The sequence below is a fragment of the Callospermophilus lateralis genome, chromosome 7 (assembly GCF_048772815.1).
Source record: "Callospermophilus lateralis isolate mCalLat2 chromosome 7, mCalLat2.hap1, whole genome shotgun sequence".
NCBI classification, from domain to species: Eukaryota; Metazoa; Chordata; class Mammalia; order Rodentia; family Sciuridae; genus Callospermophilus; species Callospermophilus lateralis.
Genome location: NC_135311.1, coordinates 91,532,433 through 91,676,611, shown reverse-complemented (window position 1 = coordinate 91,676,611; position 144,179 = coordinate 91,532,433). Strand labels below are relative to the sequence as shown.

Below are 144,179 nucleotides of genomic sequence, written 5' to 3'. Positions count from 1 at the left end.
TCTTATTAAACTCCTGCAGAGAACAAAGTGCTTTGTGCTATGTGAAAATTGGTTTACAGTATGTGCATTACTGATCAGGAGAATCAGAAATATCGGTCACTTACCTTTAAGTCCATAGGGACTCAAATCTAAAATGCATTTCTATGAGAACTTCATTTAGCTGTATAATTCTGAAATGATTTTATTCCAACCATTTTTTTTTCTCAGCAGCTTTTCCAGGCAATGTTCTAGAAGCACTTTCCCAATATTTATTCTCTCAATTTATTTTTCATTATATTCTTTCAGGCACAAGGAAATAATAATTGACATGGCTTATGTATAAAATTTGGAGAATTTTTTAGTTTTTCTTGCATCCTTGCCAATAAACAGGCAAATAGGTAACAAATAAAAGAATGCAACATAAAGTACTAAAAAAATTCCTTAAGGAAAAGTAATATTTTAGTTCCAGTACTAATTCATTTTTGTTCTGGTACAGAATTGTAAATAATGTGCCTTTCAACTCTAAACAGCTTTTCATCCCAGCATAAAGAGCTGGTGTGAGTCTCACCGGTATTCCACAGCTTTTTGGCAGTCAAGGTGATATGATTCTTCTGTATTCATGCCACCAGCATTCTAGCAGGCAGGAAAGGTATTCCAAAAGATTAGGAGCCTGAATGGTTTCTGGATTGGGGCAGTTGGCCAGAAAATAACACCCCTCAGTCACTGGGCTGCCTCAGTCCTTCAGGAGCATCTGAATGGCTCCCAGTTCCCAGGACTAGACTAAGAACACATAATCTTACATAGATATTTTCAAATAACACTTCTCCCCTTTGACTCTAAAAGTAATATATAACCATTGTAGAAAATTTGTAAAGGTAAAAATAAAGAATAAAGTATGTTCCTTCATTATTTCTTAATCTGAAGATAGCTACAGATAATATGTTGGTGTATTTCTCATCATTGTTTTCTGTGTGTATAAACATATATATTTCATATATGTACTTAACATCCATTGAGATTATGTAACATATATATTTCCTATAATATATGTCCTATGGAAATTTAGAATAAAAATTCCTCTTTGTCAGGTGAATTTTATTTTTTAGTTGTTCTTTTTAGATATACATGACAGTAGAGTACATTTTGACATACATGGAGTATAATTTATTCTAGTTAGGATCCCATTCTTGTGGTCATACATGATGTGGAATTACACTGGTCATGTATTCATATATGAACACAGGAAATTTATGTCCAATTCATTCTACTGTCTTTTCTATTTCCATCCCTCCTCCCTTCCCTTCATCACCCTTTGTCTAATCTAATGAACTTCTATTCCCTCCACCCCTCTTATTGTGTATCAGCATCCTCATATCAGAAAGAATATTTGGTCTTTGAATTTTTGGGATTGGGTTATTTCATTTACCATGATACTATCCAGATCCATTCATTTACTGGCAAATGGCATGTGAATTTTAAACAGTACTATAGATATATAATCATTGGGATGCAATTATGCATAAAAAACACTTTGGGTTTGTTCTTTTTAATTGTACAGACATAAAACTATAAGATATGCCTTTTATATGTCAGTCCAATGACTACTAGTTGAGCAATTTCTACAAACAAGATAGTGTACTAAATACTTTAGGTGATAAAGAAAAAATAAACATCAGGGCATTTACCTGGATATACACATAAGTAACTACCAAATGAAATCAGATAATAGTGATTCATGACAAAAGGACAACAAAATAAATTTGCAAATGATATAGACCACAGATAACATAGTTCCAATTTGGGAGATTGTAAAGAAGTCTCATTTAGTTGGATCTTGGCATATTGGCTAGGATTTCAGTCAGCAGATGATGGAGGCTGAAGAATGAGGAACCCCTCATGGAATGGAGGAAAAACATTTAGGATGGAATAGCATGAACAAAATCAGGAAGTGGGGAAAAAAAGGAAATATGTGTTTAGATAACTGCTAATTGTCTCTGGTGTGAAATAAAGCACCTATGAACTAAGCTGACTGTGCAGAGGATGAATTGAATGTGAGACTGAGTTTGAAGTAAAAACATAGAATGATCAGGGCTGTGCCCTAAGAATATCATCAGGTGGATTTTGGGGGTGTAGCTTAGTGATAGAGTACTTTCCTACCATATAAGCCCTAGGTTTGATTTCCAACATTGAAGAAAAAATGTATATATATGACTTAAAATTCCTAGAAGGAAGGATGTGGCCAGTTGTGTGAAGGGAGGTGTTCATATAACTGTTTTCTAATCATCTAATTTTTTAAAGATATAAATTATTAATACGCATTTATTTTTTATCCCCCCAAAATACATTATTAGAAGTTGTTACAAAAGCATAAGAATTTCTTGATGTGTTTTAATGTCTCAACTTCCTTGTCATTAGTATTTGTTTTTATATAATTTATGGCTTGACAATAAAGTATTCATTTATTCTGACAAAAGAACAAATATTTTTCTTTCATAAAATTTTTCATTCACTCAAAAAGCATTTATGGAGTAATTGTATGACATGAAGAGTATATAATGAGCATTATAAGACTATGTCTCCTGGGTAATTTGGTGTAAATTCTGGGACTGGAGATGCTTGAGCAAGAGAGATTTTGAATATCATTAATTGATTAATTAATTAATATTTTGAAAAAAAGAAGGTTTATTGCTTTGCTATCAAAGGAGAAACACAGGGGACTCCTGTCCCAAAGACTGTGATTCTGCTCATCATCAGGAACAGGGGCTTTTGAAGGTGATTCAAAGGCTATATTCCATGTGTTCTCTGGAGTTGTAATTCACTTGTTAATTTGGGAAATAGTCATTTCTGAGATCTTCTGGTACAATTCTCAAGTCTGGATTACTTCATTCCTATGGTGGGTGTGTACTCAAGGATATATAACTCTGCCTAGGATGGGAAAGAAAGGTAATCCTGTTCCCCCTGAGATTAGGGAGAGGGAGAGATTAGGAAGGAGCAGGGAGAGAAGAAGAGAAAGAAACATGTCCATTTAAAAACTAAGTTGCAGTTGCAGAGCAGCAAGGGCTATACTCAAAGCATAAAGTGGACCACTGTTACATTTTCTCACTGTCAGTTCATATATTCCATTCCTATGGAAAAGTGGGCGATGACATCTTCAAGCTGCTTCCTGCTGAAAGGGGGCAAAACTGGAGGAAGTAACCCAAAGTTCTTATTCTCTATCATGTGGGGCATGGACAGTTAAGGGTATTCAGCATCAGAAAAGTTCAGAGGTCCACAGTGGCCGATGGTAGGTGATTAGATAAGGCATACATAGGGCAGGGATCACGTTAAGACATCAATAAATAAGACAGGAAAGCATTACTAGTTGCACAAAAGCAACTAGTATTTAAGGCCAGTCTCTGAAAACCATGAAGACAATAACTCATAATCATATCAGTGAAAAACAGATCGAGTTTATCAATGTAGGAAGTTAGGAAGATTTGTAAGTTTATGAGATCAGGCTCAAATTAACTCAGGACAAACTGGTGACTCTGGAGTCCTTTGTGATCATTATTCTTAGATACTCTCACACAAGAACCCTTTCTCTATAGTCTTCAGCTTTATTTACTTTTGGTAGGGCTGACACAAGTGTACATCTTTTTAAGTTTCATTAAAAAAAATTCCTTTTAAATGTCCATGTAGAACTGTGCTTAGGCTATAGTTTCCTGCCGGGTGTTTAAGAGCAAGTTGGTCAAAACTGACTTTGTTCATATCTACTCTTAAGAGTCAGCTGAAATTCCTCAGAGATCACTCTTGGGGATGGATGTGAAGTCTCTCAGCTTCTTAAGTTTTCTTCTACCAGTAGTGCCACTGGGCCAGGATGGGTCAGGGTCTTGCTTCTCTTGGAAGCATCAGGAACATTTCCTGCTCCAATGACACTCCTGGTTGATTCCCTGTTCTCTAGCGTTTTCTTGATCTTCCTGATCAGCAGATTGGGTGACTCACCAGAGTTTCAAGGCCCAAAGAAGGGTCCTGTTGTTCTCTGAATCCTGGTTGACCTTAGAGGGCAAGAGCCAAAATGTTGGCTGCTTTTTCTTTGACCCTTTTACTTCTTTGACTTTGGTCTTCAATTTTTTAATTTTAAAGACCCAGGAAGCCAGTTTCACTAGTCTTAAACAGAGAGTAACAGATTATAACTTTAATAACTATAATTTTACTGTTACACTTTCATTTAATTTGTGTTATTATTAGCCAGCATTATATACTATCTGTCCTATAGGTGATGGCTTGTTATCTCAAATTAACGGAGTTTTTTTTTTTTTTTTTTTAAGAAGCAGTGCTCTGGAAAACACTTATCGGCAACAGTTATGAAGTTTTCAAGGAAAACACAAAATGAAATTAACAAGCAAAAACATATTCAGTTTGTGAAGAGCTATGAACCAAGAAAAATGACTTTTATACTCTTAAACCTTTACTTAGTTGTACATTGCATCCCCGGTTTGAGATCATAGTAATCTTTACCACAAAAATCAACTTTTTGAACATATCTTTAAATGAGCTGAAGTCTAACCTATTTTGGAGACATTCTAACATGGAATAAGGTGGGAATAAGGGCTTTATCTCAGGTAAGGGGGGACTCCTCACAAATAATCAATATAACCTTATATCTGAAACATGATTCAAAGAAAGGTTAAGAGAGCTTTTAACTTTCTTTTTGTGGAAGAAGTAGCAGAATGCTTCTACGTTTTTCAATATCACCTTTAAACAGATCAGGCTCTCCTTATTATCTTCCAAAAATGCATTCCAATTCCAATTCCAGTGTGTAACACAAAATTATATATATATATATATATATATATATATATATCTTATTGACAACAGTTTAATTTATCCATAAATAAAACATCCAATAACATGAATAAATACCAACAAAATTTGTTATTTTTATACAAATCTGAGACTTTTGCTATACATAATTTTAGTTTTGTAGAATGCCAACTTGGCAAAGTGCTCACCTAAGCTTTACACTTAACTAAGTCTAACATTTAAAGTCCAATTTAGAAACCAGAGTGTATGGTAACAATAATCACAGGTCTGCAGGGGTTAACAAAAATCAAAGGATGGCCTTAAATCTCTTATACATTTAGGAAACAGTGTTAATGATCAGAAATTTACTTAGTGAAAGCAAACAGATATAAAACAGGTCTTCAGATGACCCTGTGGCCTTTCTATGTCAGATACAATTATTGGTTATCTTGCCAGTAATCTTACATAAACTTTCATTTTATAAACTTTTACATAACACTTAGACAAGGCTTAGACAGAGTTCTGAGATGCATACATATACCTAGTCGCCTATAGGTAGGGTGTCAACTATCTTGTTACAACTTAACAGTTGTTTAACAGTTATAAAGTAAACATTTAAAACTTTAAAACAGGTACAAACCCTAATTACTTTAAGATTTAGTTTCCCCAAGTAATAAAACCTTAACTAATACAGGAAAATTATCTTGATAGATAAGAGCAGATCAATGTTTCAGACTTTGCTTCACATCAGTACATTAAAGTTCAAATAACTTTAACTGATTATGCTAATTATAGCCAATTTAACCACCAGAAATATATACTTTTTGAGATTTACCTTCCACAAACCTTCTGCAAGTTACTTAGACATTCACTACTTTACATGCTTAATTTTCTTTCATCTTGAACTTTAGCCCAAGATTATTACTTTACCAGACAAAATACCTTCTCATCCAGAAACATTTCTTTTACCTTCTAATTTTCTATACTAAAATATATTTCCAAATCTATATCTTTCTTTCACCTTTTTCTAGTTTTGGACCCTTTCTTAAATTCATATTCTGAAATAGTCCTTATGAATATTATTTATGCCTTTAATTTATACAACAAATTTCATCCCAGGAGAGGGTTGAATATACAAAAACTGTGCCTTAATCTTTTTTTTCTCCCAGGTTGCATGCAAGGAGTTGGAGCACAGGATATTTTTGAGCCTGAAATGTCTCTGTTATCATTATCACAATGTTATCAATTTTAAGTGAGTGTTCCTCTGTCAATTGTACCCAGAGGCTCCTTTTGGGCTTTTTTCTTATACTAGGCATACTGATATGCAATGGAGGAGGCTCTTTCCATCCTTTTCTTTAGGCTTCTTTGAAAATTCTTTTGTGGATGCTGCCTACAAACACAGGTTGGCTTTAGTTTCTGTCTTCTTCTTTTCTGGATGCAGTTATTCAGTCTGCCAGTCCCCCCTTGTATTTAGTTTAATGGGATACTATTATAGAAAGAATTTCTTTGCCCCAATGCTGAATATCTCCTGGCCAAATGGGGTATCTTGTTAGAGCTTAAAAGGGGAGACTATTCCTTCCCCTATGTCATAAACAGTGCTGGAAACTACGGCTACATCCTTGTGGCCAGCAGCTTCCACCCCCCAGTGGCAAAAGGAGAGCAGGGCAGAGGCCAGGCTCTCTTTGGCCATTTTTCTACAGCCCAGGTAGATTTTCTGGGATTCCCCACCCAGGTTAGGGCTGGTGTCCTTGACCCACAGTGATATGTTCTATGGCTGCCTGGGGCCAGGCTGAGAAACAGTGCTAGGATTGCCAGCTCTGGGTTTAAAAGATTTAAATTTTTTTGGAACCCTTTCTTCTGGTGTCCTGCTATCCTTGCACACCAGAGGCAGTGTCATCTGGCACCTTCAAATTAGTTTCTGACTGTTCAGAGCCCTTATCATGCAACTGCATAAATGTCTGTACATACAGAATCTTTTTCATATTCTTTACCCCTGACAGACCAATTTCAATGTCAAGATTGTACAATAATCCAGAAAGCTATTCAAAAGCCAGATCAAAACAGTAAAACATTATCTTAGACAGGCTTATACCTATAGGTGACCCTTCAAATTACTTTTCCTCTGACAGACAAACTTCAATTGCAAGATTATACAAAAAAGAAACAGAGAGAGAGAATCAGAGAGGAGCCTCCAAACCATGGCCAACAGAAACCTTTAAATTGACCAGCCAAGATCTTTTCCAGGAGACTTCCTACATGACTGATGCAGTATTGGCCATGTCTTAAAAGGGGCAATAACAGATAGAAACAAAACAAAAATGCAGATAGACAACTAGAGAGACTTCTCAAACCCAAAGCCAACAAACAGATGACGACCTAAAACAGATTAGAAGGGAGTAAATATCCCTACATTAGTGGTGCCACAGATGTCCCAGAAAGACGGACCAGCTGTTCCCACAGAGGAACCAGATGTTAAGGATCTCTGGATACACATAGCGGGACTTACCAGATGGCCAAGTGTGTTGTGACTTTACTGAGTTCAGTTTCCTTTTTCTCAAAGTGGATCATGATGGGGCAACCCGTACTATTCAGGGAGAAAAGGCAGGAGTTCCCTTGAAGCAAAAGGAGCTTCAGCAGCTGCTGGGACTGTCCCTCAGTTTCTCCATTTACTCACAGTAATAGCTCCTCCAGTTCAACCTGATGCAAACTCACCTGTCTCCTAGCCCCTGCAATTAGTTGCTCTCAACAAGTTCGCCAGCACCTTGCATCCTCTGCATGGAAGCGGGGTCCTGGAAAGCTGGAGTGGGGGCTGCTCCTGGGTCCCATCTAGGTCGCCAAATTTATTGCCAAAAGCTCAGTCCTTGTCCTGGATGCTAATCCAGTAATCAGGACATGGTTTTGAGAAAAAGGAAAATGGTTTATTGCTTTGTTAGCAAGGAGAAGCAGGGTACTCTTGTCCCAAAGCCTGTGATTCTAGAATATCATTAATTTAAAGAAGAATTGTTAGTACTTAAGATAGCCAAGCTTGTTTAGTTGATGTTAATTATCCTATTTATTAAATATGTTGAAACTAAAAATTTCCTCATATTTTCTTCAATTTCCTTTCAAAAATTTTAAAGTATATCCCTTGCATTGCTTATTAACCATTTTGTTTAACTTTGAGTTGCTAAAACCTTTTGAAAAATGGGATGTGTTTTAGGGGTACTGTTTGTGTTGAAGATGGAAAATTGATTTTAGGCTTTCATTAAGTCAGCTTTTTTATTATCTGTGCTGCACTTTCCCTGGTTAAATATACTTCTAGTGTAGGCAAAGGTACTAGCTACTATTTATTCATGAGAGTGAGCCTGCTAATTATCTGCAAATAGCATGTCAAGTGACTTCAAAGTTAAAACAACTTTATGTAAAAGGTTTTCTCTTCCAATGTTTACTTTGGTCTTAGAACCCATTATTTAATTAAGCAGTTATATTGTTTATCCAGCTAATGGGATTCACTATCATTAAATACAAGAAAACATTTCCTTAAATCCAAGAATACACTAGGACAATTATTGTTATGGATTGTATTGATGGATTCTTTTCATCATAACACCTTTCAAATTTTAAAACACATCTTTTTAATTGTTAGATCAAAGTGCCCCTGTATCCATTTCTTTAAACCTCATCACATACTCTAAGATCTCAATTTTGCTGCTGCATAGCCCCTTTCCCTTCTAAAGGCAAGAATAAATCAAAACAGGGATAGCAATACAAAAAGTACAATGCAAAAACAAGGCTTAGTAGTACTGCTTAGAACCTTAATAACCAAATATCCTCAAGCACACTCACATGAATTTTAATGTTTCTATAATATCCCATAGTTTTTTGATCCTAATAGTACTTTCTACCTCTACCAGTTTGTTCCAGACTTCTTCGATATTACTAGTGGTATATGGAATATAAAGCTGTTCAAAGCCAGGGAAACTTTGTAACTATAGACACTTGTAGTTTCTGTGGGATATTGGTGTTCTAGACCCAAAGGATTCAGACATAATCAATCTGAAGGTTACACAAGAGCAGACACATCATAAGCTGCCAAGATATCTAATGGTTATTTGAATTCTTAACTGCACTGGTTAAAGTCAAGACCTGTGTATTTATGATTTAAATAATAATCTGTATTAGTTATTTTTCCTGTTTTAGATTTGCTAATTCACCCAACCATCTTGAAAATGAGGGATCAATACTTCTACATTGTCTATCTATATAGCTAACTATCAATCAACCATCTTGAAAACAAGTTATGACTATCTCCATATTATCTCTTCTCCTCTCCCTCCTCTTCTTCTTCACAATGGAGAACAGATATGGGCAATCACTACCTTTGGAAGAAAAAAATGTTCATGTTCTGTAGATGGTGGATCAACTCTACCATGGATGGTAGGTAACATTTTTACTTCACAACTCATCATTATCACCCCAGACCTTCATATAAGTGCTCAGAAGTTGCAGTTTCAAATCATAGAGTATTTAATATGGGGAAATGCTTAATCACCATTTTCCCCATCTCACCTGTTTCTCATCCAATGCTGTCCTACAACATTCTTGAGGGAGAGTCATTTAGTCTCTGTTTAAAAGTATGTATGATAAAAAGTTCATTATCTCATCAGGTAGCTTATTCCATCTTTAATGGTTGTGAGAGTTAATAAGTTATCCTTTAGGAACCAGGCATTGCGGCACATGCCTGTAAGCCGCTAGGAGGCTGAGGCAGAAGGATCACAAATTTGAGGCCAGTCTTGGCAATTTAGACAGACCCTGTCTCAAAATAAAAAAGGGGGTTGCTTGGGATGTAGCTCAGAGATAGAGCACTTGTCCTGCATGTATGAATGTGTGAAGCCTTAGGTTCAAACCCCAGCACTAAAAAGAAAAAAAAAAAAGAAAAAGAAAAAGAAAAAAATTAAATTTGGTTTAAATTTGCTCCCTATACTTTTTTCACTCACTGATATTATTTTGGCTTATAGAAACTACTTAGAATAGTCCACCACATCTTCCTCAGGACAATCCTTCTGATGCTGGAAGTAAATTTTAATTCTTGCTTTCTTCCCAAAGCTAATTTTCTCCAAATTAATTTAGCATGAATTTTAAAATGTGGAGTCCTGTTTCTCTACCCCTGAGGTTTTCATACATTAGGTGTTTGGTGATCTTTAGGATTTTTGTCTTTTTTGTAGTGTGTTCTGTATTTGAAGCTAAGTAGTTTTATCAACTTGTTTCCTGTCTATAGAATTAGGAGGGTCTGACAGTTTTCTTTAATTTTGTGTTCTTTTCTTTTTAATTTTAAGATGCAAGTGTTTCTATTGATGAAAAAGTTCTCAATAACTTTGTATGTTTTCTGGGCATATTAGAGGGATCACTCCAGAAGGAAGAGGTTTGTCTACAAATTTTCCTTAGATAATCTCATTTCTCTTTGGGGAGTTCTATTAGATGGCTGAAACGATCTATGAATCACTTACTGAATTTCTTTGCAGAGTTGTTTGTATGACTGAATACTCTCAATTTGTAGTAATCTTTCTGAGGTATTAGGAGAAGTTTCATTAGACACACTCAGCTTTTTCTTTACGATATACTTTCTCAATAGTGAATCTCTTAACTGAGAACTTTAAATCATTGAGTTGTGGATCCTTTTTGTTTAACAACCATTTCCCTAATTTCTCTTGTTCTTTTCACATTTTACTATAAGCAGCAAGAAGCTGGGAGGCATCTTCAACACTTTGCTTGGAAATCTCCTCACCTACACACTCAATTGATTTATTTACAAGTTCTGCTTCCCAAATAATTGGAGGGTGTGATTTTGCTAAGCTTCCTACCACTATATAACAAGCATCACCCTTCCTCAAGTTTCCAGTAACATGATCCTCTTTGCCTTCCGAGTCCTTATCACTAATCACTTTGATGTCCACATTTCTACCAATAAGTTGTTTATGATGATTTAGATATTTGCTAAGGTAATATGTTTTCTCTGCCAAAATCTGTACCAGAAAAGCTGAAATGATAGGAGCTATATAGTGACAAATTTATAATAAGGAATTGATTTATGTGATTGTAGGAAATGGCAAACCAAGCCCATAATCATAAAGTGGACTACTAGGAAAGGCAAGCTGGAACCCTCAGCCATAGGCTAAAGCTTTTATTCACAGGTAGACATCTTCCCTTTCTGCTTTTCCCTCTCCAATTACCCCTTCCCTCCTTATAACACTCCTCCTCCTCCTTGTAACCCTCAGCTCTGTTTTCTAGGCTTTTCATCTGACTGGAAGGCCTGACTGAGTTAGGCCCACTCCAATTATCTAGGATGATCTCTCTTAGTCATATGATTATGGGCTTTAATCACACATAAAAATGCCTTCATAGTAACACACATATTGATGTCTGCTTGCATAACTGTGAGCTGTAGCCTAGTTGACACATTAAAAAGTCCACCACAGTGTCCTGTATCATATTTCTTCACTAACCAAAATTGTCTCTTCACATACAACCCATTCATTTTCATGGGAAATTCAGGCTTTACAGGGCTTTATTCTCAGAAATTTGTTAAGACTCAAGAAAGAAATATTTGTATATAATGGACTCATTAAACAAAATAGTTCTTCAGTTAGCAGTTACAGCTTTATAAGTTGAAAATGATTTCCTGACAAGGACTTAAGAAAGTGTCATGTACATTAAACATAGATTTCTTTTTGCTGAAAATGGCATTAGCGTTGTTTAAATAGTCTGTTGCTTTGCCAAAGACTAGCAACATTGGCCTCACCCTGGAGCTTTTTAGAAATGCAGACTCCAGTGCCCACTGAAGCTTTCCTAAATCAAAATTTGTGCCACAAAGCTTCCTAGGTAGATTCATTTGCATTTTGAACTTTGAGAAGCACTAGTCCTAACAGATATTTATTTATTTATTTATTTCTCTCTCTTTCCTTCCTTTTTGGGGAGAGTGATATGGGGTAGTGAACTCAGGGGTGCTCAACCACTGAGCCACATCCCCAGCCCTATTTTGTATTTTATTTAGAGACAAGGTCTCACTGAGAGGAGGAAAGATTTTCTCCTTGAGCTGTGGGAAGGAGTGCAGACTTGCTGACATGATGATTTTGGACTTCTGGCCTCCCAGAATGTTGAGTGTTTAGTGCCTTACTTTTGCTGTGGCTGGCTTTGAACACTCAATTTTCCTGTCTCAGCCTCCTGAGCTGCTGGGATTACAGGTGTGTGCCATCTCGCCCAGGCCTAACAGATATTTCTGCCAAATAAAGTCCTCCATTTTTCTTTCTCTGTCATATTCCACATGCTTTGAATATTCTTTCTTCTAAAAATCTGAAAACATCATTCCAGAGCCCAGGTGTTTTCAATATGGAAGGTGAAAGATACATAAGGTAAATAGATACTGATTATTTTATTAGCATCTATGAAGGGAAAAATTAATGGTCAAAGAATATCTACATAAAATGCTTTCTAGGATGTTATGAAGACTAAATGAGAAAATAATAGGCAAACAATAGATTACTAGGTAACTATTATTTTTTAGGCACAGTTATTATTGCATTACTTACATGACAGTTCAGAGAGGTGATTATTGTGATTATTATTTTTTTCCAAAAAAAAAAAGAAGGAAATAACCAGTAAGGAACTTATTCAAGGGCTCACAGTAACTGTGTATAAAAACTCAGGCAATCAGACTCCAGAGCCCATGTGCTTGCCTATATTGCCTCCAGTGCAAATTGTTAAGATTTGTGTGGTGGTGTGGTGACTACACACATAATCAAGTGTTGTTATTTTATTTTGAAAATAATTCCAGAAAATTTTTAGGGCACCAATGCACTGTTTAATTAAAACTACAGTCAGTTCAATAATACCTCTCTGAATTTCTATTGTAGTGGATATATATGCCTTCTGGGGCCTACGTCCCCCTCGGGAATAACACACTGATTTTATTTTGGGATACCACTCACCCTCATTTATTTGATTAGGGTGAAATGATATCTTTTCCATCTCCTGTTTTCCAGGAGTTCACAGGTGACTCACACATGTTCTGTCATCATATTCCAACTCACTGACCATACGACTGGTTCACAGATGGGCCTGTGACCAAGTAAGTCCGTGAATTCGATTCAGCCTGGTAGTTAATAACATGCTGGTTGATTATTCCAAATCAAAAGAGTGAAAGAGTAAGAAGGGAAGTCATAGAGCAAAGAGGGGAACCTAGAAAGAGTAAAATCATTGAAAGCACTCTAAAGGGTTTCAGGAAGTGATGCATCAATATTATCAACTTGATAATTGGGCAATGTTTATATTTTGAAGTTAACAACCAAAATACTTGGATAAAATATTCACTTTAAGCAACTGTAAGTTCAGTCGTGATTGATTGTCCCCAGCAGGATTTGAATCTGTGTAAATAGGCATTTCATTGATTTTTTTTCAAAAGAGCAGATAGGTGAGCTCATTAATTTCTTTCTTAAATCAAAGATTTCCTTTTAGGGATTTTTTTCTTTCACTCAAGAAAATACTGAATGAGTCAGGGTGCTAATCTGTTTTGCTCTCGTAATTCTATTTTTGTATTATAGAGATGTTTTTCAATGTGCTAATAATTGCCTAGTGGGTTGGTAGTGACTTATTTTTACTCATTTACAACTTTTTATCAGACCCGAGATAAGCATCAAGCATTGTGCCAGAGGGAATGAAATTCAAAAGTGTCCCATCGCCTAGAATGTAAATGATCTATAGAGCTCCTGACTTAGAACGTACGGTGGACACTTGGTATTGAATTACCTATAGAAATATTTGTATAGGATGTTAAGATCTTGAAATGAAATCATCCTGGGTTATCAGGATGGTCCCTAAATCCGAAGATAAGTGTGTCCTTATAATACATCATGTTTGGATGGAGGCAGAGAATTAAGTCACCTGAGACTTAATTCTCTGAGGGGAAGAGGGGAGGAGAGATTTTCTCCTTGAGCTGTGGGAAGGAGTGCAGACATCATGATTTTGCTGACATCCTGATTTTGGACTTCTGGCCTCCTAGAATGTTGAGAGATAAAATCTGTTGTTTTAAGCATTAAGTTTGTGGTAATTTATTGCAGCAGCCAAGGAAACTAATATGCTAGTTCACACAGATTACTTAATTAAGGATTCTTTTGGTGTTGTTTTGCTTCATAATAATTTGGAGAAACCAATATCTCTACCTCAACTCTTGCTTCCATCCAATGGAGACTTTTGTCTGTGTTTTGATGTTTGGTGAAAAGCCAAAGGCTAGCATTTCTTGATTTTTTTTTTTTTTTTTTTTTTACCTACCATAGATGCCCAAGGAAGTACAACTGCTTCACAAATATGACATTTCTAAATAAAGTGGTTTCAATAGTGGTCTGGAGAGCCACACACTTTCTAAAAAAGTGGTACTGGTCCTGAAAGGATATTTCTACCTGGGCAAAGTCCCATTTACAGAGTTCCACATGTGGGCAGTTTTCTAGACCAGGGAGCCAGGAGACCTTGCTTCCAGCCCTACCATCTCTGTGGCACTTCAAGCAACTCACTTTCTCTTATTGCCTGATGTGCCTTTCTGAGAGTGTTGGTTAAATTAATTTTTAGATGCCTTTAAAGTAATCATTCACCCAAAGGAGAGTATGTCCATTCCCCTTTATTCTTTCAACTTCACCCTGTTGGTTTTCCTCGTACCACTCAGCACTACTGGGAATTTTATGAATACTTGCTTATCTGCCTTCCTCTCTCACTTTTAGTTGAAAGAATATAATAAAAGTGCAATTAGCAGACTGTCTGGCACATAACATGCTCTCAATAAAAATGCAGTAAATAAGTAAACAAATAAATAAGTGAATATTTTGAGCAGAAACCAAGAAAAAGCTCTATTTTCTTTGGTGTTGGAATCAGACTGAACCAGAAAATATTTTCCCCCTACGTCAAATATTATTAAATTTCGGGATCGAAGAATAAGTGGGCATTAGTTCACCTCTCCTCCCAGATGCATGAGTGCCCTCTTCTGCCTTCCTGACCAGATGACCAAGATGTTGGCTGAAGCATCTTTGATGACAGGAGACTCACTCCCTCACAACTTCTGGTCTTTTCTATTTTACTTTCTTTCCCCACTCCTCCCAATTATTGAAAGCTTTATGGTTAGCATTTCCTACACCTGCTGCAGCAGAGGTCTTGGAAGCCTAGGGGTGGGGGAGAAAAGGGGAACCCCAGTGCCATGCTCAAGTCTGAGAGCCACTGGTTCAAGGTGGGAGGCTGTGGCTGACTCCCCAGGAACTAGCGACGCCTTGATCCCGCTGCGTTGCCTCTGTTCTCCGCCTTCCTGCAGGCAGGGGGTCTTCCTTCCCGAGGTCAACTCCCTGCCGCCACCCTGGTCACCTACGCGGCCCCCAGCTCCGCTCCGGCTCCGCTCCTCCCTCCCTGGAGCCACCACCCAGCTCCGCCCTCCCCGCTCCCCAGCCCAGCCCGCTCCTCCTCAGCCACTCCTCCCCACACGCCCTCCTCTCCGGAGAGTTTTCCCGCACCTCCCGCGAGGAGTTCGGACACCGCAGCCCAGCGGAGCCCACGGTCAGCAGAGCGCTAGCGACGCAGGTGCCCGAGCCCCGGAGTCGCCGCCATCTCTGCCTCTAGGCATTGGCTTTCTGGATCAAGGTAGGACCGGCTTCCATGCTTCCCTATCCTCCACCCTTGCTGTCACCCTTCCTGCTACGGGAAGCTCTGGAGCGGCGCGCTGGGGCGCGTGTGGCGGGCGCAGAGCCCGCGGAGGACTTGGGGACTGGGAGTTCGAGGCCAGCCTTTCAGGGTCTCCTGAGGGGCTGCAAGCGGCGGGAGCGCGGGTGCGTGGGTCGCTGGGCGACTTGCTCCCCGGGGCGAGCAGGATGGGGCGCCCGCTGGTTGCTGCCGGTGGAGCCTGAGCGCGCACCTGCGGGGCAGCGGAGAGGACCTGCCATCCGGGGAACTTCTTTTCCAGGCCTCCTGTCTACTTTGGAAACGGAAGGGACTGCGACTTGAACCTGTAAGCCCTGGGGCCCCAAGGGAGGATTTGTTGGTTTAAATGACAAAAGAAAAAAAAAATGTGTTTGTTGGGACTTTGTAGATCTCGGCTTCAGTTTCCTACCCTCTCCACCTTCCCGGGAGCAAATTAAAAACCAACCAAATAAACCCAAACCCCAAGCCCCAGTCCAACCAAAGCACTAATTTAAAGAGATTTGTGCAGAAAAGAGATCCACCTGAGGAATCATTTTGGAAACCCCAGGTATGATGTTGCCGGGTAAGAAATTGGTTATTGCCGGTGCTATTTCTAGAAATTGTGTTTGCTAACAGAAGATGAGAGTGACTCTTGTAAACCTCAGGGAGTTCTTTAAAGGAGCTGCCTGGAGTGTCCACAATTATTTAAGTATATTGAAACAAATGCTCTTTCAGAGCTCTGGACTTGGGAGTCAGAAAATCTGAATTTTGGTATTATCTGTGATGCTGTGGTTAGCTTAACCTCTGTGGGCCTCAGTTTCCTCGTCTTTCAAATGAGAGAGCTGGATTAGGATCATTTCTGAGGGCTTTTTAGTAATATCTAAGGTGTATCCCAGATTTTAAAAAATGTGTAATTCTTTAACTCTTTTAATCTGTTATAAATATTGCTAGTTTCATGAAACATATGTGTGTGTTGTGTGTGTGTGTGTGTATATATATGTATGTATACATATATATATATATATATATATATATACATATATATATATATATATATATATATATATATATATGATGTGTGTGTGTATCTTGGCATTTGTTTTATATGCATTTATTATTTATATTTTCAGGTTTTCCAGCCCAAAGTTGTAGAGAATACAAAACATTTGTAAATAACTCAGAAATATACAGCTTTTATATGAATATTTAGAACATCCCCAAACTAACTTTAAGAATCAGGTTTACCTTTAGGTCTATAGTTGCAACACTATTGAAAAAATATGTGGCTTTAGCATAGCACTTATTCTCTTCCAGTATTATACATTTGGAGGAAATAAAAATTGTTTTGGAGATAAACAAAAATTGTATCTTTGCTATCAATTACTGCTTTTGTAGAATGTTTGTTACTTTTTAGCATAAAGTTGTGTGCAGAATGTTAAAAAAATGGTTTCAGACCACTTCAGAGCCTCTTTGAAATTAAGCTCAAAAGCAGAGATGCCAATTTTAGTAATATATTTAGTTGACTTGGAATGAATCCCAGAAAGTAGCAGAGGTTAACTAAACAGATAAACCAGAAATTAAGTATTGACACACACACACACACAATTTGTACTATAAAGTATCAGTGTCCCTAATGCTTCCTTTTTGATTTAAAAAAACTAAAAACAATCCCTGACTTGTTTAAGCAGACAGAGAATGATTAAATAGCTTTTGTTACTCCTTGTAACAAATATTTACCATGGTGTTTTCAGAATGATTTGAGATTTGGTCATGGCTAGTTAGGATAGGCTTAGAAGTGTTTCTAGCTCTTTTTGTTGGCTTTGGCCTAAAATAATAAAATCACCTTTAGCCACCCACATGTGCATGTGTGCAGTTTGGGAGAGTAGAATGGATTTGAAGTACTCATTTATAAACGTGTTTTAACTTAACTTTTCATTGTCTTGCCTTTGAGATGGAAATATCAATCATTCAGGCATTTATCTTTCCTCATATTCTCTGGTCAAGTAGATGGGCATCTCCTGAAACAAGACACTCATAGAGTTAAGTAAATTGCTTGTTGATAGAACAGGGAGTAATAGTAGCTAACTCACATACCCTGGCTGCTATTGCTTAAAAAACAACTGAATCATTGGATGGATTTGATTGCTCATGGTCCACAGCCAACTCATTCATGGACTGGGAGTGTCTTTGTGATTGGCATAGGCTGTAGTCCTCTTTTGCAGTGTTGGCTTTACTCTTTCACAAATTTATCAAGGAAAAAAAGTGACCATCTTTTCACACTTAGATCACTATTGTAGGACTAAACTTTTTATGTTTGTGAAGTATCTTTAGAAAATCTTAGAATTAAGACCTAAATGTATCGAGGAAAAAAAAATGAATTCCCTTGGCTGATACTGTATTGCATTTTTTATTCTGGGAGCCAAACACATGTACTAAAAATATGTCCTGTGGAGTTAAAAATGAAGAAAAAGGCTTAGGATCTGTTCTAATTCTTAAGATTTTATGTGATTTACAAATTCCGATTTTAATTAAATTAGAAAGGCTCAAACATTCACCTACTGGCCAGATTTAGTACATATAGCCTTTTGGATTTTCTCTTCAAATTTCATCTGCTTATAATTTGAAATATTATTTCTCAAATACTTTTTATGATTCAATAAAAAGATATCTTTTGTCTTTTCATACACATGATCTTAGTAATCTTAAAAAATTTAATACTTTGAACCATAACATAAATAACAAGTATATAAGACATATTTATTGGTTGATATACACATAACAGATGATTTTAACAGAATTATAAGGCCTCACTACTTAGTACTCAAGAAAGAACATTGCCAATATCCGGAAACTTCTTGTTTGATCTCTCTTTATTGCAAGCCAAGTCTGAAATTTTCTTAAAAGAAAATTAACATGACTTTAGTAGCATTCTTCTGTAGATTATTTTGCTTAACATTTTGTTTGTGAGATGAAGCCGATTCTTCTTTATTTTTAATTTTTTTCTGCACTTTTTCTTAACCCCATTCTTATCCAACTTCAGTTTTCAGTAGTCTGCCAGAAGTACTTCAAGGTCTGCTGCTGTTAAGGTCAACAATGATACCACCTTTGCTAATGCATCAGTCAATTGTTAGTGTTCATCTTATTTTCCCTGTTTCTTGATTTCCAGGACACCTTGTACACTATTTGATTTTCCTCCTTCCCTGACTGCTCTTTTCTCTCTGCTTTGCTGGACTCTCCTCTCAGAGGTTTTTTTGTTTTGTTTTGTTTTGGTACCAGGGATTGAATTCAGGGGCACTGGAACACTGAGCCACATCCTCAGTTCTATTTTGCATTTTATTTAGAGACAGGGTCTCACTGAGTTGCTTAGCACCTCACTGTTGCTGAGGCTGGCTTTGAACTCAAGATTCTCCTGCTGCTGGGATTACAGGCATGCGCCACACATCTGGCTCTCTCAAAGGTTTTAACCTTGCAGCGCCTTAAGGTATAGTGAATTTTTCTCTATACTCTTTGACAATTTTATGCAATCTCTATATTTTATACTGAGAACTCAAAAAGCAATAGCTTAAGGCTTGATATCACCCTCTGAACTTCAGACTTTATGATCCAGCTGCCTAACAACATTTTCATTTGGATGTCTAATAGACATTTCCAGTTTAATCATGCTCCAAATGGAACCTTCATCTTGCCCAAACCTACACATTCTATAGTCTTTTCTATCTTCAACTTTCAAGTTGGTTAAGTCCCAAACCTTGGACTCATCTTTGATCTCTCTCAGTCTCTCATATGTTATATATTACATGTTAGGAAATGTTTGCCTTGTCTTCAAAATAAATATAATCACCTTTTTTCACCTCCATGACTGCCACCCTGATATAAACTGCCCTCATCTTGAATTACTGCAAGGACCTTCTAACCAGTATCCCTGTTTTTATCTTTTGCTCTCCTCAGTTGGTTTTTAGAATGACAGTCAGAGTCAGATTTTGACACTTTCTGCTCCAGTCTCCAATGGTTTTGTAGTTCATACAGAGTAAATTTCAAAGTCTTTAAGATAACCTTTCTGATCTTTCTGCCCTTCCCTTTACCTATCTAATCTCTCTCTCTCTCTCTCTTTTTTTTTTTACAGTTCTTCCTCTGATTTAGTTGCAGCCATACTGGACTCCTTGCTATTCCTTGAATAAATTGGGAGCCATTTTTGTTTCCTCTGTTGGGAATGCTCTTCTCCCAGAGATCTTCTCCATGAGATCACAGTCATTTCCTTTTTGTTCAAAGGTTTCCCTTTCAATTAGGCCACTCTGATTGTCATATTTAAAATTGTTGATTGTCTTTTACCTTGTAATATATCTTTTTGGTTTTCCTTTGCTTTTCACCATAGCATTTCCCTGCCTTTTAAAATACTTCATTATTATTATTTTTCCCTGTTTGGTTCCTAGTGTGTAAAACAGGGTCTAGTATTTAAGAGGATAGCCATATTTTTTCCCCTGTTGATTGAATACTGTTACTTATTCATTTTCATTGCTGGATTTATTTCATTGGATGAATATGGCACATTTTAAATCTTGATTCTGAGTATGGCTATTTAAGTTCTTTCCCTTTTCTTCCCTTGTTCTCTTCTTCCTTTTTGTTTTGTTACTGTATTAATTCAGAATACCACAGCCTGGGTAATTTTTAAGTAATAGAAGTTTATTTGGTTCATGATTCTGGAGGCTGAGAAGTCTAAGAGCAAGGAGCTGCATATGATAAGGGTCTTCTTGCCGTCTCATAGCATCACAGAGGGGCAAGCAAGCACAAATGAGAGAGGGCAAGAGGGGGCTGAACTTAGAACAAACCCATTCCAACAATAGTGTCAATTACTTCAGTCATGAGGGCAGAGCCCTAATAACCTTGTATCAACTCTTATTAGGCCCCCCTCCCTACCTGTTGTATTGAACGCATGAACTTGGGGGAAGGTACTCAGACCATGCCAGTTACTATAAATAGAGCAGCTGTGACCCATCCTTTGCAACTATCCTAGTACATAGGTACAGGAGATTTTTTAAGAGTATACAAGTAGTAGGCAAATTACTGGGTTACAGGACTTGCAGATTTCTGCTTTATTAGATAATGCCACACTTCTTAAGTGTGGACTTACCCATTTATATTCCTACTCTTGTTGTTGTATATCTTTGACAAAACTTGGTATAGACTGAATTAAGTTTTGCTCATCTGATAGGTGTGCATTATATCCTTAATATTCATTTCTTTAATTAGTAGTGAAATTGAAGATACTGATATAATTTCTCTACCTTTCTTTTGTTAGTATGTGCTTGGTAAATCTTTTTGTCATCCTTTTGTTTTCAATTTCTTCATATTATTTTTGGATGTATCTCCATATGGTATATATCTTATTTCCATCCTTCTCCATTCAAGCTGAATTTTTAGATGTGTTTCTTATAAACAACACATATTCCTTAAGATGTTTTACATTCAATGTCTTTTCACTAAAGAATTAGTAAATTTCCATTCAACTTGATTACTGATGTATTTAGGTTTGTTTTTACTCATCTGTAATTTTTATTTGTGCTGTATTTTGGTTTATTGTTCCCTTTTTTATTTTTATATTTTAGGTTGATTCCTTTTTTTCATTCTAAGTTTTCTATAACTACTTTAAAAATTTCTATAATTCAGTGATTATTGTAGAAGAATCATGAGTCCTTTAGTCATCAAATTTGAAAATGAATGAAGTTTGAACAGTAATGAATCAAGGAACATACAAGGGCATTAGCTTACTTTAACCCCATTTAAACTCTCTTGACATGTATTACCAATATCTTGAAATTCGTTTATTCAACAAACATTTATTGAGCACTTAGTCTGGGTTAAGCATTATTTTAGATGTTGAATAAAACATGACCATCCCTGTGCTTGTTAAACACAACAGGGGGCAGATAGAAAATGAACAATTTAAATGAGCAAACTGTGCCATATATTGGAAGGTGATAAGTGCTACTGAAAAGAGAAAAAAAAAAAAATAGAGAAGGTGAAAGGGATGAGGAACGCTGAGCAAGGGAACGAGAGTGAGTGCCCAAGTGCAATGGAAGTGGCTGAGCACATCCCACCCTTGACTCAGTCAGTTCATCATGTAAATGTTTTATCTGTTATAATAGATGATAGCTAAAGGTTTAAGCCAAATAGAGATTATCAGGAGTCTCCATAATGATATTACAATAGGATTTAAAAATGTGAAGTCATGTTTAAGCATGGCTGTCACCAAATATCTGTTTTGTGAAGGTCTAGGACAACTTAGTTTTTCTCAGAATTATATTTTCTCATTTTACTTTAGCAGCTGTTCTTGGATGTCTAAATGTATGAACATTGAGAGACTATCAACAGGAGATAATTGAACAATTAGATTTCTGTGGGTAACCAAAGAATTTCTGAACCAAACTGGTCAATGTTTAGGAGAGGAAAGAAAATAAAGATACACACAAACGTACATACATAGACAGAACCTACTGGGACACACATAAATACTCATTAATTGCAGTTGCTTGTATGTTAGCAAGATGCTATTGCTTAAAATCTGACATACTTAATATATTAGACCTATCCAGGAGACAGCTGAGTATTTCTCTGATGTCCTGGGTGTCTTACAATAATGTTGCTTATGGGGAAAAAGCTTTCTCATAGAACCAACAGGATGTAAAAATATGGTGTATAAAAAGCAGTCATCTGGTCATGTGGCTTTTGGGTCTTTTGACTCCATGATTTTAAACTTGCAGATCAGTTCTTGCACAGGAGGTCCTGCTGTCTTTTACCTCTATGCTGTGGCTGATTTTTGTTCCTACTGACCACAGGTTCTGTGAGAGTTAGGTTACATTACTAACACTGTGCTTCATATTTGTCCCCATTCTTGCAGGGGCTGTTAAGTATGCACTCCATGGAGTCTTTTATGATTTCTCAAACTAGAAGTAATGCCACTGATCTATTCTTTCTAAGGCCTGTCATTCTTAAAAATCTAAGACACTGTGGAATTTTAAGATTTACCACTTTTTTTTATCATTAAGAAAGATACCTATTTAAATATTTTGTAATACATTCCCGTCACTTAGAATTTTAGTTCTATACTTATTGAAATAATTCATTTAGAATTAGATAAAAGTTTCTATTTAAATCATATTCTTATATAGAATATATGAGTCAAATACTTTAGGTAAGGATTTCTTATTCATATTCCTAGTCTGTTTTTTGTTTTGTTTTGAGTTGCTTTTGAATGTGGAGTTGTTGATATCAATATCTCTCCAAACATATCATACTGTGGGCTGTCCAGAATATTGATACAGCAATTAAAAAGAGAATGTTTCATTCATGTTTCCAAGAATGTTACAGGAATCAAGGTTAACTGGATTCTTCCTTCTTTTAAATGGATTCTTTAAGTCCTGTATTTGCTTAGAATAATGTCATATTTTATTTTGGGTTCATATTTATATCATGACTTTCTGAAAAGCTTTTCTCAATTAACTTTATTTTTTATTATTGGGAAAAAGTAAATGGACTGTCTTCATTTCATCTTTAATAATAATTTTCAGATTCTACTTATTCTCTTTATTGTTCAGAATCCATTGCAGTATTTTTTAAGTCCACTGACTCATTTTCTAAATTGGTTTAGTAGCTTGAATTTCAAATTATGATTTCCTTTTGCCCATTGCATTATTCTGAGTTTTTTGCCTTATTTTCAAGATTTTCCAGTTTCATAATCACATTATGTATCAAGTTGTCTTCCATCTCCACATTCCTGGTTGTCATCCCTTCTCAGCCATCTGTGCTGTAGCTCCTATCCTGACTGCTCCCTCCCTGGTCTGCAGAGACATCTAACAGGCTTGTGGTCATGTTCCTGCATGTTTCCCTCTTCCTTTGGTTTACTCTTTACTTTGTGGAACACTTTGTAGTTATTTTTGAGAGAAAGGGTCATACTGTATCAATTTTCTAAGTCATTGCATTCCTGCAAAATCTATATGTTTCCTTCTAGTAGTTCTTCATTAGATACAGAACTCTAAAATGAAAGCCATTTTCTATTAGGCAACAACTAGGTTGTCTTCTCTAACATTCAGTGTTTGAAGTGAAACACATTCCTGTTCTGTTTCTTATTTTTATTCCAGAGGGAAAATCTTTGCTGTTCTGAAGTTTCTTAAATATGTTGTTTAGAAATGGATCTTTTCCCATTTTTCTTTTCAGTTTGAACACTTGGGCTTTTTTTTTTTTTTTTTTTTTTTTTTTTTTTTAAATCAGCACTGGGGAATTTTCTTGTATTATTTCTTTGATAATTTCCTCTTTCTGAAAATACTGTCAGTTTGATTTCAGTCTCTTAACTTTATCCAAGGTAACATACCTATTTTCATTTTAAAGGAAAAAAATCTCCTTTCTATCTTCTTCATGCCTTGGGGATATTAATTATGCAAATTTGTTTTTAAGTCTTTCCATTGGGAAAACTTTACACTATGCATCTGTGCATTAAATTTTCAGAAGTTCATTATTTCCCTTTAATCATTCTTTTTTTTTTTCCTTTGCAATTCTCTGAATGCAAAATCTTCGGAAATGTCCCCAAGGATAACTCATTATACATTTGCTAAATTTAGTTTTTCTTCTTTGATTTGTTTCTGTGTCTCCAGGTGGTCTGTTGTCTTTTTTCTTTCTTTTAATAAAACTTTTGACATTATGCTAAAGGCTTTCTTCAACTCTTCATTCATGATTTCATTGAGCATAGCTATTAAGTGAAAACACAAGAATGTTAATTCTCTGCATAGGGGTAGTGTCTATCGATTGATTGCTTCATTTTATGCATTTAGTTAAGGAGCTGACATTGATGATGAAGGTCTAGCACCCTAAATGTCAACATGTGTAAAGGCCTTGTCATATTTTTGCCAGCTTTATATATACACTCTTATTTTTCCCCATTTTTTATTATTAGTTGTTCAAAACATTACAAAGTTCTTGACATCATATTTCATACATTTGATTCAAGCGAATTATGAACTCCCATTTTTACCCTATATACATATTGCAGATTCACATCGGTTACACATCCACTTTTTTACCTACTGCCATACTAGTGTCTGTTGTATTCTGCTGCCTTTCCTATCCTTTACTATCCCCCCTCCCCTCCCCTTCCCTCCCCTCCCCTCCCCTCCCATCTTCTTTCCCTACCCCATCTACTGTAATTTATTTCTCTCTCTTGTTTTTTTCCCCTTTCCCCTCACTTCCTCTTATATGTAATTTTGTATAACAATGAGGGTCTCCTTCCTTTACCATGCAATTTCCCTTCTCTCTCTCTTTCCCTCCCCGCTCTCGTCCCTGTTTAGTGGTGATCTTCTTCTCATGCTCTTCCTCTCTATTCTGTTCTTAGTTGCTCTCCTTATATCAAAGAAGACATTTGGTATTTGTTTTTTAGGGATTGGCTAGCTTCACTTAGCATAATCTGCTCTAGTGCCATCCATTTCCCTGCAAATTCCATGATTTTGTCATTTTTTAGTGCAGAGTAATACTCCATTGTGTATAAATGCCACATTTTTTTTATCCATTCATCTATTGAAGGGCATCTAGGTTGGTTCCACAGTCTAGCTATTGTGAATTGTGCTGCTATGAACATTGTTGTGGCAGTGTCCCTATAGTACGCTCTTTTAAGGTCTTTAGGGAATAGTCCAAGAAAGGGAATAGCTGGGTCAAATGGTGGTTCCATTCCCAGCTTTCCAAGGAATCTCCATACTGCTTTCCAAATTGGCCGCACCAATTTGGAGTCCCACCAGCAATGTACAAGTGTACCCTTTTCCCCACATCCTCGCCAGCACTTGTTGTTGTTTGACTTCATAATGGCTGCCAATCTTACTGGAGTAAGATGGTATCTTAGGGTGGTTTTGATTTGCATTTCTCTGACTGCTAGAGATGGTGAGCATTTTTTCATGTACTTGTTGATTGATTGTATGTCCTCTTCTGAGAAGTGTCTGTTCAGGTCCTTGGCCCATTTGTTGATTGGGTTATTTGTTATCTTATTGTTTAATTTTTTGAGTTCTTTGTATACTCTGGATATTAGGACTGTATCTGAAGTGTGAGCAGTAAAAATTTGTTCCCAGGATGTAGGCTCCCTATTTACCTCTCTTATTGTTTCTCTTGCTGAGAAAAAACTTTTTAGTTTAAGTAAGTCCCATTTGTTGATTCTTATTATTAACTCTTGTGCTATGGGTGTCCTATTAAGGAATTTGGAGCCCGACCCCGCAATATGTAGATCAGAGCCAACTTTTTCTTCTATCAGATGCAGAGTCTCTGATTTGATATTAAGCTCCTTGATCCATTTTGAGTTAACTTTTGTGCATGGCGAGAGAAGGGGACTCAGTTTCATTTTGTTGCATATGGATTTCCAGTTTTCCCAGCACCATTTGTTGAAGATGCTATCCTTCCTCCATTGCATGCTTTTAGCCCCTTTATCAAATATAAGATAGTTGTAACTTTGTGGATTAGTCTCTGGGTCCTCTATTCTGTACCTGGTCCACCCGCCTGTTTTGGTACCAGTACCATGCTGTTTTTGTTACTATTGCTCTGTAGTATAGTTTGAAATCTGGTATCGCTATACCGCCTGATTCACACTTCCTGCTTAGAGTTGCTTTTGCTATTCTGGGTCTTTTATTTTTCCATATGAATTTCATGATTGCTTTATCTATTTCTACAAGAAATGTCGTTTGGATTTTGATTGGCATTGCATTGAACCTATAGAGAACTTTTGGTAATATCTCCATTTTGATGATGTTAGTTCTGCCTATCCATGAACAGGGTATATTTTTCCATCTTCTAAGATCTTCTTCTATTTCTCTCTTTAGGGTTCTGTAGTTTTCATTGTATAAATCTTTCACCTCTTTTGTTAGGTTGATTCCCAAGTAATTTATTTTTTTGAGGATATTGTAAATGGGGTGTTTTTCCTCATTTCCATTTCAGAAGTTTTGTCGCTGATATACAGGAATGCCTTTGATTTATGTGTGTTGATTTTATATCCTGCCACTTTGCTGAATTCATTTATAGTTATAGTAGTTTCTTTGTAGACCCTTTTGGGTCTCCTATGTATAGAATCATGTCACCCGCAAATAGTGATAATTTAAGTTCTTCTTTTCCTATTTTTATGCCTTTAATTTCTTTCATCTGTCTAATTGCACTGGCCAGATATACACTCTTATTTATAGATTCCGTATTCATGGAATTGCACTTGTGGAAGATTGCCTAAGGAATGTGTATTTCATTTACTTATATATATGAGCAACTCAATCTGGGAGCCTTGGATGAATTTCAGAGGGTTTGTTGACCACCTAAAACATTTGGGTACATGTGCTTCCTCCTGGCAGTTTTTACACTGTTCACACCAAATTCTCAATGAGGTCCTTATTCCAAAAATGCTTAAGCATTCAGAATCACTGTTCTGAAGCACTTCTTGCTATTAAACTACATTCTCAAAAACCTCTATATGAATGATATTAGGATGCCTCTTTTAAAGATGGCTTTCATTCAGTTTTGTCTTGGTGTGATGCCACCAGTCTGTATTGGAGGATATTTTAAGAAAGATGTGTATTTTGCTATTCTTCTTTCTTTTATTCATTTGTCCAGCTACTTACTACATATGTAGCACCTGCTACATGAAGGGCAGGCTTATGTTTGTGAAAGATAAAATGAGAAAATAAATCAGAAAAAAATCCCTTGGTTTGTAGGGTTTTTATTCTAGTAGGGAGACAGACGACAGTAAAACAAGAAAAAAGTAAGATATTCAAGTTAGTGTTCAGTGATAAGGTGAAAATTTTAAGCAGAAGAGTAGATATGAGATTTCGGGGTAGGGAAACTGTGTGACTTTAGATGGGATGGCCAGGCAGGGCTCCTCTGAGAAGGGGCCTAAAGCAAAGGTTTGTGACATCAAGAGGCAATTAGGATCCAGGTCCTCAGAGTCTTGTGCAGGACTTAGACTTTTATTCTGAGTGAAAAGGGAATATTCTAGTGTTTTGAGAAAGAGAGACATGACTATTGCTATGTTGAGAACAGACTTAATTGGGAAGAAATGGCAGAATTGGAAATTTTGGAAATTTTTAAAATTCTTTATTGGAAATAAATATGTCATTACCTCTGCTATAACCATTTAACTTTGTATGATCACAGTAAAGATAAAGGTTTTAGAAAATAAGGGAAGTTTGAACACTGAACAGGGAGACCTGTAAAGCTCCTCTTCTTATAGTCTAAGGAAGAGATAATGGTGACTCTGAACAGGATATTGGCGGTTGCAGGGGAGATAAGTTATTGAAATTTGAAATTCCCATCAAATTCTGGTACTGTACCCAGTATGTTATGCAGTTAATCAGGAAAATATCTTATTATTATTAGTGTTAGGATCAATTTACTTTTTCCCCTAAGCTGTCAGTTTCATTTTACATACTAGGTGAATTTATTAGACTGTTATAAAATTATGGTCATGCTTAGGAAGCACATTCAGATTGATAGTTGTTTGGCATATTTGATGCAGTTGACTTATTTTGATTACCCTATACTTGATTTTTTTCTCATAGTTTAAATTTTTTGTTATATTTTTCTGTATTGTTTGTTTTGTAAACCTCCTTGTATTCCTTTTGTTATAGTTTAGGGTACATATAAATATTTTTCTCTTTGAGTCTATATGAGATGCCACCTTTCACTGTCTCTTCAAGGCTGTTTCTAGCCCTTTTTTACATTGTGATTGTTTCTCTTACATTAGAATGAAATCCAATGGAAAGAATTCAAACCATCAGAATAATTAGTGTTTTGCGTGGAACTTTAAATAAAGGAATAGTTGTCTCATGTAAGGATGACAGCTGACCTATTTGGTCACTTAGCAGATCATTTCAGTTAAATGTGAGTCAAATCAATTTTTGGACTAATTTATTAGTTACTAGTTTAATCAAAGCAGCCCAGAGGTATATTGTATCTATGACACATCCTGATTATTATCCTTGATCTTGAGCTTATTTTATGGGGATGTTTTATATCAGAAACAGATAACAAAAATTATATTAAGCATTATATTAAATATTAGAATCATATTAATGTTTGCATATATTAATATGATTAGATCATGTGGATACTAAGTACTTCACCCATTCCTAGAGATCCTAAAGAAATGTTGTGATGTCACAGAATCCCAACGAATATTGTCAAACCAAAATTTAATGAAAAACTGATACTCTGAAAAACAAATAGATCAGAACACAAATTGTTTATATGCATCCATTTTCTTCCTAAGAGTTTGTAAGTTGTAAAATAAACAAACCCCCTTTTCTGTTTACTCATCATATGGGGTCATTCCTCAGGTGAGTTATAAGGCATGTTTCTTGTTTAATAATTTCTAATATTCTTTGTAGTAAAGCTGTGATTTCTGTTTTAAAGTAAAAGTTTCTCAGAATCATAGGAAGCTCTGAAAGAAATTGTAGAGGTCATCCAGCGGTCTTATTTGTAGATGAGGAACCAGAGGTCGATACAGTTGAAATCCCAAGTCCTGCAAGCTGATCAGTAGAAAAGTAGTAGAGGCCTGCATCCAAGACTCCTGATGCAATTCAGGGCTTTTTTTTTTTTTTTTGGTTGTTGTTGTTAATATCTCAGATTACATATGTGTGGTGGACTGAGTCCCAAATTTGAGATCATAAAAAAAGATTCAAACATCCAAGTCTTATAGGGTTTCATCATAAGTCCAAACTTAATGAGTTAAAATTTTACTGCCATTCTAATTCATGATGTAGTAGTATAAATAATCTTATTGATGATGTAATTCAAATTGAGTGGAATTCATGGGAAAGGCTTATGAATGAAGTCATTCCTAGCATTTGGATAAATTAAGTCATGAGGCCCTCCCTGAATTATTCTGGTAACTCTTTAGTGTGAATATTGTCTGCAAATGAATAATAGGCTTTCAAAGACATTTTGGAAAGTTTTTTATTCTTTATTGGAAATAAATGTGTCATAACCTGTGCTATAACCATTTGACTTTGTATGATCACAGTAAAGATAAAGGTTTTAGAAAATAAGGGAAGTTTGAACCCTGAACATAAAAAAACCAAAAATGGTTAAGATGGTGATATTAATGGTGTTAGATTACCTGTCATATATTTAATTGATACTGAGATCATTTTTGTTTAGTTGAAAATTCACTTTTGCCCTGTGACACTTGTGCTGGTTTCTATGGCATAGAGGAACAGTGACTGTTTCTGTGTTAAAATATAAGCTGCATAACTATGTAGGATAATATGTGCATAGCAATAAATCTATAACTTTCAGTTCAGAGTGGAAGACTTCTCTGATAGTGATCCAGATTATTACAGAGGGTTAATTTTAAATACTTATTTATAATTTTTTTCCTTTTATATTTTCTACAGACACCTGGTATATGTGTTGTTTTTGTTTCAGATTTGCTGATTTTCAGGTACATGTCTCTGAAGTAAGATGACTCGTCAAAAACTCTTTGTGATTTTGTTACATTGGGGTAAGTTATTTGCTGTTTTAATGTACTTACATAAAGTGAAGATTGTGCTTTCTGAGATGTTATTTGTTTCATTGACTAACAGAATTTCCTTTTTCCAATCAGGAATTCTTATTTATGCTCATAATTAACTATAAACCCAAAACCCTTTTTAATCTCCTGAAAACAACTTGATACTTTACTTGTCCAGAATTCTAGTGCATGCGCGCGCATGTGCGCGCGCACACACACACACACACACACACACCCCTACCTTATAGTCGCAAAACTAGAATTGGTCTTTATATTTTGATCTGCATGTTTCTTTTTCCACTTAACAAGTTTTAAATTTATCAGGACAATTTTTCTCATCGGGTTTTACCACTGTACTTATTAATTTAATGGTTACATGACAGTGCATTGCATGAATGTATTTTAAATTATTTATTTAAGCAATTCTGGATTGATAGACTTTTTTTAAACAAATAATGCTGTATTGCAAATCTTTATACATACATCTTTGAATGTTTGGAAGAATATTTCTGTGACTTAATTCTTAGACAGAATCATCTGTGTTGAACACTGTGTACGTTTTTAAATTTGATACTATGAAATCTCCACATAGGTTCATATCTTTTGCTGCTATCCCATTGAATTTCTGCCACAGATGCACATTATGTATCATTTTTCTACTTTTTGCCCTGACAGACAAGCAAAATATGTCATCTCATTTCAGTTTTATTTGCGTATTTATGAGGTTGAGTTTATTGACCATTTGTATATCTGATGTGTTCCTCTAGTTCATATCCTTTGACCATTTTGTTATTAGGTTGTATTGTTCCTAATTGAATTTAGAAATGTCTAAAATGTAGTAGACAGTTAGCTCTCTATTAGGACTCTCTAAGAGAAACAAAACCAGTGAATTGGATTTGTGTGCATGCATACCCATGTGTGTGTGTGAATATTTATATAAAGACATTTAGTATAAAGAATTGGGTCATGTATTATAAGACCAAAATGTGCCAAGATCTATAGTTGCCAGGTTGGAGACCCAGGCAAGGCAAGGGTGTTGTTCCAGTCCAAGTCCAAAGGCCCGGAAACCAGAAGAGCCAACAGTGTGAGTTCCAGTCCAAATGCCAGCAGACTTGAGACCCAGGAGGAGCCAACGTTTCAGTTCTGGTCCACAGGCAGGAAAAGATTGCGTCTCAGCTCAGAGCAGCCAGGCAAAAGGAGCTGTCTCTTAGTTAGCCTTTTTGTTTTATCCAGGTCTTTGGATGAGGACCATTCACTCAGCCTGCCAATTTAAATGTTAATCTTACCCAGAAACATTCTCACAGACATACCCAGAATGATGTTTGACAAAATATCTGATCATCCCTGGGCCTAGTCAAGCTAAAACACAACATGAACCATCATAAGCTTTAACAGTTTGTCATGTTTGCAAATATTTCCTTACTGCCCAGTATTTGCTTTGTAATTCTTTTCTTTTACAGTACAGAAAATTTATGTTATGCTAACACATACTTTAAATAAGCTAAAGTGACACTTAACTTTTAATTTTACTTAGCAAATATAGCAATTTTAAATTATAAAATATACTAGATAATAGTCAAAAATTAAATTTTCTATGTTAAGGAATAGTTTAATTGGTAATAATAGTCACATGTTATGTGACTGTGACACAAAATGATGGGTTTGTTTTCAAACAGAAGAGTGATCGTGTTGTAAATGCTATTCTGTATTATAACTGGAAAGAAATGACAAGTGTGAACGTAAAGGGTTACCAAGGAATGGTAACAAATACCACCAGAAGAATGCTTTAAGAAATTAAATGCTTTTCTTCCTATGTATTGCAGGATTGTCCTCCAGAGAAAGCTTCACATGATCTTTTATTGCCTTAGCTTTCGACCTTTTGTTTGAAATAAGTCACATGTTGCTGATAACTTCTAATTTTAGACAGGAAAACTAAGCTAATTTTTTTTCTCATTTAATTTTTTCTTTTTTCAAATTTATTTATATTTCTAAATTGGCATATGAAATTATATGCATTTATCATGTACAAGATGACTTTTGAAGTCTTTATGCTTTTTGCAGTGGTTTAATCTAGCTAATTATAGCAAAGCCATTACTTCACATATTTATTGTTTTTGTGGTAAGAACATTTAACATCTACTGTCCCAATATTTTTCAAGAAATATGTTATCATTTTTTTCTTTTTTCTAAAATGTGTTATTTTTAGTTACACATGACAATAGAATGTATTTTGACTTACCATACATACATGAAATATAACTTCCCATTTTTGTGGTTGTACATCATATGGAGTTACATTGATCACATATTCATATATGAACATAGGAAAGTTATATCTGATTCAATCTACTGTCTTTTCCATTCCCACCCACCTTCCCCTTACTCCACTCTCTTCAATCTGATTACCACCCCCCATACACACTCTGCTCCACCACCACCTATTGTGAATCAGCATCTACATATCAGAATATTTGGCCTTTGGTTTTTTTGGATTGGCTTATTTCACTTAGCATGATAGTCTCCAGTTCCATCCATTTACCAGCAAATGCCATAATTTCATTCTTATTTATGGCAGCCTTTAAATTTTTATCCTTATTCTGTATGTTAGACATTTTCATAATAATATGCCTTGGTGAGAGGAAAGTGACCTGCTCCATTCCGCCATCTTGAAACCTTCCCCAATATATCATCATTAACTGTAGCCATTGTGCTACATGTTAGCTCTTTGAACTTATTCTTCCCAACTATAAATATGTATTATTCTTTGACATTTCATTTTGTCATTCCTGCCTCTTATAACTACCATTCTTCTCTCTACTTCTATGAGATCAGCTATTTTAAATTCCATATGTAAGTGAGGTCATGTAGTTAGTATTTTTCTTTCTGTGATTGGCTTATTTCACTTAACATAATGTCCTCTAGATTTATCTATGTTGTTGCAAATTTCAGTGTTTCCTTATTTTTTTTTTTATGGCTGAATAGTGTTCTGTTGCTCTGGGGTGGATGTGGTTTGAGTGTCTATCAGAGGTCTATTGTAATTGGATCCTTAGTTCCCAGGGAGGTGATATGAAGAAGTGCTGTAGAACCTTTAAGAGGAGGGCCTACTGAAAAATCCTTACATCACTGAGGCATGTGAGACCTCAAGTTCTTTTGAAAAGGTTATTGTAAAAGAAGCAAGAGTGACCATGTCCAGCTTCCCCTTGCTTCTGATTGGAGATATAATCACTTGATTGCCCTCCCTATTGGACTTCTCCCATTTATGTCCATACCCTGAAGTGATATGACTGAAGGCAGCCATTGCTAAGCCTACACTATGTCATTTGGATAGATAGCCTCCAAAATGAGCTAAATGAACTTGTTTGCTTATAAAGTTAGCCTGTGTCAGGTTAATATTTTCAGAATGTATATATACCATACTTTCTTTGTAATAAATATGGGAATACAGATATCTCTTTAATGCTGATTTCGTTTCATTTTTTCCCATATTTTTTAATTGGTGCATTATATTTGTACACATTTATGGGAATTGTTGTTATATATACTCATTTTATTTCTTTTAGATACATGCCCAGTACTGAACCAAATGGTAGTTCTATTTTCCATTTTTGTTTTTGAGGAATCTCTGTACTGTTTTCCATAATGGCCATACTAATTAACATTCCATCCACCACTGTACAAGGGTTCTCTTTTCTTCACAATTTTGCCAGCATTTGTTACCCTTTGTCTTTTGGATAATAATCATCCTAGCAGGAATAGGTGATGTGTCATCATGATTTTGATTTGCATTTCCTTGATTTGTGATATTGAGCATTTTTTTCATATACCTGTTGACCATTTGTACATCTTCTTTTGAAAAATGTTATTTATGTCATTTTCCCATCTTTAAATCAGGTTATTTGTGGAGCTTTTTTTCCTCAGAGGTTTTTGAGTTCTCTGTATATTTTGGATGTAAACCCCCTTATTTGATATATAGTATACAGATATTTCATCCCTTTTTGCAGGTAGTATCATCACTTTGTTGATTGTTTCCTTTGCAGTACAGATGCTTCTTAGTTTGAAATAATCCTGGTTTTCTATTTTTTGCTTTTTTTTGTCTGTAATTTGGGATTTTATCTAAAACATTGGTGTCTGTACAAATGTCTTGAAGTGTTGGCCCTAGTTGTTTTTTTCCTAGTAGTTTCATATCTGATGTTTGGTCTTTGATCCATTTGGGTTGATTTTTTTTGTTATGGTTAGAAACAGAGGTCCATCTTTCTATTATTTTTCCATAAGAATGTCTAGTTTTCCCAGCACCATTTATTGAAGAGACTGTCATTTCTCCAATGACTGTTTTTGACTTATAAATTCTCCCTTTGTTGAGGATCACTTGGCTGTAGAAACATGGATTTATTTTTGGGTTTTCTGTTCTGTTCTTTTGGTCTGTGTATCTGTTTTTATTCTAGCACTATGATGTTTTTTAAAAAAATTTTTAGTTGTGGATGGACCTTTATTTTATTCATTTATTTATATGTGGTGCTGAGAATTGAATCTAATGCCTCACACATGTAAAGAAAGTGCTCTATCACTGAGCCACAACCCCAGCCCCTGTTTTGGTTACTATAACTTGGTAGTATGTTTTGAGGTGAGGTATTGTGATACCTCCAATTTTGTTCCTTTTGATCTAGATTTCTTTGGCTATTTGGGGTTTTTGGGGGTTACATATGAATTGTATTTTCTATTTCTGTTAAGAAAGTCATTTGTATTTTGATACGCATTGAATTGAATTTGTAGACTACTTTGGGTAGGATGGAAATTTTAACATCATTAATTCCTTTAATCCATGAACATGGGATATTTTTCCATTTATTTGTGTCTTCAATTTCTTTAATCAATATTTTATGGTTTTCAGTATAGGAATCTTTCATATATTGTAGTTATTATAAATGAGATTGTTTTTTAAAGATTTCTTTTTCATATAGTTTGCTACTATTGTATAGAACTTCTACTGGGTTTTGCTTTTTTTTCTGCAATTTAATGAATTTGTTTATTCTAACAGAAATTCTGGTTATCTGGAAGGTCATCTGGTCTGGTCCCTAAGCCTATGATTGCTGCAGCTGTGGAAGCACTATAGGATGTCTTAAGCCCATGACTTGTGCAGCACACAGTGCCAACTGAGAATTTCTTGACTACCCAGGTTGGCACATCACTGGGATACACCCAAATCCCTCTGGTTGCCATGGCTATCACAGTACTTTATACACCCGAAGTCCTGTCCATTGAGGCTTCCTTGCTTCTGAGGTTTGTCTCAAACCTAAGTCTTTTGTAATATAGGTCAGCAAACTTCTGATTCAGAGATCAGATTGATCAACCTTCTGACTCCAAAATCAGAGATCATTGCAAGGGCTGTGGGGTCCAATCTTGCATTTGGTGGGGCGGTCAGGAGACTCACTTTTTAGGTACTAGTAGTGTTTAGGAGCCATGGGTGTCTGGGTATTTTCATGCATGGATAGTTGTTTTAATTGATGTTTCTTTAGGGGATGATCAGTGGAGAGTTCTCATCTGTCTTCTTGCTCCACCTTCTCCAATAACTGGTAACTTTTCAACAAATGGTATTTACTTGCTTCTCATCATATTCTGATTTTTAAAAATCTGAATAATCTAATTTTGTTTAGGTTGCAAAGTTTTGAAATTAAAGTCAGGCTATCTTTAACTGAACTTATTTTATCTGGCAACTGTTACCTTTGTGTCAACTAGTTCTGAGCATAACTTTTGCTGCTCCAATGTAAAGGTGCTCTTGTAAGCTTCCTTACAAGTCCACCTTGTACATCCTATTGTTTCTCATTGCAGTCATCAGTATCCTTCAAGAAAATACTCAGAACAGCTCCACTATTACAGATTTCCAAAAACCTATGTTACTGGGACTGTCAAAGAGAAATAATTATCATTTATATTCTTCATCTAATTTTATTATATATTTAAAAGAACTATTAATTATTCTTTATATTTTTTTCTAATTTTTATTAGACTCATATTTTATGCTGGCTTTTGAAAGATTTGTTTTAGCTTCACAAATCAGAAGATATCCTAAGTTATTATTACTGGACAGCATTTTTGGAGAAAAATGCTGGATATCTTGCTTTTCAGAATTCATTCTGAGGGAAAGAAATATTTGCAAAGAAAGATTGTAAACAAAATAGTCTCATCTTTTAATTAAAGCAATTCAATTGCTGCTATGTTTATGAATTTAATTTGTTTGTTATTTCAATATTTGAGGCTTTGAGATTAATTTCAGTTCAGTTCACTGAATTTTCCATGTGCAATTATAAAACAAAATGCTTTAATTAGTAGTATAACATATTCATGTGTTTTTAAAAAACATAACAAAGAAACCCCACAAAACAAATATTATTTTTTTTTAAAATAAAAATATTCTGATTTCATAGAGATCTTCTGTTTTCAGAAACAGAAGGTTGTTAGAAAAGTTGAAGTTCAGAGAAATCCAGTTATACTGAACATTTTCTTTTGGTGATGTTAATGATACCTAATTGTCATCAGTGTGGGGATGGTAACATTACTCAAATTAATCATTTTTGACTTAATTTTTGCATCAATACATATTTATATTACTTTATATTTAGAGAAAGTTTTAGAAATCAAACTAGCAAGTCAATACCTATATATTATATTTGAGTATTTTACACATTTTGCTTTTGTTTTTTAAAAAATTTGTGAACTAAATTTAAAGATTTCTTTGGTCTTGCATTTTTAATAGATTTTATTCTTAAAATCAGTTTTAGGCTCATAGCAAAATTGTGAGGAAGACACAGAGATTTTCTGTCTACTTGCTGCCTCCACACATTTGTAACCATCCCCATTATCAACATCCCTCCCCTGAATGGTAACATTTGCTAACTGATAAACTTTGGTGCTTCATCACCACCCAAAGTCTGCAGTTTGCATTAGGGTTCATTCTTGTACGTTCTGTGACTTTTGCCAAGTCTAATGACATTTGCCCACTGTTACAGTGTCATGCAGAGTAGTTTGACCCCTGTTCGTCCTCTGTGTTGTTTATTCATCCCTCTTTCTCTCAACTCCTGGAAACCACTGATCTTTTTAATATCTTCATAGTTCTGCCTTTTCCAGAATGGCACATAGTTAAGAATCAAATGACATGTCTCCTTTTTCAGATGAGCTTCTTTTGCATTTAATTTTCCTCCATGTCTTTTCATTGCTTGATAGCTCATTTCTTTTTAGAACTGATTAATATTTATTTGTCTGAATGTACTGCAATTTATTTATCCATTCACCTACTGCAGAACACCTTTGTTGCTTCTATTTTCTTATATTTTTGCATTTATCATAATTCTTCAAATTCCACTGAAAGCCATACAAAATTCTCAGAATTTTTCATTCTGCATTAGTGTATATACATGGCAACAAACTTTTTGGAATATTTGGACAATTTGTAAAACAAATGAACAAAACCCTCCCCCAGAATTGTAGATTTAATAATTATTTTATTTTCAAACAATTACTTATTTAAAGATTAATTTTTGAATATTTCTTGGTACAAGGTTATATAAATGTTCTTAATCTTTATATTTAGAAAGTGATAATTAAATTAGCAGTTGAAATTTTCTGGAAGAAATATGTTGCTGTGTATCACTTCTTGGAGAGTACTAATTAGGGCATGCATGACTTATGTGATATCTTATATCTGAGGATCCTGGTCATAGTTTGTCCAACTATCCTCATGTCAGGGCAAACTGTTTTCAAAAGCGCTCAGTAAAAGCAGCGTTAATGTTTTGATTTTACTCTTCAATAAATGCTAGAAGAATGCTTTCATTTTTGTTTATATAATTTCACATCCAGATACTTCTTATTTCTGCCAGATGTTAGAATGATTTTATTATAGAAAAGAAAAAATAATATATTGAGTGTTAATGTCCATTTATTGAATTATAAATATGTTAGATTAACAAGGAAAAATGATGTGTGAACTTTCCAAAAAAAGCTGACAGAGTGTGGGAGTTGCTTGAATAAATAAGTGAACAATCTTGAGTTTAACACATCATAATATGGAAGCTCAGAGCTGGTCATTAGATATGACTGAGCACTTTGAAAGTTGAATAGTTATTACTGGGTGCTACATGGTTTCAGATACTTTCAGCTTATATTTTAGTCAGAATGATGACTTACATTCTATGTATCTTGTTAATGTCCTACAGAATTTCTTTGTGTGGTAACTGCATTTAACTCGGCATATCCAATTACTCCCTGGAAATTTAAATTGTCTTGTATGCCAGCAAATGCAACTGGTGATGACTTCCTTTTGCCTGCCGGAACCTCAAAGAATGCTTCACGTTTGGATGGACACTATGAGGCAGTTGTTGAAGCTAAATTTAATTCAAGTGTTGCCTACATTTCTAACTTATCCCAAACAAAGTTCCACTGTTGTTTTTGGAGTGAACAAGAAAAGAACTGCTCTGTATCTGAGGACGGCACCGATGGGAGGACATTTGCTTCAGCAGTAAATTCCTTAGTTTTTCAACATCTAGGTAAGTATTTTAATTTTCCAGACATTAACTGTTAGGTTTTAACTGTATCAAACAGAGTATTTTAATTCTCTAAAACCTGTATGAAATAGATGTCTTAGGATATTGTTCTTAACATATATTATTGATTTTGTTATTAATAAAATTAGGATTCACCATATGACCGAGCTAATATATATGCCCCAAATTATTTTATATCCCATGAAAATGCAATAAGCGAACTCTTTTTACCTTTAAGAACATTCCTTGTAGTCTTCTAAATTTGCTTTGAAACAGAAAAATCATTGTATTTTTGTTAATTAGATAAAATATCAATTTATTAACGACAATGTTGAATGAGTTAAGTTTTAAATAGTTTAAAAATTCCAATGATTTGTTCAGGCAAGGCATCTTTCTAAAACCATATACATTTTAAATTAAGGGGTTTGTTGTTTTAAGTATAATGCATAATAAATATAGGTAGTCTAGTTAATAATTCTGCCTCTGAAAATATAAACAATAAAACTATTTACAGGTCTTCTGGAAAAGCTATATAGACTAGAGTTAATTGATTTAACCTTATGAAGAGACTTTATAAAAATATAAGTGTAAAGCATAACACTTCCATGTGGGCCTCTCAGGATATTCCAATTGATACTCTTGCCATTTTGGTGCATGCATGGGCATGGATGTCTTTTATAAGGTCTTACACTTTGGAGGATCTCGGGTACATTTTGTCCAGCTGTTCTAAAGTCAGGGTAAACACCTTGCCAAAAAAAAAAAAAAAAAAGTCTTCAGTAAAAAGTCATCTTTACATTTTGGTTTTATTCTTTGTTTTGGGGGGCTAACCTGTACATTGTGGGATGCTAAGCAACAGCTCTGGACTTTACCCATTAGATGCCAGTAGCATTCCCTCCCCAACTGGAATGAAAAAAAGTCTCTAGGAATTGCCAGATATACCCTGAAGTACAAAATTAACCCTTGTTCATCATCACTGATAGACATGATGATGTGGAGAAACACTCCAGTATGTTGAAATCAGTTTAGGAATAATGATGGAACATAAATATGAAATAAATCAGATTTTAAAAATAAGGTAATAGCAATAACTCACTGTGTCCCCAATTCCATTCATAGCTATTAACTTCATTTTAAATGAGGTACTTTTAAAAATGTGTAAGGAAACTTAGCCAATTTAGTAATTATTAAATATGCCAAGAATTAAGTGAAGAAGTCAGGTCCCAGTGATGAGTCTTGAAATGATAAAAATATTTATGATTATTATTTTAATTTTATATTACATATGAAGGCTGATAACTAGCTACTTTTAAGTGAGTTTAAATTTTTATAACTAAAATTGCTAAGTGAAGTAGTGATTCTTGAGGATTTCAGTTTATTCTTCTAAGTAGGCTGCTGCTTTCATAGGGGCAACAGTGTTTCAAGGTCCCTAGTAGCTAGAAATCCTGGTTTGGGAAAATGTGTTAGTGTTGTCTTAAGTTAGTTATGATTTCCAACATTTGCTATTCCTGCCTTATAAATTATGCATAGTTTATCTTCATCACATCAGGTGTGTGTGTGTTTTAATGTAGTGGAAATGTACTTTTATTAGTTGTATTTGGGGCCTATGATATTGTAATAAACAAAAATTTAAGGCATGGGTCATAGCTCAGATATGAGTCACTGTGCCTTTATTTGCTAAAACAGCCATGTAAATATCCCTCTAGATTTGCTTATTCACTGATATCTGTTGTTCTTTTTTCTCCTGAAAAGTGAGAAAGAACTGAATTTTGAGGTCTTTTGTCTGACTTAAGTGATTTGTTATTAAAAACAAGTTTGAGAAGAAATCATTGAATTTAATTCTCTTACATAACAAAGAAGGAAACTGAGGGTCACAGGTACTACATCACTTGGGCAAGCCTACCAGTAGTTAGAGCTTAGTCTTTTTCTCTCAGAACAGGCAATGGAAGTTGCTTCAGAACATAAGTAAATTCAATTTAGCTCTTCTCTTTCACTGAGTTGTTCAGAATGTTTTTCAGACTTAATGCAGTTTATTTTTAATTCAGGTGCAAACTGGAACATACAGTGCTGGATGAAAGGGGACTTGAATCTATTCATCTGTTACATGGAGCCATTATTAAAGAATTCTTTCAAGAATTATGACCTTAAGGTCCATCTTTTTTATTTTCTGTAAGTAACAAATAATTAATTTGGCCATTTCTGCAGAGTTTTTTTTTTCCTGAAATGCAAGAGTTTCTGTCTACAAAAGTATATTATGAAACCTCTCCCATCCCTACATTTCCTTTAATAGCAAACCATTTATAGAGGGTTCTTTGCATATATGTTTCTTTTTATGTACAACACTCTTCTCCATTAGATTTCCTTTTTGCTCCTCCTGTTGATTAAGGTAGCAAGACATTACAGATATGAATAGGCATATAGTCTGAAAGAAAAGTGAACTCAGTTCAGGGATCCTAGATATTTAAGTGGAAAAGGGAAAAACTTATTTTGTATTTCTTCCTCAGGTAAATTTTTTCTATATGTGATATTTTTGGTTAATTTAAAAATACAAATACTTGATATTTATTTGTGTTAGGCAGAGAACCAAAAAAGTGGTTTGAAATAGCCATATATTTATAATTCTATCAGGTAATATATTCAAGTTTTCTTATATGCTCCAATAATAATATGAACTCTTAATTTTAACTCTAATTTTTTTTTCTCATTCATTCTTTTATTTGGTACTTAAAGAGAAACTTGACTCCTTTAGTACTATAGTTACTGAGACATAACATGGGGTGATATGCTAAAACCTATCCATATGAAGACAAATGGAAACACAAAGTAGAGTTCTGGTTATCAGGTGCCTGGAGGAGGGGATGTAGGGAGTCATTGCTTGATGGATTCTGAGTTTTAGTTTGAGAAGATGAAAAGAGTTCTGGAGTCATATGGTGGTGAAAGTTGCAAAACAGCATGAATGTATTTGATGTTGCTGAATTTGACACTAAAAGTAGTTACAGTGGCAAATTTTGTGTTATATATATTTTACCACAATAAAATGTTTTTGAAAAGAAAATTAAAAATATAAAGATGAATAGTTATTACTCTGTCCTTGAGGTGGTTGTAGGCTAGTGCTTGGGACAGACGTGTATAAAGTTTTAGTTTCAGTGGTTACTTAGACATACTTGGTGGGTACATGCCGCTTTGGAAGTCCTTGACTCTTGAGAGGCATTCAGTCCAAATGGTAAGAAAAGAGAGGAGGGAGGGAAGGTTGCTTAAGGAAGGATATGGCTGAGTTGAATTTTTAACTGTAAATAAGAACTAACAGGAACATGTGTGGGCAGTGTAGCATTTTGCAGAGATCAGCATCATGTGAATACTTTATGAAAATGTAAGTTAGATAGCTCCACCCCAGAACTAGTAAATCCACATTCTGGAGATGGGCCTCACTAATCCTTATTTTACCAAGCTCTTTAGATGATTCTTTAGAACTCAACTTTGAGAATCCCTGGTATAGAAGTTGATATGACATATTACTTGGTCATACCACTTAGTAAAGTACACACATAGCACTTACTATGCTGAGCAGTAGTTCTACCTGTAGAAATTAACTCAATGGAAATATTTACATAAATGCTTAAAATTATTTGTTGAATGAATAAAAAAACTTCTATTTTTCTTTCTAATTTATCCTACAGAAATGTTTTAATTAGCCAAAAATTATTAATAAAGTAATAATTTCAAGAGAAGTTGAGTGACCAATGCTCAAATATAGCAGAAAGATATAATAAAGTCAGACTTATATCAATGGACTTGACAATGTAGAAGTAATGGGTACTGTAATAGAGGTTTTGTTTTGTTGTGTTTAGGTACCAGGGATTGAACTCAGGGGCACTTGGTTACTGAGCCACATCCCCAGCCCTATTTTGTATTTTATTTAGAGACAGGGTCTCACTCACTGAGTTGCTTAGTGCCTTGCTTTTTGACTGAGGCTGGCTTTGAACTCACTATCCTCCTGCCTCAGCTTTCCGAGCTGCTGGGATTACAGGTATGCACCACTGTGCCCAGTTTGGTTTAGAGGTTTAATGACTGGGCTATGAGAGCCTTAATCTAATCAATTCCTCAGGCTCTTGATGAGAGGAGGGGCTTTGAGAGCTGAAACTTATATACTCAAGGAGGTGATGTGGGATGTCTGTGGAGGAGGTGTCTCTGAGGGGGCATACAATGGCATGTTCTGAGAATGTGGAAAAACTCCTGGTTACAGGAACCACTTGCTGCTGCCTAGGTGGGAAACCTTTGCTGGGCGATACTTTTCAATAATGGGAAGCAAAACAGGAAGGACCAGGTTCTTTGTTCCTCCACTAGCCTTCTCTTCCACTAGCACCCCTATAGGTAGTTTTTTTTTTTTTTAAATTTAATAAAAACCTAGGTGGTAGAATATTGCGGTTTGCAGAGTTCTAGCCCCAGCCTGGCAAAACAAGGTGGCTTTGAAGCTGAGAGGCAGCATCCCATTGCCAGCACAGTCCACCCCTTTGGCTCCTTAGCCTGCACTCTCCAGTCTGTATATTTTTGAGTTTTTCTACAACTTTCCTATACTTCATGCTTTCACTTAGTAAGATGCATCTACACTTTAAACAAAAGGAGGCATTCTTATCCTCTCTCTCAAGTGAGATAATGGTGTGCCCCAGTCGTCATTGTATACATTTTCCTTTTCCTTCCTTCCTTCTTTTTTTTTGGTGGTACTGGGAATTGAACCCAGGGGTAGTCTGCCCTTGAGCTATATCTCCTCCTGCCTCAGCCTCCCGAGTTATTAGAATTATAGGCATGCCATTTCTGGGCAATATTAATTGCTTCTCATACTCAGTCACAATCCTACCTGAATGAATACTCTAGAAGCTAAATTTTAAAGTTAACACTATCAAGAATTCTTATATAAAATTACAAGGAGGAGATTGTGAAAAAAATTAGTGAATATAATATATACACATGCATAGCGAAGCATACTATAGATAGATATCCAAGGTGAATAGCTGTCTTAATCCATTTCCTACTGCTGCAGCAGAATACCACAGACTGTGTAATTAGTAAAGGAAACTTCTTTCTCTCAGTTGGGAAGGTGGGAAATCCAAAATCAAGGGGCTGCAAGTAGTAGAAGCAGATCACATAATGAGAGAGTAAGAGGCAAGAGAGTGTGCAGGCTCAATTCTATAACAAAGCCATTCCTGTGATAATGGCCTTAATTCATTCATGACCTAATTACCTCTTAAAAGACCCAGGTCTCAATAGCATCACAGTGGCAATAAATTTCAATATGAGTTTTGGAGGGACTTTGAAATCATAGCAATAGTTAAAGGATAGGAAAGCATGAGCTTGTTTCTAGCCTGTAGAAAATGACCCAGTGAGGAAAGAAAATTGAAAGATATGGTAGAAGGAGACCAACTGAAGACATTTATAGAGAGTGAATAATTGAAAGGCAACAACCAGAGAAAGACCACAAATGTGATTGGTCTTAAAATGAAGGAGGCTGTTTTGGTTAGCTGTCCATCTCAGAGAAAGAATACCTGAGATAATAAATTGGTAAGAAGGAAACATTTATTTTGGTTGACAGTTTCTGAATTTTACTTCCTAGTTACTTGGCTTTGTTGCCTTTGGCCTGTGGTGAGGCAGAGCATCATGATGGGGGTTCATGGGGGAGCAAAGCTGTTCATCTCATGGCAGCTGGGAAAAGAAAGATGGAGAAGGAGGGAGGGGAAGGGGTCAGCGTCTCAATATCCCCTTTGAAGGCATGCCCCCAGTGGTCTAACTTCCTTCCATAAGGCCCCTTTTTCTAAAGGGGCCACCACCTCCCAACAGTGCCACAGGCTGGTAACCAAGCCTTAGACACATGGCCTTTGAGAAACATTTAAGATCTAAACTGTAACAGGTTCATTTCAGCTAGTTAAGTATTGAGAGAAGAAAGCAAGCACTGTGGTAGATGAAGACACATTTTAGATTTGGGGCAGAAATTTTCCTGCTTTATTGAGCAAATAAGTTTGAGTTCAGAGAAAAGCATTCCTTTGCAAAATGGTACATTCCTACAGTGAGTCTAATGCTTTGGATGGTGACCAAATACTGGTGCCTAAGCTAGAGAATTTCAAATCTTACCAGCAGGCTTAGAGCAGTGTGCTCAGTTTTAAAGTTACATGAACATGTGTGAGGATTTATATATAAATATATATATATATATATATATATATATATATATATATATATATATATATATATTGCAGAGCATTAAAAGTTTGAGTAGTAACTTAGCTATACCTGAGAATTTTAACTTTAATCAGGTCAACTAAACATTTGTTTATGTAAATGACAGAACCAAGAAAAATGAGAAAATTGTGATAACTTAATGAGTTCTTAAAACTCACTTATTTGACAAATCCAAGATTTTCTTTTTGCCTGGTTTTATTTGAGAATCAATTTTCTAAAATTATTATAATCATTTATATTTCTGGTAATTGGAGAAACAGTCTCTCATTTTTTTTGTGCCAAATTATAGCTCTCTGTGATTTGGTTAGTATGTATGTCCATTGTGTCAATGATCACCTGCTACTTCTGCCTTGACTTCTGTTTCTATGTGCTTCTTTAGGCACTATAGCTCCAAATAATTTAAGTAAACCTCCTCAGATGAAAATGAAGAATTGGTCAATATAACAAATGAGATCTCTATAGAAGGGAAAATCCATCATGGTGGTTTCTGCTGAAGTTTTTAATCTCTCCTTTTGTGGACATCAGGGAATTCATGAGAGAAATCTTTTTAAGGCTTCTATGCGTAAAAAAAATATATTGTTTTAAGAAACTACAAACCTAATGTTTATAAGGGATTTTAAATCCCATATATTCGTGTGCTAAGGGAAAGCATTGTTTGAGCTCAGATATTAATGTTTGTCAGAGAATCTGGAGAGGCGCCCTAGAAATGGGATATTTTTGAAAACTGCTTCAGACGTTTTATCTGAGACCTAGGAAGGAAATCGTCTTTTTCCTTCATAAGGTCTTTGCTGTGTCTACCAGACACTGAGCTGAGTGTGGGGAACACTGTTCAACACTATAGGATCCACCCTGGCTCTCATGGAGTTAATAGGGTTCTAAAAACAAGACATAAGAGCCAAGTTTAAAAATACTGTGATGTATTAATTTTAGGGACTTGTAGAAACATACCCAGGAACATCCAGCCCACTTCAGGGTGGGAAGAGGAGAATGAGCCAGAGAGAGGAGAGCATTCTCAAAGTCCCAGAGTCACATATGGCATGTTTGAGGACTGGAAATGTTGAATGTGCTTGGGCTGGTAATGAAGAGAGGTCAAGGCAAAGGAATACGTCAGGGCAGATCATGAGGATCCCTGCGGGTCATGTCCATGAGTCTGGACTTTTGTAATTACTAATATCTAGTTTGCTTTGTCTCATCACAGTTACTGTCAGCATTCTTAGTGATTTCAGCAGCCAGGTGGATGATCTCCCAGTTCCTTGAATGCTTTTGGTATTATATTTTTGCCTCACCTAGTTCACTCATTCTCTGGACTTTGTCATTACTGGTGATCTTGCTTTTTCTGTAGTCTCAGTTTTGAGAGCCCACTCTTAGACTGCTTTCCCCTCAACCCTCACGTTAGTCATTCCCTCTGTTACTTAACTCCAGGGATAATTCCCCATGGTTCTTGGCTTGACCCTCTGGGTACTTATTTCTGGCCTGAGCCACCCATTTGGAAGGTAGCACATATCTGTCCCTGACAGTTTTCTCAGCCTACCCGTTGTCAGTGCAATTTTAGGGGAACCCTGTGGCTTTTTTCCATTTTGTATAGTCTCTGTCTATAAGTCTTTATGTTAAGGGCATTTCTACTAATTTAATTCTCTCATAGAATCACATAGACCTCCTGTGAAATATACTCCACTTGGTTTGGGGGATTATCCCCTGAAGATAAGCCCTTTTCTTTTTAATCTTTGCTCAGAAGCAATTTCTTACTGTTAGGCCATGTGCCATTGGGAAAGACTGTGCACTTAAAATTATCATGTCCTTTTGTTAACAGCCTTTTCTTCAGTGCTTATATCTCCTCTTTCAGCAAGAAGAGACTCTGAGGTCTGCTTGCTTGGAAACTCCTGTAAAGCCCCATCAGGAGTTGTATTCTGTGCTTTCCACATAAACATGATGGAGGTGGTATCACTAAGTTCTGCCACTATTTAAGAAAGATCTCCTTTCTTCCAGTTTCTATAACATGTTTCTCATATCCTTTTTGCCCTCACTGGCAGTATCCTTAAAGTCTAGATCCATTTTAAAAAAAATTTTGCCATTTCTTTTCTTCCACCTTTTAATTAGTGCATTATAGTTGTACATAATGGTGGGACACATTGCTATATATCTGAATATGCCCAAAATATAACAATATAATTTGGCCAATATCATTCCCCAGAAGTTCCACTTGAAGTCTAGATTCCTACTAACAGCCTGTTCAAGGCACCTTACACTTTTCTTGCTATGTTTCCTCAAATCCTTCTTGTCTCTGTGTGTTGTCTGGTTCCAAAGCCACTCCTATATTTTAAGTATTTAGTATCCCATCCCCTTGTTCCAATATATGCACAAATTATCTGTTAGAACTGCCTTTTCCAGTTCTATGAAGAATGCCATTGGTATTTTGATGGGGATTGCATTGAATCTGTATAACATGGTAGTATGTCCATTTTGATAGTATTAATTCTACCTATTCATGAACATGGGAGGTATCTTTCTGTTTTTTTTTTTCAGTATTCTATAGTTTTCATTGAAGAGCTCCTTCACATCCTTTGTTACATTAATTCCCAAGTATTTTATTTTTTATTTTGTTTTCTTTTAAAAGTTGGAATCCTTCATGAATTTTGCGTGTCATCCTTGTGCAGGGGCCATGCTAATCTTCTCTGTATCATTCCAATTTTAGTACTGTGCTGCCAAAGTGTGCACTTATTTTTTTTGTTTTGTTTTGTTTTTTTGAGGTTATTGTGAATGGAATAGTTTTCCTAATTTCTTTTCAGCAGATTCATTATTGGAGTATAGGAAAGTGATTGATTTATGAATGTTGATCTTATATCCTGCTACGTTACCAAATTTGTTTGTCAGCTGTAGAAGTCTTCTGTTGGAGTTTTTGGGTCCTCTAAATATAGAATCATGTCATCAGTAAACAGATAAATTGCCCTCTTCTTTCCCTTTTCATATCCCTTTAATTTTCTTTTCTTGTCTGACTGTTCTGGCTAGAGTTTCGAGGACTCTATTGAATAGAAGAGGTAAGAATGGGCATCCTTGTCTTGTTCTTGTTTTTAGAGGAAATGCTTTCCATTTTTCTCTCTTCAGTACAATATTGGCCTTATACACAATGGAGTATTACTCAGTAATAAATGAGAGTGAAATTATGGCATTTGCCGGTAAATGATGGAACTGGAGATGATCATGCTAAATGAATTTAGTCACCAGACTCATTAAGTCAAAGGTTGAATGTTTTCTCTGATATGTGGAGGCTAGTTCAAAATAAGGGGTAAGGGGAAGGGAAGGAAGGATGGGTTCCCTCAAAATAGAAGAAAGGTCAGTAGACTAGATGAAGGGGATTGAGGGAAAAGGAAAAGGGATGGGATAAGGGAAGTACAGTGCAATGAGTCTGACCTAACTCTTCTCTGTACATATATGAATATACCACAGTGAATCACACCATCATGTGTATCCATAAGACACTAACTAAAAACAAATAGACAAAAACCTAAAATAAACAAACAAAACCTAAAAATAAATAGTATGGATTTTTATTTTATGGACGATAATCTTTTACTGTCATTATTTAGTTACTCAGATTGACTCATATTTGGCCTGTGGAAGCCTATTTAAGCTGATTTTTGTGTTCTTTCATTTTGTGTCCCTTTATTTAATTTTTTTTTGAACTTTCCTATTTTCTATCATTACAGGACATTCCAGGTTGATCTTATATTTTTCCTGATATAGCATAAGAATCAGCCATTTCTCCAGGGAACCTATAGTCTTATTGGAAAAGGTATCTTCAAACTAGTATCTGGAGGCTGGTGCTCATTGTTAGTGAGTTGACATTGTTTCTAGTCCTTTCATAAAGGACATAAAGCTACTCATATGTATGTGCGTGTACAATATACAACACAAGTTAGAACCACAGGGCCCATTTCTTTTTCTCTCTCTCTCTCTCTATCTCTTAACTCCTTCTCTGGCAGTGAGAAACCTGGCTTCCCTTTTCCACAGTACACAGTTGTGTATTACTTATTTGCTTAGCCCTAGAGTACACATAAGGTACTTTCGGAATGTCTAACCCATACCACTGTGAAAAAAAAAACATACCAAACAGAGTAGGATATTGTTTACACTCATTTTGACTTTGCTAAGGCTAAAGGTTACATGATCAAAATATTTTGTTCCAAAGTTAATCAGGATGGGTCTTCCCCCTCCCTTCTGTGTGGTTATGTGATTAACTTGACAGATTGATGGGTTCATTTGTTTCTGTTTGCATTCCTCTTTTTTTTTTTTAATTCTCCTCCTCTCATCCTTGTTGATATTCTGTTTGCTCAGTTGTATCTTAGTTGGAGGAGTATCTTGTGTTTTACAAAATGCTTCATAAATGCTTATGTCCTTGAAAAAGGACATATCTAGTTAGTCCTCACCTTTGCCCAATTCAGTAGGTCTGGGGTGAAGCTTGATTGTTTGCATTTATGAAAAACAGAATCCTTAGTCCCAAACTTACTGAATTCCTCAAGAAAGGTCTAGGAATTTAGTTTAACAAGAGCTTCAAGTGATTTTAATGATGAGATTAGTTTGAGACACTAACTTGGTCTGTAAATTCCTTGGGATAAGCATGGTAAATTGGTTAACATTTTGATAGATTTTCCAGTGTGAGAATAAAAATAAGTGACTTGATTAAATGATTTATGAAGCTAATACTAAGTATTCTAATCTCTCTTCACTGTTTTTTGTCTATTATGTTTTGCTATCAGTTTATGTAACAATCAATAACGTGGGTGGCACACCTTTGCTGTTATTTCTGTCATAACCTAGTGTAGATTACTATTTGGGGAAGTTTTAACATATTCATAGAGAAATTTGGGGGAAAGAAAAAAATTGGATCAAGGGTCAGAGGACAGAGGGTACTTTCTATAACTGTGTATGAATACCTAAACTCTTATGTCTGTAACTTTTGAGTAGAAAAATTTCTCAAAAGGAAAATTTGCAGAGAAGCCATTTTTTAAAAATATTTATTTTTTAGGTGTAGATGGACACAACACAATGCCTTTATTTTTATGTGGTGCTGAGGATGGAACCCGGGTCCTGACCGCACTAGGCGAGTGCTCTATTGCTGAGCCACAATCCCAGCCCTGAGAAGCCAAATTTAACATTCATTTGACAAATGTTTTATACCATTTTCACTTTCAATTAAAGTTTATTCATATATGTCAAGGGGTGAAACAAACAGTGGCACTTACGTGTGTGTGTGTGTGTGTGTGTGTGTGTGTGTTGGCAAGGCATAAAAGACTTTGTTGCATACAAAACTTTCAAAAATTCTTAAGATTTAGTTCTTTTAATTCAGGTATATCTCTATTTTATAAAATGGATGATTCTTTTATTCTTATATGTTTAAAAATCACCAAAAATTTTAGATTTTTGTTTAATATCCATGAAGACTTAAAAGTCATTTGGAAAGTAAATGTTCTTAATTCTTTTGTTGACTTGGACTGGTTCCAGGTCTTCTTACACAGACTTGGAAGAACTCTCATGTATATGAGAAATATGTAGTGTTTTTCCTTACAGAACAAGTAATGTGAGCATATAATTCTGTAATATTCTGACTTATAGAAACATTAACATAATTCAGATTACAGTTATTCTTTAGCTGTAGAACTAATGTCTTATTGACCCTAAATAAAAAGAGCAGTGAGTGAGAGTTGTCTTGCAGTCATAAGGCATGTAATGAGTGTAACGAAATGACACCAAACGTGGAGGCATAAGTATTTAGTTGAGTTCCAGTTCTGTGCTCTCTCTGGGCTGTTTCCTAACCTATAAAGCAGACACAGTTACCTTACTGTAGGACCGATAAGGCTGGACACCCGAGGAATTTTCAGGAAGCAGGTTTATTGGCTGCAGCAGTTCAGAGGGGTTAGTACCTAAAAATCTCTGGACCCTGGGTCTAGAACTTCTTTCAGATTTATACTCAGCGGGGTAGTTACTTGACAGTGGGTAGCGACAGAAGTTACTCTTTGTTATATGTTTTAGGTCAGACAGAGGATCCACAAGTTTTTACCAAGGAAAACAGTAACTTTTTTTATAGCAAGCTCTCTTGAGAGTCTATCTTACCTTTTGTTTGCAAACCTGGCATTTATAAGAAAGAGGAAGCTTCAGACACATTGAACTCTTGCAGAAATCCTGTTGACCCTATAAAATCTTGCTGACAAGAAGCTGAATTATGATGGGTGGTCCCTGGAGAAGCTTAATTATGGTGGGTCTTTTGCGGCCTACTTCAATCTGACAAGGTAGTTTGGAAATTTGGATTAAATAATGTTCCTAGAAGTGTCTCATGTCAATTGTCATAATGAAATTATACAGTATATTGAACAAATTTCTCTATTTTTGTGTCCTTTGTTCATCAAGAATTCCTTTGGAGGGCGTAGAAAATGTTTTGGGACTAATTATGGGGTGAGCAAAAAATAAATTGTTTTTAATTGGGTACCAGGGATTGAACTAAGGGGCACTTGGCCACTGAGCCACATCCCCAATCCTATTTTGTGTTTTATCTAGAGACCCGGTCTCACTGAGTTTCTTAGTGCCTTGCTTTTGCTGAGGCTGCCTTTGAACTCACAGTCCTCCTGCCTCAGCCTCCCAAGCTGATGGATTACAGGAGTGAGCCACCTTAACTGGCTAAATTTTTTCTTAAAGGAACAGATAGTGAGTATTTTTGACTTTGTATACCATAATGTCTGTTACAAGTATTTAACTCTGCCCTTGTATACACACAGCCATTGTTACTCTGTAAATGAATTAGCTTGACTACATTTATAGATGCTGAAATTTGAGCTTCATGTCATTTCTACATATCACAACAGATCCTTTTTTTTTTCTTTTTTAACTTTTGAAAATGTAGGAAACCATTCTTAAGGCTGTACAAAAAAAAAAAAAAAAACAAGAATGAAAACAAAAACAAAAACAGGCAGAAGGATGGATTTGGCTTGTGGGGCTAAAATTTGCTGACTCCTACCTTAGAACATATAGAAATTAGATTTAGATTAAATTCTTATGATTTCATAATGAAGTTTTCAGTTGCAGTGATTTGGGAAATTTCTGAAAGGAGCTGCTGCTTTTTTAAAAAACAAATTATGAATTTCTGTAATGAATGTACTTATAGTATGGATACTACATATAGTCACTATTAAGGGTATATCCTGTCATGCATGAATTTTGCATATATTATAATTGCTACCCTAGCTCAATGATAGATTGCTTGCCTAGCATGTGCAAGACACTGGGTTCGATCCTCAGCACCCCATATCAATCAATCAATCAATCAATCACTGCCAAAATGAGAAATAAATAAATAGAAAACACAATAGCGTTGGAGAAACTATAGAGTAATCTGATAGTCAGCTATTGTTTTTTTTTATAAAAATCTACTGTATTTAGAAAAGGATGACATTGGGGAAACCAGTAAGATGATATGATTCTAACTTTTTGTCTTATAAAAGAAAAAAATATGACTAGAATTTTCTAATCTTTAAAAATATTAGTGGAAAATATGTGTCTTATTTTGTGTTCAGTTCTGGTTTTGTCTTAAGATCTAGTAGTTCTCTAGTTAGAATGGCAGTCATCAAGAATACAAATACTAACTGCTGATGAGGATGTTGTACACTGATACACTGTTGGTGGGACTGTAAATAAGTACAATCACTTTGGAATGCATTAGGGAGATTTCTGAAAAGACTAGGAGTGGAACCACCATAAGGCCAAGCCATCTCACTCCTCTGTATATATCCAAAAGATCTAGTCAGTACATTGTAATGATACAGTCATTTCAATGTTTATACAGCACAATTCACAATAGTCACGTTAAGGAATCAGCCTAGGTGTCCCTTGTTTTAGATGAACGGAAAAGGAAAATATCAGCTATAAAAAAAGAAACAGGTATGTCATTTGCTGGTAAATGGATGGAACTGGAGAACACCATCCTAAGTGAAATAAGCCAGATTCAGAAAGTCAAGGGTCAAGTGTTTTCTCTCATATGTGGAAGCTAGAGAGAAATAGGGAATTTTTTAAAAAGGGGTTCTCATGAAAATAGAAGGGGATCTGTAGAGGGAGAGAAAGGGGATTGAGGGAGAAGGAGGAGTGAGGGGAAAGGGGAATAACTGTGGAATGAAATTGACCAAACTGCTATGTGCATGTATGAATATATCATGATGAATTTCACAATTCCATATCTATAATGTACCAGTCAAAAAAAAAATAAAAGAAGGAAGATCAATAGCATAAAGGAAGGGATGGGGGAAGGAGAAGAGGAGGGAAGCAGGGGGGTACTACTAGGGATTGAAATGGAGCAAATTATGTTATATGTATTTTTGAATATGTCATAGTGAACTCCACAATTATGAATAATTATATTGCATGAATAAATAAATATATAGGGGAATTTTTTGTCAAAGAAGAACATACCTTGCAGACATGTTTCTGATTTAAAATACCACAATTTATTCAATTTGTTTATACCTTTTTGTTAAAACTTGTAATATTTGAAAAACATGTAGAAGACTTTTTTTAAAAAATTGAATTAACTGGCTTTATTTATAACCCAATCAACAAATGGGCCAAGGACCTGAACAGACACTTCTCAGAGGAGGACATACAATCAATCAACAAGTACATGAAAAAATGCTCACCATCTCTAGCAATCAGAGAAATGCAAATCAAAACCACCCTAAGATACCATCTCACTCCAGTAAGATTGGCAGCCATTAGGAAGTCAAACAACAATAAGTGTTGGCGAGGATGTGGGGAAAAGGGTACACTTGTACACTGCTGGTGGGACTGCAAATTGGTGAGGCCAATTTGGAAAGCAGTATGGAGATTCCTGGGAAAGCTGGGAATGGATCCACCATTTGACCCAGCTATTGCCCTTCTCGGACTATTCCCTGAGGATCTTAAAAGAGTGTACTATAGGGATACTGCCAAATCAATGATTATAGTGGCACAATTCACAATAGCTAGACTGTGGAACCAACCTAGATGCCCTTCAGTAGATGAATGGATAAAAAAAATGTGGCATCTATACACAATGGAGTATTATGCAGCACTAAAAAATGACAAAATCATAGAATTTGCAGGGAAATGGATGGCATTAGAGCAGATTATGCTAAGCAAAGCTAGCCAATCCTTAAAAAACAAATGCCAAATGTCTTCTTTGATATAAAGAGAGCAACTAAGAACAGAACAGGAAGGAAGAGCATGAGGAAAAGAATAACATTAAACAAAGACAAGAGGGGGGAGAGAAAGGGAGAGAGAAGGGAAAGCATATGGAAAAGGTAGGAGACCTTCAGTGTTACACAAAATTATAAGAGGTTGTGAGGGGAAAGGAGGAGGGAAAAAAGGGAGAGAATTAAACAACAGCAGAGGAGGTAGAGAGGAAAGATGGGAGAGGAGGGGGAGGGGAGGGGGGATAGTAGGGGATAGGAATGGTAGCAGAACACAACAGTCACTAATATGCCATTATGTAAAAATGTGAGTGTGTAACCGATGTGATTCTGCAATTTGTATTTGGTGTAAAAATGGGAGTTCATAACCCAATCGAGTCAAATGTATGAAAGATGATATATCATGAGCTCTGTAATGTATTGAACAATCAATAAAAAAAAGTGCAAATAAAATTGAAAACACTAAGTCATGCTGATTCAAAACAATATTTCATGGGTGTGTAGCAATTAAAAAAAATTTAAGGGGCTGGGGTTGTGGCTCAGTGGTAGAGCGCTAGCCTAGCATATGCAAGGCCCTGGGTTCAATCTTTGGCACCACATAAAAATAAATAAATAAAATAAAAGTATTGTGTCCAACTACAACTAAAAAATAAATATTTAAAAAAATTTTTAAATACTTAAGTAGTTATTTTCCGATTGTTACAACTACCTTGTAAAGCTTGATGGTGCATTTTTCTTTTTTATACTGATTAAGAAAACTGAGGTTCACAATGTTAAGGTACTTGTCTGTGATCTTATGGTCAATAAGCAAACAGAAATACTTGGTTTTAGATTTCAGTGTTAATTTAGTGTGCTTTCTAATTTAGTCTATATCCTTTTTACTCTAACCAGTAGACTTCCTTGCACATCAAAACTCTGTAAATATTGTTTTCTAATTGATTTTTAAGTAATAGATTATTAATAATTTTCATCTCAGAAAACTTGAAAATCTGTCATCATTGAAAACAGTACTAGTGGGATGTGTGTAAGATTAGGGTTCATTTCTTCATGCTTTATTTACATCTGAATGCTCATCTCTGTTAGTTAAAACTATTTCTAAAGCAACTCTTTTCTAGCTGAATTTTTAATTTCTACATTTATCATTGATAGTTCTTTCCTTCCAATGTTTCTGAAGGCAGTGATCACCCCTGAAAATCAACTTTCTCCCTATCTGTGAGCTCCTGAAAAAGCAGAGTGGTTTGAATGTAAGGCAGTAGATATTTAAGGATGGAATGGGGTCACTCAGGTGAAATGGGGAATCTGAGGCACTGTTACTCCCATGAATACTCCCACTCCTAAATCATCTCATTTACGCCAAGGCTTAAACTCCCTAAGGGACGAGTCGTATTAAAACAAAATCTAATAAATGAGAAAGAATAACTTCTGTCTGTTGCATGCTGTTATTCATTATCCTCTGAATTAAGTGATCTTATTCAACTAATTACATTTTTTAAGGCTAACCTACTAATTTGAATATTTATAATGACAAAATATTGCTTACAAAGATTTTCCTTCTTTCCATTTTTGTAAATGGCTTTACTGGTATATTATTGATATTTATAAATAATACATAAAGATTACATTTAATAAGTTTGATAGATGAAACCACTCATAAAACCATCACTGTAATAAAGAAAATGAATATATTTCTTTTTGCCTCTTTGCAATCCTACCCTCTTACTCCTATCCTTCCCCTTTCCACTACCACCACCACCAGGGAATGGCTGTTGTGATATCTGTCACTGCTACATTATGTTTTTTAGAATTTTATATAAATGCAATTATGTACTTTTGCATGATGTGATTATTCTGAAATTCATTAATGTATATATCAGTATTTTATTGCTGAGTATCTTGCCATTTTATGGATATACAGCACAAGTTTTTTTTAATCTGTTTCCTTTTTTATAGATATTTGAATTGTTTACTGTTTTGGGCTATTACAAATAAATCTGCTATACATGTCTGAATTGATATGTACTTTCAGTTTTATTGACAGGAATATTTAATGGTACATTCATGTGTCAGGTGTATGTTTAACAATTTAAGAAATTGCCAAAGTGTTTTCAAAAGTTTTATCAATTTTACTGTCCCTCCTGCAGCACTTTGGAGTTCCAATTTCTCCATATCCTTGGCAATACTTGGCATGGTTAATCTTTTTTACTGTTAGTCATTCTAATGTTGGATAGTGATATCTCATTGTGGGTTTAGCTTATATTTCTTTAATGACTAATGACTTTGAGCATTTTTTCATGTACTTGTCATTCTTACAATTTCTATGGTAAAGTGACTAATTGAGATCTTTGCCTGTTTCTTAACTGGGTTGTTTGCTTTACTGTTGTTGAGTTTTGAATATTATTCATATCTTATGGATACAGACCTTTAATTAGATAAATGATTAGCAAATACATTTTCTTTATCTATGACTTGTCTTAGTGCCATTCGTAGTGCCTTTCAAAGAACAGGTTTGAATTTTGATACAGCCTCTTTATTTATTAAATCCTTTATGGATTATGTTTTTGGTATTTTATATATAAGAAATTTTTAACTAACTCAATGACAAAATATTTTTTGATGTTTTTGTCTAGAAGTTTCATAGCTTTAGATTTTTCATTTAGGTTCATGATGCATTTGAAATTAATTTTTGTATCTGATGTGAGGTATTGATTGAAGTTATTTCTCTTCCTCCTCCACCTGTTTTGAATATAGATATCCCTTTATCTTGGGACAATTTATTGCAAAGATTATCCACTCTCCATAGAGGTACTTTTTCTAACTTTGTAAAAAAAAATCTATTGTCCATATATGTATTTGTCTGTTTCTGGGTTCTATTCTGTTTCATTCATCTCTTTTCCATTTTTACACAAATACCTCATGGGCCTTATTATTTTAGTTTTTTGGTATGTCTTAAATAAGGTGGTATTATTCCTCAAATATATTATTCCATTTCAAAGTTGTTTTGGCTATTCTTGATCCTTTGTATTTCCATATGCATTTCAAATTCATTTTGTCAATTTATATAAAAAGTCTGCTGGGATTTGGATTTGCATTGCATTGAATCTGTAGATGAATTTCTGTAATGTTGACATTTTGGCATTATTAGGTTTTCAATTTGTGAGCACAGTATCTCTCATTTTAGTTGTAATAATTTCTATGGAAATATTTTGTAGTTTTCAGTGCGTAGATCCTAAGCTTGTTTTAGCAAATATATTCCCTAAATAGTTCTATTTTTGATGTATTGCAAATGATATTTTAAAACAATTTCAATTCCGTCAGTTATTACATATGAATTCAGTGGCATAAAATTGCTCAAATATTCCCTTATTATTAATACCTGTGGTGTATTAATTTTTCATAGTGTTAGTTTGTGTCTTCTAGTGTTTTTCCTCTTCAGTCTGGCTAAAGGTTTATCAGTTTTACTGATCTCCTTAATCAGCTTTTAGGTTTCTTGATCTTTGTTTATTTTTTGTTTGTTTGTTTTCTGTTTTATTATATTCTATCTCAAGATTAGATAAGGTGGAAACTAAAGTCATCATTTTGAGACCTTCATTTTTAAATTTAAGCATCGAATCCACATTTTCGCATATTGTTTATAGGTGCATTGTACTTATACATAGTAGTTCCCATTTTTAGTGTTAAAAATTTCCCTGGAATTATTATTCTAAGCAACACCCCATAGTTTTTTTTTTAATATCTTGTGTGTTTCATTTTTAGTTATTTAAATGAAAATTTCTTCTTTGGTCTATGAGTTATTTTGTAGTTTGTTTTCAGATATTTAAGGCTTTTCCAAACATTTTCATTGTTGAATTCTGTTATTAATTCTATTTTAATGTGACTTTTGAATGTTTTAAAAATTTATTGGGACTTGTTTTATGTTCTAGAATGTGGTCTGCCTTGGTAAATATTAGGTATGCTCTTGAAAAGTATGTGTACCTGTTCTTGAAATGTCTGCTGCGTCAAGTTGATTGATAAGTGTTGCTCAAGTCTTTATCTTTAATGACTTCTGTCTACTTGAGAGAAGGGTTGAAATTCTGTCAATAATTGTCTATTAATCTTTTTTTCCCTGTGGTTCTACTAACCTTTTGCTTCATGTGTGTTAAAACTCTGTTATTTAATACATCAATGTTTTGGATTGTTAGCTCCTTTTGATAATTGACCCCTATGTCCTTATGAAATGACCTTCTTGACCATGCTGATATTCATTGCTTCAGCTGCTTTATCTTACATTGATGTAGCCATTCCAACTTGCTTTTGACTAATCTTGTAATAGTATGGTTTTTTCACCTGTTTCCTACTGCTTATTTGAGTTTTGTAATTCAATTTGATTTCTTGTTGGCCTCACTCTTTCATCCAGTTTGATAATCATTACCTTTAAGTGAGATATTCATTTCTGAGTTCTATTCCATTTATATTTAATGTGATTATGGAGATGTTTAGATTTACATCTTTTCATATATCATTTATTCTTTGTCCCTTTCCCCCTTTTTACTCCATCTTTTGGATTGATGTTATTTTATGATTCTACTTTATGTCCTTTGTTTCTTCTTAGCTTTAGCTTCTTGATTTATTATCTTAGGATTTATAATGTATGTCTTAGCTTATTGTAGTCTAAGTATTATATTACTAAATGATAGCATTTCATTTTATACATAGTATAAGAACATCACAATTTATACTTATATTTCTCCTCTTCCTCACTTGATATTAATTTCATATACTTTACTTCTGCCTATGTATAAACCCCATACTACATGGCTGCTATTTTTACTTTGAACATCTAATAAATATTTATTCTTTTAGTGAAATTTTATTTCTTCATGTGAAATCAGATTTCCATCTCTATCAACTTTCTTTTTGCCAGAGGACTGACTTTAATTCTTTTTTCTCATGCAGACCTGGTGATTATGGATTCTTTAAGCTTTGGGATATCTAAAGGAAGCCTTTCACTTAATATTTATTTTGAAAGATATTTTTGCTGGATTTAGGATTTTAGGATTGCAGCTTTTCTTTCCTTTTGGTACTTCACTGTTGCTGCACTATCTTCTTATTTATGTTACTTCTGACAATCTACTGTAATCCTTATCTTTGTTTTTCTGATATAATGTATTTTTTTTAATTCAGAAATTCTGAACTTGCCATCTGTAATAACTTACCTCAATGGATTTGATGTCCTCCTTTTAAAAACTATCCAGTTCTTTCACATCCATGTTAATGTTTAGCCCTTATATTTTACTGTAGGCCTGAAGTGACAGAAGATTTGCCACTGGCCACCCAGAGAGGCAGTTTTCAGACTGTCCAGTGCAACTGCAGTGCTCAAGAACGTTGTGAATGCCATGTGCCTGTACCAGCAGCCAAACTCAACTACACTCTTCTTTTGTATTTGAAAATCGCATCTGGTGGAGTAACTTTTCAGTCACCCCTAATGTCAGTTCAGCCCATAAATGTTGGTAAGTCCTGCATTAAAATGATAACAAACCTCAACATCAATTATACAGAAAGGTTACAGATTGCTTAAAAGATTTTTCACTGGGGCTGGAGTTGTGGCTCAGCAGTAGAGTGCTTGCCTAGTAGTGCGTGTGAGGTGCTGGGTTCAAGCCTCAGCACCACATAAAAACAAATAAATAAAATAAGCGTATTGTGTCCAACTACAACTAAAAAATAAAAATTTTAAAAAAAGATTTTTCACTGGCTTATATCTTTTTGACCAACACTGTAAGTTATGGTAAATGTAATAGTAGGATATATTATGGTCATCTTCTAGACTGAGATAATAGTATTTTCATTTAAATTCTTTTTAAAAAGCACTTTGAGGGGCTGGAGATGTGGCTCAAGCGGTAGCGCGCTCGCCTGCCATGTGTGCAGCCCGGGTTCGATCCTCAGCACCACATACAAACAAGGATGTTGTGTCCGCCGAAGACTAAAAAAATAAATAAATATTAAAATTCTCTCTCTCTCTCTCTTTCTCTCACTCTCTCTTTTAAAAAAAAGCACTTTGATTTCTTTAAATTCTAGATCTAATGGATATATATTATTTATCACTTTTTCATATCTCAGATAACTAATTCTGAAAATTATTACAAGTATATTTCTGCCTGAGTTTACTTCTTTAATGAATATTTCTTAAAAATCATGTTTGTCATGGACTGTTCAAAGGGCTGGAGAAACAGTTGAGAACAAGAGAAAATTCCTGTCTCATAGAACAGGGGCACATGGTAATTCCTGTCTAATAGAACAGGTAACAAATGATAAAAAGGTGAACAAGTGAGCAATTTATCGCACAAAGCTGATTATAAGAAAACCTCAAATAATAGATGGTGCCCTTTTTACTTCGTGCAAAGATCCCCAAACCTCTTTTGGTCAATTTAAATATACAATTACAAATATGAATAGTAGACACAAATGGTAGCTAAAAGTATTTGTTAACTCAGTTTTGCATATACAAGTTAAGCTATCTTATATATTATATATATTTCAGTAGTGTTGCTAGTTTCTTTTTTTTTCTTTTTTTTTAAAGAAAGAGAGAGAGAGAGAGAATTTTTTAATATTTACTTTTTGGTTTTCGGCAGACACAACATCTTTGTTTGTATGTGGTGCTGAGAATCAAACCCGGGCCACACGCATGCCAGGCGAGTGCGCTGCTACCGCTTGAGCCACATCCCCAGCCTGCTAGTTTCCATTTATATTTCCTGAAATAATTATATGCAACTGTACATCCATCTTTTCACCATTGATTTTTACACAACTGGTGTCACTTTTCTGATTATTTGCCACAATTTTACTTCTTTTTTAAGTCTCTTAAATATACCACTTTTTGAGTCTGTGCATATTTTTTTTAACATTAGGATTTTCAAATAATTTGTTCTCTATAGATATATTTGTGATCTTTCCAATATATTTATAGTGATATCCAAGCAATTCAATTGTGAAGTTACACCAGAGGAAAAAAAATTTTTAAAAACATTGTAATATTATCTTCTTTTATCTTTAAAACTAATTTCCACATGGTGATTTTTACAAATATTTCAGCTAGTATTGCTTTTAATTAATTTTAATTTTTTAAAGTACTAAACTGCTACGATAAATTAACAAGAACTTGAAAACTTTCTTAATTTTGTCTTTATGTCGAGATAATTTAGGAAAAAAATCTTTTCTTATATTGGGCATATATAATAATATCTGAAAATTGTAAATACTTTGAAAGAAATAAAACAAGTGGTGTAATGGAGTGTCAGGGGCAGATGCAATTATTTCTGCTATGGAGATCAAAGAAAACTTCCTTTAAGCATAGTACTTAAACTGATGAAGAAAACACAACTGTATAAAAATTCAGGAAAGAAGGTACTCCAAGCAGGAATAACACATCTACAGAGTCCCTGAGATGGAATGAATTTGGCAATTTGAAGAACAAAAGAGAAGGTTTTTGTCTTAGAGTGAATGAGATTCAGAAATATTAGGTGGAGTTCAGAGTTGTCTTGGTTGAGAGCATATCAGAGGCCAGGGTTATAGAGTTTGGATTTTTTTCCAATCACAGGGGAAGCTTTTGAATTAAAGAACTGATATGATCAGATGTACGTTTGTGTGTTTGAAATTTACTCTACATTGTAGAGAATGAAACTGATAAGGAAGGAAATGAAGGATAGTTGGAAGAATGGAAGGAGGAGCCCAGAGAAGGCCAATTTGTTTAGGGTTGTAACAGTGGAGAAGTAAAGAACTGATGCGATATGGATTTATTTGGAAAATGCTGCTGACTGGACTCTCTAGTGGATTGAGTTACAGGGTGTGAAAGATAGAGTGGAATGAAGGATAAACCTTAGATTTGGACCTGAGCATCCAAGGGAAAGTAATACCAGATACCGAGGGGAAACTGAGGCTTAGATGTATGTGCAGAAATCCAGAGCTTTATTTGAGACACATAGTGCTTGAGATCCCTGTTAGAAACCCAAGAGATGTTGAGTAGGCCATTGGGTATGTGATTTTAAAGTTCTGGGGAGATACATAGTTGGGAGTTGTTAGCTGTTAGGGTCTGTAAACAAGTCAGGATGGCACCTGTCATTTTGCCCGAGGGAGTGGTTTGTGAAGTAATGCCAGCGAGCCATTAAGTGTGGAGATTCCTTATTGGTTGACTGAGGTATCTAGTTTATGTTAATTAAGATAAGCTGTGATATATATATATCTATCTATCTCCCTCCGGTCCTACAATAAACGGCTCCCACTCCTGCTGTATCAATCTACACAAATTCCTCATAACACCCCCCCACCCCCCCCACCCCCCGCTATTTTGCCCAGCCAGCCGGGCTGCGGCAGTTAGCATATAGGATTGAATGATATCACTCATTTAGAGTTCAGGAAGATAAGGACTTAGGGGTGATCTGTAAGAATAAAGGAATAAAAGAGTGTGTTGTCCTGGAAAAATGTATTTCAAGCAGAAGGGAGTAAGCAGCAGTGTGGAACATGGCTGGGAGGCAGAGGAAGGCAAATTGGTAATTTTCATTGGATTTGGTAAAGAGCAGATTCAGTAAGTTGATGAGCAGGGTATGACTGGAGTAGGTAGATAGAGGATGGCATGCAAAATGGAGAATGAGCCATGCCAATTCTGAGGAACATTGTTCAGGAAGAAGCAGTTAGGTGTGAGTAAATCTGAAACTAGGCATATAGGGGATTCAGGGAAAATTTATTTTTGTATTTCTATTACTGATGCACATTAGTATATTGATAAGAAATGTATAGTAGTTATAATTTTATGATTTAACTTTGCTTTGTTTTAGGTCATGGAAACACAGTAAAATTCATCTATTGCTTACCAGACATTATGTTTTGTTATCCCTGCTTTAAAGTAACTTCAATTTATAATATGACCCATTAAATAAAATCAATTTGACTGAAGAAGAAAACTACGTCTAAATTCCCGAAAATGTGGAATGTGAAAATATCTCTTATGCCGCTTTAATTATGAGAATGAAATTCCAACCAGTTAATGTTTCAGTGGCATGATGATTTCTATGTTATGAGTAATTCCTGTTAATTGCAAAATCTTGCAAATATAGGTGTGCAAAGAAGAAAATGCATATTTATTTTCTACCATTTTGATCATCTTCTGGTTTTTAATATATATTTGTATATATACTTTTCATTTATTAACTTCAACAAATCAAGAATCCAAGTATAAGACAGACTTTTAAAACTTAGTAACAATAAACATTTTCAGTAGTCTGCAAGAAGATTGGCTGTATAGATTTATGGTATGAACGATAATTTATTTGAGCAATTCTTTATTGAAATACATTTAATTTCTACAAATATTATAAAGGCTTTATTGTTTAAAACAACATACACACATATATAGACACACACACAAACACACACACACTTAAATCAATACGTACATATCCATAAACATGCTCACATACATTTTAATTCACAAATACCTTATAAAACTCTATTAAGCTTAGAAACTTCATCTCTATTTCTGGTGACAACCAGGGTGGATAGTAAATTTATTGTGTGGTAATATTCATGCTGTGGGTTATTTTAATAGGTGTGTTTGTATTGTGATTTTGAATGAATAGATATGCCGAATTTTGTATAATTTATCCATTTTTCAAATAGCATTCTGTAAAGCGCTTTCCCCCTTGATATTCACTAAAACAAGCAAGGTGGGGATTGGGAAAAGACTTCAAATAAGTTTAAGAAATACTGAATTAAATAAAGTTTAGCAGGCTTTTTATACAGGAAATCACATTTATCAAAATAATCTCATTTACCAATTTATAGTCTTTACCACTTATGGGGAAGGAAATGAAGATATGTGGATTGCTATGATAAGGTACAAAGAATAAGCCCAATATTATAACTTTGTTTTGGTTTGTAATTAGCCCTGAGTGAAGTTACCTTTTAAGTAGTTAAAAGGCAGGATATGCTTAAAATCCACGTTGACTTCATTTTATTCAGTTAGTGGTTATCATGAAAATTGCTTGACTTAAAGTATTCTCTCTTTTTTTTTTTTTTAAGTGAAGCCTGATCCACCATTAGATGTGCATATGGAAATCACAGATGATGGAGATTTAGAGGTTTCTTGGCACAGCCCAACATCGGTACCGTTTCCACTTCAATATCAAGTGAAATATTCAGAAAATTCTACGACAGTTACAAGGGAAGTAAGTATATTTCAGTAAATAATATGAAAACTTGAGTTGCTATAGACTAAAGACTTCCCCAAATCCCATAAAAATTATCCTCTGTGTGTTAATATACGTGCTCCTTTTTAGAGCAAAATGAATTATTATTGAATGAATTATAATTTTGTTATAATTAATAAATGCACATACACACATGCACGTGGCCACAGGAACTCCATTTGCAAAAACTTTTAATTCATAATTATAACTGTTTTTCAACTACAGACTATTTTTTTACAACTCATTGTTTTAGTATTGCTTAATATATTCGTTTACACATTAATATATTGATTTTACTGTGAAGTGTGTCAAAACCTTCTTTATTCATTAAATATTTATTGAGTACCTATTTGGTGCTAGGAGCTGTTCTATGTGCATCAGGAAATGTTGAGATACTAGAACAGGATAAGAAGAATTTGGGGTACCGGTGGGAAACAAAGGTTGTAATAGTAAATGTAGGTTGGTAGACCGCATTGAGAAGGTGACATTTGCAATGGATTTGAAGGAGATGGCCAGGTGTATGACAGAATTAGGTTCCAAGCAGAGAGAGCAGCAATGCAGAGGAGGCCACTGTGGCTGAAGAAGTTAGCCCCAGTAGTGGTGGACAGTATCAGTGGGGTAAAGAAGGAAGAGCTTATAAATAGCTTCTTGGGACATGTGACTGGTTTTGCTATTACTTCATGAAACTAAATGTCATATAATTCAGAAGTAAACACCAGCTTTTTTAGATCTGGGCCAATTTTTTTAAGGTTTTATTTTCACAAAAAGAAGGTTGGCAATACTGTGTCATATATGGGAAAAAGTAGAGTTAAGGTGTCTGCTCTCTCATTTGTAGAGGTAATAGGATTTTAACTATGGGCAATTTGATATTGTTTCTTGCATTGCTGATGCTTTTCATCATTTTTAGTCTATGACTTCCACAGTCTTAAGAGGCCAGAGAGTTTAATAACTTTGGAGAACATTATTGGAAAACTGAATTTGTTCACTAGATCATTTTTAGCCAGAGGTTGTTTAGTGCAGGGATTGTCTCAGATGTTTTACTCTGGTTTATAAACTATATTTTGACTCATGAACTGTAGATTATTCTCAGACTCAGGTCCTTAAAAATTACTCATGCTCTCCTTCCACGCAGCTGTCATCTAGGAACCCTCGTAGCTCTCTTTCCACCCCTGCACATCATTTTCTATCAGATGTGTTATAGATGGCTGCAGTGGCTTGATTTTAGGTTCATTTCTCAAAATTCTAAAAGTCACATTAATTATATTTTTTTAACACATGGGCTATCTAAAATTATATTAAATAATGTACTCACATTTGTTATTTGGTCACTGATTTCTCTTTTAATCACATTGTTATCAATTAACTACTCTGCAAGACTTTAATTCTTTGAAATTTGTTGAGATCACTTTTGGTAAAGGTTTCATATTAATTTGATGCTCTGATGTTTTAAAATAATACTTAACAGGCTGATGAGATTGTCTCAACTACATCCTTTCTAATATATGGTGTGCTTCCTGGGTCCTTGTATGAGGTTCAGGTGAGGGGCAAGAGACTGGATGGCCCTGGCATCTGGGGTGACTGGAGTACCCCTCGCATCTTTATCACGCAAGGTAAGTTTTGTGATAGCTTCTGTTGAGAGGGAAGTATACTTCTCAATTTGCCTATGGTACATTGTCAGCAGGTTATGTTTTATGACTCTAAAACAAAAGCGGGGGCAAATATTTTCTTTAAATTTAGAATAGGCTAATTAGTTAATTAAAATCGTGGCAGAGTTCCTGTGTTTATATACTTCCATAGCAGCATCTTGTTGAATTGCTTTTTATTAGAAGTTAATATAAAATCCCAAATTGACAAATTCAGAACAGCATTCCATTAGTAATTCTTTAATTTATGTTTGAAAAACAAGTATATATTTATTTGATATAAATTTGAAATATTAAAATTTTAATATTATATTCCACATAACAGATGAATTCTTGTCACTCCAAATGCTTGATTTTACAGTTTTAAATATATATTTTTTTATTGTTTTAAGGATTTACTTATTTATTTATTTCATAGCGCTGGGGATTGAACCCTGAATCTTGTGCATGGTTGGCAAATACTCTACCACAGTTACATCCCCAGTCCCTGAATTTATTTTTATCATCAGAAAAACTGCACTTTATTATAACTTCTTCATGAAGATGATGGATGTAGATACATAGGAGTTGTGGCATAGTCCTAGCCCCGTCACATGCTAAGTTGTGATTATAGGAACAGACTTACTGGCCCTTTGGTTGTCTGATCTATTTGAAGGGATTTTTTTCCTTATTCTAATTTTTTCCTTATACTTATTCCTTATTCTTAATTATGAATATGAAATATGGAATTATAAATTTGGAAATAACAAGTACCATTTAAATATTAAGCAAATATTCAAGTCATTTATTGTGAAGAGTATATTTATTGATTACTTACTACTTAAAAAGCATTAATTAGTCAGAAAGCAAGTAGTATTGCTGGTTTACTGTAATTATGTAATTATATGATGGTATGTAAATCTTAAATAAAATATTAAATATATAACCAGGTTCAGATTTCCCTGTTGAAAAATAACCACAGTTGACAGGTATGAGGTATGCTTCCTGTATTTCAGGCAAGTGTGCAGTTAATGAAAGATAGACTATTCCTAATCAAGGAATTCTTATGGTTTCATACATACATACATATATATATATATGTATTTATATCACACACATATGTATATATGTAAAATCTTATGGATTCTTATATAAATACACATACACATATAACAAGTACTATTATTTCTGTTTTGTATATGAGATTGAGATTTAGAGAAGTAATTTGTAAAAAAAAAGTTTACACAGTTAGTGGTAGGACTTGCTGTCTAAGTCCAATGTCCATTGCAAACAATACTACAAGGCAGATTAGTACACCATCTATAATTATAATTTTGTAAGATTTCCAGTGACACCAAAAATTGGTACTCAAACCTATTAAGCAAAATTATGTAAAACATCATTTCCTTTGCAGTATGTGGGCAATGAAGTTTTAGAGTTGCATAGAGTTTTTTGTTTGTTTCTTTGCTGAATTGTCTTTGCAGCAGTGTCTACTTTCATAGCAATTAATGATACTTGCGCTTTGTCCTCTGAATGGTATACAACACCACAACAGGTTTCTCCAAACTTGGGAACTTTCTATTCTTTGTATAGAGAATTCTTCTTGCTTAAGTCAAAGTTCTTAATATTATTGGATTGTCTTTCATTGATAACAGCATTGATATTGACCTATGATATTGACCTATGATATTGTCATAAGTTTATATACCATGAACTAATATGAGCACCTCATTTCCAATTTGGATTTTATCATTTTTTTTGAACAGAGATTGCCTGATATAGTCCTGTCATAACAAACAATATGAATTATTATTACCTTTAAAGTTCCTTTTATTCATTGATACAATTGTACCTACGAAGTGTGCAGTTAATGAAGGATTGTCTATTCCTAATTAAGGAATTCTTAGAAATTCTCTTGAAAGGAATTGGCAGGGTTTACTCTCTATAGCTGTTGGAAGGTCTTAGCTTTTAGAGGAAAACCCAGATCTTTTACCAGAACTGACCAAACCTTAGAATATTGCAATTAGGTTATGATATGTACCAAAAACAACTTTATTAAAAGCATTTTTGATGTTACTAAAGAAGAGAAGAAATAGACATTATGCAATTTTCACATTTCACTGTTGGCTGCTCTTATAATGGGATACAGACATTATTTTCCTCTTAAAGAAAAATAGATACATTTGCTCCAAGAATTAAAAACCTATTTTCTGAAACAAACACCTATTCAAATAACTATCTGAAATTTTTTGATTCATGATTTACATTATTTTGAGTAATTCGTAATTTTAATATTTATCAGAATTCATCTTTTAATAAAAGTTCATTCATGTAGATCTTGCAAAGATACTGCTGCAAGTGACTGTTACTAAAACATATTTTGCACTGAATAAGCCTCTATGTTTAGAACTAGACAGTGGAGACATTCCTGACAGCTCAATTCACTTGAGAGCAGGAGTTCTTGAGACACTGAATAGCTGCCATGAACAGGCAGTTAGAGTCTTCCAGCTCTTAGAATACTGGTTTTATTTTTGTCAGTGTATTCCTGGAATGTGTTGTGAATCCTTTTTACAAGATGTATGTCGCTTCCATGATGTTTTCTGTCTTCATCTGAGCTCCTCTCTTTCTTTTCTTTCGTTACAGATGTCATATACTTTCCTCCTAAAATTCTGACAAGTGTTGGGTCTAACGTTTCTTTTCACTGCATTTATAAAAATGAAAACAAGATTGTTTCCTCAAAAAATATTGTTTGGTGGATGAATTTGGCTGAGAAAATTCCTCAAAGCCAGTATCATGTTGTGAGTGACCATGTTAGCAAAGTTACTTTTCCCAACTTGAAAGCAACCAAGCCTCGAGGAAAGTTTACCTACGATGCAGTGTACTGCTGCAATGAACATGAATGCCACCATCGTTATGCTGAATTATATGTGATTGGTAAGAATTCTGAGGTTTTGTTCATTTAGTTCCGCTAGACACATTTTTATTATGGACCCTATATCAGTGGCCTATTAAAGATGTTAGGACAATTTTTTTTCATTAAAAGTTCTGGTGTTTTTGCTTTATATTAATATTTTAATGTGTTTTAAATAGATGTCAATATCAATATATCATGTGAAACTGATGGGTACTTAACTAAAATGACTTGCAGATGGCCAGCCAATATAGTCCAGTCACTTGTGGGAAGTACTCTGCACTTGAGGTATCACAGGTATGTGTTATTTTTGCCACTTTATTTTTCTGTGCATATGGTGAAATAAAAATAAAAATTTTCTGTAGAAATACCACTGATAGAGGCTGGGATTGTGACTCAGTGGTTGAACGCTTGCCTAGTACATATGAGGCACTGGGTTTTATCCTCAGCACCACATAAAAATAATAAATAAAACAAAGATATTGTGTCTGTCTATAATTAAAATTTAAACAATAAAAGGAAATACCACTGATAATAGTACTCTTGTAGATTTTCTTCCTGAAAGCAGAAGGTAGAATATAATTAGTGGGGAAATTTTTGAGGGATTAAATAAGTTGATAATTCTTAAAAAGCATTTATACCTGAGGTTTAAAAATTTGTAACTTTTTTTTTTTTACTTCAGATTATCTTATCTAACAACTGGTTTTCTTTCCATGTTTTTTATTGGTGCATTATAGTTACTTACAACCAGTTTTCTAAAATCGCATTTTAACTCTTGAATGATATTCAGGAAAAAATAGTTTATATACAATTTAATTTGACCTAGAAAATTGACTAGAGTAGAAGAATGTGGAGGATTAAAAAAGTTTATCATTTGGCTGAAGATTAATATTTTAGAAAAAAGAGGCAGACACAAAATATTCTAATAGACAATATGAATGTTTTTTAGAACTGGATGATGTTTTAGGAAATATGTTAATGAAGAGTAAAATGTTCTAATAAAGAGAAATGTGTGCCTGCTTTTTACCTTTCTTTGTTTTAAATACAGTTTGAGAAATCAAATTGTGAAGGAACCATTATAGTCATTTCTGTAATCTTAAATGCTCAGTATATACCACCCCCTGCATCACTGGGCAGAAAAATCAACCCCAAAATCTAATTAATTCTGAGTTATGGTTAGCATATAGTCATTGATAGTTGTAATGGGGATTGTGATGTCAGTTCCTTTATTTGCTCAAGACCATGCAGATGAAGAGGAATAAATGTGAGATTCTTGATTTGTACCCACATGAAGATCACATGATATGTAAACTTGGGATGCACATGGCTACTCATCTCAGAAGCTGTTTGCTGTTTCAAGCACAGTCACACAGTTTGACACCATAGAAGATATTCATTAATAAATTTCTAGTCCCATCTTGCTGTAAAAATGAAGTTATTAGAGAATTTTAGTTGCTATGGGGGGAAAAACACACTCCTCTTGAAAAATCAAAGAATGCATTTAAAAAAAAACAATTTAAGACATATTCTCACAGTATTCCCCTTGTCTCTATAAAGCATTTTATCTAGAATGATATCACCTTTGATAAGAAGTTAGATACAGTGTCATTTAAAAAATACTTTATAGTATTTTAAAATATGTGTACTGTTCTTAAACACTGTGCTCCAATTTGGTCTTTATTTGTATTGGAGACTGAACATGTAGAACATGCTCATTTGTTTTTAGAATCTAAAATTTCTACTTGAAAAATGAATCCCCTTCTTCAAATATTGTGATTTGAATTCTGTTCCTAGTTGCTATGATTCTATTCGTATGAAGTGTCAAGAAAAAAAAGTGACTATTTCTGCATTTCCCAAATTAGGAAAAATAGCTGCCTTTATCCTACCTGGTATTAGTTTTTTAAGTCAATATAATATTCATGATATGGCATTTTACTTTTATAATCTCTCTTTACATTCTTTGCATGGTGTTTTCACATTAAAAGAGGTGCTAATGGAAGATTGTAATATAAACCCCATACCCCATTGACCTCACTAACATTTATAGAATAACTGTGGCACTAGCTGTACATTCTTGGGTTTAACTTCCTCAAGCCTAAACTTCCTTTGCTATTATAGATAGGACCTAAAGGGTTTCTATGAAAAATAATGCCATATTTCATTTACTTACAATTAAATGATATAACTTCTAGAAAACATTCAGTAAGTGATTAGTGCTGTCAGAATGACAATGATGCTAAACATTTGATTTGACTTCAAGTGGATATTGCTATGCTTCTACAGTGTTCTTATGTTTTATCCACAGATGGTCCCTCATCTCTTGTTTTTATTTTTCCCCTCTTATTATTACTTATATCTTCAATTTGGTAATCTTCAGGAAATAAGAAATCATTACAAAAATGAGAAATGAGAGAATATAGATTAGATTTCTTCCTGAATTCCTCATTCCCACTTTGATGGAAAGAGTAACTGCTACTTTTGCATTTGAATACCATATTCAGAGCAAGTAGTGGACAGAAGAGCTGTTTGCAGAGGAAAGGAGAAATGTTTTATATGTTTAGAAGTGGGATATTGTTGGTTGAGACTCAAAACTTTTTTTTCACTTTGTTTTCTGAGAAAATGAATAATCTGCTTGACTTTATGATTCGTATGTGTATCAGGAATTGGTATTATTTTAATTATATTAATTTGAACTAAAAAATATTAAAAATATCAATTCAGCTATATTGTGTACCATCAGCTATATTTTCCATTTGTGGTAGAATTTAATCCCCTATTTATTGTGTGAGACTTTTGCCTTTTCCCATCCAAAGAATGTTTCCATTACTACTTTTGATCTATACTTTTAAAATTATATCACTAATATATAATATTAGCTTAACTTTCTAAGTATTTTAGATTTTAACTGGATTTTATTATTTGCATTTATTTCATAAATAATATTAATGGAGTATGGGGTTTATATTACAATTTATTTATTTATTGCATCCCCACTTAATACACAATGAAATATTTTATAGGAGTTGCTGCCTATAGAAAAACATAAGATTAAAATATAGCTGGGAATTCAAGAATGCCTTTCTAATAAGAACATTTACTTGTAGATAGAACATTTATTTGTAGACATAAAAACTGTATCTTGAATAAGTCAAAATTCTCAAATATTTTCCTTTTGGTTTTATCAGTGTTGTATATTAATTGACTATTTTTGTATATTTTAAGGAGCAGCCTTTATTGTTCTGATATTCCATCTATTCATCCCATATCTGAACCCAAGGATTGCCATTTGCAGAGGGATGGTTTTTATGAATGCATTTTCCAGCCAATCTTTCTATTATCTGGCTACACAATGTGGATTAGGATCAATCACTCTTTAGGTTCACTGGATTCTACACCAACATGTGTCCTTCCTGACTCTGTAGGTATGTTAAACTGTGTTGTGTCTACACTTTATTTTCTTTTTGCAATACTAGGGATTGAATCTCCACCTCTGTCTCCATTTTTATTAGCAGATTTAGTTGCAGATGGATTCAGGATTAATGTATTTTGCTATTTTCTGATTATACTGGAATTTGGAAAAAACTGTTTACAATGGAATTAAGATGATCAACCTTAGAAAGTTATACATTTTAAATTTTATTTATAGCATTCAACAATTGAAATATTTCCAGCACACTATCTGATGAATTATATGGGCCACTGTGAATGAAATTTAGTAATACTTTTCTAAATAATGCACTGTTTTTTGTTTTTCTCCTAGTGTAGTTATGAAAACATCAATGTTTTTAATCTGAAAGTTTAATTTGGATATTCTAGGGTCTTTGTAATCTGGATAGTCATAGTCCAAGATTTTAATTTGGAGTCTATGTTGTAAAAGCATTTGGAATATTTAAAGTGAAGTGCCTAAAACAGACAAGATGATGACGTTCATCATAATATTAAAATATTCTTTTCAAAAGGTGCTTTGACTTCAGAGGATTTAGACAATCCTTTGAAAATTGGAGCTGCCCCTTCAAAACCATTGTGGAATCTTTAGACAGTGACTATACAACAGAGTGAAAGAATATTTTTGACTTAGAACCTACTTATTGTTAAATGTAAGATGAACTTGTTTTAATTACTAGATTTCTTTTTCAATGTTAAGTCATAATCAATTGATTCTCTCTCCCATTATATAATTCCCTTGTAAGTAAGTGTTTTAACTTCATGTGGCATTTTTCTGGTGCTAAATATCTTAGGACAGCAAGGAATCCTTCTTCCCCAACAGCACATACAGATAACACATCATCTCTTAATTTTCCACATAACACATAATCTCTTAAGGTAGACAGAATGTCTACATTTAATCTTCATCATGGCTTGAATTGCTTAGTGGTTTCTGTGGTTGTTGTTGGTAGTGGCTGGTAGTGGAACTGGCCTTGTGAAGTTGATCCCTGGAGTTATGACAGAGGAGCTCTAGAAGCTCCCAGTTATGCTTGAATTTCCAGGCTTTCAGTTTCAAATAGGTCACATTTCCATACTGACTTTTATTGTTAGGAGGAGCGGCCCTCAAATTAAAATATTAAGAATTTAGGAAAATTTCTGTAGTTCACATATTTCATACATAAGCTGAAGTTTTGACTTTAGCTCTGAGAATAGCAATATAAAAAGGTGATAAGAAAATAAGGTAACTTTTTTTCTTTGCATTTCTACAGTTTGTTTTTTACATTATGCCTTTAAATATGTCTTTCCTATATATTTAACTTTTAAAATGCTGTTTTGAAATATCAGGGCATATTACTTCTGTTTTTCTGCTTATTAACCTGTTTTCCTCAGACTGTACAACACCAAGATCTTACTTTAAGAGACTACTGTTGATCTTGACCTTAATCTATAAGTAATAATAGACATCAAGAGAAGAGTTTGAAACTGATGCATGTAGAAATTGATGATGTTTTGATCTCCAGTTAAAGGTCCATGTAGAACAGAATTTACTATAGATATTTATCATGTGTTCAGTATGGTAAATTTGCATACAGAACCAATATCTAAATTTCTAATCAGGTATTATTATTACCATGTTGGAGTAGCATGGATATTGTTCTTTTTTTTTTTTAATCAGTCTGTTTGCAAAACAGAGATTATCATTTTCTTACGTATCACATAAAGTTATAGGGGATCAGATAAGGCAATGAATGATTGTTTTAAAAAGATAGTGCTTTATAAATAAGGTATGAAAATATAAAATGTTTAAATTTCTATTACATAATATTGTTTTTTAAATTTCAAGTGAAACCACTGCCTCCATCTAGTGTAAAAGCAGAAATTACTGTAAATATTGGCTTATTGAAAGTCTCTTGGGAAAAGCCAGTCTTTCCAGAGAATAATCTTCAGTTTCAGATTCGATATGGATTAAATGGAAAAGAAGTACAATGGAAGGTACATTTTTCCTTAGCTTGCCTCACTATATGCAGTTTTATATAATGTTTAAGAATTTCATGACACAAGATTAATTTTATTGACATAAAAATATATCCTTCTGAATTCTGTAGCTATTTTCACTAATTAGATTGATTAAAGTCTGACCCTTTTAGGGACAAGTTTGCTGTTCCATCATTTCCCAAAGTATGTCTCATAGAACATTGGTCTTGTGAAATGTCCCTTGAGAAAAGGTGTCATGGCTAAACAAATTTAGGAAACACTGCACCTCTCTATCTTCCTCATGAAGAGTTGCCATATTTTACACAGTAAAGGTCTGGAGACATAAAGATCCTACATTAAAAAACATTTGTGAATTTGTTTCATCTCAAGTCTCCCAAACTCATTTTTCTAAGAAACTCTTTTTCCTCGAACATCTATTAATATCTTTTAGTACACCATTGTTCAATGGAATGCGTTTTGAAAGAAGCTGCTTTTATTAAACAATCAGATTTGTATCCATAGTGACAAGCATGTATATGGTAGCTTTCCATGACAGTTTTGTGATGGCAGCCTGCAGAAATCTAGCAATATGAGGAACCCCAGTGATGTCCATTAGCCCATAAGGTTTACAATTAAATGAATGTAATAGTTTATCTGCTTGTGGAGCGAGACTAAATGCAGAGATTCTCTACAGAGGTAACCACTAAATTAAAATTCTGAGAAGTCTTTGTGGATAGAGAATTAGAGGAAAAAGATTAGTAATAGGGTAAAAGAGTACTTGCAAAACGAGATTGCAAGTGGACCAATCCAAAATCTTGTCCTAAAGAGATCTTTGACTTAAAGGCACTCAGTCCAATCTTTTTTTTTTTTTTTTTTTTTTGTGTGTGTGTGTGTGTGTGTATGTGAGGCAAGCACTTTACCAACTGCAGCCATACCACTCTGAACATGCCCAGTCTTGCCTGATCTCAGAAGCTAAGTAAGGTCAGTCAGGCCTGGTTAGTACTTGGATGGGAGATCACCTAGGAATACCCCGTGCTGTAGGCTTTTGTGCCCCTCTCCAACACACACTCAGTCCAATCTTAATGTGACTATTTCTGAAACCAGAAAAACAAAATCAGCTGTCTTTTAATTTTGAAATAGTGTTAAGGTTTTAAATAAAATGCACCCAAGATGTTTTAGATAGATGTGCATCAGTAATGATTAACTTAATGCTTTGACTTAATTTATAGGTACATGAGGTATATGATGCAAAATCAAAATCTGCCAGTCTTCCAGTGCCAGACCTATGTGCAGTCTATGCTGTTCAGGTGCGCTGTAAGAGGTTAGATGGACTGGGATATTGGAGTAATTGGAGCAGTCCAGCCTACACAGTTGTCATGGATGTCAAAGGTCTGCAAGGATTATGTAAACATGTTTTGAAAATCCATAAGTGTGTGCTTCAAATATGACTAAAAATATTCCTTCCCAAAACATACGTGTAACTTGAGCTTCTTGTTGTTTTTGCAGTTCCTATCAAAGGACCTGAATTTTGGAGAATCGTTAATGGAGATACTACTAAAAAAGAGAGAAACGTCACCTTACTTTGGAAGGTATTCCTTCTTTTTATGTCATTCTTAAACTTTATGTTTATACTCTTAAAAGATGTACTTATTGTTCATAATCCTGTCAATATTAATCTCTTAAATGACCTGCAATCCCATATTTTCACTTCATTTTTTAATGTGAGTAGGATGTATAGTGGTAGAATGTAAAGAGATAGGATGTATAGTAACTGGAGCATTGGCCTGGAGTTAGTAGACTCTCATTCTTTTCTCAGCGTATCATTTTATAATTATGCTATTACTATTACACTTTGACTTTTTGGGCTTCATTTTAACTCATCTATATAAATGTAAGAGTGGACCAAATGATATTTAGTGTTCCTTTGAGTCCTAAAACTGCCTTATATTTAATCCTGAACAATGTAAATGTGGTCTTCCCCCTCATAGCTCAAAAGCATCTAAGACATATGAGACTGTTCTATCAATGTAATGACATATAAATAATGTTCTGTAAACAATGGATATTTGATAGAAATTCCAGAGTATTCTTTCTCCCAAATGAATTGATTTCTATCCCAAGTGAATAAATTATTTAATCAGTAGACACCAAATGTAAGACTGATTTGGGAATACAGTAGTATTTATATCACCCTAAATGTGAGACTCAAGTTCAGTTCTCAGGTATGAATCAACATGTTTGAAAGTGGTTTCCTGAAAAATTAGGATGTATAAGAGTTTATGTACTTTTAATTTGTAAGTCCAGTAATACTATACAATTTTATTTGTCTAATAAGCAATGCAATTTCTGAATGTCTTCTATTTCAATATTTTAATGTAAAGTTTGCATTAATAACTGATAATTTTAAAAAAACTTTAATTTATTTAAATTTAAATAGCCACAAATAGCTAGTGACCATCATGATACACACCTCAACTCTGTGTGTTCTTCAGTGTTGTTCTGAGGGAGGGAGATTGACCCTTACTAATCTACCATCTTTCAAGGAACTTGAATGCCTTTTGTTAACTGAATTATCTTTCATTAACTTTGTTTTGTATGATTTTATTTTGGTTTCCTAAACTGAGGTACTAAGTCAGTGATTATGGTTCCTGTGTTAGCCAGCTTTCCAACTGACATCTTATAGGGAGGAGGAAGGATTTATTTTGGCTTACAGTTTCTGAGGATTCAGTCCATGGTCAGTTGGCTCCATTGCTTTTGGCTTTGTGGCAGGGCAGAACATCATGGTGGAAGCACATGGCTGGGGAAACTGGCTGCCTTACTGTGGTGGGGAGGCAAAGGGAGGGAAAGAGGGAAGGGTGATGTCCCAATAACCCCCTTCAAGAACACACCCACAATGTCCTAACTTCCTTTTTCTAGGCCTCACCTTCTAAAGGTCCCACCACTAGTGACCAAGGCTTTAATCCATGGCCTTTGGGGGACATTCAAGATCCAAACCATAGATGTTCCCCAGGGCTGTGCTTCTCAAACCTCTGGGGTAAAATTTGCCCAAAGGTTTAGAATGAATAAGTCACAAGACCACAGGATAAGAACAGTACGATATATATATATATATATATATTCCCCTCTGGCTTTAAGTTAAATAAAAACTTCATTTGGGGGCAGTTTTACATTTATAAAGAAACAACAAAGATAGCACAGAAAATTCCCATCTATCTCATATCAAGTTTATTAATAACATTTTAGAATAACATTATACTTTTGTTATAATTAAACAACATATATTATTATTTACTGAAGTTCTTTTATTCAGATTCAGATTTCCTTAGTTTTTATTGAAGGGTTTCTTTTTGGTCCATCACATTACAGCTTCAGTTGTCATAACACCCTATGCTCTTCCTAGATGTAAAAGTTTCTTAGACCTTTGTTTTTGATGAACTTGACATATTTGAGGATTATTGGTTGGATATTTTGTAGAATTTCTCTCAAATGGGTTTTGTCTGATGTTCCCTAATGTTTACTTTCTGGGAGAAAGACCACTGATGTAAAGAGGCATTCCATCATATCATATTAAGGCTGCATATTACCAATGTGACTTAATAAAGTTGGTGCTAATGCTGCTCACTTGACTGAGGTAGTTTATCAGTTTCCCATTGTGAAATTACTCATTTTTCCCCCTTTCCATGTGAAATTACTCTTTTTTCCCTTTTCCATTTTGTACTTTTTGGAAAAAACTCATTATGTACTGTCCCTGCTTAAGGAGTGAGAGCTGTATGTTCCACCTCCTTGAGAGTGGAGGATCTACTTAAATTATTGAGATTTTGCATGGGAGATTCATATATTTTCCTACATTTATTTATTTATAACTATGAACAATGCATATTCACACTATACTTTAGGTCATGTTCTGATACAGGTTAACTATTCCTTATGCTAAGTGCTTGGGACCAGATGTGTTTCAGATTTTGAAGGTTCTTTCCTTCTCTCTCTCTCTTTCTTTCTTTCTAGTGCATTATAATTATACATAATATTGGGGTCCATTTTGACAATATTATACTAGCATGGAATATAATTTGCTCCAATTCAGTCCCTAGCACTTCTCTCCCCTCCTTCTACTCCTGTTCCCTTTCCTCTACTGGTCAGTCTTCTATTTATTTTAATATTTTATATTTTATTTTTTTAATTAATGGATTAAAGTTATCTCATAAGGGACTTATAACCAAATTACACAAAGAACTCTTAAAATTTAAACAATAGGAAAACAACCCAATTACATACATCTAACCAAAGTAAATATACTAATGGTAAATAAAAATATTAAAACCATTTAACATAATTTGTCATTAAGGACTTTCGAAGTGTAACAACAATGAGATACCATTCCACACCTATTAGAATGATTAAAGTAAGACAAAACCAACAACAACAAAAAACCCTGAAATACAAATTGATGATGAGGATGCAGGACAATAAGAATTTTTATTTATTGCTGGTAGGAATGCAAAATCATCCCTCCACTTGGGAAGGTTTGGCAGTTTCTTAAAGTGTTAAATGTAGCCTTACCATATGATGCAGCATTGCACTCCCAGTTATTACGCAGGTGATTTGAAAACTTATTTGTCCACATAAAAACTTGCACATGGATGTTCAAACCGCTTCATTCATAAATCACTCTAAACTGGAAGCAACCAAGATATCCTTCAAAAGTGAAACTGTTCTGTGTAATACTGAAATGATAGGTATATAGCACTGTGCATTTGCCAAAACCCATGAGCTTTATAGCACAAGGAGTGATTTGAAACACATGTAGATTTTTTTAAAAAAATCCAAGGACGTTGGAACATCCCAGGATGGAATATAGACCATGACAAGGTGGTAGGAGAAAAGTCCTTAAGTAAGTGGAAAGGTGTGGAGTTTTACTACTAAAGCTGAAAGAAACCACAATAAACACTGAAATGTAGTTAATGTGTCTCTCATGAGAGTATAGACTAACAGTATTGAACCACTATACATATCCTAGAATAGAACAAGTAAGTAAATGAATGGCAAGTGGTGAGATACAGGTTTCTCACTGTTGGAAGGGGAGGTTACAGATAAGCAAGGGGAGGAGGCTAGAGTGATCCATGTGGTCATTAATTAGGGTTGGAGACATGATCATGGATTCGAGTTGGAATATAAACTCATATTTAGTTTAGTATAGATGGACTTTTGAGGGAATATTTAGAGATATGTGTATATGCAGGAGTTAATTCACACGTACATTTCCTTGATTTGTAAGCTAAGAGCTAAAAGTAATGACACTCAAGTATAAGAAGCATGCCCAGATTTATTTCTAATATCATTATCCAATGAAAGGAACAGCAGGGGCTGGGGTTGTAGCTCAGTGGTAGAGTGTTTGCTTAGCATGTATGAGGCACTGGGTTAGATCCTCAGCACCACATAAAAAATAAAAAAATAAACATATGGTATCCATTTACAATCAGAAATGTTAAAAAAAAAGAAAAAGAAAGAAAGGAACAGGGATCTTGAGAGAAATGGCTAATGTTAGGGCTGGGGCAGGAACTATATAAGATGAGCCTATAGCGTCTTGTAGTAGATGTTTATTATTGATGATTACAAAAATAAATATTTGTATATTAAAACTGACATGGATTATTCAAATAAAATTCAAAGTTTGCATGACTTTCGAAATATTTCTTTCTTGCTATAGCTGCTAACATCTTACTCCCAATCTATGCACAGGATTCTAAGAAATACATGTGTTTGTTTTTCTCTATCATTTCTGACTTACAGGCATCTAAATGGGGGAGAAAATAAAAGCAGATTTCTAGTATGTAGTCACCTTTCTATGGCTTTATAAGGGATTGGTAGCTTTTAATCTTACCTCTAACAGGTAGAGATGACTGGAAAAGTAGGGTATGTTTTTAAGCTCTGTAGAATAGAATAGAGTTGTACTCAGTACATATTTTACATAGTAATCTTTGACCTAGTGTGATTTGAGAAAAATAAAACTATAGGACAGAAAATGCTGATAGCCCCTGTTGTTTGTTAACCTTTCCCCAATCTGCCAAGCATATCAAAGCAATGACTGACAGATCTTACTAGGATTAATGTAAATGATGATTAATATCTTCTTAGCTCTTTCTTGTTACTTTACAGAATATGAGAGTTAGTTCTTATTTGCTTTTGAGATGAGGAAACCCTACATCTTGTCATTCTTTCTTTCTCTAAAATTAGAGTAAAGTGTCTTTAGAAAAGTGTCCTAATTATCTCATTACTTCATTATTTTTGAGGGATTTATTCTCCCAGTCTTAAGAAAAAAACAAAAACTAAAACAAAGAAAAATGTGGGGGTAGTCGGGGGGGATTAAGTTTCCTATGCTCCATAATTACCCAGACATCTGTATGGTGGTCGTGGTCCCAGGCAGCCTCCATCTCTCCCCACCTTCCCAGTCCCTCCGCATTATTAATAGGCAATGCCTGGTCTGATTCCTGCCTCCCAATGGCAAATGTATAAAAGCTGCATGAGCTCAGCTGATATAAAAAGCACTGTGTTCTTAAAACTAATCAATTTTTATGTTTACTACAGCCCCTGATGAAAAATGACTCATTGTGCAGTGTGAGGAGATATGTGGTAAAGCATCATACTTCCCACAATAGAACATGGTCAGAAGATGTGGGAAATCACACCAAATCCACTTTCTTGTGGACAGAGCAAGCACATACTGTTACAGTTCTGGCCATCAATTCGATTGGTGCTTCTTTTGAAAATTTTAATTTAACATTGTCATGGGCTATGAGCAAAGGTAAGAAGATATACAGAGTAGTAATCTGTTGTCCCTTTTAATATTTAACTTTTGCAAAGCATTCCCTTTTTAACTTATCTTCTGAGCAGCCTGGGGTTCTCTTTCATGCTTTATCTCTTCTTTGACTGAAAAATAACAAAATACAGTATACACAGGTTATGTTCATGTGATAGAACATTGTTGAAATGGTATTATAATAATTGAAAATATTCTACTAAATCTAATACTTAAACTTTTGGAGCAATGGAGGTTGTAGGTCGGTGTCCCCTTTCTCTGTGCATGTGCAAAAATAAATTCATATAGTATTTTATGTATAAATATATATTATAGATAGTCTACTATATATATGCACTTTATAATATGTGGTATATTTACATATAATACTTTATACACAAAACACTATACATTCATAGTAATATGACATGTTATATGGATACAGGTTAATTGCTGAGATTTGAAAATTACTGTAGACTTCATTTACTGTGAGTAGCAAACCCTTTTTCATTAATTTTGATATATGATTAATCAGAGAATCAAGGACTACTTTCAATAGGAGTTTCTATTCTGGATTATATATTCAAAGTATAAGTTTTTAATAAAAATGCAACATTTTTTAACTTATTGTGTAAACTTCTTGTAAGTTTGACAATGCCCAGTACAACATTTATACTTAAATTTTTTTCACTAATTGTGTTCTAGAAGTGTTCGTTGAATGCTTCAGTGTGCTAAGTGGGGAAGTTTCAACATGAGAAAAAACTATAATGAGACATAGAGTCAATGGATGGGATAGATATGAATCATATAATCATACAAGTGATTGGCTACTTATAAGCTAAGTGTCCTTAAGAAAGGAATATAATTTTATGAAATTCAAAAATGAATAAATAAAAAGGAACATGACCTGGCATTGAGGATCAGAGAAGTCACCTTGAGGAAATGGTATTAAATTGAAATCTGAAGTGTGAATAGAAGTTAAATTTCCTCATTTGTGGGGTGGGGTGAAGAACATTGGTCCCAACAGAGGAGCAGCTGATCAAAAGTCTTTTTAGCACAGTATAAGAAAAGAAGGAAAACCAGGATGGCTTTATTGTAGAAATTTGCAAAAGTCAGAGAAGTAGGCTGAGACTTGGCCCTCAGAGCCTTTTAGATGTGATAGGAATTTTAGACTCAGATGTGGAAATCGACTGGAGGCTTTTAAGTCAGAATCTGTGCTGAGGGTATTAAAACGAACAGATTTTTTGCTTTGAAAGCATCACTGTGTCAGCAGGAGAGAAGAGTTTGGAGGGAATCCTAGAGGATGGTTAATAGGCTTGTGCAGGATTCCAGCTGAGAACAATTTTGACTCTCGAGAAAATTCCTTTTTTTAGATCTTAGGTGGAATCATTTTTCTCCCCTATATCATGTATTCCTATCTCTCTCTGCTTATGTGACTCTCATGATGGAAAAATAATTAGTATGTATTACATTTACATAAATTGTCTGCTGCCTTTTCTCCCTTCATCCAATAGGTCATAAGTTCCTCTAGGGTATTAATAAATTTTTATTAATTTTAATTTAAAAATAAATGTTCTCTTTTCTCTTCAGTAAATCTCATGCAGTCGCTCAGTGTTTATCCTTTAAACAGCAGTTGTGTGATTCTTTCCTGGGTGCTATCACCCAGTGATTACCGTCTCATGTACTTTATCATTGAATGGAAAAATCTTCATGAAGATGATGAAATTAAATGGCTTAGAATCCCTTCAAATGTTAAGAAATATTATATCCATGGTAAGTTTACTATACTTTCTTTCTTTTTTTTTTTTTTTTGTGGTAATGGGGATTGAACTAAGGCCTCATGCATGTGAGGCAAACACTCTACCACTGAGCTACATACCCAGTCCTAAATTTACTGTATTTTGAAAAGTTTGGCTCATGGATTAGTATGATACAGTATAAATTAATTCAAATAATTTAGCTAGTTAATGAAAACTTTAAAAACATAGATAGTATTACCAGCTTAATACTTCTATCACCTTATCAAAACATTTGATTCTATTTCCCTTGACCTTTTTTCATTTTAATAATTTACATCATTGTAATCATATATCTTATATATTTGACTCAATCCTTTCTATCATTATTTTTAATGCCCATATAACTTTTTATTTCCAAATCTGCTTAAACCACTTGAGATTATTTATGTTGCTTTCAGCTTTACCTTTTTAAAACTATTGCCAAATTGCTTTCCCAAAGTATGTACTCGCTTATAATGTCACTAGCAATGAATGGGAGTGGTAGGCCACAAATCTAAGCATCTAAGTAACCACTTAGGCTAGTGTGATCTCTCAGCAGTATAACAGTTATCCCAAGGGACATGTAAAGCACAGATTGTAAGTGTTTAATACAGCCTCTCCAAGTCAGAGTAAGGATTAAGGGAAAGTAAGTAGGTAAACTAAGGATTACCATGATCTTATCACAGAAAATCATCCAAAGGACTTACACATTCATTTCATTCCAGAAACTTATAATTTAGCATCAGGGTAAATTTGTTTATAAATTCTTGATAGAGAACTGAGTTCATGACCACTGTTGTCTAGGTGGTTACTCTCTCTGCCTTTCTTTAAATAATGGAGATATAGAATTTAAGCTTCAAAAAGATCTGCCTCTTCTAGAATAATATTCACGTGTTATTAACAGTCATGAAAATCCTTGTTAGGTCTTTGAGCTTTGCCACAAGCATGGCCATTCTCCTGGTATCTAGACTCTCCATATATTGCAAGAGGAGGCTTGGTCATCATATCCATCCGCTTTGCAAAGGATTTCACAAGACTTTAGTCTTTCAGTTACCTTCACTGGGGAAACTAAGTAAACTAAATTCCTATAGAAGGGAAATATTACCTACTTTGAGGATAAGGGAGAGAAGGGAGTACATGTTATTCTGGAAAAGTGAAGGAAAGAAAGCTCTTATTCTGAATTGAACATAGTGGCTGTAACTGAAACACACCTTTGAAAAATCACAATCTTCTGTGTCTGAGTAATATATTTGAAAAGTTGTTTGGAAAACTATTATCATTGCTAGGGAGTGTGGAATGCTTAGGTTATTTTCAAAACTCCATCATCAGTTCAGTCTATAAATAACTGCTGACTTCTATTTGGAAAACAGTATATTTTTTTAAAATAGGGTCTCCTTAGTATTAGTTAAGCAGAAATGAACTTTTACTGTATTTTCCTCCTCAGATCATTTTATCCCTATTGAGAAGTATCAGTTCAGTCTTTACCCAGTATTTATGGAAGGAGTGGGAAAACCAAAGACAACTACTAGTTTCACCCAAGGTAAAAGTTTTTCTTTTAGATCATTTTACACTGATATGTGTTTCCAGATTTATTTGAAATTATGTTGCCATTGGATTATTCTTTTTCTGATGAGATCATGGAAGAGTCAAGTCTTATGTAAATGTAAAATAGGATGGTTCAAAAGAAAATATTTTTTCTCTAAAAATAAAAATAGATAGTTATACAGTTACATTCACTGCACCTTTTATATTTCTGATGTGATTTATTGTACTTGAATTACCAATGATTTGATCTTATTTTTCTTTAATTGTCTTCAAATTCAAACAACCCAATAATATACTTTTGGTTTTGGTGTTGGGTATTGAACCTAGTGGCACTTAAGCCATATCCTCAGCCCTTTTATTTATTTATTTTGAGACAGGGTCTCACTAAGTTGCTTAGGCCTTGCTAAACAGCTGAAGCTAACTTTGAATTTGCCTCAGATTCCCAAACTGCTGGGATTAGAGGTGTGCCTCACCATGCTTGGTTCCCAATAATGTAGTTTTTATAAAGAAACATTTTAACTGATTTTAGAGTGAAAATAATTTTAAAAATTATTTCAGTATTTAACAAACATTTATTGATATAATCTAAAGGTGATCTGATAGAGTGGCGTGAGAAATGGCAAAGAAAATATATTGTTTGGCAAAGAAATATGGCAAAGAAATAATGTTGTTCTAAGAACTGGAGGTTAAAGGGTGAACATAAGATTCTGTCATCATGGAGCCTAAACTCCAGTGCACTAATGGGAGTGATGGACAAAGGAAGTATGTAAAATATAATGTCAGATAGAAATAGGTACCTAAAGGAAAATAAAAGTAAGATGAAGGGATAGAGTTAAAAATATGTTGCTCTAGTTAGTAAGGCCAGAATGGTAATTTTGTGGTGCTGATATTTGTGTATAAAAGGGAGGAACACTCCAGGCAAACGGGTAGCTTTATGTAAAGCCCCTGAAGAATGAGCATAGTAATTCTAGAAACAGCAAGGAGTTCCCTGTGTCTGGAGGGAACAAGATAAAGTTTGGCAAGTATTTTACACTGGGTTTGTTGGGAGAAGATGCTACGACTCATCATGAAAACTTTTTTTAAAAAATCTGTTCTTTTTAGATATACATTACAGTAGAGTGTATTTTGACATATCATTCATACATGGAGTATAATTTACCATTTTTGTGGTTATGCATGATGTGGCATTTCACTGGTGGTATATTCACATATGAACATAGGAAAGTTATGTCCAATTCATTCCATTATCTTTCCTATTTCAATCCCCCCTCCCTTTCATTCCTTTCCCTTTGTCTAATCCACTGAACTTCTGTTCTTCTTCCCTCCCGCTTCTTGTGTGTTAGCCTCCACATATCAGAGAGAACATTTGACCTTTGGTTTTTTGGGATTGGCTTATTTCACTTAGCATGATAGTCTCCAAATCCATCCATTTACCAGCAAAAGTCATAAAGTCACTCTTTTTATAGCTGAGTAACATTCCAAAGTGTGTGTGTGTGTGTGTGTGTGTGTGTGTGTGTGTGTGTGTGTGTGTGTATTACATTTTCTTTATCCACTCATCTGTTGAAGGTGTCCTTCAACACCTGGTTTGGCTCCATAGCTTAGTTACTGTGAATTGAGCCATTATAAACATTGATGTGGCTGTGTCATCATCACAAGTTTGATACTTTGACTCATATCTAAAGATAATTTGATGGAGTGGCATGGCAAATAAATAATTTTGAAAAAAATTTTGCTAGGTCTTAAGTATAATGCTAAATAAAACATTAATGTAGATATAATACACTTTTGTCTCCCTCTTATTTTTTAAGACAAAGATTTATTTTGAAATCTGAAAAAGTCTACTATAATTTTGATACAGAAAGAAATTAAGATTGCCTTAAGTATCTGAATTGTGTCAATTATATTTCTTTTTCAGATGATATTGAAAAACACAAGAGTGATGCAGGTCTATATGTAATTGTGCCGATAATTATTTCCTCTTCTGTCTTACTGCTTGGAACATTGTTAATATCACACCAAAGGTATTGTACTTAATGTTAAGAATCTTTATGGCAAAAGCTCTAAGATTAAAACTCAAATCATGAATGTTGAAGTATTCTAAATGTTTTTGTATGTATTCATTATACAGTTAAGATGGTGTAAAGTAAAAAGTTTTGCTTTCAGGAAATGACTTTTCAATTTCATAGAACAACATATACCTTAAGGAAGAATTTAGTTGAGTCTTTTTTTTTTTAACCCCTCTTATTATACACTCAGGAGTTAATAGACTAAAAATAGAAGCCTGGGCATGTTCTTGGATGTGATAAAAATGGCTCTTGGAGCCCTCAAATTTGGTTTGAAGATTTTAGTGGTGATCACAGGACTTTAAAAATGGACTTTATTTGTGACCTGGAGCAGTCGTTCATTTGCAATGAGCAGTCACTGTGCTCTTTAGAGAACAGCCCTGCCTGGCTCCAGCCTGTCTGGCTTGTCAGACAAATGGCCTTGAGTTCCCTGGATGGTTCTATGGCTGCCATATCCTTCCCTGCTGAGAACTTCTGACCATTGAGGTTATTTCACACATGCCAAATCTCTATAGAGACTTTTATCTTCTAAGAAAAAAGAGGGAGAGATTTCAGAATCTGTTTTTGTTTTTTGGTCAGTTGAGTTGCTGGGGCTCTATCATATGGGTTTATTTGTGACACCCATGTGGTAGCCATTTTCAATATTTTATTTTTTGAGGAAAATCTATGCAAAAAAATCTGTGTTTAGCCTGTTGCCTGGCACAAGCTTTCAGTAAAATGAGCTATTTTTATTATGATGCATCATTAACTTGGCTCTAGGTAGAAATTTGATGGCACTCTTCATGGGACAGAATGTAAAAATGAATTAGACCCTGCTGAAGCATAACTGCCCTGAAGGACCAATTTCTATTTTGTATATTCATTAACTTTTAGCATTTTCAATATGCATGTTTTTCTGTAATTCTTATGACTTATTTATTTATCCTTTGTAGAATGAAGAAGCTGTTATGGGAAGATGTTCCAAACCCCAAGAATTGTTCCTGGGCACAAGGACTCAATTTTCAGAAGGTCGCTTTTTCAATCTTTTTAACCCAAAATATGTAAGATTGCATTTTAGATGCCATATGATTTCTAAAACTTTAAACATGTTTTAAGATATAAGAGTTTTTGTTTTATTTAATTCATTTTAATATGAGTCTATTTAGACCTTTAAACTATCAGAATGCAGGTATTTGAAATTAGGAAAAGAAATTCAGTACCAGCTTATATATGACTTGACAATATGCATATATTTCTTCTGGCCATAGTAGAAAATAAAATGAATAGTAGAATACTAAGGGTCAAATATGATGAAGAATAGATATTTGGCCACTTTTTTGGTATAAATTCTCTTTAGGCAAAAGGCTTTGTGTCATTATATTTAAACTATGATTTAATGTCCATAATTATTTAAGGAAACTTAAAAATTATATCAATAATCTTGTCCTCAAACTCTACAAACTGAAAAATGCATTTATCATAAAAACACATGTTTATGTAGATATTCCCCTTTAAGCTAAAATACTTTATGTAATAGTTACCTATAAAAAAAAAACTTGAACTTACTTCTATAATAGAATATTCTAGAAAATTAATGTTTTTATTAATCCTCATAATTTTCCTTGAACAAGGTTGACTTTCCACCTATAACATTGAAAAAAATCAAATTTGCTCTTCATGTCAAGATACACAATTTTTAAAATAGTAATTATTTCAAGGTTCTTATGTAGTATTAGCGATTACATGTTTATCATTACCCATTTTAGTCTTCAGTGGGTTTTTTTTTTTTTTTTTTTTGCTACAGGATACAAATCCTCAATCTAGTATTCAGCACTTCTCTCTACATTCTGTTGTCAATCTTCATGTACAGTTGTTTTCTTCCCCTGGGCCTTGGTTGTACCTTTTCTGTTTCATTCTAGCTATGCAGAGTCTTTCTCTTCGGGGAAGATCTTGCTCTACACCCTTCTTTGTCCAAGCTTTCCTTTCATGAATATAGTTCAGAAGAATTTCTGTCTTATTTAATTTCCTGGACCTTATTGTGGATAATTCTCTGAGTGCAAGGACTGCATTTTATCCATCACACATGTTTGTGAACTTTTCCTGCTCCATGCAAGATGCTAAAGTAGGATTCATTAAATAATTGCTGGTAGTTCCTAACAAGGTTGTGCACTTATTTATGTGCAGATCACTGAGATAAATACTCTTGGGTTCATATAGACTGTCCCTTCAGTTCTCAGTATCTTTGTTTCCTCTCCTGTAAAATGAGGTTAAGTTAGCTTTATTGGGGTTGTTTTGGAGATTAAAGGAGATGGACTTTTCATGACATAGAAAGGTCTCAATAAATACTAGTCATTATTATTTATGATATTATTTTACATATTATAGATTAATAAATTAGCTCCATTTTGTAGAAGAGGTAGTATTTTAATGCCAGGATTAGTGTTCCAACTTGTCTGACTTTGGAGTCTATAGGGGGGTTCTATAAGCAGTGACTTTCTATATATATATTTATATACTTCTATATTTGACCATGATCCACAGTGAGAAATATATTTCACCTTTCAGCCAAGTACACACACAGATGTAAAAGGAAAACAAAAGATGCACAGGTGGAGCAAATTATATTCCATGCTTGTATGATCAAAATAAACCCCAATGTATAACTATAATGCACTAATAAAAACATTTTTTAAAACATTGAATTTATGATTATATTCCTGTCAGGAATGTATAAAATTTTCTCATTGCTCCTCATCATTATTGATTATAATTATTTAAAAATGTACTTTAAGTTTAACTTACATTATTTGAATTATTAAAGATTATTTAAAATATTTTATACGTCATTAAAAGTAGTGTTTCAGTGTTAAAAAGAAACAAAAAAACCACTACTTGCTTGAAATAGAAGGAATATAATGTTATTAAAATTCTATTTCATTTGTTAAAAATGTTCTTTGTAACCCAGTAAGTTGATTTCAGAACATTCAATGGTCTATGATCTTGAAATTAGGAAAAGTAATTTACAGCTTATTAGTGAATGAATACACAAGTAATATTGTAAGCATAATTAACAACACAGAAGACTGAGTTACACTCTTTTATCAGAAGAAAGCAATGCCCTATTTTCAGAAGAGCCAGGAGTGTAGTTTCACATATAATCCTTCTCTTTATGGAAACTGCACCTTGCCTGACTTTAGCCATAGGCCTGCATACTCCTTGGTTGTGCTGTTGCTCACTGTGAACCATGGAGTCTCCCTTTATTACAACAGAGTTGCTGATTTTTGTCAATTACAAAACATTTATTTCTCTTCTTTTCTATTGTTATATATATATATATATATATATATATATATATATATATATATATATATCATTCATTCATTTGTTCAAGAAGCAAATATATATATATATATATATATATATATATATATATATATATGGTTAGGTTGTTGCTCATCTGTAGAACAGATTTTCAAGCAATTCTCCTATCTAAGAAATAAGACAGTAAGGTTAAAGAAGAGTGACTAGATTGAAAGAATAGGAAGAACTTGTATTTTTTGCTTCTCTAAAATAGATTGTTCATTTTTCATTCATTCATGTATTTATTTCATTCATTTAGGATATTATTGAATACCTTTTCTACGCTAGTCACTTTGCTATCTCATAGTGTTGTAATAATAAGAAAAGTACTGCACATTCCTGGCTGGGAAAGTACTGGACATTCCTTGGCAGGGAAAGATGAGCACTAACCAGTTTATTATAGAAATAACATTACAGTCATAAACTACAGTGGTGCTAAGAACTTATGGTGTGGCCTGGTGTAGTGTGTGGGGTGGGGAGGAGTAGGTACAGTTAAGAAGGTGCAGTAAGAATCCTTCCAACACCTCCAGGTCCACACGTTCTGTCTGTATTGATAGCCTCCTCTTGAAGACTCTGCTCCAGTTACACAAGCCTCCTTGTTCTTCCAGAATGCATAGACACAATCTTGACCTTTGACCCAAGATCTGGTAGGTAAATAGTTATTCACAGGCTCTGGTAAGACCACCTGCAAAGCCATGTGGTTGGACGGATCAGAGCATGTTTACAAATTGGAAATGGACTGGAGGTGAAAGAGTAAGCTGGAGACTTTTCTTTTTCTTAAATATACAGGTTTTGTCAAAATAATTACCTATTTAAATAAAAAATTAAAACTTCTCTATATAAGTCTATATTAATTCATGGATGACCATCTTATTATTTCTTAGAAAGAACTAAAATCCTCTCTCTTCAGCATGTTCATGCGACACCTTACCTGGGAACCACCATGGACATGCTTCTAAGTATTTATCTGGCAAGGGAAAGATCAGGCCCACCACAGCAAGGTGCAGTGTGAACCCCCCACACCAGATGACTTTTCCTGTGTCTAGAAAACGCTGGCACAAAGAACTGCTGAGTGGGTACAGGGTGGTTGACTTTGTCATGGACTCCGTCCTACCCCACTGTCTGCTTTAACACACCCTGAAGATCAATATGGTGCCTAGCTAGTCATCTGCCAGATCTTACATACAAGAAAAATGAAATATCACCAAAAATTTCCAGATTCTGGTGAATTAAAGAATTTTTTGATACTTACAGAAGATGTGAAAATCTTTACTTATAATAAGTAAGACTGATTGTTTTTTTATCTTTGCAAATATTTGGTTTTCTAATCTTAGAAGATGTTTTCTAAACAGTCACAAAAGCTTAGTTTATTACTAGGACTTAACAGGTGAATTAGAAATAAATAAGTTTTTTTTTTAAATAAAATAGGAATATTTAAAGAGTGAAAAATATAACTTCAAAGATTTTATTAATGATAAAAATTCTCATAAAAAAGAGAAAAATATTATATCTAGTCTTCTGCTTTAATCTCCTAAATAACTAAAATTTACATATTAAAGAAAAAACAATACAGTGAAACTCACTTTATGTTACCAAAGAAAAAATGACAAGTTTACTCCCTGTCCTGTGCTTTCATATTTATGTTATTTTATTTAATTCTTTCATAGGTTAAAGAGCCCAGTATTTTCTGATGACAAAACTGAATCTCAGAGTAGTTCAGTAGCATGTCTTGACCACTCAGCCAGTACATATAAAAACATGTATTCCAACCCAGGTCCATCTGATGCAAACTGATACCCTGGTCATTAGTTCCATAATAATAATGTGTCTATTCCTTAATGTACTAAATACTACTGAATTACATACCTAAAAATAATGGAAATGGTAAATTTCATGTGTATATGTTTTAACGTAGTAAATAAATGGGCAAGAAATCTGACTTGGTATATATCTAAAGAAGGTATGGAAATAACCATTTGTGCTTACAAAGTAAAATATACTTGACATCATTAGACATTTGGGAAATGCAAGTCAAAAACCAAAGGTCCCACTTCACATCTGGCAGGATGGCTATAAAAGAAAGATAAATATTGGTGAGAATGTGGAGAAATGGAGCCTTCATCTACTCTGATGGATTGTAAAATAGTACCACCCTTTTAGAATATAGTCTGACATATCTTCAAAAGATTAAATATGAGACTCAGCAATTCCACTCCAATGTATACACCAACATAAAATGAAGTAATTTATTCACATGGAAATTTGACATGAATTTTCATGTCAGGATTATTCATGATAATCGAAACATGAAGAAAAATGACTTCAAATAATGAATGGGTAAATAAAATGAAGTTTATCCAATTCTAAAACAAAAGTAATAAAAAAGCAAATAAAACCCCTATAAAGTACCATAAAACAAAGACCACAGTAACCCATAATTTTTAAAAATAATTCAAATACAGTCATTTTTTTAAGGAAGTAATAATTTTTATATAAAATATTTTCTTTAATTTGTTCTCCAAATTCAGATTTTTAGAAACATTTTTGTTTTACAATATTGGGAATTGAACCCAGGGCTTTTTGCCATTGATCAACATCTCCACCTCTTTTTATTTTCAGACAATGTCTCCAAAAGTTGACAGGGCTGTCCACCTGGTTATATATGTCCCTTTATTATCTAAAGTATATGTCTGGATATTTCTCATAATATAAAAAAATTTGAAAGACATACATGTGCAGGTTTTTAATGAAATTATCTAGAAAAATTTTTATTGAAAATGCAATCTACTCCTCCACTCCGCCCTGCCATTAGTCTTGCTCTCTAAATGCCACTATTTTAACTATCTTGCTTTTAATTTTTCTAATTTTCTAATATTACAGTCTTCCAATCTTCCTGTCCCAGCCTCACGAGTAGCTGGGATTACTGGCCTGTACCACTGCGCCCAGCCAGAAGCATTGATTTTTATGAAATAGCTCTGTACCTGTAAATCCTAGACATCCAGCCTGATCTCCAAAATGTTCTCTAATATTAGTCTGTTCCACTTTTTAAGCTATCATTCTCCTTCCTTTGATTTATGACTTATGCAAATCAAAGATGCAAAAAGTCTTTTAAAAGCCAGTATTTTGAGATCTCTCTAAAAGAAAAAGAAAACATTTATTTAAAGCACTATATGCCAGACTTTACTAATAACAGTAGGGTAACAACCAAAGGTAATTAATATAATATTTTATATTAATCATATATAATTCCTTCTAATATAATTTCCTCAAAATCTTTCTTTTGCATGCCATACTTCCTTTTTCCCTTCAGTTTTTTCCCCCAGAAAATGTAAATATATTAAAAGCAGAATAATGTAGGGTCTGGGGATGTAGCTAAGTGGTAGAACCCTTGCCTAGCATATGTGAGGCCCTGGGTTTGATCCTTAGCACTGCAAAAACAAACAAACAATGGTGGGAGGGATTATATTAAAATGTCTTTTAGCCTATTATATACTTATAAAATTTTAGAAAATTTCCATATTTGCCTTATTTTAAATAAGAATCACAGATAAAGTTTGTTCCACTTGTTCCCTTCCTTTTTTAATCCCTCCTTCCCTTCCTCTGTAGAGCCCCCACTTCTGTTCATCTAGTTTGTACTTAAATATTTCCTACACCCACGCGTGTGCACGTGTGGCCAATGCACAGTGATCCCTTGGGGAATTGTTAATGTTAACATACCATCCACATGACTCATTCCAAACTACTTGTTCTCTCAGCTTTGGTTTTGAGCTCTCTCCATGTAGAGTTAGCATAGTTTATCTACCTGGACTGCTCCACACTGGTCTATCACACAAACATGCCACACAGTTCCTTTGTCCAATCCGCTTCTAATGGATATTTGTTTGAATTCTTTTTCTATTTATTACAAAAATGTTCAGGAAGCCTGGTTATATATGTCCCTTCATTATCTAAGGTATGTGTCTGGATACTTCTCATAATTAAAAAAAAAATTTGAAAGAAATACATGTGCATGGTTTAATAATGAATTGTCTAGAAAAATTTTTATTGAAAATACAGTCTACTCCTGTACTCCACCCTGCCATTAGTCTTGCTCTCTAAATGCCACTACTTTAACTGTCTTGCTTTTAATTTTTCTAACAGGTCATCTTCACATTTCTAAAAACCAAATGCTTCTGTCACAGTAGATTGTGCATGATCTGCTGGTTTCTGGCTGGAAGGAGGACTTTACTCACCATGTACTTTTCCTCCCCTTCTTTCCTCATGCTCCTACCACATATTTTTCTACTACTTTTTTTCAATTCCTCTGCAACATCAGAAAAATCTACTTAAGCTTTCATTTTTTGTTCTATCAAATAAACTTCCTCGGAGCTCCTCACCTGTTTTTATTAAATGCATTACCTATTTCACATTTTCCTCCATTTCCCCCTCACTTCCTAATCTCTGGAAATTATAACTATACTTAGGTCAGGGTTGATAACGTGTTCTGTGTTATAATCTGTCCATGGGTTCATTTTTTAAAAAGAGAAAAACCAATAAATTGAATTTATACTGTTATGATTATGTCAGTATTGTTCCTTGCAGAACCATAATGTGATTACATTTCTTGATGGTTTCAATGTTGTAGGAGTATTAGAAAATATATTAGAAACATTCCACTTGATCAAAATTATGCCAAATATTGTTGCTTTCATCTTTTTCATTTTTAGTTTTTCTTCTTTCTCCAGAGTTTCTAATTGTCACTCTGCCTGTCTGATTCTGTCATCTCAAGTTCTGTATACATCTGATGTATGAGATATTTCATGCAGTCCCTGTCTTCACTGGAGACCTGTCTGCAGCACCCTCTGCCAAGGAGACCCTCCATCCTTCTACTTCAATCAGATTAGGCCTTTTGTAAAATTGCTACAAGTTATTATTCTGAACCTTCCCTTAACTGGTTTCTGCTCATTACTGTTTCCTAGACTTCTTTCCCTGGTTTCACTTGATTAACTACATCCTTGACAGATTGCCTCAAATATGGGTGAAATGTCTCCATCTCGGTGTGTTAGAGTTCCTTTTATTCCATCTTCCTCTACTTATAATTTGGTGGAGTGTCAGTTTCTAGGTTGAAAAGTTTCCAGTAGAACTTTGAAACCATACCTGTCTTTTATGGTCTGGTGTCCCTGGTTGCTTCTGAGAAGTCAGATGTGAAACTTTGCTTCTCGTTGGTTACTTGCAGTTTTCTCTTTTTAAAAATATACTTTCTATTTTTGATGTTCTGAAATTTCAGCATTGAGCCTAAAGTGGTTATTTTTTCATTTTTTTTGGTCACCATTTGAAGCAACTTTAACCCCCTGTCAACTCTAAGAAATTCCATTATTTCTTTGATTATTTCCTCTCATTTGGTTCTTTCTAGTATCTGTATTTGTTGAAAGTTGGGCACTCTGAATGGATCTTCTATGTATATTATTATTTTTTTAATCTCTAATAGTTTCTGGGTTTCTTTCTTTCTTTTTCATTGTGATATCTTGCCACCCTCTATTATTCCATTGCTGCTGTTGGATTTTTATTTGCCATTATTATTTGCACATTTCCAAGTATGATTTTTCAGAATATTGTAGTCTAGTTTTATGCATACAATATTTTCTAAAATAGTACTAGAAATTCCAGTTAGAGGATTTTTTTTATTTATATAAAATTCTATTACTTGATTCTTCCATTTCTGTTAGGTCATGTTTTTCACTTATTTATACTGACTTTTCTTGTCTCAGACTTCTCCCAAGTATCTGGTAATACTTGGCTTTCCTTTCATATTTGCATGAAGCAGCAGATAGGTGGAATGGTAGCGGTGCATATAGCAGGGATTGCCGTGCCAGCTGTGTAGCCAAAGCTCTGGCCAGAAAGAGAAAAGATGTGCTCTGACATGGTGGTATCTCACAGCTCCTGTCTCCTCTCACAGTTCCTCAGCTGCTTTTAAGAACAAACCCTTAATCTGGGTATGGAAGGTTGTTCTTGCACAAAGGTGCTTCCAAGTTCAGCAGAGAGTAGAAGAACCCCATTCCACATGCAGAGCTCCCATCAGGCCTTTTTTAGCCAGTGGTCTCCTTTCTTCTGTGTGTTTATTGGCCACTTCTTCAGTCATCTGCAATGTATTCAGCCAGGCTGGCTGACTTTCTCTCAGGTGCATTCTACCCTGGATATATCCTGGTCTTCCTTAATTTTTTGCTCATTTTCTGTGGTCCATTCTCTTCTAATTATTTTCCATTTTTAGAAATGAATAAAACTACTCATTCCCTGTTGCCCTCTTAAATCAGAATTTTTCTCTATGCCATTTTTCTTTATACTTTAAAAATTAGTCATAAACAAAGATTGAATTCTTGGCATAGGAAAATGCAGTAACTCAATAACCTTGCTTTTCTTATCATTCAGGCTGTATAGTATGTAAGACTATAACCTTTCTTGATTTGATTTGTACCCTTTTTTTTTCTTTTGATCCAAATTAGCTGAACTTTCCTTGTTAAATATAGCTTAAAACTCTTAATTTACCTTGAATTCATTTCATTCCTTCCCGTTTTTAATTTATTTTACAGTATTTTTCTCATCTTCTATTTCATTATTTTTGTTTGGGGCTTGCTTTTTTCTTTCTTTTTATCAGACATGCTTCTTATCTACATTTATATCAGTCTTTTCAAAAATTTTAAGTAAATTTTACAGCTTGCTTCAAAAAGCTGTAATTTTAACCAAATAATCTTTTAGGCCTCAACGCTTTGTCTAAGCAAATGAAGAGAGTCTTGGACCAGATGATTTCTTAGATCTTTTTTCTGCCTTGAGAAAAATAAATTCATGATAATGGTTCTGTGGTTCTATTTTTCACCATTTTGGCCATCTTTCTCTTTGTTTCTTAACTTTTTTTCTTCTCACTGCCTTACTTTCTCTTTTTTGTTGCAGACTCTCCAATAAAACTGTTGGTTTTATCACAACAGTAATATTTTTCCAGTCTTTGTGTTATTTCCTTTTACTTATTCTTTTATTTCTGTGGCAATTAAAACTATCTTTAGATTGCAATATTAAAGTACCATTAAAAAATGAGAGAAGCCACCTTGGTTTAAAAAAAAAAAAAAAGGTTCACTTTCCTAAAAAAAAGGATGTGTTGCTATAGCAGAAGAACTTATAGACCAAAACCACAGAAATGTTTTTAAGTATTTTATCATTTGCTTTCTGAGTCATTTTTTTTATTTTGCTTTCTTATTTTGTTTTATTTTATCTAAACAGAGAACGGACATTCTTTGAAGTCTAATCATGATCACTACAGATGAACCCAATATACCAACTTCCCAACAGTCCATAGAGTATTAGAAGATTTTTACATTTTGAAGAAGGAGAGCAAATCTTTTTTAAAAAAATTCATTAAACTATTGATAACTAATATATGGTGGATTATGTTTCATTTAGAATTTAAAATAGATGTGTAAACTCTGGGTCTCATAGGTTTGAATTCAGTTCAGTTTGAATTTATGATTAATTTTCAGGTCATCTAATTTAAAAAAAATAATATTCATGATTTCTAGCTTTTGATTTATCATTTTCCTGGTCATAAGATTGTAGATGACTGTTGCTGTCATAACATACCTACTAGATATTATCAAATACCTAATAGGTAATCCTGTAATGAGGTGAACTGCAACTTCTGGCACACATCTTTGCAAACACAGTGACTCCATCTCACTCAGAATGTAGTGAAAGTATTTAGTTTGTATTTTTATGTCAAAAATTTTCTCTAAGATTTTTTAATAGACACTTGAGATTATAAATTGACCCATTTGGGTTACTTTTTGAATGCCTTGAAGCTTGGATGTGTCTAACTTTGGTCAATCTGGGAATTTCAGTTGTAATAGTTTTGAAAATGACTTCAGTGCTAACTTTCATTTAAATTCAAAGAAAGCCAGAATTTGTAGTTCATGCTAGTCACAGAATGGTGGAAATTAACAGTTCACATCAGGATAACCCTACATGCTCAGGTCACATTCCCCAGATCAGAAAAGAACAACCTCCAGTCCAGCTGCCTTGTGCAATTCTTGCCTAAATTTAATTTATTTCCACTGAACCATCCAAGACTTCTGGCAGTTAGGGAAGTGTGCAGTGATGCAAGGAAGGGAGTCTCTTTGGAACTTTTACAGATAGTTCATGGTGAGGACATAATTTTTCTTCCTGAAAAAATAAGAGCACTTGCAACTTCTGTGAAATTAGCATGCTAAGTGTGCTTACAAACTAAACCGAAGTGTCTAGTGATGAATCCAAATAATATTCAAATTTAGGATATCTATGGGTAACTTAGATTTTATTCATAGTTTTATATGGATGTCTTTAAAAAACTATAAAAAACAGGAAGAATGTGTCTCTTTTCCTCCCTCCATTGACTATTAACAGATGTCATTGGAATGTGAAATCTAAGTGTGAAATTATGAAAGGATATCCTTTAATCCTTACCAGCTGAATACATATTTAACATATGCCTGGATTGTTCTAGAATCTCAAAAAAATTAGATACATATGGTGAAATAGTTTTCTATTTTTATTTTTATTTTTTGGTACCAGGAATTGAACCCAAGGGTGTTTTACACTGAACCATATCCCTAGGCCCATTTTTTATTTTTTGTTTTGAGACAGGATCTTGCAAAGTTGCTTAGGGCCTCGTTAAGTTGCTGAGTCTGACTTTGAAGTTGAGATCCTCCTGCTTCAGCCTCTCAAGCCACTGGGATTACAGGCATGTGCCACTGTGTCTGGTGCAAAATAGTTTTTAAACAAACATACTTTTAATGAAGTTTTGATGACGTTTGTGGCCCATTGATAAAATAATATTTCAATAGTATATGAGTATGTAATTTCTTGGTATTAGTGTCTTCCACCTAAATTCATTTTAAGACACATGCAATTTTGGGTTTCAATAATTAGTTGCCCATTATGAAGTTTTAGGGAACATAAAATATGTCAGATAGGTTGTTTGAAGAACACATGTGAATTTTCATCCTATTTGTACATTTTTTTGGTTTTCTTATTCATTGCATCTAATTATTTGGTGATGTTAATTTCTAAATTTGTTTAAATTTTAAGACAATTCATGCTTATGTGTAGTAGAAGCCTTAAAAAAAAGACCAAGCAAATATTGGAAGATAATCAGAAACCTATAGATTTATGTTAGAAGAAAAATAGGCATAGGAATAGTTTTCTCTTCCTATATTAAGTTGGTAGCATAATAGAGTTGTATTGACACAGTATTTGACCTTATATAGTATTTTAATACATGTGTAAGTCTATTCCTTTATTATTATATTTAGTGTTTGGTATATTTATTCCTTTATGGTTTTAATAAGATTTGGAAACTGTACTAAATAAATTGCATTTTTGTATGGAATATACTTGCCATTCAGAACAGCTGAGGATACCATTGTCTCAGGCAACAAAACTGAATTCAATCTATTAGTTTAAAAATTGTGAAAAAAGTTAAATTACATGTATGATATATAAATTGAACACATGTTCTGTAGCACTAAATTTAGTTGTGTTAGTTTTTTGATATGATGCATCCACAGTATTTTTTATTTTGCATTTATTTTTCATTGTGTTTATATTGTATGAATTGAGCTTTGTGCATACAGATTCTTGATTTGTTGCTGCTTGGCAAGATTTTTGTTGTGATGTAACCATCATTCTTATAAAAAATATGATGTACATTTGTCTTGTGTATTTGTCTTCATTCCATATGTCTGTGTATATTTTATATGAAATTATGTATAAAGAATAGAAATTCACAAGTCTGTTACCATCTCTCACCATCATTGTTTTTAACAAATAGGCATTATTAGTTTTTATTTTTATATAACCTCAAGCAGCATCTCAATATAAGGCAGATATGTTCTTAAATAGTTGTTCATGATTATTTTACCTCTGTACCATATCTTATGTCATAAAATAGTTCTTTTAAGTATCTTTTTAAATTTTTTTTAGTTGTAGATAGACAAATACCTTTATTTAGTTTATTTATTTTTATGTGGTACTGAGGATCAAACCCAGGTCACCGTACATGCTATGCAAGCGCTCCACCACTGAGCCACAACCTCAGCCCCTCTTTTAAGTATCTTTAGACAAGTTGTTTTGTTCATTTTATTTTATTTCAACCTGTTTTTTTTCCTTTGGGGGACTTAAATTTCAGTTTGTTGAAATATAATTTACTGTAAAACATAAGGAATTCTTCAACAGATAGTATTTTATAATTGTAGTCATCTTTCTAAATTGAAAGCTAAGCACTTGCAGACACTATTTTATTTAATTCTAGCCATATCACAACAAAGCAAATGTTCAACTCATTTTACAGATGAAGATAATGAAAGGCAAAGAGGATGGTGTGGTTCACAGAATCAAAAGAACTCTAGCCTAAGTTTGTCCTGTCCTGCTTTTAAACACTTAAAGCTGACTCTCCTTTATGATTTTTGATGTATGTTTAGTCTCAAAGTAGTTCATTTGGGGGTTGACTTATGTCCATCTTTATTAACCTTATACACTTGGATTTCTGCAAGCATGGCATAATGAAAAAAATTTAATATAATTGAGCATTAAAATGTGTCTTTTCTTTTAGCCTGAAACCTTTGAGCATCTTTTTACCAAGCATGCAGAATCAGTGACATTTGGTCCTCTTCTTTTGGAGCCTGAAACCATTTCAGAAGACATCAGTGTTGATACACCAGGGAAAAATAAAGATGAGATGGTGCCAGCAACTATGGTCTCACTGCTTTTGACAGCTGAAGATCTTGAGCAGGATTCTGCCTGTATTAGTGACCAGGGCAACAGCCCTCACATCTCTGAGGCTGGGAGCATCCCGGCTGTCTGTGAGGACGAAAGCCAGAGACAACCCTCAGTTAAATACGCCACACTGGTCAGTAATTCCAAGTCAAGCGAAACAGATGAAGAGCAGGGGCTCATACATAGTTCAGTCAGCAAGTGCTTCTCTAGCAAACATTCTCCATCAAAACATTCTTTCTCTAATAGCTCCTGGGAGATAGAGACCCAGGCATTTTTCATATTATCAGAGCAGCATCCCAATATGATTTCACCACACCTTTCGTTCTCAGAAGGACTGGATGAACTTTTGGAACTGCAGGGAAATTTCCCTGAAGAAAATAATAGTGAAAAGTCTGTCTATTATTTAGGGGTCACCTCAATCAAAAAAAGAGAAAGTGATGAGTCAGGAGGATTATGCCCATTTCCAGCACACTGTTTAGTCACCGACATCAGAATCCTCCAGGACACTTGCTCCCACTTTGTAGAGAACAACTTCAACTTAGGAACTTCTGGCAAGAAGACTTTTGTATCTTACATGCCCCAGTTTCAAACTTGTTCCACTCAGACACATAAGATTATGGAAAACAAGATGTGTGACCTAACTGTGTGATTCCATTCAAGAAACCTTCAGAATTGTATTATAGTGGATCACGTGGCCTGTAATATATTGCTTTACTGTTGTAAATGGGGGAACACCAGAGAAAATCATTAGAGTCAGATATGAAAATGATTCAAAAATTAATGATATCTGTTTGTCCTCTCTAATATAGACCCCCAAAAGGTGAGAAAACCCTCATGAGCCTAGCCATGTAGATAGACACTACAAATAATTCTATTCACAGGCCACCGTGGGAGGGTCTCTTGTTGTTAGCTATGAACAAGCCCAGCAGGTACCATCTTTTGTGAACATTAGACCTGTGTAGAAAGAAAAACAGTGTTCTGTATCACACTACCATCTGAAGGAAGGCTTTTCACCAATATTTGTGAGATACAGTTGTTGTTTCAAGGGTGTGTTTGCTTTACTTTCAGTTGTTTTGTACTAATTCACAAACACACATACACACACATTTATACTTAATAGTTATGGATTTTGAAAGTATGTGATGTGTTTGTATTTTGTGCTACCAAAGTGTGTGATTTAAAGTAGGCATATCATTAAATGTTGAACATAAGTAGAGACTTTAGCTCTGGTCTGAGGGGTTATACTTGTGAAGACTAACAAATTAGCCAAATGTTATGCACTAAATTTAAGTTACACGGTTTAGGATGAAATCATCTGTTAGAATGGCAGGACCCACAGCCAGTGTTTTGATAATAGCACAAGTAGTTTTTAAAACAATGTCTGTTATAGCTCCTCTCTTTGAAATATAACTAACTACATGGCCAGTATCATTCTGCACCACTCTGGAGTCAATGTGTTTCCCCAGCCCCACTCACATGGACACCATTTTTTTTCCCTCCCTCAGATTCTCTCTATACACTAGTCACAGTACAAATATTTTACATACTTCAACTCAATTACTGCAATAATTGTATGAGATGTGTTGCTATACTTCTGTTAAAGATTGAGAGATTAAATAATTCGCACAAGGTCACAGCGTTAATGGGTGATGGAACCAGAATTCAGATTTAAATCATCGATAACTTATCAATAATCATAATTGTGTTTTTAAAGAACAACTGAATTGCAATCAAATAGAATCTATTAAGAAGAAATTTCTGGTTGGAAAATTATGTGAGGTTTGCACAGATCTCACCCTTGACTTTAAGATTAATGAAGAAGTTTATTATTTGAGCTTTTGATATGGCAAGAGAATTCAAAGCCCAGCATAGTGGACAACAATCTAGGTTAAGAAACTTGCACATTTAGTTGTTTCATGGCAAGAAATAAGAAGTTCAAGATTATCGATATCATCAAAATAAATATTGTTTAAAATATATCTGTGAGTTGCTAAACATCATCAGAGTTTTCTACTTAAACTTAGGATTCTGTTGATTTTACTATTACCCTAAGTAAATCCTTACATTCCTTCTCTATTTATGATACAAGCAATGTTTCATAAATAATAATAAACATCATACACAATGACAAAGATCCTAGACTCCTTTTAAAAGATTGTTTTCACGATTCATAGTAATTTGCCACTCAGAAATTAATAAGTTAGTTTCATGTTATAAATATTATTAAGATGTCTCAGGATCTCATACTCAACAGATGAGCCTCTTATAAAAAAATGGTAGAGCACCCATACCAACTCACTTATTCGTGTGAGAAAACCTTAGTTCTATACAAAGACAAATGAAGAAGATAGTTTTTTCACTGATTTTTAAGACACTTTAGAGATTCAGAAATAAGTGATATGCATGGAAATTTTGGTAAAACTGACTTATTTTTAATACGTGCTTACAAAATATAGACATTTAATTGAAGGTATGTTATAGAAGAGATGGGAAATTAAATTTTGCTTCACTCTGCATGTAATGGGAGATTAATCATTGAACATATCCGCTGAGACACAACATTCTTCTGTGATCTGTGACCCAAAACAACAGAAAAGGGAAACCAAGAGCTCTAGCCAATTCAAGAGTGCTCCGTGCTGTGTGTACACTAGAGTGAATCAGTCCTAGGATCATTGTAGTGCTGCAGACCCAAGTTAAGGGAATTCAGTGATGTCACATTACCCTGAGGTCATTGATATCATCTTGGTGCAGCTTTGGTCCCCCAAACAAGTACACAAAAGGTACTTTCTTTCATAGGGCTGAACTAACATAGTTTGGCTTATTAACTCATATTTATTGTCAGTGCACTTGAGTTCTAATTTTCACTTTTGAAAGTTTACTTCTCCATTGCTATCTTTTATTGGATTGTAAAAGGTTTCTACTATTAATTAGTGTATTTTTACACAACTTAGGGAAAATTCGGAGTGTTGTATATTTCAGAACATTCAGATACTCTCCTTACTGGAGCCTCTATAAAAAGTATTTAAGGGAACAAGGAGCTGAAATATGGGCTTTGGACCTTTTTCCTTCTCTCTCTCTCTCTTTCCTTCACTCTCCCTCCCTCTTCCCTGTCTTTATTCAGTGTTGGGAATTAAATCCAGGCCCTTGTACATGCTCAGCTTTCCCCTTAAACTTGTGATAAATCTGGAATTTTGAATATTTCATTTAGTGACCTTATGTCACAACAACAAGCTGCTAATAAGACCCTTTTCATCTGAAGTTCATGAAAAGAAACTCATAAATTAATCATTTGAGGTATGGTTTCACGTACAAATAAATTGAAAAGATAAAACATCTATGTCAGGGTCAATGGGATGATACAATTCATAGCTTAAAACCCCTAAGAAGAAATGTAAAAAACTGAGTTACACCTCACTAAGAGTAGGAGCCTCCCTCTGAAGCCTTATATTCCATTTAGAGATGGGCTATGTGTTGTCAAGAGGAATAGGACAGATAATCTTTTATTTTTAAAACGAGTCTTCAAGTGATAGAAGGACTTGGATGAAGTTCCCAAACTAGTGGAAAATCCTGAACTTGGAATAAGGATTTATGACCCTCATCGTGACATTCCTCTACTTCCTTTAATTCTTTTTCAACAACCAACTCCCTCTTTCCAAATATCAAACATATGGTCGCATTCCTTCAGTAATATGAGCCCCTTGCCAGTTCAAGAAAGATGAACCCTAGCAGTTTGCACTGTTGGGAGGGGTGCCTACAGGGCTCCTGTGTAGAGTGGACTGTGCTGATGGATTTGGACAATGGCAACTGCAAAGGTTCATGTCTCCTAGCATATGGATACAAACAAAAGGCATTTTTTTTTTCCTGAATTACTTCCTGTATTTCTAAAAAAAAAAAAAAAAGTTTCTTCTATTTTTTCTCTTCCAGGGGTGATCTTGGTAGTTCTATTAACAAACTCTTCTGAAGTATTTGTTACTGAGAAATCTCGCGCTCAGATTTTAAAGTACAAAATTGTCCGTGCTACTCTGATGAACCTAAGCTGCATTCGAGAAAACATGTAAATGTATTTACAAGAATGTGAAGAGGTCTTCACAGAAGGAAAAGAGCCAAGTCAGTGATTGAACTCTATTGAAGACTAGCTTCAAAGAGTAAATGCACATCTGCGTCTGTTCCCAATGTTGGGAGCATGACTTAAAATACAAAAGTGCATTCGAACTGAGATCCTGTTACATGTATCAGAGCATCAAGATGTGGTTTTCCTGAGGTTTTATATTGAATTAATTATTTTTATATAAAGTTTATATTTATTTTGGAAAGCTGCTGAAAATGTCTATTTTTCAAAATTAATTGCGCTTAAGATGTGTGGCATTCAATTTGACTTTGTGAGAATCTCTGATGGGTTATTTTAAATCACACATTTATTCAAAAACCCGAAGAATAAATTTGAACTAAGAATAAATTTGAAAGTAAGAGACTTAGTTTTGTAGTAAAATACTTACAGATAATGTACTTTTGAAACCTATCATTGAGTGTCTGGCATGCAGTTAACTTTTGTCACAATTGCTATGGTAATAAATATTATAAGCAAGTGTCAAGATGTGTGTTACTAATTGTTTTTATAAAAATTTAGTTCTCCTACTTTCCCAGTATGTTTCCAAAGTCATAGATAATGCAGTGTAAATTATGACCAAATATTTTTATCTATCATTATGAATCCTAAGGAATGTTACAATTTTGAGAAATGAATGTTCTCAATTATTATAAATTTATTTTAGGATTATATTATCCATGGTATGTAAATAACTCAGTATTATTTTAGAAAGCATTTGCAAATAAGAAGTAACCTTTATAGTTTATATAAGTAGGCATTATAAAATTTTCATCTGTTGTTGGCCTTTGGTTGTGTCTTCCAAATTCCTACAAACATATACCTTGCTTTTGAAAAGGGTCTGAAAATGTTTTAGATACAATGCTGCCTTTTGGTTCTTATTTTCTGTTTTTTTTTATGAGTCACATTATAGCTTTGTTTAATAATTTGTAAATAGCCTTCTTCTAGCAGAGTGACACATTCCTCATTACAGCAGAAAACAATAGTGTATGTGGGAAGTTCCTTCCCCAGGCTTAGAACTGTGTGGCCAGAGCTTACCTCCTGTGCAGAAGGTCAGGCTCCTGCTGTGTGGCAGAGGTCTGCAAGCTTCTTCTCCTGGCCTTGTTCTCTGGCTGACTTTGAACCCTTCATTAACAGTAGACAAGAGAATGGGAATGATTTTTCCTGGACAGGATTGGCCCCTTCCCTCCTCCAAAAGGGAGGATTAAGAATCTTTCTGACAAATAATTTTTATATCAATTTAACAGAGCTCCCATTCATCTGCTGAAATCAAGGACATGCTTATCAAACACAATAGTGGACCAATGACTGTTCCTCTCTTCACACCAATTTCCTCACCATTTCTGATTTTTAAGCCATACTTCTCTGTCTTTTGTGATGAACAGATAGAAAACCACTCTCCATCATAGACCTGGGAGGCAGGCACTTTCTGCAGATGTGAAGATGTCTAAAGTGGCATGAGACACTACAGATTCAGCAGTTTGTTCTTGCAGAGTGAAGGCCTAGCATTTCATTTTCCACCTTCCTTTGCTAAGAGAGTCCAGTAATTAAATCATAGTCTTTCCTTGGAGAAAACTTAATATTATATTAGAACCTTATCATTCACGAACCACTAGCAGAACCTACCTCTCTGTTGTACTTATAAAACTGTGAAGATGAATTCATTTGGACAGAAGGAGATGGCTGGCCATCCCCGCTGCCTTCTCTAGGTAACAGGTCACTTATTGTTCATAATCAATAGTGCAAACAATAACTATGCTTTTCTATACTGCTCAGAGCTTCTCTCTTCTGAACTGCTCTGCACATCTCGTAGATCAATTTGGAACCAAAGGAGAATGCAGTGGCTTATCCAACCTAGAAACCTGTTATGTGCATTTCCTTTAAAAACACCATTGGGAGCTGGGCATGGTGATGCAGTCCTGTAATACCAGTAGGTCAGGAGGATCCTGAGTTCAAAGCCAGCCTCAGCAATGGCGAGGTACTAAGCAATTCTCTAAAACAAAACAAAACAAAACAAAACAAAACAAAACAAAACAGGGCTAGGAATGTAGGATGTGGCTCAGTGGCTGAGTACCCCTGGGTTCAATCTCTGGTTAAAAAAAAAAAAAAAAAAAAGGGCTGGAGCTGGGGATATGGCTCAGTGGCTCAGTGGTAGAGTGGTCCTGAGTTCAATCCCCAGTACCAAAAAAAAAAAAAAAAAAAGCACCATTGGGAATGAAAAAAAAAATTCCTTTTTTGTTTTTTGCAGAAGTTCTATAAGAAAGCAAGTCTGAAGTCAGAGAAATATGAACACAGAGACAGATATGCATACTTATGTATGCACAAGAGTTGGGATCAAAGAATCTTAGTAGATACATAGTTTGGGACTCAGGAAAAAGTTAAAAAGAGAAGATATGTAGATGGATTCAGCTAAATATGTTGGAATGTTAGAGTTATGGCATGGATATGGTTCTTGGTACATACAAAAAAGGCAGGTAGGTGAGCTGAGAGAATGATAAATCCAGGCTGCTAGAAAGAGGTTCTATGTTCATGCATGAGTTAAAGATAACAGAGGCTAGTTTACAGGACAGTATGTTGTATTATGGGGTGGTCAATTAAAGAAGGATGGACTTGCATGGCCCACGGGGAGAGTGTCTGTTATCAGGACACCTCTGGTATCCAGGACATCAGGAAACTCAAAGGATTCTTGAGTTCATCTGACAGATGCTGGTGACAGGCCAGTTGGATTTTCTCCAGAAGTGATATCAAGTTGAGTAGGTTAGTGATCAGGTGAGCTGGGCATGCTGGCAGGTGGTATGTAGCCCATTCCTTTCCCTAAAAACAGTACTTGAAAGCCTCAGTGAGATTATTTGGCAGAACTACTTGGAGCAGTCTTCCAGTCTGTCATCTTTTTTAGCAAAGTTACAATTTAGGATTCATGCAGGAATTCCATTCAACCACAGCCTTAACTGCAAGTGAATTAAACCCTCCCACCAGTAAAGTGGAACACTTTAGTGTTTTTAATCTGTTATCACTTTGGCCCAGTATGTTCTTTCAATCTCCAGGTCTCTGCATCCATTATAGGAGTCCAAGAAGAGCTGTAGGTTTTCTTGGTTGTTATCTTAGGCAATATGCAGCCTGTAGTTTGGAAGAAGATCTAGGTTGACCTTCAGCTATTTCTGAAACTCAAGGTCACTGAAATGTCTCTTGGGAAACATAATGGGGGATCAATCTTATTCTGTCCAAAGTGATAAGTCAAAATAATGTTCACAATATTGGTTGTCAAGCCTGAGAGAAATCTTCCCAGTCAATCCGGCATCCAGTACAAGGAGCAACATTAATAATGAGCACACAGCCTTTCCCTAGTTCTGGATAATTGAGTGCAAATCTGCTAATGATGTAACCTATAGCCCCAACTCCAGTCCCAGTGATGCTTTTCACACTTAAGTGGGTAAGAACAGGAAGCAGCATTTTAGCCATCTTATCAATCTTGGAGCACTTGTTCTCAGTTGGGAAATAGGGCACACCTTCTAGTAGGCCTAGGCATCCACATGACAGACAGTAAAGTCAAGTCATCTCTTACATATTCTCAGAGTTAAAGAATGAATTGAAACAGGAGTTATGACTGAGGTAAAGATCATCACTTTAGTGTAATTTTTCTGTTTCCATTTAGAAAGTTTCTTATAAGGATGTGAACCATATCATGAATTGCATCTTCATCATGTTCTTAACAGTTGGAGTCCTTGAAGTTGGGAATGCCAGTACAGTGACATTGGTAGTGGTGATCTATCTTTGAGGTTTCCAATTATGTTATTCATTACCAGCTGTCTATAATTAAACCTATGTATTAGGTTTTTGTCCAATTTGATTCCACTTTACAGATTTTAATTGTTTCTCAAAATGCTCTACTTCGTCCTTATTTTCCCTTCTTTTAACGTGCTAATTTTAATCATTTTAACATGCTGTTTCCTGAACCATAGAATGTGTATTATTTCTGCATCTGCCTGTATTAATTATTTTATATCTCAATTTCCTATTTGTTCAGATACTTAGTAATTTTTGTTTAATGTACTGGATATTACAAGTAATATGTTGTAGAGGCTCTGGATTGAGTTATGTCTCACAAAGAATGTTGAATTTTTTTCTTCTAGGCACTCAAATTGTTGGTGGGTCACTTGGATCACACTGGTGCTACATTTTAGGCTACCTAGGAAGGCCGTATTTTAGTTTTTAATATAGTGTTGTTTACTATTAACCCTAGTCATGTATTTTCAGGGTTGCACCCCAATCTCCTGGATATTCACTAATGTCTGTCTATTCTAGCTGGGATAAACATATAAGCGTTTCTTTAACATTGTGCTCTTACCATTAATAAACTTTTAATTCACAAGCAGATTTTCTATTAAGAATCTTAGAGTTTTATCTCATGAATACCCAGCTTAGGATTTAGCCAAGAACCCAAGGGCAACCTCATGTATATTTGGGGGATTCCTCTCTATAGCTCACTCCTACAGAGTAACTTGCCCTCAAATCTCAATGGCCTTGCCATTCACAACTATCATTCCCAGGGATACTAATGCTCTCTTCTTAGGCTCCAATTCTCTGTGTTAAAAAAATAATCCAAGAGACAAAGCCATTCTTTATCTCCCAGGGTTAATGCCAGAAAGCAGTTGTGCTATAAATTTTGTCAAGTTTTGTAGTTGTTTATGGGAAAGTAAACCTAATACAATCACTCTGTTATAGTCATCCTGGTAGTGTACAAAAATTCTTTGTATATTAATGTCTTCCTTATCTCTCATACATATCAACATTTGTTATAACTTTCTATTTGTAGTTTGACTTGTAGTATTATGGCCATTCATCCATTCTGTACACTTTTTTTTTTTTTTTTTAACCCAGGGGTGCTCTGGCTATGAGCTTTACTCCGATTCTGATTTTAAATTTTAGTTTGAGACAAATTCTAATTTGACCGGGCTAGTCTGGAATTTGTGATCCTCCTGCCTCAGTTTCCTGAGGTGCTGGGATTACTGGCATGTACCATGGGTACACATGGCCATTTCGCATTCTTACATCATTACATTTTTCAACTTTTTCCTCTGTTCCTTCTGGATTTTTCACCATGTTTAGAAAAGCATTACAAATTCCAATACTTGGTTAATTTATGAATTTTTTTTTTGCTATTTCTTTTGGATTTGCAGTTCTAATTCATTTAATTTGGTATAAGAAGTAATGATATAGCTTTAATTTTTTTTCCAAGTGGCTATTCAGTTGTCCCAACAGAGTTTGATTCTGGCAAAACAAAGTCTTTTATTCCACTCACATAAAATGTCACATTTTGCATTTACTAATTCTCGTGTATATTTGTGTTTATTTTGGGGCATTCTATTCTTTTTCTTTTTGGTACCAGGGAATGAACTCAGGGCACTTGGCCACTGAACCACATCCCCAGCCCTATTTTTGTGTTTTATTTAGAGACAGGGTCTCACTGCATCGCTTAGTGCCTCGCCATTGCTGAGGCTGGCTTTGAACTCACAATCCTCTTGTCTTAGCCTCCTGAGCCGCTGGGATTACAGGTGTGTACTACCACACCCGGCTCTATTCTTTTTCATTAATTGTTTAATCTATTTTTCTCCAGCACTAAATTTATCAATTATCACAGCTACTCAATAAAACCTAACATCTGGAGAGCTAGATTCCCCACTCCGTTCATTCTATCTAATTGGCATTTTTTTTTTCTATTGCAATTTTAGTCTGTTTTTGGGAAAAACAAAGTTGTCTTGGTATTTCAAGTAGAGTGAAAACAAAAGTGTTGAAAAATGTTATCACTACAATATTCATTAGCCCCAGCCTATATGTTAATTATAAAATAAATTAAAGTGAGGGGAGTTGGTGTATGCCTGTAATCCCAGAGACTCAGGAACCTGAGGCAGGAGGACCACAAGTGCAAACCCAGCCTTGGTGACTTAGTAAGACTGTCTCAAAATAAAAAATAAAATGGCCTGGGCATGTAGCTCCGTGGTAGAGCACCCCTGGAGTCAATCCCCAGTGCGAAAAAATAAAAATAAACTTGAGAAAAATACTACTTATATTTTCTTAAATAATGATCCAGACAACTCATTCATACCATATTTATATTATTAAAATTCTCCAGAATTCATCTTTTATGTTAGAGAACAAAAATGTGGTAAGTTCCCATCTTAGTTCAGGATGCATTAAAAAAGTACCATAGACATTTATTTCTCATAATTCCAGAGGCTGGAAATCTGACATCAGGGTACCAACATGACTGAGTCTGGTGACAATCTTCTTGTCAGTACAGACCCTCATTGTCTCATTGTGTCTGCACGTAGCAGAAAGAAAAGCTAGAGAGTTCTCTGTAGTAACCTTGAAAAGGGCACTAAATCCATTCATGAAGGCTGCATCTTCATGACTTAATTTCCTCCCACAGGGCCTACCTGCTACTAGCATTAATGACTATTTTAGCATGTGAATTTGGAAGGGGCACAAACATTCAATCCATTGAAGTGCTTGAAACTTTATGTTTAAATGCAGGCCCTATAAATAGGGTAGCTAACCATTCCATGGTATCTGACCAAGTCCCCTCCACATATAAATAGTGACTCCTTTCACTGGTGGTCCCAGTAAGGGATGCAAAACTCCACCTCCATCCTCAGGATCCTGGATGGGACCAAGAATTAAACTGATACAAGACAGATTAACAGAAGGAAAGCATACAACTAAACTTTTACATGGCATGGAAGCCTCCATAAGGAAATGAAGACTGAAGCAATAAAGACAACCACTACAGAATTAGACAAAGAATGGTAAGTTGGAAAATGTGGTAAGGTGAAGGGGTTTTTGCTAGGGGAGGTAACTGTGTAGAGGAGTGACTAAGAAGATGAAGGTTGGTTTACCAAAGTGTGTTTGTACAGATTTCCCTCATCTTCAATTTCCTGTCCTACATGATAAAAATATAAAAATATTTTATAAAAATATAAAAATATTTATAAAAATGATAAAAATATTCTTTATATAAAAATATAAAGAAGACATATTTCACATGGGAATTTGAACACCTGCTTTTAAAGAAATAGGATGAAGGGCAGAGTGATCTTCTTGTACCCGCTTTTTTTTTTTTTTTAAGTCCCTTTAATTCAAAATCATCAATATACAAGAACAGCTATTTTGCTGTGGTATATTCTTGACTCTTTCAACTCTGGAAAGTGTTCTAGTTTAGACAACAAAATACATGGTCATCCTAAGTATAAAGGACTGGTCCTGGTGGCAATACTTATTACCGTTGCTTTTATCACTTTAAAATAGCAGTGGTCCTTACTGACAGAGCATCTGGAAATTATGGTTCCTTTTAAAGATCATCAAAAAGTAAATTTACTTTTATCATGTCATTTGGAAACAGCTGCCTTGTAGGAAATAGCTATTATTTGTATATATGTACCTACTTATCAAAAATAAGATGAAAGCTTTTTTTATCCAGCAATGTGGTGAACTAGAGACTTTGACTCCACCACCCCTCTTCCTTATGACACCCAGTAGATCACCACATCTGGGAGAATGTGCAATGGTGGGTTACTGCATTGTTTTGCCATTTCTCTAATGAGAAATGAGATTGCACATCTCTTCATTTGTTTCAATCTTTCAGATATCCACTTTTAAAAAGTACCAGATTCCTTATTAAATCTTTTTAAACAAAGAATTAGCTTGCCCCTTTTTATTGCTGAGTAGTATTCCATGGTATAGATGGATCATTTTGTCTAAACATTCACTGATTGCAGGTCATTTTAGATGTTTACCATTTTTGGCTATTACAAATGAAACTTCATGAACAATTTTGTATAGGTTTTTGTTGAATGTTAATTTTAATTTCTCTTGATTGTAAGAAGTGGAATTTCTAGGTGGTTTGGTGAGTACATGTTTAGTTTTTTCAAAAAATAACTTTACTGAAACTTTAATTGACAAAAAAATTACATGTATGTTTAAGTATACAACTTGTTGTTTTGATATATGTATTCCTTGTGAAATGATCACAATGATCAGGATAATTAACAATTAGTCACTTCATGTAGTTACTATTTTCTTCTTAAGTGTTCTGAGAACACTTAAGATGCATCCTCTTAGCAAAGTTCACATGTATAAGAATATTGTTAACAATCATGCTGTATATTAGACCTCAAAATCTTGTGTAACTAAATTCTATACTTTCAACCCATATTATCCTATTGCCTATCAACCCCAGCCCCTAAAAATTCCTGTTCTAATCCTTTCTTATATAGTTTTATTATTTTAGATTCTACATGTAAATGAGATCATGTCTTTCTGACTGGCTTATTTCACCTAACATAATGTCCCCCGGCTTCATCCATTTGTTGCAATGGCAGAATTTCCGTTAAGGCTGAAATATATTCCTGTGTGTGTGTGTGTGTGTGTGTGTATGTATGCGTGTGTGCATTTTTCTTTAGCCATTCATCCATTAATGGACATTTAGGTTGTTTCCATGCTTTGGCTATTGTGAACAATGCTTCAATGAACATGATTGCAAATATCTCTTCAACATATAGATTTCCCTTCCCTTGGATATATATCCAGTAGTGAGATTGCTGTTTCATGTAGTAGTTCTATTTTTAACTTTTTGAGGAACCTCCACACTGTTTTCCCACAATGGCTGTGCCAACTACATTCCTATCAACAGTGTACAAGGGTCTCATTTTCTCTAAATCCTTGCCAAAACTTATCATCTTTTGTCTATTTTATAATATCTATCTTAAGAAGTGTGAGGGGATATCTCATTGTGGTTTTGATTTCCATTTCTCTGATGATTAGTGATACTGAGCACCTTTTCATATACCTCTCCACCATTTTTATGCTTTCTTTTGAGAAACATCTATTTAGGTATTTTGCTCTTTTTTAAACTTGAATTATTATATTTTATTGGTATTGAGTTGTATGACTTGCCTATATGTTTTGGATATCAACCTCTTATTAGACACATCATTCAGCTTTTCATCACTATAAGGAGATAACCTGACACAGGCTACTTATGAAGAAGAGGTTTATTTAGTTCACTAATTTGGATGTTCAAGGCATGGCACTGCTTTGGTTTAGCTCTTGGCTATGTCACATAATGGCAGATTGCAATGGCAGGTACACAAGTAGAAACAAGCAGATGGTGACATTTTGAACCAGGAGCAGAGAAAATAAAAAGAGGACTAGTGGGCAGGCCAGGCTTATTCCTTTTATAACATTCCTCCCATGAGAACTCAAGCACTACCAAGGGACAAGGGTTTGCATGCAAACTACCTCATGCCTCCAGCGATCTGAGGACTTTCCCCTAGGCCCTACCTCCCAAGGGTTCTACTTCCTCCCAACATGTCTACTGTGAGGACCAAGCCCTTAATCACAAAGGACACTTGGTGGATACAAATGATATACAAACCATAACATATGGTTTGTAAATATTTTCTTCCAGTCTGTAGGTTAACCTTTCACTTTGTTGTTTACTTTTCTGTGCATAATATTTTTGGTTTGATGTAACCCCACTTGTCTATATATATGCTTTTGTTGTCTGTGCATTTGGTGCCATATTAAAAAAAAATTGCTCAGGAGAATGTCAAGAATTTTTCCCCTAAGTTTTTTCCTAATATTTTTATAGTTTTAGATCTTACATTTAAGTCTTTAAAACATTGTTTTTAGGAGATATCAGGGATTGAACTCTGGTACTTGGGCCACTGAGCCACATCCCCAGCCCTATTTTATATTTTATTTAGAGACAGGGTCTCACTGAGTTGCTTAGTGCCCTGTTTTTGATGAGGCTGGTGTGAAACTTGCGATCCTCCTATCTCAGCCTCCCGAGCGTCTGGGATTACAATACATTTTTAATTGATTTTTAAAATTGCATGAGATTTCATCATTTTGTGTGTGGACAACCAGTTCTCTGGCACTGCTTATTGATGAGATGGTCCTTTCCCCATGAGCACCATTGTCACAGCTCAGTTCACTATAAATGCATGGGTTTATTTCTGTGCTCTTCAGTCTTTCTTTGGTTTGTATGTCTGTTTGTACTCCAGTACTGTAATGTTGTGACTACTGTATGTTTGTCAGCAAGTATGATGACTCTAGCTTTGTTCTTTTTTCTCAATATTACAGTACTATGCTGAGTACAAGTGGTCAAAGAAGGCATTTTTGCCTTGCACTGGATCTTAGAGGAAAAGCTTTCATTTTTTTTCTCTGTTGATAATGGGGTTAGCAGTGAACTTTTCATATATTGCTTTTATTTTGTTGAGGTAAATACCTTCTATATTGCTTTTTGAGAGAATTTATCATGAATGGATATTGAATTATCAAATGCTTTTTATGATCTATTGAGATCATTGTGTGATTTTTTTATTTGCTCTCTGTTAATGTGGTTGTATCATTTATTGATTTTGATATGTTGAACCATCCTTGCATTCCAGTGGGTAAAATCCCATTCACCATGATGTGTGATCCTTTAAGTGTGCTGCTGAATTTGCTTTGCTGGTATTTTATTGATGAATTTTGCTTCTATGTTCAGCAAGGATATCATTCTTTAGTTTTCATTTCTTGTGGTGCTTTGGTCTGGCTTTGTGTTAGACTCATGTAGCCTCAGATAATGAGTTTGGAAGTGTACTCTCTTCTATTTAGGGGGAGAGTTTAGGAATGGTTTAAATTACTCTTTGAATGTTCATTAGAATTCATCCCTAAAGCCTAGGCTTCATAGGACCCAGATATTCTTTATTGGGGTTCTTAAATTTTGATTCAATCTCCTTATTTGTCACTAATTTTTTTCAGGCTCTCTATTCTTGATTCAGTCTTGGTAGGTGTTGAGAGCCACAGCCGAAGGGGCCCCAGCAAACTTTCAGACTGCCAGCTGATGATTGGCTCACAGCGGCCCCAGCAATATCTAGCTGATTGGCTCCTCTGCGGTGATGCTCATTGGGCTGTTTCCCTGCCCTTTCAGGCCACGGAGCTGCTCATTGGGGGACTTTTTTGGCTCCGCCCACATGACCCAGCCAATCAGCCTCAAGAGCAGGAGGATTGTGGGAAGGTGGAGAGGCTTGTGGGTGGGGGAGAGGCTTGTGGGAAGCCGGTGGTGGCAGTTGGGCTCTGAAGGTTTTCCTGAGGAGGTGTTTTGTTTGGCCTGTGTGGTTCTAAAAATAAAGTTCAGTGGCTCCTGAATTGTGCTCAGCCAGACTGCGGCAGGTAGGCTGTAGTTTCTAGGCATTAATCCCTAGATTATCCCATTGGTTGGCTCATAATTGTTTATAAGTTTCTTGGGATTCTTTTTATTTCTGAGACTTCTGTAGTAATGTCTCCTCTTTCATTCTGACTTTATTTAAATTTTATCTCTTTTTCTTAGTTGAGCTAAAGGTTTGTCAATATTGTTTATCTTTTCTAAAAAACAACTTTTTGTTTTGTTCATTATTTCTAATGTTTTTCTATTCTCTAGCTCATTTGTTTCTGCTTTAGTCTTTATTTTCCACCCTTCTTTCTACTAATTTGACTTAGTTTGTTTTTATTTTTCTAGTTCCTTGAGATGTGAAGTCAGGTTGTTTATTTGAGATCACTCTTCTTTGTTAGTGAAGGAGCTGATTGCTGTAAACTTTTTTTGTGTGTGTGCTGTTTTGCTGTACACTGTGTTTTGGTATGTTATGGTTTTCTTTTCATTTGTCTTGTGATATTTTAAAATTTCTCTTTTGATCTTCTATTTGACCCAATGGTTATTCAAGAATGTGCTTGTTTAGTTTTCATACAGTATGAACATCACCATTTTCTTACAGTTATTGATTTCTAGTTTCTATTTTGTTGTGATCACAAAAGATACATTGTATGATTTTAGTTTTCTTAAACATTTATTTTGTGACTTAATATGTTACTTACATTGAAGAATGTTTTGTGTATTATTAAGAAGGATATGTATTCTTCTGTGGTTGGGTGGAAATTTCTGTATATGTTGACAAGTCCATTTGGTATTAATGTTGTTCTAGTCATCATGTGAACAAATACAAAATCTTTGGTACAGACATATCATGGAATAAATGATTAATGTAGGCAAAAAATATGAATTAGTTTAAACATAATTGTACTGACTGCAAGAAGGCAGATTAAGGAATAAAAGACTATATACCATATAAGTCTGTTTATCTAAAATTCAAGAAAATTCAAAGTCATCTATAGTTACAGAAAGTAAGTCAGTGCTTGCATGACGTGAGTGGGTTGGGTAGGGACTGTGGGGGATGCACTTGGGTATAAGTTCTTGCCAAAGGAACACAAACAGAAAGGATGTATGTCACTTACCAGATGGAAATGCGAAGTCTGACCAGCCTCCTTCATTCTGTGTTTTCCCTTCTAATTAGCAGGAATCCATTACAACCCCAAAATGTTGAAAGAAAGGACCTAGAGAATGGCAGAGCAGCACATGGTACCCCTGAATACCAAGTGAAGGAGAGCTCAATGCCAATCTTGAATATTCTCTCAGTCTCTTATGTGAGAGGAAAAATGAACTTCAGTCTCCTCTAAACCAATGGATTATTGTTGTGTCTTACTGTTAGAGCAGCCTACCCTTACCTTATCATATATTTATAAAATGTTAAATTTCAATGATATTAACTTTTTAATTTTAGGAATTCTCTTTCAAATCTACCTGTTCAATTTCATGGCTTCTTGTTCATCTTTTTAAAATTCCAACATCTATTTTTAAAATGTAGCTTATCAGTAATCATTTATATTCTATAGCTGAAGATGCCAGTATTTTAAATCTTAAATCATCTAAATCTATTACTATTTCTGCTAGCTCATAGTAGCTTATTTTCTTGTGTTTTCTTAAACTGTGGATTCATTTTTGATGTTTGACTGCTACTTTTTTTTTTTTTTTTTTTTGGTACCAGGGATTGAACTCAGTAACCACTGAGCTTTGAGCTATATCTCCAACCCTTTTTATTTTGAGACAGGGTCCTACTAAGTTGCTCAGGGCCTCAGTAAGTTGGTGAGGCTGGCTTTAAACTTGCAAATATCTAGTCTACTGCTTAAAACGGACTCCCCACATTCTGCTTCATGCATATAGATACATTGAGTGGATATTGGGTTCAGTCTTGGATCCTAGCTGATCATCTTAAGTTATTGCATATCTTTTTGTGGGATAAGCTCTTTTGATTTCAAAAAATATTCATCACAATTTAAGGAAGAAGAGGTTTAATTTAAGGAATAACTTAGCTAAATAGACCTTCTGTGGTATGTTTCCTAATGTTCTGAGAATATTGGAGATGCAAAAGGGTTTATCAACCTTAATATTTTAGACCTCATAATAAATCTCTCAAACTCATGAAATTTTTACATGCTAGAATCTTTCTTACTTGCTCTTTAGTTGGTTCCAACTGAGTATAAATTGTTTAATCTTTGTGAAACTAATGCTATTTCATGAAATGAATTAATGTTCTTTACATTTATTTTTTAAAAGATGCATCCTATGATTACCTTAAGAGTGAAGGCCTGGGTTCTTTATCTGTTCCTCTTCATTTCTCAGTGGTGATCCATGAGCACCCACCCATGTGGCCAACAGCTTCCAGTCTAGATTGGAACTGGAACTGGAAATTCATCAGAGACCGAACCTCCAAGAGAAGAAAATTTTATTATCTCTGTTTCAACCGCTATACTGGCTGTCGCTCATGGTGATTCTACTTATGGATACTTATAGATTCAAGTCCTTCTCTGTATTCCACAGGAGAGACAGAGAGGGGGTGGCAGGGAGAGAGAGAGAAAGACATGCTGGTTGTTAAGTTCTATCACTCTTGTCCTGTCCTACCATCATTTCATGTTTGGTCTCAGGTTGCTTTTGATCATGGACCCACTATAGACGTGATCATTGACTATCACTGTGGATCTCCCTGTGACCTCTTCCCTAAAGTGGGGGTGGGAGGGAAGTGAAGGTAGAAAGGAACATTGAATGCTGTGCACTGAAGTTCTTATGGCCTTCACTAAGGTTCCTTAAACCACCTACATTCGGTGTTACCACATTTCTTGTGCTTCATAAGGTCCCTGTTAAACATCAGGGGAAAGGATGATTCATATTAGACCAATGAGGCTTTTGAAGAGAATGCTTGAAAGGAAATGAAATCTTGGTGAAGTGGGTGAGAGTCACTGGGGAGGTGGTTTTTCTCTAAGAGCTGGTACACGTTTGACCTACGGTAGAGGGCACTTGAAGTCAGAAATGCTAATTACATTCTCCAGGTCAACTGATTCATTAGAGTCCTTGTGACAAATTGCCCGCTTCAATTCCACAAATTCCCCTTTCAGCAACTTCAGCGATATGTGCCCAGTATTTTCTATCTGCCATGCATACTCTGCTCACAAAGTCTGGCAGAAAAAAATACTCCCAGCTGAGATTGATGACTGGACTCAACAGATCAGCCAGATGTACAGGCCAAGAGTGCCAGAGAGCAAGGGAATCAGTAGAGGTGTGATGGCTGTGGGAAGAATAGCACAGTAGAAGACAGGAAAAATTTAGACAAGAAGTAATCAAGCCTGAAAGGAAGAGATTCATGGGCTGAATACCTGGAGATAGAGGGGATGCAGGTCAGCAGGTCACCCACTTTCACCTACTTATGAAAACTAATACATTGTGATGATTAGTTTGAAATCTTATCCAGTTGGGAAGATGGGTTTTTTTGTTTGTTTGTTTTGTTTTGTTTTATACCTGGAATTGAACTCAGGGGATGCTTCAGACCCTGGGAAACAGATTTGGGATCCAGCAGATAGAAGAATGTGCAAGATGCAGTTTGGATAGTAGATATGCTTTATTCAGACACTGCAATAGCCTTTAGCCAGCTCCCAGCCCTGGCATCAGCCCCAGCCAGTTCCATTTAGCCCCTTGAGCTATTTCCATAGACCTTTTTTTTAATATGCAGGCCAAACAAAGAAGGCACACTGCCAAGAGGTTATGTTAGTAGGTGCATGCTCACAGCAAATGTTTATGGCCTTGAATATATTCATGCTGAATCAGAGTGTTTATGACCTTGACTACACACTAAAAACAGCCCACTGGAAGCTCTGGCAAGGGGAGCTCACTACAGCCATTTGGGCCTGTCATACAGCTAGCTGCCCGTAAAGATAAAGAAGGAAGAGTGATTAAAAGATACTACGCAGCTAACTTGAGCTCCATAGAGAGGACAGGGGAAAAGTACTAGTCAAAGGGTCCTCTAACTGACAGTGTTTCAAAATTGATGAAAGACATGAATCTGATGACCCAGAAATCACAAGCCCAGCTTGTGAATGAAACTAAATCTCTTAGTAATTTTAGTGACTTTGTAGAAATAAAAATTTGATTTGTGGGCTACATGTTAGTAATATATACACGTTAAGATGGGCTGTAGTAGTATTTTCTTGTTTCTCCTAATTAGGAAAGAAAGTGGAAGAAACCCACAGAAGAGGAAGGCTCACCAAAATCCTTGTCAAGAGGTAGAGGGAGTGCACCCGGGTAAGAACATGTTAGACTCAGGCTGATCAGAACATGGTGATTTGGTTCTTGTCTTGTGTTTGTCTACATGAAATGCATTTTTTTTAAATTTCAAGAAATTTCTCATGAATTGCTCCCTCACTTCAGGCAAATGTTTGCCCAAGTTGATTTCTTCAGAACCCCTCCAAGACCTAACTATCTAAAGCTGTGCTCTTCCACTTTGCTCTTTTTTAGAAAAACAAAACCATCCTCCAACTTAAGTAATATTAATATTGACTTTGCTTACTTTTAAAATATCTGTATCTTTCACTGTAATATAAACTTCAAGAGGGCACGAAACTTGTTTTATTCAATTCTACATGATTTCTAGAATAATTCCTGAAAGAGCAAACTAGTCATTTTTTCCCTAAATATGTATTGAATTGCCATAATTTTATCATCACTGGGTTCCTAACCACATCTCAAGCCAGGTGCTTTTCAGAGCCAATCTTTGAAGGCATTAAATCTTGATGACTGTTGAATAGATCAGAATGGCACAACCCAATCAAAATTTAGAAGGTACAACATCAAATAAAGTTGTCCTATCTCTTGAAATATATGAACTACTAAAGCTTGGTCAGGAAGAAATAGATAACACAAATGGTTCTGTACCTATTTGAGAAATTGAACTTGTTATTCTAAACCTTCCCATGAAGAAAACTCTAGGCCAAGATGATTTCATTGGTGAATTCAGGCCAACTTTAAATTCTGTACAATCTCCTCCATAATAACATGAGAAGAGTACAATTCTCAATCAATTTTATTGTTACTGGATGCCCCAGTACCAAAACCAGACAAATACATTACATGAAAAAAAAAAAAAAAGCTACAGACATAAACACAGACATAAAAAATCTTCAAGAAAGCATTAACAGGGGCTGGGGATGTGGCTCAAGTGGTAGCGTGCTCGCCTGGCATGCGTGCGGCCCGGGTTCGATTCTCAGCACCACGTACAAAGAAAGATGTTGTGTCCGCCGATAACTAAAAAATAAATATTGAAAAATTCTCTCTCTCTCTCTCTCTCTCTCTCTCTCTCTCTCTCTCTCTCTCTCCTCTCTCACTCTCTCTTTAAAAAAAATTATATAAAAAAAAGAAAGCATTAACAAATCTAGTAAAATGTAAAAAGGATAATATTGCACAAACAAGTGAGGTTTATTGCAGAAACATAAAGCTGGTTCATTAGCAGCAATTAATCAATGTAATTCCTCATATTAATAGATTAAAAAGAAAATCCATATAATTTTCTCAGTAGATGCAGAAAGAGAATTTGACAAAATTCAACACCCACTTGTGACAAAAATTCTTGGCAGACTATAAATGGAAGGAAACTTGCCTGATGAAGAGATCTAAAAATATTCCTACAGTTAACACCACAGGTAATGGGGGGGAGACTTAATTCTTTTCCCCTAAGATTGAGAATAAGCCAATCTTATTTAGCTATCTCACCATATCTATTTAACATCATACAAGAAATCCTAAATAGTGATTTTTTTTTAAAGGAACAAAAAGGAGAAAAAGAAGAAGGTATAGAGATCAGGCTAGGAAAAAAATATATTTCCTTCTGTTTGATGATATGACATAATATATGCAGAATATCCCAAAGACTCTACAAAAAGCCTCCTAGAACTACTAAATAAATTTATCAAGCATGCAGGATACAAATTCAGCATACAAAAATAAATTGCATTAACTCAGTGGTGGAATACTTACCTTGCATGTGTGAGGCACAGGGATCAATCCTCAGCACCACATAAGAAAGAAAGAAAGGGGCGGGGAGGGAGGGATAGATGGATGGATGGATGGATGAAAGAATGAATTTCTTTCATCTACAACTAAAATATGTTTTTAAATATTTGCAATGAACCATGGAATTAAAAATTAAAATGCTATTTAGAATAACACCAAAAATATACTTAGGTATAAATCTAACAATATCCATGTAGGATGTGTATGATGAAAACTACAAATTCTGAAGAATAAAATCAAAGACTCAAACAAATTAAAAAAAAAACACAACTATTAATAGATCAGAAAACTTAAATTTATTAAGATGTCAATTCTTTCCAAGTTGATTTATAAACAGTATCTCAGTAAAAATCCTAGCAGGCCTGCTCATAGATTTTGACAAGCTGATTCTAAAATATATGTGGAATGCCACAGGAACTAAAATAGCCAGCACAAAAGAAAGAAGACACACACTACTGACTTCTGCCTACTATAAAGGCATGGTAATCAAGAGAACACGGTAATGGTGAAAGGACAGACCCATTTATCAGCAGAATAAATCAGAAAGCCAAGAAAAAAAGTTCAACCAAACATAACAATAAATGTTTGACAAAGATGGTGAAGAATCACAACAGAGAAAAAGCCGTTTTTTTTTTTTTTTTTTCCAACAAATAGTCCTGGAACAATTGGACATACAGATGCAAAAAAAAAAAAAAAAAAAAAAAAAAAATAACAAGGAAAACCCCCAGTCTACTAAGGTAAGAACCCAGGTACTTAACCAAGGAAGATGAAAGCTATGATCATACACATTTTATAAAAAAATTAACCGAAAATGGATCATAGACCAACACCTACAACCGCATAACTTCTAGAAGGTGCCCTGAGAGAAAGGTTGCATGATGTTGGGTTAAGGAAGAAAATTTCTAGATATGACACCAAAATCATAATTTGTAAAAGAAAGCTTGGACTTTATATTAAAATTAAATTTTTTTTTCTTAGAAAGACACTGTCAAAGATAAGCCACACACTGAGAGAAAACATTTGCAATTCACATCTCCAGACTAAGAGCTTTATCCAGTAGAGAGAATTTTGAGAAAATGCTCAAAACTCAACAATTAGAAAATAAATTCCTTTTTTTTTACAAACTGTGCAAAAAAGCTGAACAGACATCTCAACAAAGATGGAAAATAAGCATATGAAAAGGGGTTCCAAATCACTAAAAATGAGGGAGGAAAATGATATAAATACCATTAAACATCTATAAGAATGTCTAAAGTTAAAAAGTATGTTATTTAGATGCATTAGAGAGGATGTGGGGCTCCTGGAACTCTCTGATATTGCTGGTTACAATGGAAAGGGATTTGACTACTTTAGAAAACAGTTTGAAAGTTTCTAATACATCTATAGACCATCAAATATATATCTATATACCATCAAATGATATATCTGTACACCATCCAATGATTTGGTAATTTCACTCTTAGGAACTTAGGAGGGATGAATATCTATGGTCACATTAAAGATAATCATGCACACACATAAAAATCATTACATAGATCATTACAGGTGCTTTATAATTGGAAATTATAATTGTCTAAACTTGGGAACAAGCCCATGTCTTTCAGCTGGTGAATGAATAAACAGTGGCCCATCTACACAACATAACTCAGCGATATAAAGGAACACACCATTGATTGAACACCCTGTGCCTGAGTCTGCAGTTTGCTAATGGAAAGATGTGACACCATATTGTTTGATTTCACAAGAAAATGTACAGGGATGAAAACTCATCAGTGGGTGCCAGGGCTTGGGGTAATGAGAGGGATTTGGGATAAAAGGGGTGCATGTGCACTTAATGGCTGAGCATGCAACAGAAGTGGTCTGTATAGAACTGTGGTACTGGACATCTGGTTCCACGCATCTGTCAAAACCTGTGAACCTACATCACAGAAAGTGAATTTTACTATGATGAGATTTTTAATAGGATGTTGGGGGTTAAAATGGAAAGCTGACTGTGACAAATGTATTCAAAGTACTATAAACAAATCATATAACCAACACTGGGGGTGGGGAATTAACAAGCTGATCAGTGCAAACTGACAGAGAACATCTTCTACAGTGTTGGTTCAGGCTCCTCTTAGAGAGCCACCATATGTGTGGATGGTGAGAGTCACGCTCTCCAGCAGGTAATATTTGTTTCATTAATTCTGTTGCTTTCCTATTATACTATCCATTTCCAGAGAGTTGCACAAAGCAATGTCTTATTTCTGTTTGTACCTCCAGTGTCTATGATAGTGCCTGGTATATAGAAGGTAATTGAACAAAATCAACTTGAAATGTTTAGAACAATGAGATGTTGACATTGCTTACATTCTGCAAGATAGTTAAAAATGAGCTGACAAGCTGGGGCTGGGGCTCAGCGATGGAGGTCTTTCCAGGCATGTGTGAGGCACTGGGTTCGTTTCTCAACACCACATCTAAATAAATAAAGTTTTATCAACAACTAAAAAAATTTTTTTAAATGAGCCAATAAGGAAAATTCTGATTTCAAATTCATCTTTTTGCCTCTTTTAAATTATTTAAACTATTTGAAATGACACTCCTCTTCTCCATAACAGATTATCTCTTGATTCACCTCACTTTGTTTAGGAAGGGGCAATATAACAGACAGTCATTGAGGATGTCCCATGTAGCAAATGTCATGATGGTCATTCAGCTCTGTGTTCTCAGTTAAATCCTTGTAAGGCTTAAAATTCCTAGTGAGAAAATGGGGGACTTAATAATTATTCATTACCTCAGAACCAGTAAGGAGAAGAATGAGAAAAGGAGGTTAAAAGACTTGAGTCAAAACCAGTTTGTCAAATAGGTGATTCTCATAGAAAAATCTCAACTTAAACAGAGGGTTTTCCATGATGTAAAAACTAGAATGGTCAGTGGGTGAGGACAGCGGGATGCTAGGCTCCACGTCTCCAAGGAGTGATGGGGCTGTCAATTGGAGTAGGAGTAAGTTACTCAAGAAGTGAAAATGTATCATCAATCATCATAATGAAAAGTGCACACGCTTCTCGACTTACAGTGAGGTTACATCCTGATAGCCCACCACAAGTTGAAAGCATCACAAGCTGCATTTAACACAGCTAATCTTCTGGACTTCATAGCTTAGCAACTGGACACTACTGTAGTGGCCTTTTCCCTTCCATATGGCATGTACGACTGCCAGGGAGCTACAGCTAGCTGCCACTGTCTGGCATTGTGAGAATAACATCTTGCATATCATTGATTTGAGAAAACTTCAAAATTCAAAATGTCAAGTGTTTCCTAATGAGAAATATTGCTTTCGCACCATCATAAGGTAAAGCATGGTGAATTGAACCCTGGTAAATTGGGGACAGTTGGCAAACCTCTTTCCCAGAGCACCTGTCAAGGTCCTTCTGCTTTGCATTATGCTGTGCTGCCATCTTCTGGCCATCCAAGAAAATGCAGAAGGAAGCTTGACCACAGATGGTCAGAACTCAATTAAGCACAAATAAGCCACTGCTCCTTGTTTCTGAAACTTCTAGACTTCACCTGTTCTTAGTTATTTGCTTCTCTAGACTTAACCTGCTTCACCAGTGGTTATTTCTTAAACTCTCCATACTTAAACCACTTCACCTGCTCTTATTTAACCTCCAATTATCTTTCTCCCATAAATATTTCTGAGCCCTACTCTTGGAGAGGCAATATGAGACTTGGGGCACCCATGTTCTCGCTCTTGATTGCCTGGTGAATAAACTCTCACTTGCAAAATTTGTTTCAGTAACTGACGAACTGTGCAGTGGGCAAAATGAGCCTCATTTAGTAACAATTTGGCAAATCAGCCAGGAGCCAATCCAGAGGGGACTTTTTCCACAGTTTCTCAGCTCCTTGCCAGTAGACAGAACTACAAATGAATTGCAGCAGCTGCTTGGGCTGTCTGTCCCGGAGATTATCTCCAGCAGGGTGCTCTCACAAACATAATTTCATTTTTGCAATTTAGAAACAGTTTGTGGGTTTGGAAGACATCTTATTTGGTGAGTACAGGTACCTGGAGTCCTAATTCTTCTTTGCTCTGGTTTGGCCTTCATTGTGAAGGTTTTGGTTCGAAAATGCCCTATATTTGACTCATGAAAGGAAGTCTTGGTTTATCCTTCATTGAGAGGGTCTGGAGTTAGGGAACACATGATAATAGGGGAAAATTAGGGAATCTTTGCTCAAAGAAATTCTCTTGGTTTTGTTTGATTTCTGAGACTCGGTTTGGGCTGCAGCATAAATTACGTAAGTATACACTTCTGACCAGCCATGACTGAATTGGGAAGAAATAGGTCATGTTAATTCAATTCCCATATGCAACCTGTTGGGACATATTTTCCAAACTGGGTGATTTTCAGCTACAGCCTTGTCCCAGTACTCTTGAAATCAGGAGAGAAATGGCCTGAAAATGGGTCACGGAGATAGAATTTGATTCAAGCTCATCCAGCTAAACTGCCCCCTGAATTGCTGAAGCTTTGTGGTGAGGGTTCCCGGAGCCACACCACTCCTGTTTTGTAGGGATCTCTCCTGCATTCTTTATCATATTGTGACATTTTCTGGTGACTTCTACAGGCTGAGTTTAATATTTTGTCTTTTTTTTTAAATTTTTTTTTATTTTTTTATTGGTTATTCAAAACAATACAAAGATTTCAGAATCACATCGGTTACACATCCACATTTTTACATAATACCATAATAGTAACTGTTGTATTCTGCTACCTTTCCTATCCTCTACTATCCCCCCTCCCCTCCCCTCCCATCTTCTCTCTCTACTCCATCTACTGTAATTCATTTCTCTCCTTATTTTTTTCCCATTCCCCTCACAAACTCTTATATGTAATTTTGTATAACAATGAGGGTCTCCTTCCATTTCCAAGCAATTTCCCTTTTCTCTCCCTTTCCCTCCCACTTCATGACTCTGCTTAATGTTAATCTTTTCCTCCTGCTCTTCCTCCCTGCTCTGTTCTTGGTTGCTCTCATTATATCAAAGAAGACATTTGGCATTTGTTTTTTAGGGATTGGCTAGCTTCACTTAGCATAATCTGCTCTAGTGCCATCCATTTCCCTGCAAATTCCATGATTTTGTCATTTCTTAGTGCTGCGTAGTACTCCATTGTGTATAAATGCCACATTTTTTTTTTATCCATTCATCTATTGAGGGGCATCGGGGTTGGTTCCACAGTCTAGCTATTGTGAATTGTGCTGCTATGAACATCGATGTGGCAGTATCCCTGTAGTACGCTCTTTTGAGGTCTTCAGGGAATAGTCCGAGAAGGGCAATAGCTGGGTCAAATGGTGGTTCCATTCCCAGCTTTCCCAGGAATCTCCATACTGCTTTTCATATTGGCCTCACCATTTTGCAGTCCCACCAGCAATGTATAAGAGTACCCTTTTCCCCACATCCTCGCCAGCACTTGTTATTGTTCGACTTCATAATGGCTGCTGAGTTTAATATTTTGTTTGATCAAGATGGCTAATTGAAAAATTTCTTGTGGACATCTTTAAGATAATTTTTTAAATGCAGTTATAAGGTTAACATGAAAAGGGCTTTTAGCTTTGCCTATTTTGGATTGGCTGACTCTGCTTGATAGCTTGCTATTTCATGCAGTTCTGGCAAAAATGTAAACAACTAAGAGTTAACTCAATTTATTTGAAACGGAAGAAAGAAGGGTGATAAAAGGAAAAAAGAGCCTTTAAAATAAAAAAAGAAAAAAAACAAGTTATTATGGGATATGCTTCAACTGAAAATTTTGGTCCACAGCCTACATAGGACCTACAATGAAAAAGGAAAGTTTACCCATATGGATAGGTAACATTAATTCTTATAAATTTGTTTGTAAAATAAAAGTTCTTTCAAAATTCTAACATTTTTCTCCCATACTGGAGACAGTGGTCTGGTGGGCAGGCTTCTGGGCTGTCACTGCCAGGGCCTGGGTTGGATTTTTAATCTTGGAACTGTGATAGTTTTTGGTAAGCCAGATGGAAAACTGTGGCTTCCCCCTGATACTTTCCCTTTTAAAAATCTCATTAAGACAATCCCTGTAACCTCAACACCTGAGACTCTGTGTGGTCCTTTTCCATTCTCCCAGTTCTTTCTGCTTGTCTCATTTATCTGGGTGCATCTTCCAGGTAGGGAAAAGGGGAAATGCTCTGAAACCTAGGTCTAGCAAAGCAATGAGGAGTTTAGTCACAGATTCTGGAATTCTTTCCCTGTAAGATTCTCTTTCTAAAATGACTGAAACCTGTGATAAACTAAAACAGGACGGGAAAGCTTTAAAAAAAGACCCCAAGGAAGCTTTCCCAGGCACTCTCTCTGGCTGCACATGCATAGAAAATGCTCTTTGCCTTATTCATTGAAGGGTTTTGCACCAAAGTCAGGGATGTGATTTGGAAACAAGCTAAGATGGAAGGACTTAAGAAGATTTGCTTAGGGCAGTGGAGGAGGTTATCAGAAGATTTGTAGTCTAAAGGTCTACAAAACCTTTTTGGACATTAGCAAATGAAGAATGTAAATGAAAACTGTAAGAATTTCTTCTGTCTACATTTGATGTATACTTGTGTATGCACGTGTATATCTTTTATGTCTACATGGTACCGAATTGATTTAGAAATAAATGAGCACTCATAAATTAAATCCTAAATGCTTTTAAACAACACAAAACCAATTGCTTTAAATAAGACTTGTTTATTATTGCAGCTGAGTCTTCAGATCAACAAAATACTCAGGTACTTATTTAACTTCTCAGAGATCTTGCTCAGGCTGCCAAACAGCCACATGCTGTGACGAGGGAATAACTTGAGGTGATGGCTGGTTAGATTTTGCTTTAAGATTAAAAATTCCAGGAGTAAATCAGACCATTGTTGCAGGGAAAATGAGACATGTTTTCTTGACTGACGTTATAGAATATCAAGATATGTTTGGGGAAAAAGGTAGACAAAACTAAGGGTTTGGGCAAGTGAAAGGTTTCAAAGTTATAAAAGAGTTTTGGAAAGAATGAATCTTGTGGGAGATTTCATGTATGATCAAGTTGGCAAATGCTGTTGATAGTGTTTTTCTGGAGTCTGAACACAGATATTGAAGGCACATTGGTGTAAAGCTAGTGTTTGATCCCTTGGAGCAGTCATCTGTTCTAGGAGCAGTTATCTGTTCTTGACAGGAAATTGTGAGGTTTTTCTTCACTTTTTAGGCAGCTGGCCTAGAAAACAAAGATTCTATTATTTCTTATACTTTGTGCCTTAAAATTATTTTTCAGCTTGGTTTTATTTAACCAAGTGTTTTAAACCTTTGATATACTGAAAAAAAAATTCTAGAATTAAATTTTTTTGGTGTAGAGGGTTGCTGGAAGTCCAAAAAACACATATTAGACTTTTACTGTATGAATTCCAAAGTTGTATGAGATTCCTAGAAATCTGATATGTCTTGCTCTGTACTGTCAGTACTAAACTGCTTTTTGTCAGTTGTGAACAGTCATCAGATCTCTAACTATGGCTATTGGCACCCACAGTTTTGAGTCTCCTCTAGAGGATCTACAGTGAGGTTCATAAAGGGAACTGCAGTTAAGTTCTCTTGAATATAGCTCTCTGATCTTTGGCAAAAATTAGCCTAATAAAAAAGAAAAAAATATGTTTCTTGGTTATACAGGTTGGATTTGTTTCACTCTTGTCAGTTTTGTCTTGATTATTAATCTTTGTGCTTGCTTCCTATAAAATTCTGCAGAAGTACAACTCCTAACAAAATAATGCTGGTCCAGTGCTTTGAGGCACAACATATAGAATCAAACTTAGAAATGAACTCTAGGTAAGCTTATTCTGGGAAATTCCACTTCTAAACCTCCTTGCTTCTCAAATATGGCTAAAAGGTTTTGACATCAACTCCCAAACATTAGTCATTTCCTCTCCAACTTGGAACTTGATGAGACCAACAACTGAGTCAGGTGTGTTTCAGTGACAAGAGACAGTCAAAGCCTAGCTACAGTAGGGTTGGTTAGCAATGTTCAAAAGGGGGAATGTAAAAGAAATAAATCAAAATGGAATCACTTGTGTCAACCTATCAAAAAAGCAAATAATGCTGGGAAGTTGTGGAGAAAGGGTTCTTATGCATGACTGCCTGATATTAACAGTCACAAAAGACTCTGCCAGAACCACAGCATGCAGGGAGGCCACCACCACCTCAGAATAAAAGCACTTGTAGACAAGGCTATCTGAGTGTTCAACCTCAGACTACTGCCTGTCTTGCTTTGCAGGCTTCTTCTTTTGGCTTTAAAAACTTTCCTTTTCCCATGTAGTGCCTGGTAACAGGGCTGCTCTTGATTACCTGCTCCCAAAGCAAGGGTATGTGCCATCACTCACATGACTTGCTACACTTGTATTAACACTTCAGAAGCAGAAACCTGGCTGAACAATGTCACCAGAAAGGCTAGATGGCTGCAGGGGGTAACCAAGGACTTGCCTATCTGATTTACTTAGATGCTTTCTGGCTTTGACTCCCTCCTGCTCACTGTCTTAAACATCTGGCTCCTTTGAATGTAATACTTAGATGTTACTCTCTGATTCTTGCTTTATTTGTTGGACTGTTTGCCTATCTTAATCTTCTATTTGTTTATGAGTGCTTGTGTGAAATGCAATCAACAAGTTCTATGACCAGGAACCTTCACAGTTAATAAAAATCAACCATGGAAGCGACCATGCAGATGGCAAGAATAAATGGTAGATGCTACTTCATAGTTTTGGATGGCTGGAGCACAGGTTACAAGGGAGGATGCGGCTGAAGATGATGCTGAGGCCCAAATGGCACTAGCAGTATCTTCCTGGGGCCTCCATATTCAGCTCAACACTTTTCATTGTTTATCTTATGTTTTGGTTTGGGGTTCCCCACAAGTTCAATGCAAGAAGGTTCAGAAAAGAAAAAAAAAAAGATTGGTTTATGAGAGCCTTAACCCAATCAGTGACTCAAACACCTGATGGGATTAATTGAGTGGTAGCCAAAGGCAGGTGGGGTGTGGCTGGATGAAGTGGGGCATTGGGGGTGTGGCTTTGGAGTATATATTTTGTATCTGATGTGTGGGAGTTGCTTTTACTCTGCTCTCTGATCATCATGTGAGCTGTTTCCCTCTGCCACACTCTTCTGTCAGGATGTTCAGCCTTACCTTGAGTCCCGAGGAATGGAATCTGCTGTCTATGGATTGAGACCTCTGAAGCCATGAGCCCACAAATAAACTTTTCTTCCTCTGTAACTGTGCTGTTCAGGCTAAAAATAGTCACAATGGTGAAAAAGTTGACTAAAACATCCTATTTACTGTCACAAAACACTGTGATATTGGCATCATTTGTTCAGATAAAGTATGTGTTCCCATAACACTAATAACTCACACATGATTGGAATGATTTCAGTATAATGAAACTGGGTTGGTCCAAACAATTTTTTTTTTCTAGGCAAGGGGAATTGGAAGAACAAGAATAAGATTAGAACTTTCAGCAGGAAATGAGAAAGCCCTCAGCTCAACTGTGGCTTAGACGAGGGCCCTTACTGCTCTATTTTAAGAAAATTAAAAATGAGAGTTCGCCCTGGGGCTCCCTCTCTGGAGAGTCCAGGCTTACAGCAGCCTCTGGCTCATGGCAGATCCACGTGCCTGTCTGTCTGAACTCACTGCAGTTCCTTTGCTAGCTGCATTTTCTTAGTCCTTCCATGATACCATCTCCACCCTATTAGAGTTGAGCTTTCTATTGTTTTTATTAGTGTTCTGCTTGCAAAGCTTCACAGCTTTTGAGAAATCTGCCCAATTTTACTTTCCCCCTGAGTCCTTTATTTTTAGTGTGATTTTTGTAGCACATGAGTTGGTTTTTCAGGACATATATATTGTGCAGTGGGGAATATGTACTATTTTATTTCTCATTATACAGTGGAGGAAACAGAAGCTTAGAAGCAGGTAACTTGCTTCTGTTTGTACAGCTGGTAAGTGGTAAAGCTGGATTTCACAGCTCAAGCTACATTATTTTGTGGGGGCAGATTATGCAGGGTCTTATGTGCCATGTGTTCTGGCATTTAAAAAGTCTGTTATCTCTCAGCAACCAACCCACATTTTTATATATGATCTGTGAGGCTGGGCCGGGGACTTTACAAATTGCGTTTCCAAGACTCTTTTACCAGCTGCTCTACCGGTAGGTTTTGCCAATGGAAGGTAGTAGAAGGAGGCTGGAAAGTGAGAGAAGGGGAAGTGGACTTCCTATTCCTGTGTATGTTTCTCATGGATAAGTGTCTGCCTCCGTGCCCCTTAGCTGCCAGTCCAGTGTGTCCCTGGGCATTTCCTTGGCGGTCAGTGAATGGGCCCTGCCACAGTCCTTCACTGGAGGGGGCTTCGCATCCCTTAACAATCTGGGCCTTGCCTGGATTCTGTCCTTCTGCAGCAGTCTGAGCACCAGCTTTCTGGAGTTTCTTCCAAGAAGACTGAATTTCAGGCCCTCCGAAGCTGCCCCACTTCTTCTGTTCTGGAAACGCCGATGTCTGTTCCCTTTAATGTCCATCCTGGGAGGTGTAGTTGTCTTCTGTTGTGCTTATTCCCTGGGTTGTTGCTGTGGTCCTTTGCTCTTTCACTCTTCTAATGACTTCCTTGTAACAAATCCTCTCTTTAATATGCTGTTTCCCTGAGCAGACCCCAACTGTTACATGCTAATAAACATATAAGGAAATGTGAGTCTTTTCTTAGCAGAAAAGTGACTCTTGCTGCAGATCTTATTTCTTCCATTGGCAGCATGTGACTGTGTTGAGAACTTTTTCTTCCATTAAACACAATATTGTCTTGGCTTCTATGATTTCTATTCTATTCTCATGTTTCTCCTACCTCTCTTGTTACTCTTTCTCAACATCCTATGGGGACTCTTCTTCCCTTCCCTTGGTGTTTCTTAGGGCCTGTTAGACCCTTTTATTTCTTCAGTATACATATTTTCCCTGGAATAGCTTATTCATTTTCATAGCTTTAGTTTCTATTCGTTTTCTTTTGGCACCTGGGATTGAACTCAGGGGTGCTAAACCATTGAGTCACATCCCCAGCCTTTTTTATTTTTTATATTGAGACAGCATTTCACTAAGTTGCTTAGGGCCTTGCACTTGTGGTCCTCCTCCTGGGTTTCTTGGACTACCAGCAAGTGCCATCAAGCTCGATCTGTTACCATTTTCTGATGATGCATGGATTCATGTCTTTCATCAGCTATCTCTCCTAATTCCAGGCCCATTTATCTGATTCCCTCCTGGACATCTTCATTTGAACGGCCCTCTGTGTTCTATTAGAGGGCTCAAACTGTGATACAAGAGACTTTGCTTTAATCCAAACAGTGGCTGGAGAGCCCCTGGTCTGTATCTAAGCCAGAGAATCCCAAACTGAGTAGTATATCATCATCCCTTTCTCCCTCCAGCCTTTCTTTTCCTCTGTGTAGTTAGAGTAAGTGGCCAATCCTAGTATTCATCCAGTTGTCCAAGTCTAAAACAGGGGTGCTTATTTTGATTCCCTCTTCTCCCTCATGTCCCATATACAAATAAGCCCCACATATTAAGTGTCTTCACTCAATTTACTTATTTCTATCATCACAGTCACAACTTCAGTCTAGCCAACCGTAACCTCCAATTACCTCCTTATGAGAATCTCAGCTTCCAATCATGCTGTTCTAAAACTCAGCTTCCACACAGGAGTTAGAATATTTTTCCCCAAATAAAAATCTAATCGGTCTCTTCTCTATTCAAAATTCCTCAATTCTAATTCTACCCTTAGAATAAAGCACAGATTCCCCAGCATGGCTTATTATCCTTTTTATGATCTTATAGTGGGTTCTACTCAGTGAGGGCTCTTTATTTTATGCAAAATAGGTTGCCACTTAAAGGGCTTTCAGTTCTAATTTATCTAGAGGGAAGGAGTCTTAGGAGCAAATATTGCTCTGGAAAGGGTCACTTGGGTCATCTCTTTCCATCTCTTAAGTGTCAGGTGGGCCTGTACCCATTGCCTTGTGTGAAAGCACCGTAGGATGTTTCAAATTCAACAATGACTGCCCCTTGGAAAGCACATGAATGGTCTCCAGGGGGTCCTTGAGTTTACTTGGAACCAAGGGAACACATTTGACTTCTTCCCTTTAGAGTTTTAAGATATTAGAAATTATTTGATAAGTTAGTAGTCTGGGTTGATATAACCTTAGGCAGCAGAAATCACCATGGGAGGGAGGTGAGTTTGGTGCTAAAAGGTTTACGCTGACAAGAGGCAGGAGTGGCTCCCATCAGAAGAGGCTCTAAAGTAGCAGGTGGATGGAATGACTTGTCCTGTGAATGTCCATCTGGCATCTATCTTCACATCAGGGCTTATGTACATGGGTCATTTGGGGTAGGGGTAGATGCTATTTTTTAAGGGTCAATTACTTGGTTTCTTTTCTTCAAAGCTGATTTATTTCTACTTCTGAGGGAGATCAGGCACAGGACTGGCTACATAGCTTAAGAGGCCCTTTGTTCAAAAATTATTAAGAGTTTTAAGATAAGACAGATGTGGTGGTGCACACCTGTAATCCCATTGGCTCGGGAGGCTGAGGCAGGAGGATCATGCATTCAAAGCCAGCCTCAGCAAAAGCCAGTGACACTCAGTGAGACCCTCTAAATAAAACAATTCAGTGAGACCCTCTAAATAAAAATACAAAATAGGGCTGGGGATGTGGCTCAGTGGTCAAGCGCCCCTGAGTTCAATCCCCAGTACCACCCTCCACTTAAAAAAAAATTTTCAATATAACAGCAAACATAAGGGTAATGTGGACTCTTCTGAGGGGGGGGCCCTGTTGACTTTACAAATCCTGCACTCATGAAAATAGCCCTAACCACCTAATTTTACCAGGTGGAGTGTTCACATTGCACACCTTCTAACATGGTGTGGTGAGCCATTTGTCCTTAACAGGAATTTATACCTATTGGAACTCATTGTCTGTAGTATCTCTGTCAGCACCAAATTCTGAGGGCTCATCGAAACTGTGACAATTGAAGCAATATCTGAAATAATGATTCTTTAGACTAAGGGACTCAATTCTTGGAAAGGAAGTGGGACAATGGGTGTCTGATTGCTCTGTTCATTGATCATACTATTACTCTAGTTCTCAGAAGTTGGTGCCCTAAAAGCACTGGAATAGGCTTCCGAGCCTTACCTAGAACACCAGCTCTGGGTCAGCACCATTCAAGGGAAACCAAGATGTGCTAAAGAAACCAATGGCAAATATATAGTACTGTGTCCTCCAAACTAGAATAGATGGATCCAGAAAGCAAGAGATGGAAGTAAGTTCCAGTGACTCCTCTGGGGAATTTGTGCTTTGTGTTCTCACAGCCTCAAGTTCTGTGGGTAGAGGTCCTCGTTCTTATAGGAGTTGGAATGCTCTTCCAGGGCAGGCCCTTTAAGGTCACAATTTTCTGAATTGGAAGTTGCTGCTGCCTGCTGCATGCTTTGGTCTACTCATGCATGTGAACAATCAAACAAAGGAGTTCCAATGGAATGTTTGGAACACACAGAATTTATTGAATTCTCTGGATGTGGAGTTGGCGAGCATTTTTTTCTTTTAAAGGATCAGATAGTAAATATTTTCAGTTTTACAGGCAATATGGTCTCTGTCACAACTGTCAACTCTGATGCTGTAGCAGTCATGTGAAAGCAGACATACACAATACATAAATAATTGAGCAGGGCTCAAAACATCTTATGCACAAAAACAGGTTCTCAGGCTACAATTTAATGACCACTGCTCTAGATTTAACCTCAAGTAACCAAAAATTACAGTGCCTCTAAGAAGATATGAAATACCACCATAAAAATGCAATCAGTCAACTCCAGAATATGGGGCATCGTACAAAACAAATGACCTGTTTTCTTCAAAAGATAAATGATATGAAAACAAAGAAGAACTACTATACATTAAAAAGAGATCTAAGAAGAATATTGATAAAATTCAATATGTAGACCTTCAATTATTGAAAGATTAGATTATCAAAGAAAATTAAGCATAGTTAGATTACATGATGTTCAGGAATTTAACATTTTTGTTGGATGATTTGGTTATGTTAAAATTAAAGTTCTCATCTGTTAGCCTTATAACTCATAAAATACTTTATGTAGTATTGTTCTGGTTTGGATGTGAGGTATACCCCAAAATTTCATGTGCAAAAAAATGCAAGAAGATTTAGAGGAGAAGTGATTGGGGTATGAGAACCTAACCAATCAGTGAATTAATCCCCTGATGGGATTAAATAAGTGGGAACTGAAGGTGGGTAGGGTGCGGCTGGAGGAGGTAGGTCCCTGGGATCCTGCCTTTGAGGTATATATTTTGTATCTGAAGAGTGGAGTCTCTCTCTGCTTCGTGATCATCATGTGAATTGCTTTCCTTTGCCACACCCTTCTGCGATGATGTTCTGCCTTACCTTGAGCCCCAAGGAATGGACCCAGCTATTTATGGACTAAGACCTCTGAAACCATGAGCCCCCAAATAAACTTTTCTTCCTACAAAATTGTTCTTTGCAGCAATGAAAAATCTGACTAAAACAGGTTTTATTATGAAATACATTTATATCTGGAATTTGCATTAACATAGTTCAACAAAAGTAAAAGAAATATGTGTGTATGGTGGTAGGTTGAGGGGAGATAGGTATGATGAAATAAAAATAATGGCAAAAATTGACATTGGTCGAAAGTGGTTTTTAGGTACTTGACCTTTCATTATATTATTTTCTCTGCTTTTTTGTTTAAAAAATACACAATGAAAAATTTAAAATGTAGCAAAACCAATTTAAATTGATTAAAAACTTTGTAGATGTTGTCAGGCCAAATTTTCTGCCAATTTTCTCCTTTCTCCTCCAAGTATTCACCAAATGGAAAACATGTTGCATGCTCAATTCTAAAATTACACAATTCTTGCAACCACCCTAATGAAGTTCACTTTCTCATCTAAACCTTTGGGTAAACAATTCATTCTACTAAGCTGCATTTTCCACCAGGAATTCTTTAATCCTTTTATTGAGCTAAAATATGTTTGCTGAATATAAGAATACATGAGACTCCCCCATCACTTCTCATTGAAAAATTTAGGGATAGAAAAATCCATTTCCTTTTTTCATTTGAATATCAGGCCCATACACTCGATGCACCACACACTACATATAAAATTGTTTTACAGATGGCCACTTCCAACATTAACTTTGAGGACCAGTGCCCAAAAGGCACATGAGCTTACAACCCTCTGAGGTGACACTACCTTCAACATATACAGCTGTCACCACCCATGTTGCACATACTCCAAAGTTCTGTCTCCTGTTGTCTTATGTTATTTTAGATTAGGGAGAGTCTACATCTGTATTATCTCTCCCTTCTCCATTCAGTGAATTTTATTCACTCCTAAGTTTTCAACATTCATGATGGTGAAGGGGTTCCTTTGATCCCAGGCCATGGTTTTTTCATGTTCAAAATATGTCCAAAAAAATTAGACTTAAAGGATTTAACCCTAAGTTTTCTGAGAATCTGGAAAAGATAGTGGGAAATAGGGATTGGGCTGAATTGAACATCCCTGAATGTCCCCTGGAGGGATTGCCTGCTGCAGGGAGGGGTAACTCCTGCTGAGGAAAACCTCAGCTTTCCCCACCTTGAGCCTTCAACCTAACCCCACTCAGAGGCTCAGTCTCACCGAGAGCCTCCTTTTCCCTTAGGAAGGCAGCTTCTTAGCTTTTCAGTCCCTCTTTCTGCCACCTGCTTAATCAGAGCTGGAAATATGAAGGCCCTGAATTTCAGCCATAAAGTGCACATTATTGTAATGCATCTGCCTAGAAGCATTTTTTTTCCCTCCCCAAATGGCACAGACACCAAATGTTCTATGACAGTCCTAAAGCTGAAGCTTCACCAGCCTGAAGCTTATGAAAATGCCCAAGGCCTAAAGTATTGGCTTTACATGGATCTGCAAAATTGAAATGAATAAATGTTTAATTGTCTACCAAAGAAAATACTTTGTCACTCAAATGAAGCATATTATACATTCATTAAGTGTAATATGACATATGAGTGCATTTTAATATGCTTGATTTTATATAGGGGGCTTTACAAAAGTAAGAGATTCCAGGCTTCTTTAAGGCTAAAAAATGGTTCCAAAGAACAGAGCAGCATTGGTAGCTGCACTCCCTTAGGGTCAGCATGGATTTCATTAATAATCCACAGGAATCAAAGTCCTAACTGCCCTTACACCAGGCTCAGAATGAATATTTAACTTGGTGCGAGGATTTTGTCCTCTGTCTACTCTCAGTGTGACTCTGCCTTCCTGTATTAACCTTTCAGGGCTCCTATTTCCTTCTCAAGGAAGTTGGCTAGGTTGAGAGGGAAGTCAAGGTCCTGAGAACCAGAGAAGGGTAGTTTCAAGGTCAATGCTCAATGTAGCCCTCCAGCCCATGAAGGCAATCCAGATGAAAAGTTTGGAGCCAAGAAGCAAATATGACAGTTAATAGAGCTCTGGGTTTCAAGTGCAAACTATATGTCTTGGCCAAGATTGATAAAAAAGTTCCTCCTACGCAGGGTTCTAGCCAGAGCCTTGTTCTGAACAGTTTCAAAATATTATTCTTGTCATTTCAATGAGTGACCAGCAGGTGGTATGATAGAGGAAGAAGAATAAAGTAGCAATCTGAAAATATCTTTTTTTTTTTTTTTTTTTTGATAACCAGCAGGGAGTGAATCTAAGGGCACTTAAACACTATGCCATATCCCCCACCCTTTTTTATTTTTTATTTTGAGACAGGGTCTTGCTAAGTTGCTTAACATCTTGCTAAGTTGCTGAGATCAGCCTTGAACTTACAACCCTCCTGCCTCGGTCTCCTGAGCCCCTGAGACTACAGGCATATGCTACTATGTCTGGTTTGTAGAGTCTTCTTTAACAAAGAAACAGAAATGGAGCAACTTCTTGGTGCTAGTTTCTTATTGCTTTTTGCCTAGACTTTCCCAGAGCACCACACTTCTTTACCCTGGTCTTTTTTGTTTCAAAACTAAGATTTATTTATTTTTTTTTAATATGGCAGTTCAGATTGCCCAGTTATCCCAGTTAACAACAGAAAAAAAAAGAGAGACTACTGAAATAGCTCATAGATAAGCTTGTGTGGAATTCACATTTGGGGTATTTCCACTTCTTGGAAATGGTGGAAGAAGCAAGATTGGAATGTCAGCTCTGTCAGTTACTTAAGGAGACATTTAAGTTACAATCTTTGAGTTAAAATTGTTTCTTTTGTCAAATGGTGATAGTTATAATATTGACTACCTTGGCAGTTGTTAGAGATTAAATGAGATATGTTTGTAAATTGCTGGCTTATAGTAGATGCCTAAAAAAATATTAGGTTCTCATCCCTTCATCTTTCAACATTGTCTTCACTAAATATTCACCTTGTTCTGCAAAATGCTCTTTATTTAAAAATACAAAATGACTTTGTTCTAAGACCTAGCCAACAGCAACTGTGGAAACTCACTTTCATACGCAGTCTCAATGGGAGTTAAGAAGTGGTCAGGAATAAGGCAAACAGTTCTGTAGTTGCTAATGGGAGTGGACCAGGGAAGTGATGTAAATTCCTTTATCAAATAGGACACCTGCTTGTGAAAGATTTGAGACATTACCAGGAGTGCACAAAACCAAGAATGTGGGGACAGAGCCATTTTCTTCTCTTTGTCAACTGGCAGAATACAGAACAAAAGCCCATGGAAATCTTAACCTTTCCAAACTCACACTTCTGTTTACCTTTTCCTCTGTACATAAGAATAATTATTGTGCCTTCACAGTTAATTAATTGCTGTATTATGTGCACACTTAGTCCTTACCCACAAAATTTCTTTACTCTTGGGCAGATGTGTATCCTCTAGCAAGTGCCTGCATTATTTTGGCCAAAAAGATAATCAGAAAATTCCCTATTCATAACTTAATCTTTCTGAAGGCTATTTCAACAATAAATATATATCAAAAGCCTTAAAATGGGCATGCCTGTTAACTGAGCAGTTCCAATTCTAGGAAATTAGTCAAAGGAAATGATTACAACTTCCTAAAAAATATGAACTGGTGTGCTTTTTGTAAGTTGAAATGCATTTAAGTTCTACAGAGAACATCATAGCTATTTCAATTGTGTTGTGGAACAATAATGGCATATATAATCATTCATGATTAATTGGTATTCAGAAAATCAAGTGGGCTATGAGGCATTTTAAAAAATGAACCCATTGATCTAAACTCTAGGCTTTACAAATAGGCTAGAAGGAAATAGGCACAGTATTTAGTGATTATGTCTGGATGCAATTAAAGGAAAATCTTAGTTTTACTTCCTTGTACTTTTGTGTCTTACACAGTTCTGATGATCTGTTATTGTCATTATGAACATCTAGAGTCTGATGCTTTCTTTCCCGTTAAGGTGTTTAGAATGCTTCCTGGTATATTGCTTTCCTCTCTTAGTCTGTTGAAGATAACTGTACGCTCGTTCTTCATAGCTCAGCTTAGATATGATGGATTTCCAGAGTTCTTTACCATGCCAGGCCCTTCTGCATTTGAAACTTCTTACATTTAAAAAAACTGTTTTTTACTTGTTGATGGACCTTTATTTTATGTATTTATTTATATGTGGTGCTGAGAATCCTCACATGTGCTCGGTAAGTGATCTACCACTGAGCTACAAACCCAGCCCTGAAACTTTTTACATTTAAAGCACACAAATAACAATCATTGAACCAGTACCACAGGCTAAGGACTGATTTGAGTTTCCTGCACCTATCTTTTCACAGCAGCCAAAGGAAGCAGAGAATGATACATCTCCATTCTGTAGAAAATGTATAGGTACATGCAACCGAAGCTCAGAGATTGAGAAGTTTGCCCAAGATCATACAGCTAGTAAATAGCTGGGTGAGCATATTGTGAACCCAGGCAGCCTGACCCTAGAACACACCTGTAACCTCTGACAATCTGCTCTCTGCTAACATCCATCATTCAGCACATCCTGTTCTAATTCCTGGTTTGCTTCTGTGAATATGACCCCCTTCTGCACCTGGTTCTTCTTGAACATGACAATAACAAACATCTTCAGAGGTAAGTATTTGTTAAATATGTAATCATTGGTAAATCTTAAGGTGCTATTAAAAATGGAACAAGTGCTTTACTATGATACATAAATGGAAGGGAGGAGACAAGAAAGAGAGGGGATGAAAGAAAGAGGAAGAGGAACCGCAATAGGAAGAACAGAGGATAGAAAAAAAGAATTTGAGGCTTGGGGTCATATAGCTGATAGCCCACTCCTATTTTGTAAAAATCCTGATTCTGTGATTTTCAAAATTAAAGGGAGAAAATTTTTTTCATCAAGAGAAATATTCTACTAAAGACTATATAAAACTGATGAAGCTGAGAGTGGGAACAGTGTCTGATGTACTCCTCTGGGAAATTCTCTGCTTCCCTAGCCCAGCTGTAGTCCCGAGACACTTCTAAAGAATTGTTAGAATTCTCAGAACAGTTTGAAAACTACTGACCTAATTTGCTTGTGGATAATGGTCATAGATGTGTCTTTGTGACTAGAGCTCTCCTATAGGATGTGTTGAAATCTGTGATCTGTGTCTGAAATCTGATTTTAAACCACACTAATTCCAAAATTAATCACTAAAATAAGGTTAAATAAAATAAAATGAATCAGTTAATGATGGAATTTAAGAAATGAATGTTTCTTTTTGAAGATTTTTTTTCTACGTGGAATTTATTGGCTGAAAAGTTTATTTAACTTGGACTTCAGATGATGCCTTCTCTTGATAGACATTCCTACAGCAACTATAGGCAGCCCCATTGCTACAAAATTTCAAACCACTTTAAAAATTAGCATTATTTATCCTGACATTTTCGATGGTCATATTGACATACATGAATGCCTCTGAAGGCCTTTGAATGGAACAAGAATTGGTGGGGGGAGATTTTCCCAGATAACCTAATTTTCTTAACGATTCCTTGTTAAAACACTCAGAACACTGATTCTGACTTCATCCAGCTCAATGCTAACCTAGTCATTGCTGTATCAGGAACCATGAAAGAATTCTCCAAATTATTAGCAGTCATACATAAAGTTTTGCTCCTTGCTATAGTATTTTATTTAAAAGAAAAATTATAATAGCAAATTTTGCAGGCCAAACTAGTGTACTGGCTTTAGTTTATACAGTAGTTTATAGCTACTTTTGAATGATCAAATGATTTCAACCATAACAGACCTGGGTGGGTTTTGAGAACAACATTTAGAGAGAATGTGGAAGTTGCAGGTATTTCTTAGCTTACATATTTGTGCCAGAGGATATGTAAACAGCACATCTTCTAGGATGGGTGATTAGCTTACAGGGATTTCATATCACCCAATTAAATAAACCATTACATTTGCAGATATGCCAGCATTGATGTAACTGTGATACTTTAATTGAAGAACCAGGAAAATAGCTATGATTTATTAAAAATTTTCTAAATGCAATCTTCCTGTCATTAATTTGACATGCATCTTTTTATTTCCTTCTTAAGAAAAACTTAAGAGGTAGGTATCATTTATATCCATTTATAAAAGTGGCCCAGAGTCTTTGACTTGCCCAAGTTGACAAAGCTGGTAAGATCATGATCAGAATCTAAATCAATACATCTGACTCCAAAGCCTGTGCTCTTGACTGCTCGGCTAAATGGGCCTTTGCAATATTTTCCAATTAGAACTGCGTCTTTATTCATTAGTAATTATTCTTCTATAGTCTAGTACCTCCAAGCATTATAAAAATGTTTGTTTAATGATCTAATAAATGAATGAGCAAAAAAAAAATGATGATATAAATTGAGTTGTGAATACCCAAATAGCATACCAACTACTTCTTTAAAAACATTTGGGCTCTATTTACTTTTTCCCCTCTCTACTGTCCTCATTAGACCAGATCATCATCCATTTTGCCAGGACTTCTTCAAAAACCACCTAATTAGTCTCTGTAGTTTGTTCAACGCCAATCTATTCTCATTACAGCAACTAGAGCTCTCTGCAATGCAAAAAAAAAAAAAAAAAAAAAATCTTTCTTCCTTTTTATAAATCAATCGTTAATAGTTTCCCATTGCTTCTAGGATTGAGTCCTAATTCTTAACATGGGATAGAAAACCCATCAGTCGTATCCCATATTACATTCTCCGTGACCTGCAGTGGGCCAGCAATTCTGGCTGGCCTTCAGTGCTCAGCATGTTGCTCTCTACCCCAGGACGTTTTGTCCATGGTATTTCCTCTGCTCTCAATGTACTTTCCTCTTCTCTCCACTTCCATCCCCAGTAGTTTCTCTTCATCCTGTAGCTCTGAGGTCATTTGTCCTTGCTCAGAAAAGACCTCTGGGACCCCTCAGTCTAGATCCGATTCTGCTTACATTCCCCATGATGGCACCTTGAATTTCTTGTTAGCGTTGATGATCGTTGTGGTATTCTTCTCATTTGTTGTCTGTCTCCCTTCTTCAAATGTGAACTCCATAAGGCAAGGTCTGTGACCATTTAAATATTTGTTTGTATGAATAGGTTCAGGATGATGTGAGCCTGGACTTTTTTGTGTTCTCATTCTTTGACTTCATGATCATCAAACATTTTGGGGGAAAATATTTGGCTCAGGACACTGCATTTTTAGAATAGATTTTTTAAAAACTTCAGCATATCTGTTGTCAGGGCCCGATTTTAGGAAAGTTCACAGGGTATGCAAAGCACTGTGGGTGAGGTGGCACACACCTGTAATCCTAGCAGCTCAGGAGGCCAAGGCAAGAGGATCGAAAGTTCAAATCTACCCTCAGCAACTTAATGAGACCCTGTCTCTAAATAAAATATAAAAAGTGCTGAGGATGTGGCTCAGTGATTAAATGTCCCTAGGTTTAATCCCTGGTACAAAACAAACAAACAAACAACAACAATTAAAAAAAACCCACACATGTATTAGGCAGATAATAAAGGGAGTCAATAGTCCTAGAATGGCTGGGTCACTGACTGACTGCCTGAGAGCTTCCATCTTTCTCTTCTCATTACCAGCTTTCATTTTCCTTCAAGGAGGAGAAAAGGCAAGTTCAGACTGCAGACACCCTGCCAAACTGCATGCTGCAGAGAGCCACTGATTAAAGGTGGAGGCAAAACTCCTGTTCTTAGTTTCATCTCTCTGAGCCTAATACCGGCTGCGCTACAAGCTGAGCTACCAAGCACCTGCTGAGGAGCCATTTAACACCCAATGCTACAAAAATGATGGAATTTGCTCCTTCAAGTGTGAGAGAGGATCAGCTCATTAGAAGCCCAAGGGATGGAATTATTATTTTTTTCAACTAGGTTTAAATCTTCCACCCTCTGCCAAGTTGAAGGGTTAAGAACAAAGGTACAAAGGAGAGTGTGTGTGTGTGTGTGTGTGTGTGTGTG

General features: G+C 35.3%; 1 protein-coding gene, 1 non-coding gene and 1 pseudogene across 3 annotated transcripts; 1 reads left to right on the top strand and 2 right to left on the bottom strand.

Annotated features, from left to right (window-relative positions):
- Window positions 1-29,913: 29,913 nt before the first annotated feature.
- Lepr (leptin receptor) lies at window positions 29,914-101,020 on the top strand. 2 transcript variants are annotated; one of them, XM_076862320.2, is made up of 18 exons: window positions 29,914-29,953; window positions 38,170-38,499; window positions 40,539-40,662; window positions 59,208-59,416; window positions 63,978-64,123; window positions 65,610-65,754; window positions 68,410-68,700; window positions 68,857-68,974; window positions 71,900-72,099; window positions 73,947-74,095; window positions 75,307-75,466; window positions 75,584-75,666; window positions 80,663-80,879; window positions 82,464-82,646; window positions 84,096-84,191; window positions 86,112-86,217; window positions 87,192-87,267; window positions 100,208-101,020. In XM_076862320.2, exons 1-18 carry the CDS (start codon window positions 29,914-29,916, stop codon window positions 101,018-101,020), a joined length of 3,486 nt encoding a protein of 1,161 aa, XP_076718435.1. The 2 variants fall into 2 exon arrangements, with proteins under 2 accessions (XP_076718435.1, XP_076718436.1); XM_076862321.1 differs by lacking the exon at window positions 100,208-101,020 and adding an exon at window positions 96,847-97,453.
- On the bottom strand, window positions 47,333-47,438 carry LOC143405407 (U6 spliceosomal RNA). Its single transcript, XR_013092104.1, has one exon. It is a non-coding gene; the product is annotated as a U6 spliceosomal RNA (small nuclear RNA).
- A 6,214-nt stretch (window positions 101,021-107,234) lies between the features above and the next one.
- On the bottom strand, window positions 107,235-113,543 carry LOC143404450 (protein NDRG3-like; annotated as a pseudogene).
- Window positions 113,544-144,179: the final 30,636 nt, after the last annotated feature.

Coding starts and splice junctions, on each gene's coding strand:
- Lepr (XM_076862320.2), top strand. CDS start 29,914: ATGACTCGTCAAAAACTCTTTGTGATTTTGTTACATTGGG. Junction 75,467..75,583: donor AGTTGTCATGGATGTCAAAG/GTCTGCAAGGAT, acceptor TTGTTTTTGCAG/TTCCTATCAAAGGACCTGAA. Junction 75,667..80,662: donor ACGTCACCTTACTTTGGAAG/GTATTCCTTCTT, acceptor TGTTTACTACAG/CCCCTGATGAAAAATGACTC.